General features: G+C 59.6%; 7 protein-coding genes across 45 annotated transcripts; 2 read left to right on the top strand and 5 right to left on the bottom strand.

Annotated features, from left to right (window-relative positions):
- Window positions 1–7,219: 7,219 nt before the first annotated feature.
- On the top strand, window positions 7,220–21,398 carry GRK6 (G protein-coupled receptor kinase 6). 4 transcript variants are annotated; one of them, XM_070076458.1, is made up of 16 exons: window positions 7,220–7,436; window positions 10,656–10,751; window positions 11,592–11,731; window positions 11,824–11,901; window positions 12,233–12,333; window positions 12,583–12,675; window positions 12,778–12,841; window positions 12,950–13,090; window positions 13,300–13,490; window positions 14,149–14,186; window positions 14,274–14,363; window positions 16,196–16,404; window positions 16,491–16,628; window positions 19,299–19,436; window positions 19,528–19,662; window positions 20,250–21,398. In XM_070076458.1, exons 1-16 carry the CDS (start codon window positions 7,385–7,387, stop codon window positions 20,319–20,321), a joined length of 1,776 nt encoding a protein of 591 aa, XP_069932559.1. In that variant the 5' UTR covers window positions 7,220–7,384; the 3' UTR covers window positions 20,322–21,398. The 4 variants fall into 4 exon arrangements, with proteins under 4 accessions (XP_069932559.1, XP_008253692.1, XP_069932560.1 ...); XM_008255470.3 differs by having other exon boundaries at window positions 11,619–11,731; XM_070076459.1 differs by lacking the exon at window positions 20,250–21,398 and adding an exon at window positions 19,841–20,236.
- Window positions 21,399–24,694: 3,296 nt separating this feature from the next.
- On the top strand, window positions 24,695–33,502 carry PRR7 (proline rich 7, synaptic). Of its 2 annotated transcripts, none has more exons than XM_051843652.2 (3): window positions 24,695–24,833; window positions 31,433–32,088; window positions 32,308–33,502. In XM_051843652.2, exons 2-3 carry the CDS (start codon window positions 31,671–31,673, stop codon window positions 32,703–32,705), a joined length of 816 nt encoding a protein of 271 aa, XP_051699612.1. In that variant the 5' UTR covers window positions 24,695–24,833; window positions 31,433–31,670; the 3' UTR covers window positions 32,706–33,502. The 2 variants fall into 2 exon arrangements, with proteins under 2 accessions (XP_051699612.1, XP_069932569.1); XM_070076468.1 differs by lacking the exon at window positions 24,695–24,833 and adding an exon at window positions 26,134–26,230.
- Window positions 33,119–46,784, bottom strand: DBN1 (drebrin 1). Of its 4 annotated transcripts, none has more exons than XM_051843252.2 (15): window positions 46,517–46,784; window positions 42,189–42,244; window positions 41,462–41,574; window positions 41,237–41,311; window positions 40,977–41,123; window positions 40,749–40,826; window positions 40,373–40,524; window positions 40,233–40,296; window positions 36,996–37,055; window positions 36,783–36,906; window positions 35,941–36,078; window positions 35,460–35,630; window positions 34,412–35,118; window positions 34,072–34,174; window positions 33,119–33,975 (listed from the first exon to the last, which is right to left on the bottom strand). In XM_051843252.2, exons 1-15 carry the CDS (start codon window positions 46,600–46,602, stop codon window positions 33,905–33,907), a joined length of 2,145 nt encoding a protein of 714 aa, XP_051699212.1. In that variant the 5' UTR covers window positions 46,603–46,784; the 3' UTR covers window positions 33,119–33,904.
- A 9,454-nt stretch (window positions 46,785–56,238) lies between these two features.
- PDLIM7 (PDZ and LIM domain 7) lies at window positions 56,239–70,584 on the bottom strand. 12 transcript variants are annotated; one of them, XM_070076460.1, is made up of 14 exons: window positions 70,431–70,584; window positions 69,425–69,531; window positions 66,067–66,218; window positions 65,942–65,972; window positions 65,358–65,476; window positions 64,946–64,966; window positions 64,585–64,721; window positions 64,434–64,470; window positions 63,533–63,594; window positions 63,145–63,382; window positions 62,099–62,279; window positions 56,915–57,035; window positions 56,709–56,824; window positions 56,239–56,572 (listed from the first exon to the last, which is right to left on the bottom strand). In XM_070076460.1, the coding sequence occupies exons 2-14, from the start codon at window positions 69,518–69,520 to the stop codon at window positions 56,486–56,488; spliced, it is 1,398 nt and encodes a 465-aa protein (XP_069932561.1). In that variant the 5' UTR covers window positions 69,521–69,531; window positions 70,431–70,584; the 3' UTR covers window positions 56,239–56,485. The 12 variants fall into 12 exon arrangements, with proteins under 12 accessions (XP_069932561.1, XP_051699616.1, XP_051699613.1 ...); XM_051843656.2 differs by lacking the exon at window positions 65,358–65,476 and having other exon boundaries at window positions 64,950–64,966; XM_051843653.2 differs by lacking the exon at window positions 64,946–64,966.
- A 4,549-nt stretch (window positions 70,585–75,133) lies between these two features.
- Window positions 75,134–82,307, bottom strand: DOK3 (docking protein 3). 2 transcript variants are annotated; one of them, XM_070076475.1, is made up of 6 exons: window positions 81,465–82,307; window positions 80,742–80,931; window positions 79,709–80,014; window positions 77,432–77,531; window positions 77,160–77,332; window positions 75,134–77,026 (listed from the first exon to the last, which is right to left on the bottom strand). In XM_070076475.1, exons 2-6 carry the CDS (start codon window positions 80,805–80,807, stop codon window positions 76,340–76,342), a joined length of 1,332 nt encoding a protein of 443 aa, XP_069932576.1. In that variant the 5' UTR covers window positions 80,808–80,931; window positions 81,465–82,307; the 3' UTR covers window positions 75,134–76,339. The 2 variants fall into 2 exon arrangements, with proteins under 2 accessions (XP_069932576.1, XP_008253697.2); XM_008255475.4 differs by having other exon boundaries at window positions 80,742–81,034.
- A 303-nt stretch (window positions 82,308–82,610) lies between these two features.
- On the bottom strand, window positions 82,611–87,304 carry DDX41 (DEAD-box helicase 41). Its single transcript, XM_051843680.2, has 17 exons — window positions 87,091–87,304; window positions 86,883–86,993; window positions 86,511–86,670; window positions 86,357–86,431; window positions 86,220–86,280; window positions 85,982–86,118; window positions 85,615–85,687; window positions 85,359–85,512; window positions 85,144–85,280; window positions 84,349–84,511; window positions 84,093–84,224; window positions 83,865–83,936; window positions 83,660–83,756; window positions 83,388–83,537; window positions 83,224–83,295; window positions 82,998–83,108; window positions 82,611–82,917 (listed from the first exon to the last, which is right to left on the bottom strand). The coding sequence occupies exons 1-17, from the start codon at window positions 87,115–87,117 to the stop codon at window positions 82,781–82,783; spliced, it is 1,869 nt and encodes a 622-aa protein (XP_051699640.1). The 5' UTR covers window positions 87,118–87,304; the 3' UTR covers window positions 82,611–82,780.
- A 1,362-nt stretch (window positions 87,305–88,666) lies between these two features.
- On the bottom strand, window positions 88,667–121,476 carry FAM193B (family with sequence similarity 193 member B). Of its 20 annotated transcripts, XM_070076474.1 has the most exons (14): window positions 121,130–121,269; window positions 120,436–120,586; window positions 120,108–120,292; window positions 115,532–115,592; window positions 107,925–108,167; window positions 105,943–106,174; window positions 104,542–104,917; window positions 100,008–100,209; window positions 99,517–99,764; window positions 98,846–99,085; window positions 91,732–92,746; window positions 91,504–91,579; window positions 90,609–90,706; window positions 88,667–89,058 (listed from the first exon to the last, which is right to left on the bottom strand). In XM_070076474.1, the coding sequence occupies exons 9-13, from the start codon at window positions 99,730–99,732 to the stop codon at window positions 90,610–90,612; spliced, it is 1,644 nt and encodes a 547-aa protein (XP_069932575.1). In that variant the 5' UTR covers window positions 99,733–99,764; window positions 100,008–100,209; window positions 104,542–104,917; window positions 105,943–106,174; window positions 107,925–108,167; window positions 115,532–115,592; window positions 120,108–120,292; window positions 120,436–120,586; window positions 121,130–121,269; the 3' UTR covers window positions 88,667–89,058; window position 90,609. The 20 variants fall into 20 exon arrangements, with proteins under 20 accessions (XP_069932575.1, XP_069932570.1, XP_069932572.1 ...); XM_070076469.1 differs by lacking the exons at window positions 99,517–99,764; window positions 115,532–115,592 and having other exon boundaries at window positions 108,062–108,167; XM_070076471.1 differs by lacking the exon at window positions 99,517–99,764 and having other exon boundaries at window positions 107,925–108,062; window positions 120,108–120,586.
- Between the last annotated feature and the right edge of the window lie 420 nt (window positions 121,477–121,896).

The raw sequence follows: 121,896 nt of genomic DNA on the forward strand, positions 1-121,896 counted from the left end.
GGGTCTCCCACATGGGTGCAGGGACCCAAGGACTTGGGCCATCTTCTACTGCTTTCCCAGGCCATAGCAGAGAACTGGATTGGAAGTGGAGCAGCTGGGACTCGAACCGGCACCCATATGGGATGCCGGCACTGCAGGCGGCAGTTTCACCTGCTATGCCACAGCGCTAGCCCCCGATTCCATCTTGAGACCACGTTGGGTGATTGCCAGACACCATCCAGGTGAGTTTAAGTCACTCTAGGCTGGTCACATGATGAGGGCATCCCCTAAGGACATGTTTCTTAGAGGGTATCCCTGCCGTTAACTGCTGCCTGCCTATGGTCTGTGGCCATGTGGCTTTGCTTTGACAGATGGAAAATGAGCATAAGTGACTTGTGTCACTTTGGGGTGCACACTTTAAGGGCCATTGTACAAACTGCCACATTTACTGCCATTGCCTGCCCCTGCAGAAGCACGGCCTGAGATGCAGCCCCCGTCATCCCGGGCCTGAGGGACTGCGGTGAGCGGAGCTGCTCCCCTCCCCGGCGCAGTGTGGCGTGCATGTGGGAAGCACACTTTTGTTGGTTGAGTCACTGACACCTTGGGTCATTTCTTCCTCTAGCACAACCCAGCCTCTCTGGACCCTTCCCACACAAATGGGAGCAAACCTTACACACTGGTCGGCACCTTGATTTTTTCCATTTAACAATCTGTCTTGGAGGCTGCTTATTTCAGCACATGGGCATCTCTGCATTTTAAAAATATATATGGGGGCTGGTGCTGTGGCATAGCAGGTAAAGCCACCACCTGCAGTGCCAGCAACCCATATGGGCTCTGGTTTGAATCCCAGCTGCTCCACTTCTGATCCAGCTCTCTGCTATGGCCTGGGAAAGCAGCGGAGATGGCCCAAGTCCTTGGGTCCCTGAACCCATGTGGGAGACCCAGAGGAAGCTCCTGGTTCCTGGCTTCGGATCTGCACAGTTCTGGCTGTTGTGGCCAATTGGGGAGTGAAACAGCAGATATATATATATATATATATGTATATGTATATATTATATATGTATATGTATTATTATATGTATATATATAATATTTATTAACTTGAAAGGCAGAGAGACAGAGAGGGAGGGACACAGAGAGAGAGATTTTCCATTTACTTGTTCAATTCTCCAAACGTTCACAAAAACCAAGGCTGGGCCAGGCCAAAGCCAGAAGTCTGGAATTCAGTCTGGATCTCCCATGCGGCTGGCAGGGACCCAAGCACTTAAGTCATCACCTACTGCCGTCCGGGGTGCACATTAGCAGAAAGCAGGAATCAGGGGTGGAACTGGAACTCAAATCCAGGCTCCAGTATGGAATGCAGCCACCCCAGGCAGCGTCTCAGCCACCACACTAAACGCCTACCTGCACACTAATTTTTTTTTAAGCAGCTACATAGTATTCCTGTGTAGGAAAGGCCCAAAGTTTGCTTAGCTCAGCTCCATTGAGGACATTTAGTGCAACCCATATTTTTGGACAGTGATGTGAAAAGGAACACTGAATGGGGCTGGCACTGTGGCACAGTGGGTTAAAGCCCATGCCAGAGATGCCCACATCCCACAACGCAGTACAAGGTCAAGTCCTGGCTGCTCCGCCTCCTATCCAGCTCTGTGCTAATGTATCAGGGAAACAGTAGATGATGGCTCAAGTATTTGAGCCCCTGCCACCCACATGGGAGACCCAGATGGAGTTGCTGGCTCCTGGCTTCTGCCTGGTGGTTGTGGCCATTTGGGAAGTGAAGCAAGGAATGGAAAATAAATCAATCTCTCTCTCTCTCTCTTTCTCTACCTTTCAAATAAATATTTTTAAAAAAGGCCTGAGTATTTCTTATTTTGCTTGAGTCAGTGATTTCTGTGGGTTAAGTTCCTAGAAGCACATGTCTCAGATGCTTGGTGGCAGCCTTCCCTTTTTTTCTTTTTCTTTTTTTTAAGATTTATTTATTTATTTGAAAGGCAGAGTTACAGAGAGGCAAAGGCAGAGAGAGAGAGAGAGGTCTTCCATTTCCTGGTTCACTCCCCAAATGGCCACAATGGCCAGAGATGTGGTCTCTCACACGGGTGCAGGAGGCCTAAAGACTTGGCCCATATGGGATGCCGGCACTGCAGGCGGCAGCTTTACCTGCTACGCCACAGCATCGGCCGCAGCCTTCCTTTTTGAAAAGGTCACTTTGGCTGTGGGTGGGGAATGGCTTGATCAGAACCTAACGGTCCTGAATGCTCTCTTCTCTTCACCCCTTGTTAACTGGCAAGTCCAGTGCATCCCAGCTGCGTGGGAACTCTCAGTCTGTCACTTCTCCGCACACCCTGGTCGCTACCACAGCACAGGGCACCGTCATCCCTAGCTCTAATGGCTCCTTCTAAAGTCTGTCCCATCTCTTAGTCGGGGTACTCACCCACAAACCAAGCCAATTCTAAGTCCAGCAGCAAGGAGCCAATTGGATGGCTCCTGGAGAGTAAGCTGAAGCCCCTCCCCTCCAGGTAGAGCCCCGGCTTCACGGGCTGACCCCTTTCCCCCCTCCACGATGAGTTCTCCTTGGCCCTGGGATGTCTTGTGTTGATCCCTTGCCTGCATTCCAAGACTGGTTGGAAACCTGCTCCAGCTGCCAGGGGCCTGGGAGAAGAACTTCTGCCTCTTGTCTTTGATTTCCTCCTGGAAGGCAGTGCCTGCCTCCCCGTCTCCTACGCAATTCCTCCCAAAGAGCAATGTTTAAATGCTGAGCACCAAAGGAATGCGTGTCTGCAAGTCAGCCCCTGTTCTCACCCCCTAGCCCAGCCTCCACTGCAGCCTAGAGCCCTTCGTGAAAGCAAAACTGACCTCACTGCCCCTCAGTCCAGAACCTTCTCCACTGGGGCTGGTGTTGTGGTATAGCAGGCGAGGCTACTGCTTGCAATGCTGGTAGCCTCTATCAGAGTGCCGGTTCAAGCCCCACATACTCTGCTTCTGATCCAGCTTCCTGCTAATGTGCCTGGGAAAGCAGTGGAAGATGGCCCAAGTGCAGGGGTCCCTGCCATCCATGGGGATCTACTCAGATGAAGTTCCTAGCTCCTGGCTTTGGCCTGGCTCAGCCCCACTGGTTGTGGTCAATTGGGGAGTAAATTGGTGGATGGAAGTTCTCTCTCACACACACACTGCCTTTTAAATAAAATTAAAATAAATAAATCTTTAAAAATATTTATTTGAAGATCATTGCACATACATTTTATTTTTTTTTTAAAGATTTATTTGAAAGGCAGAGAGAGAGAGAGAGAGAGAGAGAGAGAGAGAGACATCTTCTATTTGCTGGTTCACTCCCCAAATGGTCACAATGACTGGAGCTAGGATGATCCAAAGCCAGGAGCCAGGAGCTTCTTCTGGATCACCCAGGTGGGTGCAGGGGCCCAAGCACTTGAGTCATCTTCTGCTGCTTTCCCAGGCCACAGCAGAGAGCTGGATCGGAAGAGCAGCAGCTGGGTCTCAAACTGCCATCAATATGGGATGCTGGTACCACAGGCGGTAGCTTTACCCACTACACCACAGCGCTGGTCCTGCACATACATTTTAAAACAACCACGACTCCCTGGGAACTCAAAATAGAAGCCCGGGGGTGCGTTTGCTCCAGAGGCTGCTGGTGGGTGCCTGAATTTGAGTCCCAGTTCCTCTCTCTGGAGCTGGCTCCCTCCTGATGGCACCTTAGGGGAGAGCAGGAGATGCTTCAGGCAGTCAGTTGCTTGCCAGCCACGCGTGTGGGAGGCCTTGGCTGAGTTCCAGGCTCCTGGATTCAGTCCAGCCCAGCCTCAGCAGTTGCAAGTATCTGAGGAGTGAACCAGTAGAGAGAAGCTCTGTCTGGTTGTCTCTCTCACTATCTTAGCCTCTCAAAAACAAGCAAATAAAACTCCTTACCTGGCTTCCAAGGACTTCCCTGAGCTGGACCCCTGCTAAGGTCTCAGCTTTATTCCTCGCCCCCACACCCACCTTCATGCGCACCTTTATTTTTTAAAAGTATTTTCCTGGGGGATGGCACTGTAGCACAGTAGGCTAAGCCTCTTTCTCCCTGCAGTGCCAGCATCCCGTATGGGCACCAGTTTGAGTCTCAGCTGCACCACTTCTGATCCACTCTCTGCTATAGCCTGGGAAAGCAGTAAAAGATGGCCCATGGCTCCTGGCTTCGGATCAGCGCAGCACTGGCCGTTGTGGCCAACTGGGGAGTGAACCAGCAGATGGAAGGCCTTTCTGTCTGTCTCTCTCTTGCTCTGTATGTAACTCTGCCTCGCAAATAAATGAATAATTTTAAAAAAGAAGAATTTAGGCCGGCGCCGTGGCTCACTAGGCTAATCCTCCGCCTTGCGGCACCGGCACACCGGGTTCTAGTCCCGGTCAGGGCACCGGATTCTCTCCCAGTTGCCCCTCTTCCAGGCCAGCTCTCTGCTGTGGCCAGGGAGTGCAGTGGAGGATGGCCCAAGTGCTTGGGCCCTGCACCCCATGGGAGACCAGGATAAGTGCCTGGCTCCTGCCATCGGATCAGTGAGGTGCGTTGGCCGCAGTGCACCAGCCGTGGCGGCCATTGGAGGGTGAACCAACGGCAAGGGAAGACCTTTCTCTCTGTCTCTCTCTCTCACTGTCCACTCTGCCTGTCAAAAAAAAAAAAAAAGAATAAGAATTTAAAAAGTATTTCCCACTATAATTTCCACTGTGGGCTGTATTCTCACTTAAAAATATTTACTTATTTAAAAGGCAGAGTGACAAAGGAGAGAGAGACAGAGAGAGAGAGATCTTCCGTTTGCTGGTCACTCCCCAAATGTCCACAATGGCCAAAGCTAGGAGCCTAGACCTCCATCTGGGTCTCCCACATGGGTGGCAGGTACCTAATACTAGGATCATCACCTGCTGTCTCCCAGCACATTAGCAGGAAGCTGGATTCGAAGCAGAGTAGCCAAGACTCCAACCGACACTCCAACATGGGCTGTGGGTGTCCCAAATGGGAGCCTAACCCACTGTGCCACAGCAGGTGCGGTGGGTTTGAGTCTCGGCTCAGGTGCACCTTTAAACTGCGACCTGCCGTCCTGGCCTGCAGTGCTGACCTTTGGCCATGCGGCAGTCTTTTGTCCTGAAGGCTCTTGAATGCCCTCTACAGCAAGCTTGAAACCTGCAAATCCCCCCTCTACACTCAAGTCTCCCTCAGTGGGTCCTTTGTCTCCCTGGCTACTGAGGGTCCCTCTTTCCAGGTAGGTGTTTGTTGTTGTTGTTTGTTTTGTTTTGGGAAAGAGAGCATGGAAGAGAGCTATCTCCCATCTACTGGTTCACTCCCCAGATGCCTGCCACAGCCAGAGCCGAGACTGATCCAGGCAGGAGTCAAGAGCCGAGAACTAAATCCGGGTCTCCCATGCAGGTGTCAGAGTCCCAAGTCCCTCGGCCAGCATCTGTCACTTCCCAAGGTGCACATTAGCAGGAAGCTGAAATTGGGAGCAGAGCCAGGGCTTGAACCCCGGCACTCTCATATGGGCTGCAGGTATCCCAAGCAGCCAAATGCTGGCCCTTCAAGGTATAACTCCCAAATGTGTCTTAGGTCCAGGTGCTCTGCTCCATCTCCACTGCCACCTTGTTAATCCACTCTCCTGGAGATCTGCAGCCTCCAAACTGTGCTTTCTCTCTCCCCTCTCTAAGACTTGTTTATTTATTTGAGAGGCAGAGTTACAGAGAGATGGATCTTCCATCCTCTCCTTCACTCCCCAAATGGCTGCAAAGACCATGGCTGAGCCAGGCCAAAGCCAGGAGCCAGCAGCTTTCTCCAGGTCTCCCACGTGGGTGCAGAGGGCATCCGCACTTGGGCCATCTTCCGCGGCTTCCCCAGGCGCATTAGCAGGGAACTATTTCGGAAGTGGAGCAGCCGGTACTCCAACAGTTGCCTATGTGGGATTCTGGCATTGCAGGCTGGGGCTTTAACCCGCTACGCCGAAGTGCAGGCCCTAAACTGCTCTCTTGGCTTCCACTCTCTGCCTCCAAGAATCCACCCACCAGAGCGATTTTTTTTTTTTTTTTTTTTAAGTATAAATCATGCTTTCAGTCTTCACATTTCACTTAGGAAAGCGAGCGATCTGGCCAGCGCCCTGCTTCTCTCTCAGACCAGCTGGCTCCGAAACTGCAGCCTGCTTCCTGTCCCTGGAATGCACCAGACTTGCTGGAGGCATTCGCGCCCGCCGGGTCTGTTGAAACCAGGCCCCCTCAGTGTCACGGGGCACCTTCCGTCCGTGCACTCAGCCCCAGCCCCGCCCCGCTGCTAGCGTGGAAGCAGGAGTTCGGTCTCTGTTCTCCAGCACCCGGCTCTGAGCTGAGCGTCTTCGGACGCGGTAATGGCCAGGGTAGACTTGGGCGGTGCAGCACCGGCTGCCTTTGGGCCAGCCTCCGTTTCCTGCCGTGTGAAGTGGGGGTGCAGGAAGCGGGTTGCGGGGCTGGGAGGTGCTTTCGCCCTGGCTTTGGGCCTGCAGCCAGCTCACACTACGTCGGGCGCCTCGGCTCCCCACCTGTACAATGGGCGTGAGCTCACCCAAGTCTAGGGGTGGTAGCACTGCCTTATAAGGCCGCAGAGGCCCAGGGCGGGCGCGGCCCTGTGGGTGGAGGGAAATCACAACATCCGGCCGCGGGGGCCGGACGCGAGGCCCCGGGGACCGCTGGGGAGGCCGCCGGCTCCTGGTCTCTCCGGGCTTCCGACATGCGCCCTCCAGGATGGGCCGGCCGGGCACACGGCCCAAACAAGCTTGCGGCCTGCCCACTAGAGGCCACAGGGCACGGAGCGCGTACCAACAAAACCCTAGAAAAGCCGTCCGCGAGCCAGCCACCGGGCCACACCCCCAGCTGAAGGCCCAATAAGAATGCAGTTTTGAGACGACCGACGCTTCCTTCGCCCAATCACACATCCGATTTCCTGGGCGTGACCCAGGGGGACCCTCCTCCGAGGGCTCGGCCCTAATTGGCAGTTCTGTATCCTACGAAGGCCTACAAATTCGAACCTGGGGGCCTAACTCCGCCCCCAGACCAACCAGGAAGAGATGACGTATTTAGTCCCGCCCTCACGCTTCTTTGGGCGAATCCCTGGCTCGGGGGGCGGGGGAGGATGAAGAGGCAGACGAATGAGAAGGCGGCGCGGGGAGCGTCCGCCTGGCTATTGGTCGGGTAAAGTAAACAGAGGGCGGGGCGGGGCGGGCCGGCGCCCGGGTGGCCCCGGGGGGGGGCGGAGAGTGCGCGGCGGGCGGCGGCGGCCGGGGAGGCCCGGGAGGCCGCGGCGCGGTCACTGCGAGCCGAGCCCAGCCGCGCCGATCGCCCTCCGGCCCCGGCTCTAGCGCGCGATCCCGGCCGGCGTCGCGGCCCGGCGGGCCCGGCGGCGCCGCAGCCCATGGAGCTCGAGAACATCGTAGCGAACACCGTGCTCCTCAAGGCCCGGGAAGGTGAGGCAGCCGGGCGGGCGCGACCGGGCCCGGGTGCTGGGAGAGCGGGCGCGCGGCCTCCGGGCTCGGCAGGGCGCTCTGGCCGCCAGATTCCCTGGGGCCGCGAGCCCGGTGCAGACCCGAGCCCTTCCGGCCCGTCGCCCTCCTCCGCACCTGCCCTGGAGAGCCGGGCCCAGGAAGGGGCGGGGGTCAGGCCGCCGCCCTCGCGGCGGGGGAGGGGGTGAGGATGAGGGAAGCAGAGGGGACGGAAGAGGGAAGGGTGGGCCCTGCGCCCCAGAGGAGCGTCTCAGGCCTCCTCCAGGTGAGAGGCCAGAGGATACCCCACGTGCCCCAGGCCTGCAGCTCCTGGACCGACGCAAAGTTGGTGTTCTGTAGAGGCTGGAGAATGAATGAACGGAGCCCCTGCGTGGCACTGCCCACCCGACTTGGGGAAACTCCTGGTCACATAAGCTGACAGCACGCTGCCACTTGCTCGGAGCCTGGGGGAGCCGAGGACAGGGGTTAATGGGTCGGGATTTTTGCCCTCAGGAAGCCCACGGTCTAGAGGGGCAAAGTGGCCAGCGTTCCATAGAAGCTATGCAGGCCGGGCTGCCCACTAGTGCACGCGCCTAGCTGAGGGTGCTGGAGGGGTGGACTGAGTGTGTGTGTGTATGTGTGGCTCCTCATGGCTCCCACCCCACATGGCGTCAGGCACCTGCTGTGTGAGGGCCCTGGAGGACACAGACCTGGTTCTCACTGCCTTGTGGTTGGTCTGCCCTGCCCTGCTACTGTCCACTGCAGTAACATCATCACTAGACACCTACCCAGTGCCCCACCCTGTCCAGGGTGCTGGGAAAGCAGCAGGGAACAAGTCCCTTCTTTGGGGGCACCCTAAGAGGTGGGGACATCATGACAGGGGTTTTTCCACTCTTGGCTGGGCTTCTGGGCTCAAAGACTCACCTGCTTCACTTTTCTGCCCCATTTTGCAAATGGGAAACTGAGGCCCAGACCAAGGACTGGCGCAGGTCACACTGCAAGCTTGTGGTTCCCCCAGGCCTGGGACCCAGACGCCCAGGAAGGGTGGAGGAGCCCCCAGCCGGTGCAGCACCTGGTGCCCTGTGCCTGCCCAGTCCCGGTTCCCCTGGGGAGGCGCTGCCTGGAAGTAGGCACGCAGGCTGAGTGCCTCATGCCCTGCAGCCTGACTTATCTCCCGTCTCTTATCCAGCCCAGGGGCTGGGCCTTCCTCTCAGCCTCTGGGGGCATCTGCCCATTCTGTTCTGCCTCGTCATCCAGCCGGCCAGGGAGGAGGGGTGGGGGAGAGCCCGGCCAGGCCTCCCTGCCCAGGGCTGTAGCCAGTTCAGGCCTCAGGGCTGCCGTGGGCACGCTGCCTCTCCTGGCCAGACGCTCTGCACACCTATGGACAAGTTTGTGGGGCTGTGAGGAAGGCGCAGGGCACGATGAGCCTAACGGATGCTCTTTCCTGACCCTGACCCTGACCTTGGCCCCTAAGCCACCTGCGTGGCTTTAGCCAGGTGTCTGCTCTCTGAATCTCAAGCGCTCCTTTTTGTGGAGTGGCTGGGGCCAGGACATGAAGACGAAAGGAAATCCTGATTGTCAGGGAGCCCTGAACCCTCGGGACCCCTGGACCACCTGCGTCAGACTCGTTTGCTGAGCTGGCAGATGGCGTGGGGCTGGGGAAGTGAGCCGAGGTCTTGAGTTGTGTGGGAGCCCGTGGTGTATGGGTACAGTTGGCATCTCAAAGGATGCCAGGCACGGGCTGCGTAGCAGTGGAGCTTGGCTGGTGGTCACCGGGAGCCGGCTCTGAATCTTGCCTTGTCACCTCTGAGTCGGGGATCTTGGACAAACCCATTCCGCACTTGGCTCATGAGCATGGCCCCAGTCTGGCAGAGCCCACGAAGTGATACCTCATGGTGGTGGTAGGGGCATAAAGCCCCACTCCTTTCCCAGGCGCCCAGAGGCCCAGGACAGGGTTCAGAGGAGCCCCACACAGACTGGGTGGCAGTTCCAGGACAGGATATTTGCATGTGACTCTTTGCTGCTGCCTTGATGTGGCTGGGAGGAGGGGGAGGAGGAAGTAGCTGGTGGGGACGGCAGGCGGATGGAAGGTTGGGTGAGGGACCTGCGGGGGTGGGGGAGGAGTTCCCCTTCTGGGGAGGCCTTGCCCGGGTGGAGGTCCGTTGCTCACACACAGTGAAGCAACGGCCAGGAGGTGTGTGGGGGTGCAGGCTGCAAGGAGGCCCGCTCGGAGCTTTCTCAATGGGCCCCTGCAACACTTCCTCCTCCAGGGAGCCCTCCGAGGGACCCAGCCCTGCCCCCTCGCCCGTAGGCAGCTCTTCCCTTTGCACCTCCTGCCTTCGCCCAGGCCAGATGGAAGTAGGGCTGAGTAAATCCAAAGGGGAAACTGAGGCCAGGACACCTAGAGAAGTGAGGGTCATAGGGGGCAAGAGAGGAGCCTGAACCGAGGCCCCAGGGCCACAGCTGCCTGTGCCTGATCAACTTGCCTGTAGTGGGATTTTGTTTTTGGTTTCAGATTTTCAGTGAACTAGAAACCAGTATCTCGTGTAACAGTCTGGGTTTCCAGCCGCTTTTGAAAAGTCAGTTGCAACTGGGGGCACTGAGCTGGCACCCCCGCCGCCTGGCCACAGTCAAGTAGCTGTCCCTGGTCCAGTTCCCCACACCCCCCACCATGCCCTGGAGTCTCACATGCCGGCGGGACCTGTTGGGCTCTGCAGGCACTCAAGCTGCTACTGCGGCCTTAGCAGCTACAGGTGTGCTGGGACTGCCCTTGTGTGCCTGCCCTCCTGCTGCCACCTCACTTGGGCCTCTGACGGCTCTCTGGGAAGCCTCCTTGGTGGCCCAGGCTGCCCTCTGCTCTGGCATTTCTGGGACAAGTGCCCCCACCCTTCCCTCCCCCGTCTGCCTTACACAGTTCTCAGCACGCGATGCCCTGCTCTACCTTCTTCTGGGGAACTCCTACCGGATGGAAAGCCGCTGAGGCCAGAGCCTTTGCCAAAGCTGCTTGCAATGCCCCCAGCCCTAGCGGCCTCACTGGCCCTCCCTCCAGCCCAGGAGCCCCTAGCAAGAGGGCCTGGCAGACCATGTGTGTGTCCAGGCACACTGGGGCGTGTGGAGGGGAGGCCCGAGATGCTGCCCAACGCAGCAGGGCCTCGGCTGGTGGGCTCAGCGGCCTCGAGACCCGGTGCCTGCTCACTCCCGCAGGTGGTGGAGGGAATCGCAAAGGCAAAAGCAAGAAATGGCGGCAGATGCTCCAATTTCCCCACATCAGCCAGTGTGAAGAGCTGCGGCTCAGCCTTGGTGAGGCCTGGGCGGAGGCTGGGGCGTGGAGGCTCCGGGGACCAGCTGGGGGCAGGGGCGGGGCGGGCAGCCTCCCATGAGACCTTGCCCTGGGGCAAAGGGCAAGACCGGGGGTCCAGCAGGCAGGAAGACTGAGGCTACACCACCCAGCCCGGTTTCAGTTCCTGGGCTTGGGGTGTGGGTGGAGGGCAGAGAGCAGAGAGGGACTGCCTGGGGTGAGCCAAAGTGTGGGGGTGGGGGAAGGGAGGGGCAGATTGGGGGCAGTCTGAGAGAGAGCGGCAGCCCCAGGTGGCCTGCTCTGGAAGCCATTGGCTTTGCCTGGCCACCCATCTAGCCCTTAGCCTGGGTAGTGTGACCGGCTTACTTCTGGGAGGGGGACAGAAGCGCCCAGGGCCCCAGTTCCTGCTTCTCTTGGCCAACGCACCAGGTCTCAGCAGCACGCAAGGTTGCCCAGGCTGCCTCTGATGGCCCCGCACGTGGGCCAAGAGTGTGCCGCTCCCACCGCCTGGGAAGGAGGCCCAGCCGAGAGTGTGCCGGAAGCCACAGCTTCCTCCCGCACTTTCGCCAGGCAGGCAACAGGTGTGGGCCTGGCCCCGGACTCGCGGAACCTCACAGACCACACCCAGCCCCAGCACCGTGACATACACAAGTGTGAACCCGGAGACCACGGGCAAGGGGAGAGAAGGCCTGGGCTCGCAGGCTGTACACCACTGAGCTAGGCAGCCACCCTCTCTGGGCTTCTTGGCAATGACAGTGATGCCTGTGGGTGCACGGGGCTGGTGGGGAGGCCCGGGCCCCGTGGGCTGGAGCACCCACCCCACCGGTGGCCCCCGCTGCAAGCCCAGCAGCTCCGATCTGTGCCTGCAGAACGTGACTACCACAGCCTGTGCGAGCGGCAGCCCATCGGCCGCCTGCTGTTCCGCGAGTTCTGCGCCACGAGGCCCGAGCTGACCCGCTGCACTGCCTTCCTGGACGGGGTGGTGAGTGGCCCAACCCAGCCGCCCAGGGCCCGTGTCCCCCCACCCCTGTCACTCCGCCCAGACCCCACGCTTCTGTGCCTCCCGCTCTGCAGGCTGAGTACGAAGTGACCCCTGATGAGAAGCGGAAGGCGTGTGGGCGGCGGCTAATGCAGGATTTTCTGAGCCACACGGTGAGCGAGCAGTGATGGAGAGATGACGGCAGCGGGCAGGGAGAGGAGTGACCACAGCCTGGGCAGAGAGTGCCCTGGAGCCTCTCCAAGCAAGGCTGCAGGCAGGGAGCCCGGGCGGGCCGGCGTGGGGCCAGGCGGGCTGCCAGCAGTAGGGCTTCACTTCGCTTGGGGGTGGCAGGAAGGGAGCTCAGCTGCTGGACAGGCTGGGGCGCCGCTGGCTGGCCTGCAGCCGCCGCTGGCACTAGCCTGAGCTAGCTGGCATCGCCACCCTGGGAGTAAGCCTCCATGCCCGGGATCCCCCTGCAGCGACCTGTCTGTGGTCTGTCCCCAGGGTCCTGACCTCATCCCCGAGGTGCCCCGGCAACTGGTGACTAACTGTGCACAGCAACTGGAGCAGGGGCCCTGCAAAGACCTCTTCCAGGAACTCACCCGGTAAAGCCTCCCCCCGCCTCCACCGCCCACCTGCCTGGCATCGCGCCCCAAGGAGGGGCTGCCGGGCACGCAAAAGGCTGTGGACAACTCCTGCGAAGGAGCTCCCGGTCGCACACCTCACCCTTGCCTTTGCTGTGTCAGCCCAGCATGCGTGTCTGCCTACCTTGGGGGGAGTGATCAGGAGGGCTGGCCCATCTGCCAAGTCAGGGTGTCAGGTGCTGACCACGGGGCTGGGCTTTCCCTCGCCAGGCTGACCCACGAGTACCTGAGCGTAGCCCCCTTTGCCGACTACCTCGACAGCATCTACTTCAACCGTTTCCTGCAGTGGAAGTGGCTAGAAAGGTGAAACAGTGGCAGGGCTGGGGTAGACCAGGTGGCTGGGGCTCCTCACGGGCCTCGGACCCCTGCTCAGCTAACAATTCTTCCCCTGCCCCTTGCCTGCAGGCAGCCAGTGACCAAAAACACCTTCAGGCAGTACCGAGTGCTGGGCAAAGGCGGCTTTGGGGAGGTGAGTAGACGGACCAGGAGCCCTGGCCCCCATGTAGGTTGGGTCCTGGACCAGCCGGCAACAAGGGCATGGCTGGCCCTTATCTGCCCCTGTCTACCTTGGCCCCAGGTGTGTGCCTGCCAGGTGCGGGCCACAGGCAAGATGTACGCCTGCAAGAAGCTGGAGAAGAAACGCATCAAGAAGCGGAAAGGGGAAGCCATGGCGCTCAACGAGAAGCAGATCCTGGAGAAAGTGAACAGTAGGTTTGTAGTAAGTACGAAAGGAGACCTTCCCTTGCCCCGCCCCCTCCAGGCCCCGCCTCCCTACCCTGAGGAAAGCAGGTTTGGGGTGTTGAGCTGTTGCATTGAGGAGAGGCACCCAGGACTTGGAAGAGGCGGGAGCGGGGGTGGCTGGCATTAGCCCCACCACCGTGTGGCTCCTCAGATCCCACCTGAGGGCACGGGTCCCCTCCACCACAGGTGAGCTTGGCCTATGCCTATGAGACCAAGGATGCCCTGTGCCTGGTGCTGACGCTGATGAACGGCGGCGACCTCAAGTTCCACATCTACCACATGGGCCAGGCTGGCTTCCCTGAGGCGCGCGCCGTCTTCTACGCCGCGGAAATCTGCTGCGGCCTGGAGGACCTGCACCGGGAGCGCATCGTGTACAGGTGAGGGGGGCGCAGGTGCCACCCTTCCCAGCCAGGAGCTGCCACCTGCTGGTCAGGCCAGGTAGTGGGAGAATCCTGGGGGCGGGGCACCTGGCAGACTTGAGTAGGTCGGTCACATGTCGCCTTTGGGGTCTGTTTGACTCTGGGACGACACCCAGCTCTGTCAGCCCTCTCTGTGTGCTCCCAACCCCCAGTGCTGTTTTTCTAGGAAACAGAGTATATGGCTCCCACCTTTGAGATTGGTGGAGGAGCTGGGTGAGATAGTGTGGTAGACAGAGTTCCCACACGGAGCAGGTGCACTGGGCTGGGTCACGGGGGCATGGGATGCTTGGGGGCGGGGGTCTCAACAGCCCCACGAGGGGATGGACACACAGGAAAGGTAGAGTCAGCTCCTCGACCCCAGGGATGGACAAGGCTGCTGGGACACCAGAGAACCCCCCTGTGTGGCAGGCGCCTTTCCCCAGGGAGTCATGGCTCAGCAGATCTCTGCTCCCGTGAGTTAGGGCTGCCGTTGGGGAGGGCAGGGCTGTCTGCGGCCCCAGCAACCAACAAGTCCCGTCCCCCCAGTCCCAGGAGGCCAGTGAGTTCGGTGGGGCTGGTGCCACCTGGCTCCCTAGTGAACCAAACAGCTTCTGATCCTGCCCTTCTCTCCCCACAGAGACCTGAAGCCAGAGAACATTCTGCTGGATGACCACGGTGGGTGGGGGCCCCTGGGGGCGGGGAAGGGGAGGTTAGGGGAGGCCTGGCCCATGAATGAGCGCCTGCCCCGTCCTGCCCACACAGGCCACATCCGCATCTCTGACCTGGGCCTGGCTGTGCACGTGCCCGAGGGCCAGACCATCAAAGGCCGCGTAGGCACCGTGGGCTACATGGGTGAGTCGTCCCCTGCCTGCCTTCTGTGTGGGAGCCTCCCATGTCTCCTAGAACCCAGAGGGCTGGTGCTGGCATTCCCCCTTCATCAGTAGACCGAGACTTAGCTGCGTAGTTGTAAGTCCATATCATTCATTCACTAAATATGGGCTTAGCAGGGCTACCAGTGAATCGAGGAGAAGAACTGAGGCCATTTCCATAGCCTGAGCTCTGCCCTCTGCCCTGAGTTGCCCGCGCTCGAGGTGGGCGCATCCATCGGTGCAGGAGCCCAGGTGCGGCCCCATGTTCCCCTTGGGGTCCGTGTGAGAGTCGCAGCTCTGCAGGCTCTGACTATTGCCTGTCACCCAGCCCCTAGGCCAGACACGGCTCCCAGCCTCACTTTCTATGACTGTAAAACAATCAGGATTGCCTTGAGATAAAAGGAGGCAGCAAAGGGAAACGCCCATGCACCTGCCCTGGCAGGTAGCAGGTGTCCAGCAAAGAGGAGTCTCTTCCTTCCTTCTCTCCCCTAGGAAATCCAGGAAACTGGTAGCAAGATGGGTCCAGTTTGGCCTAGAATTGTCTTTAAATAAAAAAATTTTTATACTTTTTTTATTAGACAGGCAGAGTTAGACAGTGAGAGAGAGAGATAGAGAGAAAGGTCTTCCTTCCATTGGTTCACCACCCCCCCCCAAATGACTGCTATGGCTGGAACTACACCGATCCGAAGCCAGGAGCCAGGTGCTTCTTCCTGGTCTCCCATGCAGGTGCAGGTGCCCAAGCACTTGGGCCATCCTCCACTGCTTTCCCAGGCCACAGCAGAGAGCTGGACTGGAAGAAGAGCAACAGGGACTAGAACCCGGTGCCCATATGGGATGCCGGCACTGCAGGCAGAGGATTAACCTAGTAAGCTATGGTGCCGGCCCCCCTAAATCAAATTTTTTTTTAAGAACAGTTGCTAACTTAGTCAGCCAGACACCTTCACAGAAAAAGGATGGATTTCTGACTTTTTTTTAAAGGTTTATTTATTTACTGAGAGGCAGCACTACAGACAGAGAGAGGGAGAGATGGAGAGAGAGGTCTTCCATCAACTGGTTCACTCCCCAAATGGCTACAACGGCTGGAGCTCTGCCTATCCAAAGCTAGGAGCCCGGAGCTTCTTCCAGGTCTCCCACACAGGTGCAGGAGCCATCTTCTACTGCTTTCCCAGGCCATAGCAGAGAGCTAGATCAAGAGAGGAGCAGCCAGGACTCGAATCAGTGCCCATATGGGATGCCGGTGCTGTAGGCAGATGCTTAACCTACTGCACCACAGCGCCAGCCCCTCTGACTTTTCTTAAAAACTCAGAAGACCTAGGAATTCATTGTGGGGTTGCATTAGCGTTCCCTTGTTTTTTATATTTTTATTTGTTTATTTACTTGAAAGGCAGAGTAACAGAGAAACAGGATATGTGTGGGAGTGTCTTCCATTTATTAGTTCGCTCCCCAAATACCTATAACAGCCGGGGCTGGGCCAGGCTAAAACCAGAAACCTAGAACTCCAACTGGGTTTCCCACATGGGTGGCAGGGCCCAAATACTTGGATCACCATGCGCTGCTTCCCGAGTGAATTACCAGGAAGCTGGTGGGAAGCGGAGGAGCCGGGACTCAAACCGGGCACTCCGATATGGGACGTGGATTCCCGAGTGGTGCCCCAACAGTTCCCTTTGGTGGGACACGTGCTCTCCTACTTGCCTGGGTCTCCTTCAAGCCACAGTACCGGCGTGGCTAGTGGGTGTTGAGTCGAGCCCCCAGTTAGGGGCCTTCGGGGCTCGTCCCCTGCCTGGCACCAGCCCTAACTGCACGCTGCCTCCTCAGCTCCGGAGGTGGTGAAGAACGAACGGTACACGTTCAGCCCCGACTGGTGGGCGCTTGGCTGCCTCCTCTATGAGATGATCGCCGGCCAGTCGCCCTTCCAGCAGAGGAAGAAGAAGATCAAGCGGGAGGAGGTAGAACGGCTGGTGAGGGAAGTGCCCGAGGAGTACTCGGAGCGCTTCTCCCCGCAGGCCCGCTCGCTCTGCTCCCAGGTATGGCCACGGTGGGAGGCCTGACCAGCTGGGGCCCCTCGCCCCGCGCCAGGGCACCCTGACGGCCCCTGCCTGCTCTGCCACAGCTCCTCTGCAAAGACCCTGCCGAGCGCCTGGGCTGCCGCGGGGGTGCTGCCCGAGAGGTGAAGGAGCACCCCCTCTTCAAGAAGCTGAACTTCAAGCGGCTGGGAGCTGGCATGCTGGAGCCGCCCTTCAAGCCTGACGTGAGTGGCCGCTCTGCTGAAGCCACGGCCGAGCCAGGGTGGGGAGTACTTGAAGCTTGGGTCAGGCCATGTTCCTAACACTGGCGAGTGATAGGAAACCCAATCCAATGGCTCAGCCAAAAAAAGAGAGAAAATCCCCTGGCCTCACAAAATGAAAAGCCCCAAGAGAGGTCTGGGTTTTGACATAGTCAAATGGAGGAGGGGGGAGCCGCTGACGACAGTGGCGGAGGGATGCTGTGTCTCCCACTGCACCATTGAGTGTGTGATCTTGACTCAGGCAGTGCTCCCTGGGGTGTGACAATGGCAGCCCCCAACAGCTCGGGCCCACATCCTGCCAGTGTGGCCACCCTAGCAGACAGCACCTCTTGTGCAATAATTTCAAAAGGAAGCCTCCAGGCAGGAGCAGGGGGAGTCCTAAGGCTGATGCTCCTTGCCTCCAACTGCTCAGAGGACCCTCAGGGCCACACCCGGATCACGTGCCTACTTGGACCACGACTGAGCATCTTGGTGGGTCAGGTCCCCAGCAGGCAAGAATGCCTTTCAGTCATCTGATTCCAAGTGGCAGAAATCCAGTTCAGACTTACTTAAGCCCAACATGGAGTAGACTGGTCCATTTGGCCAGAGAGTCCCAGAACAGGGCCAACCCCAGGACTCCACACTGTGTTGCCAGGACTCTCTAGCCCTCAGCTCTACTTCAACCCATTGACTCAATCCCTCCCACTGAATCCAGGCTCTCTGTGTGTAAAGTCACAGGGAAGGCTCTGATTGGCCAAAATTAGGTCATGTGCTTGCCACCTCCCATGTCTGTAGGGACTGGGTCCTGTGATTGATAGCTCACCAGAACCACTAGAGAAGCCAGAAGGTGATGGGCAGATCACGTGTCTGTTTACTCATGGGACAAATATCTGAGTGCCCGTATGTGCACCTGGTCCTGCCCTGATGGGGAGACATGCAAAAATAAACCAATAACCACAGAAGAGTTTCAGGTGGCACTCAGTGTAATAAAATAAAGAGGCCAGGAAGACAGAATGGTGGCAGGGCAGGAGGGTGGAGTGTTTTTAGACGGGGCGAGGGGGTTCTCTGAGGAACTGATGCTTCAGCAGAAGCTGAAAATATGTAGAGAGAGCCATGCTGAGATCTGGGGCCTGAAGACCCCAGGCAGGGAGGTCGCGGGGCAGAAAGCAGCCTTGTGAGGTGGAACTCCAGGATGGCTGGAGCGGCAGGTGCAGGGAGGAAGAGGGTGCTATGTTCTGCATGACCAGGAGCCATGGGGGATCTTCAGCAGGTGTGGGAGGTGTGTGCAGTGGGCCATATAGGCTGTGAGTGGGGAAGAGCTGGGGTGGGGCGCTGCGGCCCCTGAGTGATTATCCCCCAGAGTAGACCTCCCTGGGACCCAGCGAGCCTGACTTCCATCAGCCCGCCCCAGCGGTGGGGGCCGCTACTCAAGTTTCTGCCCCACTCCCTTAACTCTGAAGTAATCAGGCTGTCTCTGAACCTTTCCTCAAAGTTAGACACAAGCAGCGCCCTGAGTTTAACCCTCTAGTAGCAGTAGACAAAAAACCCAAGCTTGACTGCCACATCCCATCCAGTTCAGCTGTTCGTACCCTACAATCCCACGGTCTTTAGCGTGTTCTCAGTTGTGCGACCATCATCACAATGTATTTTAGAAGATTTTCATCGCCCACCAAAAAAAACCCTTAGCCATCATTCCCCATTCCCCCCTCTCCTTGGCCCCTGGCAGTCACTAATCTACTCTCTGCCTCTATAAGCATTTGTTCTGGACATTTCGCATCCATGGAGGCACACAGTTCAGGTGCTGTGTGACTCACTTCTCTGAGCAGGTCTTTAAAATTCACCCGTGCAGTTGCGTGTGGCAGGTGGGTCCCCGTTCCTTTCTCAGGCCCGATACTAGCCCACTGTAGGGAGAGTACCAGAGTGCTTATGTGTACACTGGTCATTCCCACTTTTTTTCACAGTTGTGACTGATACTGTGAATATCTGTGGGCAGATATTGAGGCACGCTGGGGAGTAGCATCGTTCGGTCGTGTGATAACTGAGTGCTAACCTTTTGGGGAGACTGCCAGACTGCTTTCCAAAGTAATGTCCCTCTTAGACGACAACTATATTCTCATCGACATCCTTAATAGCAGGATTTTGAAAAGACCATGGAGATGAGAAGGCAGGTGGCCTTGTGGAGCTGCGGTAGGCTCCCGGCACGGGGCTGGGAGGAGAGAGGGGCCAGAGGACCGTTCCAGTTCTTTGATCAACTGTGAGTGGGAACAGAAAGCCACAGATATCCCGGAGCACGATGCACCTGCCCCAGGCCCTTGCAGGGGGCTGCTCAGCCCAAGGCACCAACCTGCTTCAGCCTGGGCTCCCGTCACCAGCTGCAGATCCCCGACAACAGTGGGAGCAGGGGGTGGCCCCGCATCGGGCCTGTACACAATCACTGATCATTGAGGACTGAGGGGAGACTGGGCTCCAGAGAAGGAACAGCTGTGCTTGGGGGGGTGCGTGGGGCACCCCGCTTCTCACTCCAAACCAGCATCAGGGCAGAACCAGGCCAAGGCTGGAGGAAGACTCAGGGCTGAGCTGCCCTCTTGGGCGTGCGCATGCAGGTGTGTGTATGTGGGTGTGTGTTTCCCATCTGACCACTGCCTCCACCCCCAGCCCCAGGCTATTTATTGCAAGGATGTTCTGGACATCGAACAGTTCTCCACAGTGAAGGGCGTGGAGCTGGAGCCCACAGACCAGGACTTCTACCAGAAGTTTGCCACAGGGAGTGTGCCCATCCCCTGGCAGAACGAGGTGGGGCCTGCCCACGGGTAGGGTGCCTCGGGGCGGGGTGGAGGGGGCAGCAGGCCTGGGGGCAGCCCTCACACTGCCTGTGCCTCAGCAGATGGTGGAGACGGAGTGCTTCCAGGAGCTCAATGTCTTTGGGCTGGACGGCTCGGTTCCCCCAGACCTGGACTGGAAGGGCCAGCCACCGGCGCCCCCCAAAAAGGGCCTGCTGCAGAGACTCTTCAGTCGCCAGGTAACCCACCCTGGGCCAGCCTAGCTGCAAAGGGTGGTGAGCGGGAGGCAGAGCCAGTGCCCGCATGCGCTGGGAGTGGGCATCCTCTAGCGCTGCCAGTGGTGCCCGGGGTCTCTGGCCTCGTGCCCGCCTGCCCCCCCACCCCAGGCTGGGCTCATGGCCTCTTTTCTCTTTCCAGAGGTGAGCAGTGTGGGCTCCCCGTGGGTTGGCCTTGCTGCCTGGCCTCGGGGAGCCCCGGGCAGCCCTTCCATGGCAGAGGCGAGATGTGGGAGAAAGAAGTCTGGTGCCCGCTTCCTCCCTCCCCTTCCCACCCCACTGCTGCAGTCCCCTGCACCCTGGCCCCTTCCAGCTGTGAGCTTGCATCTACCAGCCCCCTGGGGAAGGGCTGGATGGAGGCCCTCCCCTGGTGCAACTTGGGATTTGCCTAGCCCCGCTTCCTTCAGCCCATGCCAGCAGCTTGCTCAGCCCCTCTCAAGGAGCCTCCTCCCCAGGCGTGACCCCCCCTCCCCGGGAGTGGTGCCCCCCCACTTGGTGGCTAACAGCACACGCTCTGCCTCTCTCCCTCCGTGTCTCCCCTGTCCATCCAGGATTGCTGTGGGAACTGCAGCGACAGTGAAGAAGAGCCCCCCACCCGCCTCGAGCCCCCCACCCGCCTCTAGCCCCCAGCCAGAGGTCCCTACCGGCGGTTGGCGGTAGCAGCTACTCCGAGTGCTGTTTACAGTTTTGCACAGTGGTCTTCCCCATTGTCCACTCAAGTCATGGCCTGGGGAACACAGCCGGAGCTGTCCCCAGCGTCCGCCCCTCGGCCCCAGCCTGGCTGAGTCTGGCGAGGCCTGGGCCATTCCTGGGACAAAGGTGCGTCCCCGGGGCTCTCCCACAGAGCTCGGGGCTGTCTGTATTTATGTCTCTGTACGAATGTATATAGGAAGAGCGTTCTTAATTCCCTCCCTGGACCGTGGCCTGGTCTCGGCTCCCCGGAGCAGACTGCCCTGGCTGGGAGAGCCGAGAGCTGGCAGAGGAGCCGATGCCAAACTCGGGGCTCCTCAGGTCCAGCTGAGATGGGCCAAGGCTGAGCCAGGCCTGACCCCAAGCCCCCAGCACCGCGCTGGGCACCACCGACCTCCAAGTGAGACTCGTGCCTACCCCTGCTGGCCCGGGCTCAGGCTGCCACCTTCTGGGACCCAACACTGTCCATTCTCCATGCTTGTCACAGCTGGGTCTGGGGCTCCTGTTGTCCCTTTCGGCCTGGGCCAAAATGTGGCCAGTGACTGGGTGACTGTGGGACCCATCAGTCCACTGCCCAAGCTGTCGCATCGCAGACAGTCTACCACTGCCTTCCAGCTCCCTGGGCGCTGCTCTGTCCTGCAGACACCTCTGGCAGAAGCGCCCCAGCCTAGACTGCAGGAGGAGGCGGGGTGGCCTGGCTGACCCTGACATTCCGAACTCCCCTCATAACTGTAGACACACGTGCCCAGCAATAATCCGCCTCTGTGTGTGTGTGTGTGTGTGTGTGTGTGTCGATGTGTGTGTGCTGGGCTAGGGTGAGGCTGTGCCTGCGCCCAGGCCCCAGCCCAGGCCCTTCCCAGACTGTGATGGCCTACCTGGTCCCAGTGTTAGGGTAGATGGGATGACAGGGCCTTGGTTTTTCCATATTTAAAGCCAATTTTTATTACTCCTTTTGTCCAATGTTAAGCTGCCACGTGTCTCTGTGTGAATACAGTCCGAGCACAAACCTGGCCAGCTGCCCCTGCCTGCCTCATTGCTTCTGTGCTCCAGGGGTATTCCTGCTTCCCTGGCCCAGCTGGAAGGGGGAGGAGGTTGGAAGCAGGGTGCCCAGGAGCCATTAGGCTGACTTTAGAGGAGCTGCTCCAGGCAGCCAAGCCTTTGTCCCTGGGCTACCCTGATGGTTTCCCACGTTCCCAAATGGGACAGGACCAGAAGAAAGAAGCCTTGGGTACCTGCTGGGATGTAGGTCTCTCTTGAGTGCCAGAAAGGAAGACCCAGCTGATGTCTTCTCCTCCAAGGCCAAGGTGGGTTTGGCTGCCCAGTGTGAACTTGGAGTGGCCCTGGGGAGCTGCTGCTCCAGGTCTTTCTTCACCTGGATGCCTGGCCCTGGGCAGGTGCACATGTAGTAAACCCACCCCTTGAAACACTGAAGTGTGAATGAGCAAAGACCTCCAAGGTGGGAACGCTGCTGGGCACAAGGCTGCGCTGGGAGAGGATCCACATGGGCATCGTGGAAGGTTCTTTGAGGGTAGCGATTGAACCTGGCCTTGAAGGAGACAGTTGTCTGGTGGACAAAGACGGATTAGGGAGAACCCTAATTGGGGGAACCACCTATGCAAACACCTGGGGGTGAGAGTTTTTCAGCCCAAGTCTGTCCCAGACTTTGCAAACCCATCTGCTCCAGCGACTCCCTGGGTTCCCCTACTTCCCTCCCCCCGCCCAGGATGCTCAGCAACCACCATTTTATTCTTGACCTCTGGGCTGGGCATGTGAGCTTCAGTGTCAACAGTTCTGGGTCCAAACCCCAGCTCGGCACTTCAGCTGGCTTTGCACAGGCTTTCCCCTTGGAAAGATGCATAAGGCCCCTCATCTCAGGGGCAGCTGTGAGAATCCAGGACTCGGCTGTCTGGGGGTTGGGTACCAGGTGCCACTCTGACAGCCATCTTGAGGGTGAGGAGAAGGGGTCGTCTGATGCGGTACCTGCAGCCTCTTCATCAACTGGAGGGAAATGGTGCTGAGGCAGGGAGGGGGTGGGGGACAGGGGCTGCTCAGGCTCCTGCAGCTGGCAAGTGGCCACTGTGGTTTGGAGGGAAAGGCAGGGGAAGATGAAATGCTGGGTGTAGCTCATAAGCTGTGAGGCTGGGGTCTGAGACACCAACCACCACCAACTGCAGGCTGTTTGGGGGGTGAGGATGTGGTGGTTAGGTAGGTATTAGCACGCATGGCCAAAGCCCCGCCCTGGGCAGGTGTGTGAAGGTGAGTGGTACCAGGTGTACGTGCAGGACTCAGTGCTTGCCCTGTGAGGGATGCAGACCCTTCCACCAAGCTCCTCAGGCCAGGGAGGCATCCGGGGAGCTTCTTGGCAAGGGGTAGGCTCACCTTGGATCTTATCCTGGTGGATCCTTGGCAGAGTGCATTTCCCAACAAGCCCTCCTGGAGCTCATCTCCTCCCCACCCAGCTCTGTGGTGGGAGCAGGGGGACCCTTATGGAGATGAGGCGCCACTAGCTTGGAGCTCAGCCTGGTAGGGAGGCAGGTGCCGGCAGTGGGCTCCCAGGTGATGAGTGCCGTGGCAGAGGAGTCAAGCTGGCAGGGCCGGCGAGCAGTACCAAGCAGGCCACAAGACTGTCAGGTTGGTGCCATCTGGGACACAGGACAGATGGGTGGCCAAAGGCCTCCAGCGGTTGATGGCTGACTGTGGGCTGGAGGGTGTGGCCACAGCTGTTAGTGAGAAAGCTGAAAGCTGCACCCAGAACTCAGGGCCTCCCCTGGAAGGTGGTGGGGGACTCTGCAGGTTTCACTGGCTGTGTGGGGTGTCTGCCCTGGCATCTACAGATGCACCCCAAGTTTGTTTTGGAGAACTCTCACTCCCCATCCATGAGGTCTAGATGCACCTGAGCTTGCATATATATTTTTTTATTTTTGACAGGCAGAGTGGACAGTGAGAGAGAGACAGAGAGAAAGGTCTCTGAGCTTGCATATAGTTAGCCCCACACCCACCCAGGTGGTGTGACCCAAGTGGGAGTGTTCCAAGTGACAGTCCCATCCTCCAGCTCTTCCGAAGTGTTCAAAGGCTGTGTGGGGGCTTAGACAACTGAAGTTGTTCCGGGGTCTTAGCTGCAGACCTCCTTCTCACCAAGCCATGATCAGAAGCGAGATGCTACAGCCATTTCTGTCTGCACCGTGGCGCTCAACTTCAAACCCAAGGAGTCCGAATGGCCAGGCCGCCCATGCTGTGCTTGGGGAGTAGAGCATATGGGTCCATGGTGACAGTGGGGCAGGGAGAGGGCGGGCAATGATTGTCCAAGAAGTCAGAGCGCTTGTGCCCAGAGGGAAGGGAATGGATACGGGATGGCCATTCCATGTCGAGCACATAGCGCCCCCCCCTCCCCCCGGCATGGCCATGGGGATTAGTTCACTAAGGGCCGCTCGCCAGCAGTCCAGAGTCATTTGTGGGTATTTTTGGTTTGCTCAGAACTGTGGAGGTGACCCCTGCCACAGCCTGGGGAGAACTTGCCTAAGGACAAGGCAAACGGGAAAGCAAGCAGTGGAGAGAAGCAAACTCAGGCTTGTTGCCATTGCTGGAACACCTGGAATCAACTGTACTTGTGTGACCCAGAAACTCTTGGGGACTGCAACCCATAATGCGCCAACTGATGTGATGGTGGCGGGTGTTTTCAAAGTCCCACCAAAGCTGTAGAGAAGGCAGAGTGGAACCCAGTTACGACAGGCAGACTCAAGTCAGGGTCGACAGAGGGGTCTTCTCTGTTGTCCTGGGGTGAGCACGTCCGTGGGAGCCGGGCCTACTGGTTGAGCACCAAGTCCTCCTGCCTGTGCTACTTCCTATAGGTATGCGGGGATGTATGGCTGCGGGGGACACAGCGGGAGGGCCCTAGAGGTGAGGAAGAACGGAACCGGCGGCGTGCCGGCCTGCTGGAACCCCTGCTCGCTGCACGTGTGCTCTTCGGGCTGAGCCGTGTGCACGTCGGGAATCTGGCTTCAGCCGCAAGGCTGGACACCCCGCGTGTACGATCCCTGTGTGCGGCCGGACAGCCTGTTGCGTACGCGTTCGCCATGCCTGCTGCCCTCGGGGGGCGCGACCAGGACTCCCGGGTGCCTGGTCTCGGCGTGCTGGGTGGGGGGTCGCGTCGTCCCCTGGGCTCCCGGAGCGGCCGCCTCCGCGGCGTGTGGCTGGGGGTGGGGGGCCCTCTGCTGGCGGCCGCGCGCGCGCACGCCGGGCTCGGCACGCGCCGTGTACGCGCCCGTGCGCGCGCCCCGCGCCGCCAGCCCAGCGCTGGGAGCCGCTTTCGCTGCCGCCGCCTGCTCCCCGGGGCTACCGCCGCCGCCGCCGCCGCCGCCGCCGTCTCCCTCAGATCGAGGGCTCTGTCCGCTGAGCTGCTCGCTTCGAGCCAGGAGGAGACGAGCTCGAGAAGGATGCCCGGGCCCGTGAGTACCGCGGCGGCTGCGGGCCGGGCGGGCACGGAGCGCGGGCGGAAGATGGTCCGGTGGCTGAACCCCTCCCCGCGGGCGGCTCCGCGCCTGGGCCCGGGGTCGCCTCCCCGGACCCCCGCCTGGTCCCGGGAGCCCCTCCCCCAGCCCACACTGGAGGGAGGCAGGGAGGGAGAGCGCCAGTGAGCGAGGGAGCCCGAACGGGGCGCGAGCCGCCACCAGTTCGCTTGGAAACCGTTGCCACAGCAACGGGGTTGCGCTCCCCGGCAACGCGACTGTGGGATGGCGACGCCCCCTCCCCCGCCCCACGCGGGGCCACAGCGCCGGGGCGCGGGTGGGCGCCGGGCGGGGGACGGCGTCCCTCCGACCTGGTCAGGGTGTGCCTGCCTCCGAGCCCGGCCAGGGCGGGGGCGAGCGTCTCCGTGGGCACGAGCTGGCTCCCACGTGGCTGCAGTCGTCGCCGCAGGGCTCCTGGGGTGGCTGCAAACGTGGAGGAGGCCCAGACCTCGGGCCTGCCACGGGAGGAGGGGCCGAGTCTGGGCCCCATAACCCCCACCATCCCTACCAACTATCAGGGCTCTCTGCCGCCTGGCCATCTGCGGGCCACGGCCACGGGGCCTGGCCAAGTTGCATTCCCCAGAGGCGCTGTTCCCTACCAGGGGAGAGGGAAGACACTCACATCCCTCCACCTCAGGGCCAAGGCGTGTGCCAAAACCGCCGCCCGGGCTGGCAGTGGAGCTCGGCTCCCAGGGCCTGGCCACACTTCTCCCGAGGGAGGGGTGGACCTGGGGTGGGCAGGAGCCGAGGAAAGGACATTGCTGACCCAGGGAAGCTGAAGCCCAGGCCAGATAGGAGCCACCCAGCTCATTGTCTGGATTACAAGTGCCCCTTTCTTGTGGGAACACAATGCCTCGACTGTTCCGGGTGGTGTGCAGGTTGGCCGGCACGGAGGCCAGCGCCACATGGAGGTGGCCGGTCCTCCAGGGGAGCTCCTCTGGCGGGAGACAGGCAGCTGAGTCAGAGGAAGTGATCTCTGGCTTCCCTCCCAGGCTCCCCTCTGCAAGGCGGGCAGTGTGCTGGAGAGAAAGCGCCCTCCTGCCAGCCCTCTCAGGCTGACTCAGCAGATGCCAGGCCCGGCCACAGGCTTCGGATGCACCACCCCAGAGACCACAGCCACTGCTGGGGAGGTGTGCTGGGCACCAGAGGTGACTGGTGGTAGAGACATTTGAGGGCTGGGCATAAGGTGCCCTCAGTGGAAGGTGCCCGGCTTCCCCCACTGGAAGGAGGCCTTTAGAACTAGCTCCGGGCGCTCTTTTCACTCTGGCCCTGCTCTGTGGGAGACCTGGCTCGTGCACCCTGCGTCCACTTTCTCCTAGCTCTTACAGTCAGGCAAGGTAAGTCATTGCCATTTGAGCGGTGAAAGACTCCGGGGGGGGGGGCAATGACTCGCCCAAGGTCACACAACCAGGAAGTGGCAGGGCCAGGAGGCCAGGTTTGCAGTGTGACTCTTTCCACCTGCTGTGCACTTGTCCTGTAACCCAGGCAGGAAGGGACTGTGGAGGCCTCTCAGGAGCGTGGTTCCCCTCCCTTCCCACTCCACCATGCAGTGAGATCCCCTCAGGATTGGCCTTCAGCCCCCAGCATCCCTTTCTTTCTTCCAGCAAAACCAGCCAGACTCTCTCCCCCTCCTGCCATGCTTAGGGTTGCGCCGCTGCCGAGCTGGCTTCCCCCTCCCTCCGCTCCCTCCCTCCCTCCATTTTCTCTCTGGGTGAGACAAGCAGTGAGGGCTGGGAGCCCTGCAGCTCGTGCTTGGTTCTGGGCTCTGTGGCCTGATGGTGGTCCAGTTCTCAAGGTGAGCCCGGCATCCAAGACCCTTATGCAGCAATCTGAGTTTTTCACATTGACAGTGCACTGGACTAGTTTAAGATAGGTCATGAGCCAACAAAACACATCCGTGGACTGGGTTTAGCCTGGGGGTAATGAATCAGAGACCCCTGGGCCGTGGTATACCAAGACCAGCTTTTGCTGCCCAGCCCCCAGCCCACATACATGGCAGGATTCCTCCAAAGGGGCAGCCGGCGAGATGCTGGCATTCGGTTTGGTCAGGTGTAGCCATGTACCCTGGGCTGGAAGTGGTGCCATGTCCATCATCGGGGCTGTGCCAGATAAACCCCATCACCCCTGACCTACCCTGTTAGGGCAGAAGCAGGACCCAAAGCCAGAGCTCCCCTCAGCGCTACACAGCTGCCCCCTAAGAGGGTCTCATCATCACATCCCCCACACGGCATACGGCAGCTCCCTCAAAAGGACAGAAATTACATCCATGCTGGAAAGGGATGGAGGCCCCGGAGGACCACGGGTCTGGGGTCTGGGTGCAGGAGTCTGGTCTCTGATGGCCCTTGGAAGGCGCAGACACGAGTGCAGTGGACACTGGCCTGAGGAAGGCCTTTCTACCCACAGGCCCACTGGGGCCACCGTCTCTGCACTCCTGTTTGCCACTTCCCAAGTCCCCAGTTCCTGACTGGTGTACCGATGAGATAACAGGTGCCCGGTGGGTATTTGGCCCACCTGCAAATGGTTGTGACTTTGGGAGCTGGGACAAGCCTCCTCCTCTCTCTGATCTTCAAGGGGCAGGGGTATAAAAACGCTCCCGGCACCACCCTGAAATGCCCTTTCTGCCAGGACTGGGGGTTTTGCCAGGGCCTCCCAACCACTGCCCTGGCCTGGGCTGGACCAGCTCCTTGTTGAGCCTTGTGACATCCTTGTCTGTGGAAGGGCTGAGGGCCGGCGCCTCCTGAGTCAGCAGGAGACAATGTAGGGAGACCAGTGTTTGCCTGGTGTGTGTGAGGCCCACGGGACTGGTTGACAGGCACTACCCGGCCCTGCACACCACACCACACACTGCTTCTGCCCTCTGTGTCCTGCTGCGAGCCCCTGCCTCTTCACGGAAGCCTCACGCCCAGGCCTTGTCTCCTCTGTGGGGATTTTCTCTCCACTCTGGCGTCTGCCTCCATGTGGTCTTTTCCTTTGGACCATTGCACAGGCTCACGGTTTGCTTATAAGACACCATTTGCAAGCCAGGAGCCAGGGGAGCTAGGCCATGGCTTCTTTCTTAGTGACATTTTGGGGACTGGCCGGCCTTTACCAGGAGTGGACTGGATGCGGATCCAGCTCTTGAGGTGCCCCGTCCTAAGACTAAAACACCAATCAGGTAACTGGTGGTTTCTGAGCTGCCATGGGCCAGCTGATCAAGACAGAGGCAGCATCTCAGTGTTGGGCCCAGGCGAGTCTCATCCAGCACTAGGGGTAGAGGTGGCTCAGGTGACTTGTGCAGGGAAGTGACTGGTGAGGCCAAGAGGCCTTGGCGGACGCTTATCTTGGAGATCATGATCAAGGTCAGTGGTTCTCAAAGTGTGGGCCAGCAGCACCAGCAGCCACTGAAACTTGTCAGAAATACAGACTGTTGGCCCCTCCCCAGACTTGCTGGCTCCAAGGCAGGGTGGGGAGCGCAGTGTGGTGTTGTAACAAGCTCTCCCCGGGGCTGGTGAGGCATCTGTGGGAACCGTCTCCCGAGGTGGGGGGGGGGGGGCGCTGCAGGGTGCACACAGGAGAGCGCCTGGCAGACCTGGGCAGGGTGGCAAGCAGAGGAGCCCAGGTAAGAGGTGATGGCGGCCTGGCCAAGGCACTCAGTGGCAGGAGAACCAGAGAAAGTGGACAGACACACTGGGGAGAGGAGAAGGCGGATGTGGCAGGCGGGCCAGTGGTGAGCCCTCTGCTGGGATAAAGGCCCTGGCAGCGGCTCCTGGGAGTCTGAGGTTGAGGTGCCAGGGGCATTGTGGGAGGTGCCTGCAGCAATGCCATCAGGTCCTAGAATAAGAGATGGGTGTGTGCTGGTGTCACTTCATCTGTGTGAGCCAAGTGTTCTCATCTGTCACATGGAGGTGACTGCAGGTGCAGTGCCTTGGGGGACACACTCATCCCTGTGCCCGGCTCAGGGCTGCTTCATCAGAGCTGGTGTTGTTTGTTGGGCATCTCCAAGCCCTTGGAGCTTCACCACGGCTGCTGATGAGCACACTGAAGCAATGCAAGGTTCGTTCACCCTGGGGTCTTGATTGCATGTGAGCTCAGAAACCACAGAGCTACTGCTCACCAGTTAAGACGCAACCCCACAAACGTGTTCTAGTGGCCTGCAAGAGCCTGAGGAGAGGGAAATGGAGGAAACAGACAGAAACACTTGAGCAAATGGCAGACTGAGCTGGAGCAGCGGCGCAGGGCTGCTGCAAGCAGGCCGGAGGGTGTGGGCAAGGTGAGCGCTAGGGCAGAGGCTGAGAGCCAGAGCTGCCCTGAGGCCTGGAGCGGGAGGGGCGCGGCTTGCAGGCGGTCAGCCAGGCCAGGAGAGCGTTCTGGAAGGTCTGAGTGAGCCTTTCCCTGCTTGTATGTTGAGTTCCCGCTGTGGATGGATCACACAGAGGACAGGGAGCTGCCCACGGGACGCTCTAACAAGCGCTCCACGCAGCTCCTGAAGGGAGAGTGTTTGGCATGAAGCCCCTGCCCCCTTGAATGCCAGCTTTAGGGCTGAGGACCAGCTTGACTGGGAGGCCCTGGGCAAGAGACTGCCTCCCTGTGACCGCAGTCTATGTCTAGTGCAGCCACACGCTTGCCTTCTGGCTGAGGGGGTCGGTGGCACCTGGTGGATCCTGGTCTGCCCAGTGCATGGGGCCCGGTCCCTGTCCCCTAGTCATCGGTAACCCTGGAAATGCTACTCCCCTCTCCCTCATCCTGGAGCCCTTTCCCTCCCTTGAGTTATTCCACAGAGGGGGCTGGGGGAAGGAACGGAAATGCACCTTGCGGCTGGCCCCTGCCCCCATGGCTGTTAAGTCTGCGTGGACTGGGCACTCCTGAGCTCTGGGCTTTGCACTTACACCCCACCCGTCACGTGGGAAAAGTGTGTGGACACACGGTGCAGTTTCTGGCTTGGGCTAAATCCTGGCTCTGCCCTTTATTAGCTGTGTGCCCTGGGGCAGCATCCGTCTCTGCCTGCTCCATGGAACAGGTGGGACCACCAGTGACAAGGTGGTGGCAGTGAGGGTGTAAGATTCTGCACGGAGCAGCACCGGATCATGGCCTGCTGGTGCCTGACAGGTGCTTCTGACTCAGCAAATGCCTCCCCTCCAGCCCCGCGGCGCCTTCTCTAACCCGGGGCTGCTCCTGCCCAGGGTCAGCGGGCCCTCCCGTCATTCCCGCTCCTGAGGGCTCCGGGAAAGCAGACAGCAGATTTAATTAACTCCCAGTGACTGGCAGCATCGGGTTTTTATCTGGGCTGTGTCGCCATGGCAGCCTCATGGTGGGGTTGTAGAGGGGGCGGGCAGAGCTATTGTTCCTGCTATTGTCTGTTCTGGAACGCGGGCCCAGGAGAAAGGACTGGCACGGGCCCGGAGGGGCACATGGCTGATGGCAGCCCTGGAGTCAGACAGGAGCCACCTGCAGAGAAGGGTGGCGTGCGCCCTGGCTTCCTTCCAGCTTGGGTTTCAGACTATGACCCCCCAACACCGAGTGTGTGTGCCCGGCCATGCTGAGGTGAGGCTGGGGGGGAGGGGGTCTCCAGCAGCTGAGGACTGCCACCCACTCAGGCTAACGTTTGGCGGCCAGGCTTGGCTTCTGCCATCTGCATGGCTAGCTGCTCCTCCACTCCTCATCTGTGGGGTAAGAATCCCAGTGCCCCCAGAGGGCTGTGTGTTAAAGCCACCGGGTATATAAGGAACACATTCAAGGAGGGGGTTTCTGTTCCAAGGGGCCGGTGAGCAGTCGCCTCTGGCCGGTCCCTCCTGCATATGGCTTGGGATGCCCGGCTTCCTTCCGCATCTACTGCCGAGCGGAGCGATGGAGCTGGGGACGCCAGCGCGTAGGAAAGACAGGCTCGGAACCTCGATAGCTTTCCTGGGGGAAGGGAGGTGGCGGCCTGGAGACGAGTAGGAGAGCCAAGTGGGGCTGTGCGTGGGGAGGAGGCGGGGGCCGCCGAATTGGAGCTGGGATCCGGCGGGCGGAGGCACTTGGAGCAAAGGAAGAGGGACCGGCCCACGCCCGGCACCGGGCGTCAGGAGCAGGCAAAGGCAGGGCCGCGCACGCAGCAGCAGTCAGAGCAGGCGGAGCCGCCCGTGCCGGCGGCGTGTGCACTGGGACTCTCAGAGGTGGCACACTCCTTCCCCGCAGCGCAGGCCCCTCTTCAGCGCCTTGGCGTCCAGAGGCCTCGGAAACCCTTCCCGGAGCTGGGCCACCCCGGGCCGGGCTTCGCGAGCAGCCCATCTCGCTGGTGGCGGCCTCTGAGTCCAAGTCTGGCCTTCGCGCGCCCCCTGCTGGCCCACCTTGGGTCTCCCCTCCCCCTCCCCCACCTGGGCACCAGGGCTTCGCCGCCGAGCGGAGGCCCCGACTCAGATCTGGGGAAACCCTACCGGGGGAACCTCCGGGCGTGACGTCATCCGCCGCGGTGACGTCCCCGGCCCCCAAGGGAGTGCGGGGGTTCCCACAGAGGCGGTTTCCCCGGGACGGCGCAGGGCGCGCCGCGGCGCGCCTTCACCGCGCCCCGTGTCTCCCCACAGGTCCCGCGCGCCCGCGGGTGAGGCACGCCCGCGCGCCCGCCGGCGCCATGGGAAGGAGCGGGCGCCGCAGCTGCCCCCCGCCGGCGCGCGCACGACTTGAGCCCCGCCGTGGGCAGCCCCCGGCCGCGGGTTCCCGAGTGACACTGGCGGCACCTGGGCGCGGGGCGCGGGCTCGGGGCCACGCAGAGGAGCCCAGTGTCCAGTGAAGCCGCCGAGAACCGCCGCCCGCGCCGCCGCCATGGTGATGTCCCAGGGCACCTACACGTTCCTCACGTGCTTCGCCGGCTTCTGGCTGATCTGGGGTCTCATCGTCTTGCTCTGCTGCTTCTGCAGCTTCCTGCGCCGCCGCCTCAAACGGCGCCAGGAGGAGCGACTGCGGGAGCAGAACCTCCGAGCCCTGGAGCTGGAGCCCCTGGAGCTCGAGGGCAGCCTGGCCGGGAGTCCCCCGGGCCTGGCGCCGCCGCCGCCCCCGCACCGCGGCCGCCTGGAGGCGCCGGCGCACGCCCACCAGCACGTGCACGTGCACCCGCTGCTGCACCACGGCCCCGCGCAGCCGCACGCGCACCCGCACCCGCACCCGCACCACCACGCTCTTCCTCACCCGCCGCCACCGCACCTCGCGGTGCCGCCGCGGCCCTGGAGCTACCCGCGCCAAGGTAAGGGTCGCTCTCGGCTGGGAAGCGGCCGGGACCACCGGGGCTGGGCAGGGCAGGGGCCCGGTAGCGGGGCGGGCTCGCCGCTCGCTGCGAGATCCCGGGAAGCTGGGGAGAGCGCTGGAGCCGGCGGCCGGCTGAGGCCTCTGCGGGGTGGGGTGGGAGCCAGGGGGCCGATGGCCGGTGTGGCCTCACCCCCTCGGGCCGTATCCCGCCCCACAGCGGAATCGGACATGTCCAAGCCGCCGTGTTACGAAGAGGCGGTGCTGATGGCGGAGCCGCCGCCGCCCTACAGCGAGGTGCTCACGGACACGCGCGGCCTCTACCGCAAGATCGTCACGCCCTTCCTGAGCCGCCGCGACAGCGCGGAGAAGCAGGAGCAGCCGCCGCCCAGCTATAAGCCGCTCTTCCTGGACCGGGGCTACACGTCGGCGCTGCACCTGCCCAGCGCCCCGCGGCCCGCGCCGCCCTGCCCTGCCCTCTGCCTGCAGGCCGACCGTGGCCGCCGGGTTTTCCCCAGCTGGACCGACTCGGAGCTCAGCAGCCGCGAGCCCATGGAGCACGGAGCCTGGCGCCTGCCGGTCTCCATCCCCTTGTTCGGGAGGACTACAGCCGTATAGAGCGGCGCCCACCCCCGGCGGACTCCTGGCCTCACGGCGGGGCTTTTTAACCGCTTCCCTTGGACTGCGGGGACGGGTTGGGGGGGGGGGAGGGATTTCTTACCCCGTTTGTTACATTTTGAGGATAATAAAGCTGTGTGATCTGGTTTGGTACAAGCGGAGGGGGCACCCGCTGCTTAAGCCCAAGGTTCTGAAGACCGGGCACGCTGGGGCCCCAGCAGGATGGACCCCTGTCTTCGTTTCCGCTACAAGCTAGCCTGGGAGTGCAGAACCCTGGTCCCGCCCTTGCGGTCACGTTAAGGTGCCCCCTGGCTGCAGTGAGGCGCCCTGCGCTCCGCCGCCTTGGAGTGGGGAGGACTGCGGAGGGGGCGCTGTCAGGGCCGCCAGCCCACGCCAGAGCAGCAGACCCGAAGGGATCTGGATTTCTTTATTAACAGACATGAGCACGACCCGTTACAGAAGTTTGTGCTTTAAAAAAAAAAAAAATGTACTGAATGTGAAAAAGGAAAAAGGAGCCCAAGCAAAGAGGAGTTGGGGAGGGGCCTCCCAAGCCCCTGGGCCCCATCCGTAGCCCCAACCTGAATCACGCCTGGGGCCTCCAGCCTGGGACCTGCCCGGCAGGAGTGGGCGGGATGCCGAGGGGCCCCAGCTGGGCCTACTACTTCCTTTGGGCCAGGTAGGGAGGGCGGGGATGGGGTCCCAGGGAGCCAGAGCCCACGAGCCTTTTATTGCCATGTTTTAAAATTCGTGCAAAATATCCGAAGCCCTGGACAGAGAATACAAAGTGATATTTTTCCAAGAAACATAAAACTAGGAAAAGAGGTGGGGGCACATTTTCCCTCCACAGCTCCCCCCACCACGCCAGGCCCCACCCGGGCCAGCTGAGCAGGGAGGGCTAAGAGCTACAAACTGGACCGGGCGGGGAGGGGGTGGGATTTGCAACAGCGTCTCAACTACCAACCGGAGGAAAACCAGTCAACTGTACAAGTGTCCTATCAACTTTAAAAAAAAGAGAGAGAGAAAAGCTGTAAAAGTCAGGCCCTGTGAGTGGGGAAGCGGCCAAGTCCCCGGCGAGGGCCCAGAATCCCGAGTGGGCGCCAGGCGGGGCGGTGAACGCAGGCGCTGCGGGCCGTCTGACCAGAGGCCGGCGCGGGCGAGTGGCCTCCTGGGCGAGGGCAGCCTGAGGGCGGGCGCCGAGGCTAATCGCCGCCCTCGAAGCCCTCCTCCTCTTCCGGGACCGGGTCTGCATCCCAGCACGTGATGTCGATTTCTACGGCATTGGGAGAGGAAAGGACCCGCGATGGTGGGGAGGGGGTGGACGCAGCATCCGCGCCCTAATTCCTTCCCGACACCCCGCCCACACTACCTGGGGGCTTGTTGTAGAACACGGGAGGCGGAGCCTTCGCACACAGCTCTTCTGATTGGGCGAACTCCTCCTCCTGCGACTGGCTGAAGTACCCCTCGCTGGCCTGCAGGGGACAAGCACCAGGTCCCTGGGCCCCACCCAGCAGAACGAGGGCTGGCCTATCAGGTCCGAGCTCGGCGTTTCTCCGGCAACCAGTGATTCCCTCAGTGGTTGTCAAGGAAACAGAGATGCCCGCCTAGGGAACCACGGCAGAGCCGAGCTCAGGGCCGGGAATCGAACTGGACTCACAATGTGGGTCACAGAGCAAGCCACCCCTCCCACCAGGCAGCCCCTGCCCCACCTGAGTTCCCTCCTTCTGGGTGGTCTCCCCGTTGGTCAGTAGATGGGTTTCGGGTCCCAGCTCCTGCTCCTGCTCCAGCTCCTGCTCCTGCTCTGGCCCCTCTGGAGCCGAGGGCGGAGCTGGGGCTTGGGGCGCAGCCAGGGGCTCCCCTTCTGCTTCCTCCTCTGGGTCACAGAAGGTGGCTGGCGGCTCAGGCAGCTCATCGAAACTGAGGAGGTTGGCACAGCCTTCACCCGCAGGGGCCAGTGGCTCCTGAGCCACCTCATTCAGCTGGGGTACCTCTGCCAAAGGGGCCTCAGCGCCTGAGGGTGGGGTGGGGGCCCTGGGCTCGGCCTGGGGTGCTGAGGCCCCTTCCCCATTGCCAGGCCATAGGTCAACAAAGCTGGCAGTGGTGAGGGCCACGTTGTTGGCAACAGCGGTGTCAGCAGCGGCAGTGTCGGTTTCATCGGCATCAGCCACGTGGGCGTCAGCTACCGAAGCATCGGCCTCCGTGGTCTCTGCGGTGGCAGGTTCCCCGAGGGCCGGCGCATCGGCCGGCTCTGGAGACGTCATCAACACCAAGTCCTCCATGGGCCCGCCTTGCCCCTGGGGAGGCTCCTGGGCCTGAGGGGGCTCCTCTATGGGGCTGGCCCAGGCCTGAGGAGCTGCTGCTGCCGCTGCCCGGGCTTCCTTGCTGGTCTCTTCGCTGTGGCGGGGCTCCTGGGTCTCTGTCACAGCACAGAGGCAATTAGCTCCCTGGGGAATGATGGAGACCCTGCAGCCCCAACCCCCAGCCCCACCCCAAGCAGGGAGGGAGGTGGGGACTTCCAGGCAAGAATCCTTCCACTCAGACCCCATACAAGGCTCTGCCACACCGACAGCAGCCACGATCCCCAGGGAGGTGGCCCAGCCCCTACTCCAGAGGGGGGGATGCTGAGGTCTAGGGAAGGCAGGTCCCACTCCCACTCAGGACTCTTCCCCCTGCCACAGCCGTGGAGCCCTAGGGCATTGTTACCATGGCAACCCGGGGGTCCCCAACCCAGAGACCCACGGGAGGCCCCTTCCTCACCTTGCGCAGGTGGGGGTGGCGGTGGCAGTGGTGGCGGCTGCGAGGACGTGACCTCATCCAGGGCCTTCTCAATCCGCTCGGTGACGGGGGTGGAGGCCGTGCTGGAGTCTGAGGGGCTCCGGGCAGGGATGGGGGTGGGCGCCATCCGCCGGTGGCTGTCCAGGTGGCTGCCTGTGGAGCAAACCCCCAGTGCGTCAGCAGGAGGGCGGCAGCTGGTTGGCGCCAGGACTGTCCACCTTGGGGCCTGGCCAGCCCCTCCTCCGGAGTCTGGGTGGGAGGCTGGGAGCTCTCCAGGCCGCCCCCAGGGAGCAGAACACCACTCCAGACCCTGTAAGCCAGGCCCCTGGGAGCCAGGGCCCCGCAGGGCCAGGGGCATGAGTTAGGCAGTTCCTGCCCTGAGACCAGCGATCAGGCTGGGGCAGCGAAGGGGAAGCGGGGCCCTCCTTACCCCCGCCCGCCGAGGCCTGAGGCTGCTACCTACATGGGAGGGAGGAAGAGAGGTTTGGGGTGCGGTGACAGGTGATATAGGGAAAGGGAGTCCGTGGAGGGGAAGAGGAGGAAGAGGAGGAGGAGGAAGGCCCACTGTCCGATGCCTTTATGAAAGGGCAGTGCGGACGACCTGCCGAGAGAGACAGACAGAGAAAGAGACAGAGGACAAGAGAGGGTCAGTCTCCCCCACCCCCGCCTGGAGGCCTCACCCACCCCGGGGCTGGCCCTGGATGTCCAAGCTGCCTTCAGCCAGGGCACGCATTCAGCCAAGCTGCACCACAGCCACAACCCAGCCAATGCCTCCCACCAGCACCAGACACAGCAAGGAGCTGGGTTCAGCGGCAGCCTCCACTGCCCCGGGAGCACAGCACAGCACCAAGCACACAGCAAGTGCAGGCACGCTCAGGCCGGCAGACAGAGAGGAAGAGGGCTCGGGGACAGCGGAAGCTGTACGTGGAGAAGCCAAACGCGGAAGCCTGGGGACAGGCTCCAGGGCTGCCTGCACATGCACCCGAGGCCCTGCAGGCCCGACCGAGTCGACCCCAGCAAGGCTGCTCCCCAAGGCCAGTGTGTGCCTCAGCCCATGCCATAGCGGCCCAGCTGGCTGCCAGCACCACCCTCAGTTCCGCCGAGGCCCCGCACTGACACCACTGGCAGCCCCTCTGAAGGTCCTGCCACTTGGGAAGTGGTGGGTGGGACACGCTGGATGAGGGTCTTGCCTTCTCCAAGGTGGGGGTCCTTGGGCAAGGCTTCTCTTCCAAGAAAGAGTCTAAGAGGGGCTCAGGGCCACACCCCGAGGAATGGGGGTCCGGTGGGGGTAGGGCCGAGGACTACCTGGCCGGTGGTTGAAGGGTGAGGGCACATCACAGCTGCCCGCAGAGGCCGAGGCCACTCGTTCTTGCTGCTTGAAGAACTCCCGGGGGTTGTCGGGCCGCTGGGCGATAATGGCCGCTGCCTCCTGGCGGCGCAGGGAAGGATCAGGGCGGGGCTGGGCCCAGCAGAAGGAGCCCCTGCCCATCTCCCCTGCCCCGTCTCCGCAGCTCTCACCTCCACCTCTGATTCCGACTTCTTCATCTGAGTTTCTTCCTCATCATCCCGCTGGTCACCCTGGAGACCAAGGGGGCAGTGTCCTGGCCATCCACTCCCACAGGGGGACCAGGTGCCCTGAGGCGGCGCCCCCTCCCCTCCCCACCCGCCACACCACCTTTCTGCAGGCCATCATGTCACCCTCCCACCTCGTCAGGTCCCTGGCACTCAGCTCACTGACTGACTCACTCACTGGCTCACCCCATAACTAACCAGGCACCAGGGACTTCCGGGAGCACCCTTACTATGCGGCTGACTCTTTGGACCTACCCCCAGGCATACAGGTCTGCGTGCTCCCACTGTCCCCACCTAGAGCTGGGCATGACGGCCAAGGCCAAGGCTTTTGCATTTATCCGCCACCTCCCGCTTCTGCGCCCCAAAAATGCTCCAGCCTAGACCTAGAACTCCCTAGAGCTTCCAACCCATCAGGGCTTCCCAGGAGCCACAGCAGGCAGCGGCTAAACATGGCCCACAGCTGGATGTTGTCACAGCACAGTAATTAGCTGTCACCACTTGAAAACCAGGGAGTTGCGCACTGAATTTGGGATCCCGGCTTCTCTGGAAACGCCAGAAGCCCTGGCAGCGCTTGCCCACAAGCCCGCAGAAGCAGCCACTGGCCAGAGCTCTGCCTCAGCCACACTGCGCCAGGCGAGCGCTGTCCGGCTCAGGACAGCCTCCCTCCCTCCTATGTCCCCGGCCCACCTCAGTGCCAGGCTTGGAGACTGTAACCCAGGAGCCCAGGTAGAAGGGGCCCCGCCTGGCCCCACCTGGCCTAGCCCCCACCCCCTTCCTGACCTAGCCCCTGCCACCTCTCCACCACTACCCCTTGCCCCCAGCCCCAACCCACACACTCTGGGGTGCAGACACAAAGTTCTCAGCATAATGGGGTCACAGTTCCCAGCAAGTGCACCCCACTTCTCCACTTCCGCCTCGGCATGGGGGACCCACCCAGCTCTACCAAATGCCCACCCACTGACCCAGGTCCAACCCCTTAGTTTCCAGCCCTGGTCCATTGAGGTTCACTCCCTTTTCGGAGTCCCCATAGGGTGTTCGTGGCTCTGTGGCCTGATGTCCTGCCTCTAGGCTCACCTCCCCGGCTCCATGAACCACACAGGAGGAGGGCTCAGGTCTCTGTGTGAGACCAGCATAGGTGGACACAGGGTTGCTTGAGTGAACTCACAACACCAAAATGCCTCTGCCTCAGTGTCCCCAACTGCTCCAGGGCACTGGGGGAGGGGGGCTTGGGAGGAAAGCTGCAGGTAAGGTGGTGGGGGGATAAGACTCCACAAGAACTTGGAACCTCAACATTCCTACTGGGGTGCATCAGGAGAAAAGTCCATCACCACCACCACCATCCCCACTGCAAGAGGACTTCACTCCAATAGCCGTGTCTCCCAGAATGAACTCTAACCTCTCCTTTCCCAACCAATCTGCCCTGCTCCTCAGCCCCCTCGCTCCAGCTGGGCCCAGCTCCTTCCCTTCCAATAGACATCCCACCAGCCTTTGCCTGGATCCACCCCTGGATCATCCTGCTAGCCTCCCGGGTCTCATTCAGAACCAGAGGAGCTCTGGACTGCAGCATCTCTAACCATCAACTGTGTGAACCACACAGAAACAAGGCAGTGGAGAGATCAAGACCCTAACCACTGGGCTCAAGAGCTCTGTTGTGCTGAAGCATTTTCAGGTATGTGGGAGTTCCCTAGCAGCCCAGGCAAAAAGGGAACCCAGACCAGAAACAGCTTATCAACAGGGGACAGGTAGCAGAACACCTCCGAGAGACCCAAAGAAAGAATGTGACAGAACTCAATTGCAAAGTGTCTCATGTGGAACCCTCTGTAACGGACGTGCGGTTGCAAGGCCACCATACTGACCTGCTAGAACGGCCACTGTCACGTGAGCTACACCTTAAGGGATAGACAGGTCTAAGACATGGCGTGGGTTCCTTCAGATTGCCTGAAATGTTGACAACTGGCGAAGATGAGCCATCCGTCTTCCGTCTACTTCATAGGTGTGTGCTTGTGTGTGAACGCACGTACGTACATGTGTGTGTGTTTGGAATTTTCCATGAGAACAGGTTATTCCCAAAAGGCTTTGCTATGAATGGATAAACAACATGTCTCCATCCACCCACTGGCATGTTATCTGGCCTTGGAAAGGCAGGAAATTGTGACACACTACAACGTGAAGGAAAAGATCCACAGGCAAAAGGAACAGACACGGGTGATTCCCCTGGACACGGGAAAAACGCTGGGGAATGGCTAAGGAGCACAGAGCTTCAGAGCTGTGAGCTTTCCGGAGACGGATGGCAGCGACAGGTGCACAACTGTGAGGCCGTCCCAAATGCCACACTGCAGAGTGGCATTTCACTGAAGCAGTGCATTTCAGGCTATGTAAATGGCGCCACGATTAAAAAAGAGTGGATCAACTTCCCATCTGCTTCTCCACCACGTTCTTCACACCTGGCACGTAGCGGGCAGCAAGTGTTTGCCGCAGGAACCAGAGAGCCCGGAGCTCACCCCCCCCCACCCTCTCCACCCCCACAATGGGCTGATGTAACTCGGGTGACCTTGGCCAGCACTCACTGCAGGGGCCTGCAGCCCTGTCTTGCCTCCTCCCTCTGTCTTCTTGTGGGTGTGTCCTGGAGTTCACTGGAGTCCCCACTGCCCAACATCTGCTCACCCTCGTCCCATTCCGTGTCTCACCTCATCTTCCTGAACTGTACCAGGCTGGGTCCTGAATAACCCCAGTGGCTTCTGAAATACTCAATTCAATTCAAAGTGCAAAGATAGCATTGCTAGGATTTTCAGGGACCAATCCACAGGCTCTTGGGGCCATTGCTAATTTGTGGCGATTCCCACGGCAGCCCTGGGACATGGGGGCTACCCCAAAGGAGACGCTGCGCGCCTGGGGTGGATGCTCAAAGCACAGGCCCACCCCATTCCCACAGCTCTGCAGCCAGAGCCCTCCACCCACAGGAGCCCTGTGGAATCTACCCTGAGACCACATAGGGACTGAGGGTCTGGGTCCAGGTTTTTCTCTTCCAGTCAAGAAGTCTTTCTCCATCCAGAGGCCACAGCCCCACAGGACAGGGTGCCAGGCCCATGCAGGCCCCCACAACACCCAGTGCAGCCCTGAGCCAGGGGTCCAGGAATGTGGGGAGCACTGGCCAGGAGACGAGCATCCTGGAGAAGGACTTACAAAGATGGACTGCTCCTTCAGCCGCCTCTTGGCCTCTTCAGCTTCGAGCGTCTGCTGTTTCCGCCTGGAATGACAAGGAAGCAAGCGCCTGGGTCACGGTGGCCCCGGGGGTCCCGAGCCACCGGCTGGGCAGGGCTCACCTGTGCTCCTCGATCTGCTGCTCCCGCTCACGGTAGCGCCGCTCCCGCTCCTCCTGTTCCTGTCGCTCCTGCTCCATCCGCTCTTGCTCAAATCGGAGTCTCTCATCCAGGGCCTTCTTCCGCTCCTCTTCCTTCCGCAGCTCTTCTTCCTTCTGTGACCCCCACGCCCAGCAAGTGCAGGCCCTGAGCCTAGGTGCCCAGGGTGCCCCGTCCCTCCACCCCGCTCACTCGGGCTCAGGGAGGAGGCTGCTCCCACTCATAGGTGGGGAACGCGAGGATGGGACACACAGTGAAAGGTGAGCAACTCGGGGCTATGCCGTGGGGTCGGTGATGGGGGGTGCAGCTCGGCCCGAAGGCCAGGCTGGGGGTCCCACACCTTGGCCTGCTCCCAGAACTGCTCGCGGTTGATGCGTTTCATTTCCACCGCGGCGTCCGTCTTCTGGTAGGTGGTGCCCTGCGGTGTCAGGTGAGCAGGCATGAGCACCAGAGCAGGCTGTATGCTCCGGGAGCTTCCCGCACACCAAGGGGCAGGGCTTAGGGGGAAGGCCAGGCCACGCCAGCAGAGAGCCCAGGCGAGGCCAGCTGGCCCCAGGCATGCACTGACCACAGGCTCAGCGTTCTCATCCTCCCGCAGCCGCAGTCGGTGCAGCACGGGGCTGGAGAGCCGGGCCAGACCATTGGAGAGCCGCTGCCCGATGGCGCCCGCATCGATGTCCTCCACGCTGCTGGCATTCACAATGACATCCACGCCCTACCACAAGAGGGCAGTGTTCAGACAGCGGTGAGCCCCATTCCCGTCACCACTCAGGGCACAGCCGCAGCCCCCACCCAGGTTGGGGGTGGTTACCCTGGGCCCGCACTCACCTGGAAGAATTCAGCCACCTTAGCCACGTGGCTGGCACAGGCACACTTGCGGGCATCGGGCACATCTTCGCCGACCTGTGAAGTCCCCAGAGAAGCAGGGATCAGGAAAGGAGGAGAGAGGCAGCAGCCCGAGGCCCCAGGGCCCAGCGGGTTTGCTCGCCCCGCGTCAGCGGGCAGAGGGGGTGCAGGGCTTCGCACTCCCGTGCCCGGCCGGCGGCTGCATACCCAGTTGATGAGCACGTATTTTGGCAGAGCCGCCTGCGAGTCCTTGACGCTGCAGAAGCCGTACATCACCTTCTGGTTCTCGAAGTGGCCTGAGAGCTCCTGCAAGCCCCCTTCTGGGGGAGTCAAGAAGGCGTCAGGCCTCTGGGCCTCCTAAACCCTGACCCAGCCAAGGGCCTGGGACCCCAAGGAAGGACTTCGGTGGGCTGGGCAGTCACCCTCCAGGAATTTTGGGCCCTGAGCACGGGAGGTCCCCCAGAGCTTCGCGCTGTGTGCTGGGGGTGCCTACAAGACCTAACTTTGCCTCTGAATCCTCCAGGGCCCCAGGAAGCGTCTGTTCTTCACACTTCCTTCCACATTTCTCACTCTCCACACACTCATCTCCCCAGGTGCTAGTGCCCAGAGAGGTCAGATACAGCTCTCGTTAACAAAGCCTTCCGGGTTTGAGAATGTGGGGCTGACCTGGGCCATTCTTGCTGGCCCCCTTCCCTCTGAGCTGTGGGACTTTGGACAAGTGGTTTTCCGTCTCTGAGACTCCATCTCCAGGATCACACAGGAAGCAAGAGCCCCCTCCCGGCCCAGCACGGGGCTAGTAGGGACGACCAGGAGGAAGACAGCCCCCAGACCAGTACGGGCGGGAGGCTGGCCGCGCGAAGAGCCAGGCGGTGGGGAAGAAAACAACCAGAGGAGGGGGCGGGAAAGAAGGCGGAGGAATGGCTGGAATTCTTACCTCCGGAGGCCGCCAGCTTGAGGTCATCTGAGCCATCCTCATATGTGTACAGAGCCCTGGGGAGAGGGAGGGGAGGCTCCTGGAACTGTCAGGGCTCAGGCTGCCAAATTTGGGTGGGGATGGCTCTGGGGAGGGAGAGGGACACAGAGGGGATTGGGCGGAGCGGGGAGGCTCCTGCTGTCACCATGACTACAGGGCCGAGGAGTGTTTCTGGTTGCAGCCCGGCAGGGTGCATTCTGGGAACCTGGTGGAGGCCTGGGTCAGGTGCAGAGCAGAGAATCAGGGGCGAAGCCGCTTCCTGATGGAGCTCAGCGCGTCCAGCCCCGGCCCTGGCAGCCCACAACCCAGCGGAGCGGGTGTGCGATGGAAACTCCAAGGCAACGGTTCCTTGGTTACCGTTCCCTGGCTACCACAATCCTCATCCCCCATTGGCCAGGGCCAGGAACCTACCTGGCGCACGCCTTGGTACCCGAGGCCCCTCCCCTCTTGGAGAAGGAGGGGGAAGAGAGAGAGAGAGAACCTAGTGATCGCACAGCTCTGGGCATCCCCCGGTAACCATGGCAACTCAGCAATTGGCACTCGCCTGGCCCACCAGAGCTGCATTCTCCTCTCACACAAAGGACCCCAGGGACCCGCCCTCAGACTCCATCTCCGCCTCTCAGAAATGGGGATGAGGTCACTGCCCAGACACTGGCCTCAGGGTGGCCTCACCCTCCTGGTCTTCCAGACCCTAGGCCGCCTCCGCCCTAGTGGGGGCCTCCTGGGACTACCAGCTTCCGGCCAGAAAGCTGACCTAGCAGCCTTCCTCCCCCCACCCCGCCTCCTTTCTCCTCCTGCCTGGCTTCTTCTGCCCTGGCTCTTTCTCCCTGGGCGAACGGCAGAGCATCCATTTCACGGAAGGAAATGCAGAGACGCCTCCCATCAGGAGGCGGCCCAAGCCGGGGACCCACTGGGCGGAGAGGCCTGGGCCCTGTGCCTGAGGCTCAGAAGAGCTCAGACCCTTCTCCAAACTCCCACCTCCCCACTGCCAAAGCAGGAGGCTGGGAGATGCCAGGAAGACAGGCAGGAGCCCGGGGGGCTGGAGAAGAGAAAGGGAGAGGCAGTGACAAGGAAGAAGAGAAAGGAGGGAAGTGAAGGGGTTAAAAAGGAAGGAGGGAGGAACAGAAGGAGAGAAAACCAGGAGGGAAGAGGGAGGCACGGCCCCATCCCCATGGGTCAGCAGTGCCAGAGCTGGGTGACCCCCAGCCCCTCCTCTTCCTGCCTCCCTCCCCTCTCTGCCCCCAGCTAAAAGCACAGGTGGGCCCTGGGCTGGGAGCTCCTGGCCCAACTGTTGCCCCAGCCCAGGCCCCGAGGACAGCTGCTTCCGGGCACAGCTGTCCCACCACCTGTCCAGCTGCCCTAGCCCCTGCTGGGAACAAAGGGTTCTCACAGAAGTAGGGTCTGCCCCTTTTGTTTGCAGATGAGAAACTGAGGCAGAGCCCAGGGATTCTAGTTCCTAGACACTGCTCTAAACATCCACAGGTCCCAGGCCACTGGGCCGCTGGTCTCAGCCAGGGGCAGGCTCTCTGAGGCTCACCTCCCCACCACCCCTTCCTGCTAGGGCCGTAGCCCTCCCCCAACCCCCCAACCCCAGAGGAACCCACCGGAGGTGCACCCTTCGCCCCAGCCTGCCCTTCCCCTCACACCACACACGAGCTCCCTGATGGTTCTCAGCTCCAGTATGCTCTGGAAATGTCTTCCCAAAGCCTTTGTTCACAAGGCAACCTTCCCCTCCACGCCCAGGACCCGGGACCAGCCCCCAGCAGCTTCCCTGCGCTGCACCTCCCCTGGGCATCTGTCATACACCAGCAGAGACAAGAAGAAGCACCTGCGCCCACCCCGATCCGATGGAAACAGTCTTCTCAACCCCATTTCAGACCCCCTGGGCCAGGGTGAGAGGGGTGAAGCTGGTGAATCCACAGGGAATCAGCACACACCTCCCCAGCTCCAGCCCCTGGAGACAGGCAGCGCCCACAGGGTGAGCTTTGTGAAGGCAGGAACTCAGGTACCACACACGGCTCTGGGGGTCCCCGTGTCCAGCGTAGGGTGACATTAGTAGCATCTGTGATACTGTCACACGCTTAGAAACTATCTAGGCCAAAGAAACTGGATTAGGGTGAGGTGGGAGCTGGAATGTGGTAGCTCCAGGAAAATCCCGGGGTCAGCCGGGGCTGGGGGTGCAAAGACTGGGGTGGGTGGGTCCCTTCGGACCACCACACTCAGAGGCTTAAGCTGAAAAGACCTCCCCACACTGAGCCCAGTCTTCTCAAGACCAGAGAGGAGCAGGAACTTGTGAGCAGTCACACCGTGAGTCATTCCACAACGGGGCATCATGGGCCATTTCTGCTGTACAACCTCACTTCCCGGGGCTCCGCTCCCAGTGTCAGGGGCTGTCTATCTCAGAGGCCCTGCCACCCAGGAGCAAACCCCCTCCCGCCCCTCCTTCTCCCCCACTGAAGCTGCTCCCCCCATTCAGAGGCAAGGGAGGGGAGGAAAGTGCCAACTCCCCTTTGCCCAGACAGCAGTTTTACCCAAACGCCCCTCCCCTTGGACTGCAAGTGCAAGCTGTTTGCCCTGAGCCTGAGACCTCACGGTCTCCGGGCTCCACGCTGGTTGCTGGGGGCACTTGCCGCCCCTTCTACAGTATGTGATGCTCACGCCTTTCTCAGCAAATGCCACGTGGGCCCTTGGGATCCAGCATATGTGTGTATGTGCAAGGGTGCATGTGTGCATCTGCGTGTGTGTCCCACACACAACACAGATGGGGGCTGACGCATGCCTGTGATGAATAACTCGCCCTGGCCACGTGGAAGTTGCTGGGAGGTGGGGGCCCAGGCTGCTGCTGGCCAGGATATGGGGCAGCAGCGGCTGTGTGGCCCCAGCACCGGGGCACCCGAATTCGGGGAAGGGGTAAGAGAGAAGGGGGTGGTGAAAGTGAATCCCCCCAGACCCAAGGGCAATGGAGACCTTCAGCCTGGACTACGCCTCTCCAACATCCCAGGGCCAGCTCCTCCACCGGCCAAGCCGGCCACTTGCCCAGAACTCCTCCTATGATCTCAGCACCCCTGGGGCAGGGCTGGGACAATGGGTGGGCCGCCTGCCTGCTTAGCCTGTGCCGGCCCCCTCCCGTGACCAACCTGCAGGACACCACAGCTTGCCTCCCGCGTCCATCCCTCCAGGCCTGGCCGCCGGCCAGTGCTGCAGCAACACAGCATGGATGCCTGGTCATCCTGAGCCCTCTGCCAGCCCCCAGGGCCATCGTGTCCCCACCTTGCTGCTCCAGTGAGGTCCCTCAGACCTGCACTCACACCCGGCCTCAGCTTCTTTGGAAAGGGCTTGGGGAAGAAGGTCTAGGAACAGGATGGGCTCCTGCCCTGAGAGAAGAGTGAGTCCTCAGGGTGCCAGTGAATCCAGGATGGGGCAGCAGTTGAGAGCAGGTGGTGGTCATCCCCTCCCCCAGCTGGGCGGGGTGGGAGGGCTGGGGGGGGCAACACCGGGGAGGGGGAGAGGTGCAGCAGGCTCATTCATTACAGGGAAGCCTGCTGCAGGGTGAAGGGGCCGGAGGCCCTACGGATGTCCTCAACCCTTCCCTGCCCTGTAGCCGCGGAATCGCTATCCCCTTCAGGTAGGGGCAAGGGGCTCAGCCTAGCCACCTCCGCCAGGGCGAGGGGTAAAGCAGTGACTTCGCGGTCGCCATGTGGCCAGCAGGGAACATCCATCCGTCACACCCCAAGCCAGGTGGGGGGAGGGCGGCCGACCCAGAGAAGCCCCCCAGTGGGCGGGGCACCCGGTGCCCAGCCCGCGGCGCTCCTCCCCCGCCCCGCTTTCCTTTGTGCTGCGGCCGGGCCGGGCCGGGCCGGGGCCGGGAAGGCTGCGCTCGCTCCGCTGGCTCGGTCCCCGCCCCGTCCCCGCCCGGCCCTGGCCCGCTCGAAGGTGGCGAAGGTGCCCTTGGCCGGCCTCTGCACACCTGTCCCCGGGGCCCCGGGGGGGATGGGCTCCTACAGGGCCCTGCGGCCCTGGCCCCACATCTGGACCTCGAGTCCTCCCGGCCTGCGTCCGGCCACCGCTCTCCGGCGCGCCTGGGGCCGCCTCCGGGCGCCCGGGCCGGCCGCGCCCCGCCCGGCCCCTCCCCGGCGCGCACAAAGGCAGCCCCTCCCCGGCCCGCTGCACCATTTCGGGGTCGCCCCCTCCCTCCCGGCGGCGGGGCCGGAGCAGACAAAGGCGGCGGCGGCGGCGGCGGCAGCGGCGGCGCGGGGACAAAGGGGCCGGGGCGGGGGCGGGGGGCTCACCAGTCGGCCGCGCTCTCCTCCCGAATCACCTCCTCGTACGCCGCCAGCAGCTCCAGGCGGTGGCCGCTGAAGCTGACGCCGGCCATGCTGCGGGCCGGACGGAGGCCAAGCGCACGGACGCACGGACGGACTGACTGACTGAGGAGGAGGAGGAGGAAGAAGAGGAAGAGGAGGAGGGAGGGGAAGACGGAGCCGTCGCCGCCGCCGCCTCGGAGCCTCTGCAGCGCTGCGAGCGAGCGAGCCAGCGGCCGGGGGAGGGGAGCCGGCCGGCGGGGGGCGGGGGGCGCTGGCTCCGCCCGGCTCGCTCCCTCCGCGCGCTTGGTCCTAGCGCCGCCGCGGCCCGGCCCAGGGGGAGGCCCGCCCCCCCTTCCCGGCCTGCCCTGGGGCGTCCCCACGCCCCTCGCCCGCAGCCCCCCTCGCGGGGCGGCCTGAGTCTGGACGCCCGCCCCGCGCGCATGGCCCGTCGCCCCCTAGTCCCCGGCCCCTACCCAGCCCAGTCCCCACCTCACGAAGATTTCAAACCCAGGTCTAACCCCGTCCCACCCCAGTGCCCACTTAATTTAGCTCCATCCCAGCTCACCCCCGACCCCGTCCCAATCCCATTCACACCCCAAACCCCATTTTCCCCCAACCTGTCTGCCTGCAGCGCATCTCTGCCTCTGAACGGGCCGTTCCTGGCCCACCCCCATCACTATGCAGTGCCATGAGTCCCAGCCCCACATCTTCCCCCCTACCCCCGACCCCCACCCCATCCCCAAGCCCATGTTCCGTGCACTCCCTGTACACCTGTGCACCTACCCATCCCTGGCTGCATCCCTGCAGACTAGCCTGTCCTATTCCCATCCTGATCCCAGTGCCTAAGCAGATCCCTCCACCCCTGCTCCGTGCCCATGTCATTTCAGGCCACCCCAGCTGGTAATGCCACCATCCACTCACAGCTGTGCCTTCCCGGATGGGGCCTGGCTAGGAAATCCCTTGCTTCCCTCCCCAGCCTCACAGCTCCCAGAGGAATCCCAGGGGGAGTTCCCAGAAGCAGCATCTAACCCCAGACTCCCAGGACAGGGCTCCTCCAGGGAAACTTGAGGGCCTGTCTGCCGGCACCTTTATTCCCGAAGCAGGGGAAAGACAAGGGGCTGGGGAGGAGCTGCCAGAGCCAGGGCCTCCCGGGGCATGGCAACTCCCTGCTGGAGTGGGCCCCTGGGACCCTCCAAGCCCTTAGAATCCTGTCCCACCATCAGGAAGCCCCCCAGCCCCATCTCCCCAGGGGAGGCAGAACCCGGGCACCTCCATCTGGTGCAGTTGGGGGCCGGGGGTGGAGGAGGACATTGGCTCCTACAGGGCCTCTCAGTTCTGAGCTGGGTAACCGGCTGTGCCAGGAGAAAGCAGAGTGGGCACTTTGCTCCAGCAGTGGTTCCCAGCATCCTGGGGTGGAGAGGACCCTTTCACAACTGCAAACATTCCCAGACCCCTGCCTCAGGAGCACTCAGTGCCCACCAACGCCCCGGAGCCCCTGGACCTGGCAGTGTCTCTGTGGCCCCCACGGAGATCCAGCCCCTGAGCCCCTGGCCTGCTGGCCAGAAGGGGTGCATTGGGAATCAGTAAGGGACCGACTGAGTGACAAAGGGCAGGAAGGGAAGGGGTGAGGAGCCACAGGGAGAGAGCAGCAGCAGTGGCAGCCTCCTTCCCCCCGCCCCAGGTTGGGGGGGGAGGACACGCCCTGTTGCAGGGCCTGGGGGTGCCTGGGAGGGGAGGCAGATGGCCGGGCATCTGCTCTCTGGCCTCAGCCTCTGCCTGCTCCCTTTGACTTGTCCCAGCTCACAGCTCCACCCACCGTGTGGCCAACCCCGGCTCCCTCCCCAGCCTCCTGCTCTTCCAGTTTCACATCTCAAAACCCCCTAAGTGCCTGCCAGCTCTCCCTTCCTCAAACTCCTGCCTCCCCACGAGCCACCTACATCTCTCTTCAGCCACACCTACTCTCTCACCTCTTGCCTTCGCTATTTTGGGATAAACTTTCTATTTCAGAGTGGTTTCAGGTTTACAGCAAAAAATTGCAAAGGTAGCGCAGAGCGAGCTCCCAAGGACCTTGCTCCCAGCAGTCGGTATTTGCAGGATGCAAGAGGGTCTCCTGCTCTGGGGCTGTGGAGCCCACTGCTCCGGACCCCTCACTCTCTCTCCATACTTCCATACAATCTTTCCCCTGTGGCTCATAGACTGCAATCAAACACCTGTGCACGGTCTCCCCATCCCCTATTTTCCTTGGCACTGCAGTGGTCAGAGTGACCCCTGTACTGACAAATAGAGTGGCCCTCTCGTGGTCCTCAGGTTCCTTGAGCAGTGGGAATGGGAGCCATTTGTCACTTAGCCTTTGAGAACGCTTCCTGTAGGCCACTGGCTGCCCACCCCCCCCCTCCGCCCCGCCCCATACACACTCACACATCCAGGCTCTGGGTGCGAGGTGGCAGGTGGCTGCCTCCCTGGAGGGCCTCCCCCCAGCCCTGATGTCTGCCACTCCCCAGCCGTAATCACCCTTCAACGTGCTGACATGCCAATCTCTGCATGCAAGTCCCCCAGGACTGTGCTGCCCGCCCTACACGCTGCTACAAGCCCCAGCCCGGGGCTCCTGGGCCCCCAGCTTGGAAAAGTGGAGAAAGGTCCCTGGTTGGGTGACCTTGGCAGAAACACCTCCCTCCTCTGCATTTCCTTTTGAGAACCTGGGGCAAAGGGTAACTGCCACTGCAGGGAGGCTTGGGAGAAGAAGCCCCACCCCACCCTCCACCCCCACTTCCTGTTCTGTGCACCCCCTCACACTCTCAGAAAAGGTGTTAAGGTGAGGGTGGCAAGAGCTGGCTGGTGGAGCCTTCGCTGGCCTCCCCCTGCTCTGCAGGAGCCTCCCAGGCACACCTTCCCAAGTGCCACCTCCTCCTGCACAGCGCCCAGCACTTCCCTAGGGCAGGAGCCCTGGGCCCCAGGGCCGGCTCTGCGGTGGCCCTGGTGCAGCACTGCCAGCTTTGCTGACAATGAGAACTTAGCCTCACTCAGCATCAGCTCTGATATGGGGCAGTGAGGGAACCCACCTCACAGGGTCAGTTTAAGGATTTTTTAAAAAGTGTCCCAAGGGGCTGAGGGGCTGCCGCCTGCAGTCCTGGCACCCCGTGTAGGGCGCTGGTGCAAGTCCTGGCTGCTCCACTTCCAGTCCAGCTCCCTGCTATGGCCTGGGAAAGCAGCAGAAGATGGCCCAGGTCTTTGGTCCCCTGCACCCCCATGGGAGACCTGGAGGAAGCTCCAGGCTCCTGGCTTTGGATCAGCACAGCTCTGGTCATTGTGGCCATTTGGGGAGTGAACCAGTGGATGGAAGACCTCGCTCTCTCTCTCTCTCTCTGCCACTGCCTCTGTAATGCCGCCTTTCAAATAAATAAATAAATAAATAAAGTGTCCCAAAAGGGTGTGCACAGTGGGTGGCCCGGCTGGTTGTCATCACCATTTGGCAGAGGGGAACCAAGGCTCAGGGAGGGGCACCACCCTGCATGGAGGCACCAAGGCGGATGGGGAGCTGTGTCACTTTAGCACCCTTACTTCTACATCCAGAGGCCAGGTCCAGCCTGGAGCTTGGTGATAAGCAGTTCTCAGGGGTGCCAGGACAGGGGTCAGGAGCAGGTGTCCCAAGCGTGGAGGGACACCTGTGGTCTGCCTGCTCAGCATCCGGGCTCCCGCCCCCACACCCCCCCAGCTTCATGCTGTTGTTCTGCTACAGGATCCAAACCTGGTGGCTCCGACCCTGTGACGTGCGAGCTAAGTCAATCCATGGCATTGGCCCAGGGGACTTTTGCTGGAGCCTGGGGCAGCTGGAGGCTGCCTCTGGGGCTCCTCTTCTGAGACCAAGGCCAGTGCTGAGAACAGCAGAATGAGAGATGGGGAGTGTGCCACTGCCTGTGATGTCCTTGGGTTCCTGGTGCCAGCCGTGTCTGAAGCCATTCACCATTTCAGTTCCATCATCTGGGGTTTTGCTTAAACTGGTTTGAATGGCAGCAACAGTCTTTCGGAATCTGCCTGGTCCCCAGGTAGTGGTAACGAACGCACACACACACATCTTCCATCTGCTGGATCGCTCCCTGAATAGCTGCAATGGCTGGATTGAGCCAAGACCCAGGAACTCCATCCAGGGCTCCCATATGAATGACAGGGACGCAGGTATTTGTGCCATCTTCTGCCTTCCCAGGAGCACTAGCAGGGAGCTAGTGGCAGCCAGCAAGCACTGGAACTGGCATTCCCATTTGGGATGCAGGTGTCACAGGCGATGGCTTCAAGTAGTGGTCATTGTGACAAAGACATGGGTGGAACCTGAGTCCACCTGCTACTGTCCAAGTCCTGAGGGAGGACACTTGTGAAGCGACCTCTGTGTGCTGGCAGGCTCCATGCCCCACTGTGACTCCAGAACCCTGACCCTTGCCCCTGGCCCCCTCCCCATCAGGCCCCATCTGGGGAGGGGCCCTTCCTCCCTTCTCAGGGGTGGCTTTGGCTTGGAGCCAACCCCAGCCCAAGTCCCCGGTCTGTGTGCTTCTCCTGGGATGACCTGCAGCCAGGCCCGTCAGCCTAGGGCTTCAGCCCGGGCTAGGAGGGTGCGTGCCTTATGCGCGTACCGAGGCCATGTGGGGCCCAGTACTGAGGAGGCAGTGACAGAATCATCAGTTCTGGCGCAACAGTCCCTCGCCCTTCACCGCCTCTCTCCCTGCTGACTCCCAGTGAGCTCCAGCTGCTTGGAGCTGGGAACGTCCCTCCTTTGCCTGCTGCCTCTTTGGTTGCCCACTCAGCCCCCTGCCACAGGCTCTGCCCCCTCGGCTGGGGACACTGCACTCTCCGAGGGTGCTAATGGGCTCCCCTGCCTGGCACAAAGACATTCACTTCCCAGTCCCTGTGGCCTCCACCTGCACCCAGCTTTGGAACACTGTGATCTTTGCAGCTCTGCGGTAGCAACGGATGGTGGTGGGGCATGCAACGGGCTGGCTGGTTTGGTGAGGAATGCCTTGGCCATTTTCTTTTTTCCTTCACTTTGATTTACACACTTGAGAGGCAGAACCAGGGAGGGGAGGGACAGACAGACAGCAGCTGGAACAAGACCACAGCTGAAGGCAGGAGACAGAAATGCAATCCAGGTCTCCCACATGGGTGGCAAAAACCGAAGTACTTGAGCCATCGATGCTGCCTCCTAGGGTCTGCATTAGCAGAAAGCTGGGGTCAGAAGAGGAGCTGGGAATCAAACCCAGGTCCTCCAAAGTGGGATGCAGATGTCTTAACCCTTGGGCCGGAGTCCGCTCTTATGGCCTTTGATCCTTGGAGAAGCAGACCCAGGCCATTTCTGCTGGGTGGCTCCGTACAGATCACTTTTCTAAAAAATATTTATTTGGGGCTGGTACTGTGGTGTAGTGGGTAAAGCTGCAGCCTGGGCCGGCGCCGTGGCTCACTAGGCTAATCCTCCGCCTAGCGGCGCCGGCACACCGGGTTCTAGTCCCGGTCGGGGTGCCGGATTCTGTCCCCGTTGCCCTCTTCCAGGCCAGCCCTCCGCTGTGGCCAGGGAGTGCAGTGGAGGATGGCCCAGGTGCTTGGGCCCTGCACCCCATGGGAGACCAGGAAAAGCACCTGGCTCCTGGCTCCTGCCATCGGATCAGCGCGGTGCGCCGGCGGCCATTGGAGGATGAACCAACGGCAAAGGAAGACCTTTCTCTCTGTCTCTCTCTCTCACTGTCCACTCTGCCTGTCAAAAAAAAAAAAAAAAGCTGCAGCCTGTAGTGTCGGCATCCCATAAGGGTGCCAGTTCGAGTCCCAGCTGCTCCACTTCCAATCCAGCTCTCTCTCTGCTATGGCCTGGGAAAGCAGTAGAAGATGGCCCAAGTCCTTGAGCCCCTGCACCTGTGAGGGAGACCTGGAAGCAGCTCCTGGCTACTGGCTTTGGATCAGCACAGCTCTGGCTGTTGTGGCCAATTGGGGGAGTGAACCAGTGGATGAAAGACCTCTCTCTCTCTCTCTCTCTCTCTCTCTCTCTCTCTGCCTCTCCTCTCTGTGTAATTGTTTCAAGTAAATAAAATAAATCTTTAAATATATATATATTTATAAAGGCAGAGTTACGAGAGAGAGAGAGAGAAAAGGACTCTTCCATCCACTGGTTCACTCCCCAAACAGCTGCAACAACTAGGGCTGGGCCACACTGAAGCCAGGAGCCTGGAACTCCAGCCAGATCTCCCACATGTGTGGAAGAGGCCCAGGGACTTGGGCATCTTCTGCTGCTTTCCCAGGTGCATTAGCCGGGAGCTGGGTTGGAAGTGGAGGAGCTGGTGCCCACCTGGGATGTTGGAGTTGCAGGTGCTATGGCTTAACCCGCTGTGCTGCAGGTGCTGGCCCCTGCGCAGACCAGTCTTACCTCCTGAGCCTCAGCTCCATCATTTGGAACGTGCCTTTAGCAGCATCTGTCTCGGGGTGGGCTTGTGGTGCAGCAGGTTAAGCCATCAGTCGGGATGTCCACATCTCATATCAGAGTGCTGCTTTGAGTCCCATGCACTCCCGATCAAGCTCTCTGCTAACATGCCTGGGAAAACAGTGGAGGATGGCCCAAGTGCTTGGGTCCCTGCTACCTACATGGGAGACTCAGATGGAGCCCCCAGATCCTGGCTTTGGCCTGGCCCAGTCCTGGCTGTTGTGGCCACTGGGAGAGTGAACCAGTGGAGGGAGCATCTCTCTGTGTCCATCTGTCTCTGCCACTCTGTCTTTCTAATAAATAACACAAATCTTTTAAAAATGCTTTAAAAAAAACTCTTGAGTTACAGTGATGTGTAAATGACACACGGGCAGTTGTTTTGTTTCCAGTATAGTGGGGGTGGCCTCTGGAGAAATGCCCAGTATTCACTCTTCCTTCCTAAGATTCAACAGTCCCCTACTGCCCTCCCAACTCTGGGGACACTTCAACCCCTCCCATCTTCAGCCACAAGCCCTCAGCAGCGCTCAGCCTCCTCCCGGCCCACCCCAGCCAAACCTCTTACAAGAGCTGTCTGCACCCTCTCGGTCCACTTCCTCACCCCTCCCTCTCTTGTCTCTTTAACCCTGGCAGCCGCCCCAGCTCTCCGATAAACTGATCTGGCAACTGTCACCTTGTTATGCAACACCACGGGGATTCCTTGGCCTTATCTGCCTGGGTGACACTGCTGGCAGCTTCTCGAAGCACTCTCGCCCTGCCCGGCTTCCCTGCCCGGCGCTCCATGGAGGCTGCCATTCTCTGTTTCTGGCTGCTTGCCTGCTGGCGGTCTCTGCCCAGCGCTGGGAGGCTGGGCCTGGGTCTCTGGTCCCTTCTCTATGCTGAGGTCTCGGCCGTCTTCTCACTGGATTTGGTCTGTGTCTATTATTGTTTTAATAGGATTTTTAAAAATGGAGTGTAGGGGCCGATGCTGTAGTGGGTAAAGCTGCCACCTGCAGTGCCAGTATCCCATATGGGCACTGGGCACTGGTTCTAGTCCCGGCTGCTCCTCTTCCGATCCAGCTCTCTGCTATGGCCTGGGAAAGCAGTAGAAAATGGTTCAAGTTCTTGGGCCCCTGCACCCCAAATGGGAGACCTGGAAGAAGCTCCTGGCTCCTGATCGTTGCAGCGCTGGCATCATCTGGGGAGTGAACCATCAGATGGAAGATCTCTATGTCTCTGCCTCTCTGTAACTCTGCCTTTCAAATAAATCTGTTTTTTTTTTTTTTTTTTTTTTTTTTTTTTTTTTTTTAAAGGAGTGCAGCTGCCAATGTTGAAAACTGAGCTCTCACATAAAAATCTGAACCTCCGGATGCCACCGACGGGCTGGCAGACCCGCCACGCTGCCCTGCCTTCCCACGCGGCATGGTTCAGGCCACGCCGCCTCGGCCGCCCCTGTGCTCTTGTGAGCTTGTAGCCATGGAAACTGAGAGTGGACTGAGAGGGCTCCACGGTTCAAGAGGGGGGGAGTGCATTTGCTTGTGGAATGAAAGGTACCATGTGTTGACTATGCCGCGGATGGATGTCTAGATTGAAAGGAAGCCAGACCCACCTGCTCTACTCCCAGGCCCTGCCGGGCACCACTTACAACCCTCGTCGTATTGGTCATCCTGAGCCTGTCCCAGATGCAGTCGCAAATCAGTGAATCCAGACTTGATCCCTCCGCTGCTTCCTGGATGCGCCCCCTCCGTATCCCACAGGCACCTCATCCACGTATTGGGCATCTGGCCACATGCCAGGCAGCGTTCTCCCAGCAGGCAGGCGAGAGAGGAAAACCCCTAGCAGCATATTCTGCTTACTCCCCAGGGGGCCATGGAGACCCTGCTCTTCTCTTAAAGGGGAACAGTCCAAAGAATGGCTGAGGTGCCTGGTAGATGTGCCAAAGCCCCCCATGCCAGAGACCCCCACAAAGGATGGCTGACCACAAGTGTGCCAGTAGTCCTGGCTTCCTAGTACAGGCCTTGGGTAGAGAGATGACAGTCCTTCCAGGATGACAGAGGGCATCAGTGGGAAACAGGGGGGCCCAGGGACAGCAGGGTCACCACCAAAATGTCCAGTCCTCGAGGTGCAGTCTGAAGTAGCGTTTCCCAGTGAGGCACTGGCTGGGGAACAGCACCCGGTGCCTGCCAGTCCTAGCACAGTGCCCACAGCTTCAGGCCTGGCCGCTGTGCATAACTAGTCAGGTCTCCTCCCAGCCGGAGTTGCACCCTAAAGACAAGTAACTTGGGCTCTCAGCTCGTTGCTGAGATGCCCGCCTGGTCTGTCAGGTGTGCTCTTCACTCTTCCTCTTTATTAAACTTTGCTCGCATGCCTCCCACTAAAAAACAATTAAACAGTAACTTTAGGGTGGGGACTGCTGGTGCAGCAGGTTAAGTGGCCCTTTGAGGTGCCCACATCCTATACCAACTACGCTGCTTCCAATCTAGCGTCTTGCTAATGCATCCTGGGAGGCAGCAGGTGATGGCTCAAATGCTTGGGCCCCTGCCAGTCTTTCGAGAGACCCAGATGGAGCTCCTGGTTCCTGGCTTCAGCCTGGCCCAGCCTCAGCTGTTTGCAGGCATTTGAGGAGTGAACCAGCAGGTGGAAGATCTTTTGTTTTTCTCTCTCGTTCTGCCAAGAATGTCCAGGTTGAAAAACAGAAACTGCAGACACCACAAAGGAGTTGCCATGACAACTTTGTGAGATGCTGTGAGCGGTACCTGGTACGTCCCAGGCGCTGGCCTTCTGCCCAGCCCAGATCTGCCTCTGCCAGGCCGTGCCCTCGCCCCTGACCTCTGCAGCCACTGCTCCAACATTTCCCGTCTTTCCCCACTGTCCATCACGCTCACTGCCCTCAGGCCCTGCCTCTCCAACACCACTGATGTCTGACCCAGCTTCCCCGCCTGGACATGCAGCCTCCCGGGACCTGGGGGCTGTGCTCTTCGGCCCCACCCTCTCCCGTCCCAGTTCTCAAGCGTGATGAAGGTGGGCACTGGATGCACCTAGGGGCCTTCCTCTGCTGCTCGTTGTACCCCAGCCCCAGTCACTCTTCTCCAGACTTCACACCAGGCCAGCAGCTGCCATCACATCTATGGCTAGTGGGTCCCTCCCTGGACCTCTTCCCTGAGCTGTTCTCTTCCCAAGGGCCACCGAGATGGGCAAACTGGAAAACTATTGGAACCTCCAACCCTTTGTATGCATCAAGTCCCATCACTCCCACCCAGCGCCAGGCAAAGGGCAGAGCTGCAGCTGGACACAGGTTTATTGTGGCAGTGGAGGTGAACAGGGGCCGGTGTGGCCAGCAGCGGTGACTGTGGTGGAGGGAGTGTGTGTGTGGGGGGTGAGGGGATGGAACAGGGTCCAGGGCACCCCACGCTCAGGCTAGGAGTTGGGCTTTGGGGCAGCCACTGCCAGCCCTACCCCGAAACGCCAGGCGATGACTCCAGACGCCTTGGGCCGAGTGGGACGGAGGTGGCGGTGGGCTGGAGGGCTCACACGTGAGAGAAGGCGTGGCTCTTGCACAGGGGCTTGTCCTTCTTGGAGTAGAAGGTCTTTCCTTCCAGGTTGATCTGACATATCTGCAGGCAGCAGAGCCGCGGTCAGTGGAGAGGGAGCAGTGGCAGGGACCGCCCCAGCCTCTCACTGGGCCCACAGCGGGGAGGTGGAGGTGGGGAGGGGAGCGAGACTGGGGCTGAGGCAGGGGTGGGCTCTCACCGCACAAACAAAGCAGGTGTCGTGCCAGCTGAAGCCCAGGGCCTCCAGGAAGCGGTCCCCGGCGTCGATCTTGAAGTCACAGCCACGGCACTTGGTGCCAAACATCTTCTCATAATCTGAAGACAGAGGCGAGGCGGCCAAGGGCCTGGGTGTGTGCCTGCCCCGTGCCTTGTCCCCCTCTCCCCCTCGCAGGGCCAGCCCCACACCTCGCTCGCAGTAGGGCGCCCCTTCCTCCATGTAGAAGGCCCTGTTCCGAATGGGCGTCTTGCAGGCGGTGCAGGTGAAGCAGTGCACGTGCCAGGTCATCTTCAGGGCATGCATGATCTCCTGCAAGGGGGCCACGGTCACTCAGGGGGCTCTCAGCCCCTCCCCGGCACGCCTCTTCCTTCTCAAAGTATTGTGTGCACACCTCCAAGTCCAACCTAAGGTCTCCACGTGGACGTCCACTGCATCTGGCAGACATGAAATGTCCAAAACTCCCCCAGACTCATCCCTCCTACAGCTGCCCCAGCTCTGCTGATGGCAACTGGACCCTTCTACCTGCTCAAGCCGAACCCCCTTCTCCTTCTCCAACCCCAAGGCACACCCAGTTCCTGGCTGCTTCTCACAGCCCCATGCTGCAAGATGCAAAGGCCCACAGACCACCTCCAGCTAAGTAAGAGTGGCCCCTGTGCTCGGACCGTGGTCTCTCAGACAATTCTCATCCCACAGTGAGCCCCAGCAGCTCAAGACAGGCCAGGCCACTCCCACCCCACCCCACAGAAAATCCCCCAACTCTGCAGTGCTTCCAATCTGAATAAAAGCCAAGTCTGGAGCAGGGGCTGGAGGCTGCTCCCTCCCTCCTCCTGCTTGCCTGTTGATTCTGCCACGCTGGCCTCTGGCCAGATCACTGATGTACCAGGCACCCGTCCTGGGCTGTGCTCCAGGTAGCTCAAGGCTCACCCCTCACCTCCAAGTTTCTGCCCCAATGTCACCTTCTCCACAAGGTGCACTCCAGTTAATGCCCTCTCGCCGCTCACACTGCAGCCCCAGGAATTCTTATTCTGCTCTCTCCTTCCCCCCAGCACTCACGGTACCAACTTCCTGCCACATCCCTTACTTAGTGTCTCCTGCTGACTCTCTCCCCTCTCCCCTCCCCTCCTACTTCCTGGATCTGAAGGCTGAGGGAGGAAGCCCTGACTGTTTTGGTAACAGCTCTGTGCCCACAGTACCTACCGCTCAGTGGGAGCTCAGCAAGGGTTTAGGGGTCAACTAAAGCTGGAGGAAGCAGAGGCTTGTGGGGCTCCACATCTCCGGGACCCTCCCTGCCCTCGCCAGCCAGAGCTGGAGCAGGCAGGAGGCAGGGTGGGCAGTGTGAGATCTGTGGCTTTGGCCGGACCTTGCTTCTCAACCTGGAGATGTGGCCAACTGCCTTACCCTCGCTTCCCACCTGCTTGCTTCCTTTGTGAACTGGGAGCCCCATCCCAGCCTTGCAGGGCTGTTGTGGGAAGGGCCCTGTGTCTGAAGCCAGGGGCACAGCTCCAGTGGCTGCAGTGGAGCCCTGCAGAGCCAGGGCTGGGTGGGGCTTTGTCATGGGGCACACCTGCCCTGCCTCTAAGGAAGGTGCTGCTGGCTCACTCAGGAATGCCAGGAAGGGCTCCAGTGAAATCTATGTGTTAAAGACCAGTCAGGGAGTTTTCAATGTTGGCCACTGATGAGAAAAGACCCAGTGCAGCCAAGCACGACCTGAGCGAGGTGGCACCAAGCTCCTGCTCAGCTCGCGTGCGCCCTCTAGTGTATCGCATCTCACTCGCCCAGGAGGATGCCTCACCCCAGTTCACACAGCAACAATGATGACAGCAAGGGGTTTGGCGCTGCATCTGGCTGGCTCTTCAATTGCCTGGTCTTCCCTTTCTCAAGGGGGCAGACGGGGCCGGGGTGGGGGGGTCAAAGTGAGGGAACTTGGGCTGCAAGTTGCTGGGAGAGGCAGCTGCAGCTGGGGTGATGCTGGGGCGGGCAAGCAGCTTTCTCCTGGTTATCAAGCACCTGTAGGCCTGTTGTCCACGTCCACTTCCCCTCCTGCCGGGGATCCTAGTCTCTGCCTCTGCTACCCCTACTGCCCTGACTCAGGACCCAGCAGCCCCCACTTCCATCGCTAGCTGTCTTCCACCCTGCCCTGGAGGAAGCTGCACATGGCACCTCTGATATCAGTCCCTCGCCTGCTCCCTCGCCTCCCCCCACACCCTCCCCAGGGGTCGCCTTACCAGACAGACACAGACACACACACACAAGGATCCCTCCTGGGATCCTTGGCCAGGTGCATTCCACTTAAAGGCCACGCCCATCTACTTGTTCAAGTGTTTGCTGATCACCTTTTCTTTGCAGGCAGCCCTACCTTCAGCCTCGGGGGACTCAGACCTGAATGAAGGACTGGGGTGCAGTGAGCAGAGTGCAGAGCCCTGGCCTGGCTGGGAGTGCCAGTGCCAGGGATGAGTGTTTCTGATATCTGAGTGTCAGATCAGTCATGTGCAAAGGCCCTGCAGTAGACAGACCAGAGCTCACTGGTGAAACAGAGAGGCCCGTGTGGACGAATGGGGGGCTGCAGCGAGTGCCCACACCTGAGTTCACAGGGGTCCTTGGATGACTGACTGTGCCAGATCCCTTCTAAAACCCCCAGCTCTCCTCCACCTCCGCTGAAACAATCGGCCTCCCCTGTGTTGCTCCCACCACGCTCCACCTCAGTGCTCTGAGAGCAGGTGCAGCTCTGAGCGCTGGATGCAGGTGGGCACAGGTTCCCAGGACCTGATGGGCCATGAGAGCCCTGACAGCCCCTCCTGGAGCAGCTGGTGGTGATTCCTGCCCCCAGCAAGGTGAGGTGGGAGCCCTCTAGGGGCTGTCAGAAGCCCTGGCTTGGCCACCAAGGCGCACCCCAGGACCCAGGAGGCAGCCAGGCATTTGGGCCCCTCTGGTGTTGTATGCAAGGCTGGCAGAGGGCAGGAGTGGTCAGCCTGCAGCATGGCCTCGACCTGGGGAAGCAAACCCAGATGCCCAGCTCGAGAAAGGTCCTGGGAACCTGCCCTTCTCTCTGGAACAGTTCCGCGGAGTGAGGCCTAGGCTGGCAGGAAAATGACTGTGAACTTGGGCAAAAGGCCCTCATTTGTCACCAAACTTTCTGGGTTCCCATGGGATGGTGAAGCAGGATGCCCACACAGAGCAAGCACCCTCACCAAGGGACCTGCTATTATGACATTGGCTACAACAATGTCCATTCTCTTCCTGCCTGCTGGGGGAACTCTTATTTTTTTATTTATTATCTTTTTGGCTGGGCCCCTCTCTACCATGTTTCTCAGCCTCCTCTGCAGCTCAGTGGGGTTATATGACTTAACTCTGACCAGTGGGACGGAGACAGATGGACCATGGGCCTCTGTCCCTTTTTTCCCTCCCAACATCCCACTGGCTCCAATGTAGACACTTTGGCTGGGGCTCAGGAGCCACCTTGGACTCTGAATGGTAAGGAAACAGGCCAAGAATGGCCAAGCAAGGGGATCCAGGAGCCTGGGTCCACCTCACCTGTGCCAGGCCATCCCCTTCTGGACTTTTCAGTTGAGAAATAAGCCGCCATTGTTTCGAGTTTCCTATTCTTCGTGGTCAAGGTAACCTCACTAACAAGATTACCCCCATCACAGAACTCCCTGGCAGCTTTCCCTGTTGGTTCAGAAAGGAGGAGGAAGTGGAAGGCAGAGAGAGCCCATGGTGGGAGGGGTGGTCTGGCGTGGGCTGCCCCTGGCTCCCTCCCCACCGCACCGTTACCTGTGCTGTCCGGGGCAGCTGCCGCCCTCCCCAGGCCTCTGTTTCCATGCGTGTACAAGAACAACACACCTGCCCTCCACTTGCCACCCCTCCCTTCGTGTGCACTCTGTCTTGTCCATGTGACCCGAGCAAGGGGCCCAGCCAGGTCAGCTCTTGATGTCCAAGTCCAAGTTCAAGTCCAAGTCTGAAGCTGGGACAGGCTGAGCTCTGTCAGCCTCCACAGGAGGAAAAAGATCTTGGATCACCGGTGTTTGAGCCCTGCGTTGCTGGCTTTGCTACTCACCAGTCCTGTGCAGATAAAGCCCCTTAGTTATCTCCCAGTCGTGCACTAGAGGAGCAGGTGTTGTGGATCAGCCTCCAACACCTTTCACAGGGGCCCTCGTTACGGCACAGTGGGCTAAGCCACCACCTGCGATGCTGGTACACCATGTTGAGTGCCAGTTTGAGTCCTGGCTGCCCCTTCTTCCATTCCAGCTCCCTGCTAATGCACTTGGGAAGATGTTGGATGATGGCTCAAGTGCTTGGGCCCCTGCCACCCATGTGGGAGACCAGGATGGAGCTCCTGGCTCCTGCCTGGCACAGCCCTGGCTCTTGTTGCCCTTTGAGGAGTTACATCAGTGGATGAAAGATTCTCTCTCTAATAGATGATCTTAAAAAAAAAAGATAATGATAAAAGAAACTTTTCACAAACCCCTTCCCTGCTGCCTTCCTCCCTTCCTGAGGGTGGAGGCTCACCCCGATCCCTTGGCCCTCTGGCCCAGGGCAGTCCTAGGGTAACAGCTCCAGACTCCAGTTTTTCTTCCAAAGGCAGTACCTCATTAAAGGAACACCAGTTGCTCTCCCCACTTCCTGCCTGGGATGAGAATGTCGGTCTCGACCTTGAGCTGCTAGAATGATTGACTTGAACAAAGTTCTCTACATGCTAAGGATTTCAGACAAAAAGGTGGGGAAAACAGGTTCCTAGAGGCCTCCCTGGGATTCTCCTCCCTGAGCTAATAACCCTGTCCAAGTCTCGGCAGTGGAGCCTTCTGTCACCGCAGCCAAATGCAACCCAACTGCTCCCCGCAGCAGCTTCCGGCCTGTCCGGCTCTTCCTTCTTAGGTCATGTTCTCCTGGCTTGATTTTAGGGACCCACTCCTCCCTCATTCTCTATCTGGGGTTCACCCTCAGCTCCAGGGATGGGCATAACGCAGGCCTGGCCAATCAGAGTCCCAGGGCTTGGTTCAGGTGCTGTCTTTCAGTCTGTGGTGCTAATTAAGCTGGGGCGGTGTCACCCATGGGGACACTGTGGCACCATCTTTGCTGCCTTCCAGGAGAGGAAGTGAACGCAGATGAAAACAAGAGACAGAGTCCTCTGACACTGGTGTCCAGATTCAGCCAGGTCTGAAGCTGGCGCCCTGGGCTTTGCAGGGATTTGTCTGAGCCAGGAGGATTTTGGTCATTTGTTAAGAAGATTCTAGCTAATGTCAAGGGCGGCCACTTCTTAGGCCGTTAAGAAGCCAAAGGGCTCACAGAGGCTCAGGCTGCTCACCATTTTTTCCACACCAACAGGTGTGCTTTCCTTCCTAGCCCACCCCTGCCCGCCCACCAGCCCCACTCACGCCTGTAATCTTCTTCTTGCACTTGGCACAGCTGGGAGCATAGCGCACGTCGTAGCACGGCGGGCAGAAGATAGCACCCTTTTCCTCAAAGAAGCCGCCCTCTTCCAGGACCTTCCCACACTGGCTGCACACAAACTCCTCGGGGTGGTACGCATGGCCCAGCGCCACCAGGTAGCGGCCCCTGAGGGGGAGGGCAGGGCAGTGAGAGGCAGTGTGGGACGAGAACGCGCCCCACGGGCTTACTGGTCACCCACTGGAAGCACCAGGTAGCAAACCTCATTTTCCCCATTTCCCAACTAGGACAGCAAAGACAAGCACCGGAAGTGGCCTGCCCCAGGTCCCACGGCAAGGCGGGACGAAGCGTGAAGGGACCAGCTCTGTGGTTGCCCTGTGCTGACTGATGACAGAAGAGACCTGGGTGCGGCTGATGACCTGAGCCTAAGGAGACCACCCTGAGGAGCTGGTGCCCTGGGAGCGGAAAGCCCGGAGGGCCAAGCAATAACATGGGCAGACACCCCCGTGCCCACCCTGTCCGGCCTGCCTGCCCACCTTGGCCTGCTGGTCCCAACTAAACATGTGTTTGAAAGGCAAAGCGCTTTGCGGAGTCTCTGCCTACAAGCTGATGGGAGTCAAGAGCAGGCCAGGGCTGAGAAGAAGGAAGGTTCTAGAATCTGGTACACTGACTGGCCATGCGCTCTGAGGGCAGAGGTGAGCCGCCACTGAACGAGCAGGAAGGAGAGACAGGTGGCTGCCTCGCTGGCCCTTCTCTGCCAGGACAGCAGTGAGCTTTGGGACCACACTGGCACCTGCGGTCACGTCCCCAGATGCGGCTGGCTAGTGGCTGATGCCAGTGAGGTGTGTGTGTGGGATATGGACTGCGGGACTGAGAACCTGAGGAGCCAGGACAGGTCCCTCCCCCACTCCCCCTGGGAACTAGAATCTTATCTTGCTCCCGTGGCTGCTGAAGCCAGAAGAGTGGGCAGCTGGGCCAGGATCAGGCTTTGGGACAGGAAAGGTCAAGGCAGGAGAGGAACAGGGTCACCCACCGGATGACCTTGTGGCACTGGTGGCACACAGGAGTCTTGCCATTGCTGCCACCGCCCCCTCCGGTGCCCCCTCCAGCAGCAGCCTGCACGATGGAGGTGCGGTTCTGCAGAGGCGTGGGCGTGGCCGGTTGGCTGTGCCGGGTCAGCACCGTGCTTGTTTTGTCCGGGGCGTAGCGCTCAGCAAATGCAGGGTCCACGGCCCAGGGTGGGCGGCTGGTAGCGCTGGGGGTGGTAGGGCCTGCCAAGGCCAAGGAAAGTGGCTCCACAGAGGTGCCCGGGGACCCCTTAGGACAGGGGGTGAAGCCTGGGGCAGGTGAGAAGAGCCCACCACCCCCACAACCCCAGGGGCTACCCACCCTTCCCCAGGCCCAAGCCCATTCTCTCTCACCAGGCCAGGGTTCCTGGGGTGTAGTTGAGGCTGGGGCAGGGATTTCTGTCCTGGGCACCTGGCTGTAAGATCTGCCATTCAAAGCCCCGCCTAGCCAAAGCTCCTGTCACGGCCCCACCCCCACCCTGGGTCCTGCTGGCTCCACAGGAGATGCCTGGGTGCGTGAGAGCTACTGGGCTGGATCCAGGTCCCTCTGGGGCAGGGCTGGGAGGGGCAGCGTCTCCCAGCCAGGTTCCAGCCAGCTGGTCTGTGGTCCAGGGCGGGGAGGCAGAGCAGGGCTCCCACTTCCCTTCAGCCCCAAGAGCCAGCTCTGAACCGCCCCCCACCCCCCTGCCCCCGTGCCCACCAGCCCCACAAAGATGGAGGTCAGAGGCAGAGGAAGCAGGGCTGAGAGCGTTTATTTCCACACCCAGGGCAGTGCAGACCTGACAGACAGCAGGGCTGCAGGGCAAAGAGGGAAGGCAGTGCCAGACGGAGCCGGACCTGTGCTGGGCAGGCTGCCGGGGCCAGGCCAGCGGCAGGAGAGGGATGGGCGGGGTAGGCAAAGCTGGAGGCACCAAGGGGGCGCCCTGGGCAGGAGGGAGAGAGAGATGAGAGAGAGGCAGAGAGGGCAGCCGGCCAGAGAGGGCCAGGCTACGACTGCACGTTGAGCACGTGGGCAGAGCGCTGGTGGTGCCAGTCCCGGAGACGGGTGTAGCGTGGGCTCTGCAGCTCCAGGACATACTTTTCCCTGGGGGACAGAGAGAAAAGGAGAAGGAGTGGAAGGACAGGCGGCAGGCGGCAGCGAGGACAGAGGAAGGAGGGAGAAGGCAGCATCAAGTGGGTGTGTGGGGGGGCACCAGGAGCAGGTACAGCTTGGTGGCCGCAGCGGAAGGGGCGGGGCTGGTGCCTGTCCTTTTACCTCGACTTCTTCAGGTGTTCCTCATCCGGGTCTTGCACTGAGAGGGCAGAGGCAGGCAGTGACCGAGAGTAGCACAGGGTCACCCCCCCTCCGGCTTAGAGCCCTGGGCTGGGGCCACGAGAAAGCCGCCCTGCCCTAGACTGGCACTTACTGAACTCGGTGCCCGTGAGGTGGGCGAGGATGCGGAAGGAGCGCGACTGGCCTGTCCCCGGCCGAGGCCGCCAGTCTTCCGTGTCCTCCATCAGCCGCTGTTTGCTGGCGTCCGGGACCAGCGGCCGGAGCGGCTGTCTGTGGGGAGGGGGTGGCTCAGAACTTCATGTCGTGGGCGTGGTGGGGGCAGCCCCTCCCGGGGAGGGGGGGAGTTTCGGTGGGGGGAGAGTGGGGGAGGGGGAGGATGGGGGGAGTGGCTGTGGGGGGGGTGGGCGAAAGGGCAGGGGGCAGTCAGGGTGGGGAGGGGCTACCACCCAGAGTGCCGGAAGGAAGGAAGAGAGGGACAGGCAGAGGGGGCTCACTGACTTGTCAGGGGTCTGCACCTGTGAAGAAATAGACAGATGGACAGATAAAGGAACCAAGGGACAGACACAGGGGGAGAAGAAAGATGGGGAGGGGTCAGAACAGCCTGGGCAAGGCGGCATCGAGTGGGGCTCAGCTGGCCCAACACCACCCCAACCCCAGGCGGCCGGCGTGGGGGAGGGCACACTACCGCGTCCAGAGCCCCCCAGGAGGGCAGTGCCTGGGCAGGGGCAGCGGCCGCACCCTTGGGAGGGGCCCGGTGCCTGCAGCCCCGCCCCGGCCACCAGGGGTCGCTGCAGCACGGTTCCGGCCTGGCTGGAGCGCGCAGTGCAGGAGCGGCAGCGCGCAGCGGGCAGGTGTGCGGCCGCTGGCAGGCGTGGGTGGACGGGCGCGCAGGCGGGGCCGACGTACCCATTCTGCTGCGGGGCGCTGTCAGCGGGCGGGGGCGCCCCAAAGGGCCGGGCCGTCTTGTTGAGGGAGGCGCTGGGTGCAAAGGTGTACCGCGGGGGATCCGCGGCAGGGGCCAGGGCCTGGGCGGAGACAGAGCCGGGCAGGGCAGGGCAGGGCAAGGCGGGCGGGGATGGGGGACACGGGTGGGAGCGGGGCGCCCCTGGAGAAGACAGCACAGCTCCAGCCCCGTCCCCACATATCTGGCTGGTGGCCACCGAGAGGGGGGTCACTCGGGTTTCAAGGAGGTCCACTGGGAAGCGATGACGTCAGCCCCCATGGCTGGGGGAAGAACCCAGAGCAACGCGCGGGTGCAGCACAGGCAGGCGGACAGACAGGCACACATGCGTGGGGCCGGACCGTGCGGCAGCCCCGGGCCCAACTCCCCGTCCCCCAGCCCCTGCCCTCCCGGGTTCTGGTGTCTGCCCCCTGCTCCCACACAAGGACGGGGTGCCGAGGTTGCAACGGGGTGGACGGGTCAGCCCGGGCGACCCAGCCACCAGGGCCCTCCCCCCGCCACGCCCAGACGTCCCCAGGCCGCCGCCCACCTTCTGCGGTTTGCTCTGAGCCGGCTGGGCCCTGGAGGAGAAGGGAAAGCGGTGATGGCAGGCGGATGGGCGGCCCAGACGGCACCCGCTGCCGCCCGCTGGCCTGGCAGGCAACACCCGCACACCTGCTGAGGCCCAGGCTGAGGCGCTCCCCGCAAGCGCGGATCTTGTTCTGGGCTTCAATGTGCGTGAGGCCGCCTGCGTTCTCGCCGTCGATGCTCAGCACCCAGTCACCCACGGCCACGCCCGCCTGCGCTGCTTTGCCGCCGGGAGTGAGCTGTGGGGCGGGAGCAGGGGTCAGAGCCCGGAGACCCAGGCTGAGGCCGGCGGTCGTTGGCCGGACTGTCCTTGGTCGCAGGAAGCGAGAGCTGCGGGAGGCCCAGGGAGCTTCTCCAGCCTCCTGCTCACATGGCCTGCCCCTTGGGTCCAGAACCTGCTAGGACATCGGCAAACCACCTCAGGCCGAAACCAAGGCCTCTCGGCTACAGCCGCCCGCCCTCGTGCCACCGTGTCCCTGCCCCCTGACACCTCCCAACTCCCAGTCCTGGGGCCACCTGCGGGGACTGGGGCCCCGAGGGCCGGAGTGCCTGACCTGGGTTTCTTGGGCCATCAGTGGGCATTACCCCTAGGCCTCCACTGCCACTACAGCCCAGCCCTGTGGGCTCTGAGTTGGGAACTCCTGGTTCCTGTGGCAAACCAGGGGATGCCAGCAGGCTGGGAGGCCCGATCCCACCAGCACGAGCTGAAGCCTCCATGGAAATGGCCGGCCCCCCTGATGAAAGTCTCAGCTGTGGGGGAAGCACCTGGCCCCCACCTCAAGGGCAGGGGGGCACTAACAGTTTTAAGGAACTAGGGTGAGTATTTCCAATGCCACTGATAGACCTGACTCTGACAGACCCCACGGGGCCCTCCAAGCCCTGTAGCTCTACCCCACAACACAGCAAGGGTGGCTCTGGCTGCCCATGGGTCTGAGCCCACAGGGGGCCCTGAAAGCTCCTAGCTCCTGGGGTGGGGCTGTTCTAGAGAGAGGACAGAGACTGGGACGAGGAGGGGAGCTGGGCTTGCCGCTCAATTCCATGCTTGCGTGCGGTTAGAAGTGTGACAGCCCCGGGCAGTCCCTTCTTCACTGGCCAAGGACCAACCAGCAAGGATAGCAGCCTGCATTTAATGAGCACCTGGCATTGCCATAGATACTGAACTCTCCCACAAGCTTGGGGAGGAGTCTTCGATTATACAGTTTACACACGGGAAAACAGAGAGGTTAAGCAATTTGCCTCAAGTCACCCAGCTGATAAGAGGCAGAGACAGGAAGTGACCCTATCCCTAAGATTCTACCACTCTAGGCTATCTCTGCTGAATGGGGCGTACTGAGGGGTCAGTCCACCTGGAAGGACTCCCTCCTGGGCGGCTGGCTTTGGGACCCGGCTCCTGTATGTCCGTCCACCTTTGGTTCAGTCAGGTCTCTTACAGTGGGATGAGGAAGTGATGCCCTCGAGGGGAAGTGACTTACTCCCGGTCACCAGTGAGTCAGTAGAACCTGGCCCGGCCACTCCCTCCCCACACTGGGAGGTGCGGGTGAGCGTGTGGCGGGGGCCTTGGAGTAAGCCAGGATCAGCTGGCCCAGAGCAGGAATGAGGGTCAGGGACCACTTCCTTCCTGGGACTGGGAAGACAGGAAGTTTGAGGGGGTGGCGGGTGGTGAGTGGGAGTGGGGGGAGTGGAAGCAGAAGAGATGGGGAAGGCAGCTGGCAAAAAAAAAAAAAAAAAAAAGCAGGGAGCAGCTCAGGCCAGGGGCAGGGCAAGGCCAGAGAGACAAGGAGGAGAAAAGCCAGGGGGCTGGACACAGGAGAGGGGGGCGTGAGTCAGCCCAAGGGCTCCACTGGGCAGCCCAACCCCTCCCCCCACCAGTCTCAGACGTTACCTCATCTCCCAGGCCTGGGCCCACAGCCAGCCCTCGCCCCTCCCGCCTCCCTTCATTCTGGGGTCAGGAGAAGAGGAGGGGGCTGGCCCAACGCTGAAAAAGACCACTTCCATCCACCCACCACCAGGGCCTGGGTCCAACTCCAAGGCTGGGCTTAGCTGCTGGTCCCACCCCTGGGCTGGGGCGGCAGACAGGGGAGCCTGGGCCCACAGTGCCCCCCGCAGGCCACATCTGAAAGATCACTCTCATCAGCAAAGAGGTGAGGCGGAGACCAGTCCGACCAAGTCTCCCAGCCACATGGGGTGGCATTTTCCCAGGGAGGGGGATGCAGGGTAGGTTTCAGGGTGGAGTGTGTGTGTGTGTGTGTGTGTGTGTGTGTGTGTTAGGGACCTGCCTGCCCCAAAACTCTGCAGAAAGATACCGGGGGGCAGAACACTGCCTGCCCCGGCCACCAGGCCAAACCGCCACGAACAGACTCTGCCCTGGGCCTCTCTCAGACTGCCTGGTGCCTGGACAACACTCAGGCCCCTCAGGCTGGGCTTGCCCTGGGCTTCCTGCCAACAGCTGTCTGCCCACCAGGCGGCTGGGTGGGCCTCCCTGCACTGGCGGATGTAGGGGCAGGAAGTCCCCGCCCCCTCCTGACCCCCAGGCCAGAGAGAGAGAGAGAGAGAGGGACTGGCCCAAGTGCTGGCCTCACTGCTCTGGGCGGGTGGTTTCTTTTCTGGGTCCCAGGAGTCACAGCCTGGCCACCAGGGGAGGGGGCTCGGAGGTCCAGGCACAGGCCAGCCCTTTTCAGCTAGGTAGACTCCAGCCACTGTTGGCCATCCCAGCCTGGGGCTGCATTCTTGGGCTTATAAGGCAATCCCCCTGCCATGGGGAGGAGCCAGCCACCAGCTCCGCCCCACCAGGGCAGGCTCTCAGGAATTTGGGTCCCAGCCCTACAGCCTAGCCTCACCACACCTTCGCTCAGGGTCAAAGGCCACTACATCCTAAACCAGGACCAGTTGGATGGAGACACAGGTCCTCTCATTGACTTGGGGACCTGTAAAACCCGCAGGCTGTCCTTGCCCAGTTTCAAATCTCTGCTTTGCCGTGGACAAGCCCTCCACCATTCCAAGTTCCCTCCTTTGGACAAACAGGATGGCAGCTGCTATCCCCTAGGTGGCAGTGAGGCGGTGGTAAGATTCCACAGGGTGCTCTGCCTGGGGCCAGGCTCCCGAGCACTGTTCTCAAGTTTAGATCCTTGCTGAATTCATCAAGCTCCCTCCCACACCAATGGGCCTTCTCCCTTCTGCTCGGCCCCCAGAGGTGACCGCAGAGGCTCGGTGAAGTGGCATCAGGTACAGTGCACAGATATGGGAGTCTGGGGGCTCCACTCCCCTGTCTACCTAGGCAGGGGTCCTGGGAGTAGGCAGCCACCACTTTTCTGGACCTGGACAGACACCTCCTGGCCTGCTGACACCTGGGCCTCCTGCTTAGATTCCCCCTGGAGACCTGAGCAATCAAAGACAACCTTCCCACCCCACCGCCGCTATTCGGAGCCCCTCTCCCAACCAGGCTTACCCGGGAGATGGAGAGGGGCACATTGAAGTCCTTGCCCCCTTGCAGCCGGAAGCCCCACGGTGCTGGACCCTCTAGCAGTACTTTGAAGGAGTCCATGGTGTCGGCTCCTGAGAGGAGAAATGGGAAAGTGAGCGTCCCAGCTGCGGACGCTAGCCTTGAACAGGTGCCAAGCAGGCAAGACAGACACTGAGCGCACCCCAGGCCCGGGTGGGCACGTATCTGGCCAGGCTAGGCTGTGAGGCTGGCTGGCAGACCTCACTTCCAAAAAAAAAAAAAAAAACAGACAAGGGCAGCCCCCCGCCCAGGGCCTGGGAGGGTGAACCTTTCCCAGGCTTAAAGTTCTCGGTATCCACGGGTGGGACTAATTTGGCACGGCTTCCCCCCAAGCCAGCCTGGAGCCTCGGGCAGCGGGGTGAGTCAGGGGCCGGCTCTCGGCTCCCCCGCCCCCAGGTCCCGGCAGGCAGGCCGCGGCTGCAGCCTGCTCGGACTATATAAGGCGTGTAAGCTGATACTGCGCGGAGAGCAGTGGAGGGAGCCACGGGGGCTCCGCGCGAGGGGGAGGGGTACGGGCGCGAGGCGCCTGGAGCGCGTCCTGGCCATTCCAGGGCAGGTCGAGGCTTTTGGGAGCCGGGGCGGGACCCCTTGGGCGCTCTGAGCGGTTGGGGGCAGGAGTGGGACGAGTCTCCAGCGGAGAGCAGTGGGGACCCCAAAACGTGGCCAGGAAGGGGAGCTACGCTGGTGCCTCCCGCACAGGACTGTGCCCGCCCTGCCGTGACTCAGTTTCCCTCCAGCCCCCAGCCCAGGCACCATGCAGCGGCGCAGGCGCCAACCGGCCCCGCCACAAGCGGGCTTCGCCGCAGGAAGGCGGGGGCGGGGGCGGAGGCAGGGGCCGAACCCGCAGGAGCAGGCCCAGCGCCGGCCAAGACCCCCAGTGCGCTCCGTAGTCTTCAGAAGGCCCCCGGCCCCCGCCTGGTTCGGACCAAGAGCCCCGCGCGTCCGCCGGTACCTGCTCTGCCCCGCCGGGGCGCTGCTCCGCGGCGGGCTCCTAGGAGCCGCGCTGGAATCGGATCGGCAGACCGCGTTCTGGCCCCGCCCCCGCGGACACCGCCCGCTTTGAGCCTGTGGAAGGGGGCGGAGTGGGAGACCACGCCCTCCGCGTGTCCACACCCACAGGCGGTCGCTCTGCCGGGGGAGAGCCCCACCCAAGCTTTCCGCCTTGTCCAATCACGAAGCCCCGTCTGGCTCTGAGCACACGGCGCTGCCCGCCCCTTCTCCTTGAGCGGGGCAGGGCCTGGGCGGGGCCTGGCTGCGGGACGCCGCGTCGGGAGGACTTTGCTCCGCCCACGCCTCGCCCCGCCCCCTGCGCCTCCCGCCAGCAGGGGAGAGAGACCTTCGAAGCCAGGCCCCACTGGACGTTAGCCGTGTCCTCGGGAAAATGGGGCGCTAGTGCTCCCCAATTGGGGTTGCCAGAGGGTCGGTATGGGGGCGTCGGGGTGAGGAAGGATGAGAGGGACGAGGAGTGACCGTGCAGCTGCATTTGCCGTGGACAACCTGAGTGGACGAAGCTGGAGGGCGTCCTCGGCTCGGCCTCGCGCCGGTCTCCGGAGCTCGGAGCCCGGCCCCACGCGCAGCGCATGCACCGTGGTGAGCGCCCGGCGCCCACGCTCCTCCGCTTTACAGACATTCTCTCCTGAACCCACGCCCCTCCGCGGCCCCCAGTCCTAGAGGGGCACGCACTGGTCGCTGCGGCCCCGGTTGTTCCTGGTGACCTGTAGCAGTCTCCTAATGGGCCCCTGCTTTCACCCTGGTCCCCTCCGGGGCCTTCTCCAAGGACCAGCTCAACTGATACTGTTAAAGGGAACTCACACTCAGCTTTTAGCATTCCAGTAGGCTCAAAACTAAGCCTTAAGACTCATGTAACTTGGGGGCCACGCTGTGGCATAGCAGATAAAGCCGATATGGGCGCTGGTTCCAGACCTGGCTGCTCCACTTCCGATCCAGCTCTCTGCTATGGCCTGGGAAAGCAGTAGACAATAGCCCAAGTCCTTGGGCCCCTGCACCCACATGGGAGACCCAGAAGAAGCTCCTGGCTCCTGGCTCCTGGCTTCGGGTCGGCCCAGCTCTGGCCGTTGCAGTCATCTGGGGAGTGGACCAGCAGATGGAAGACCTCTCTCTCTCTCTTTCTCTCTGCCTCTCCTTCTCTCTGTGTGTAACTCTGACTTTCAAATAAATAAAGAAGACTCATATAACCGTAGTAAACAGGGCCCATTGCTCGCTCACTCTGCTCTAGCCAGGTGGCCTCCTCACTGTTCCTCCATGTGCCAAGGATGTTCTGGCCTCAGGGCCTTTACACGGATCATTCTGGCTGCTTTCAGTTTGCTCAAGTCTCCGCTGAGATGCTGCCTGCTCTAAGGGGTCTTCCCTGGTCACCATCTGTAACAGCAATTCACAGTACACACTGGTCCTTTTACCCTGCTTTTAAAGTTTTTATTCCATTTGCTGGTTCACCCCCAAAATGTCCAAAACAGCTAGTGCTGGGTCAGGTTGAAGCCGGAAGCCCGGAATTCCATCCAGGTCTCCCGCATAGGTGACAGGGACCCAAGGACTTTAACCATCAACTGCTGCCTCCCAGAATGTGCATTAACAGGGAGCTGAATCAGAAGAGTAGATGGAGCCAAACCAGGCACCCTGATGAGGGGCGTGGGGTGCCCCAAGAGGGGGGACTTAGCCTCTGTGCCCAACACCCGCCCCTCTTATCCCCTTGCACTTTCCACCCTCTGATGTTAAACATTTGTGTCTTTCAAAAAAAAAACAGATTATTTGAAAGGCAGAGTTACAGAGAGGCAGGGGCAGAGGTCTTCCATCCACTGGTTCACTCCCCAAATGGCCGCAACAGCCAGAGCTGGGCCAGTCCAAAACCAGGAGCCTCTTCGGAGTCTCCCATATGGGTGCAGAGGCCCAAGGACTTGGGCCATCTTCTACCTACTATCCCAGACCATAGCAGAGAGCTGGCTCAGAAGTGGAGCAGCTGGGATTCAAACCGGCACCCATATGGGATGCCGGCACTGCAGGCGGCAGCTTTACCCACTGTGCCATGTTTGTTTCTTAGTTGTTGCCTGTTCCCATCAGAATGTCAGTCCCCGGTGTCGCTCCCCCTCTTCGTGGAGGAACGACACTAAGCCCTGCCTAGGCTTCATATCCGAGTCACGGCACCATTATGTCGCTCCCCCTCTTCGTGGAGGAGCAACACAGGACCCTGCGCTGTTCTTTCGTCTGCTCGGCCCTCCCCGGGTTTGCTGCTGGTTCTTCCCGGGTTGGCTACTATCCCTTCCACCTCCGTGGAAGGGCAGTTCCCCCTGGCCACATTCCCCACTTCCGCAGGGGAGCGGCACACCGCCGGCCGGTTCTCTCGGGGGCTGCACGGGTTCCCTTAGATGTTCCCCATAGATGTTCCCCGTGCATGCCGTCTCTCTCCTCCTTTATAGTCCTCCTCCGCCAATCCCAACTCGGCTGCCCACACGCCGAGTACGCTGCTCTCCTCCAATCAGGAGCAAGTCCTACAATTTATTAGTTGAACTGGAGGCAGCTGTGCAGAAGCTGTTTACTTCTCTCCCAGCGCCATATTGTGGGAGAGCAGATGCATAGAATAAGTCTTAATTCGAGTAACCTAGTCTAGTCCGGATTGCTCCCCACACCCGGAGACCAGGACTCTGTGTCTTGTCCCGCATGTCGCTGTGTACCTGCATGCAGTGTGAATGAGCAGATGAAGAACAGATTGAGAAAGGGAAGCAGGTGGCTGGCGCCGCGGCTCACTAGGCTAATCCTCCACCTGCGGCGCCGGCACATCGGGTTCTAGTCCCGGTTGCCCCTCTTCCCGGCCAGCTCTCTGCTGTGGCCCAGGAGTGCAGTGGAGGATGGCCCAAGTGCTTGGGCCCTGCACCCGCATGGGAGACCAGGAGAAAGCACCTGGCTCCTGGCTTCGGATCAGCGTTGTGCGGCGGCTGCGGCGGCCATTAGAGGGTGAACCAACGGCAAAAGGAAGTCCTTTCTCTCGGTCTCTCGCTGTCCACTCTGCCTGTCAAAAAAAAAAAAAGGGGGGGGGGAAGCAGCAAACGGGCAAAGTCGTGGTAGCCTGGGGGTCCTCACAGGGCTGGGTGGAGCGGGAGCCTTGAGACACACACAGCTCAGGGGAGGGAACAGGGCCTGGGCTAGGACACAGCGCTCCCTGGTGGCTTGGACTCCTGCCGCTCCAGGCAAGGCCTCTAGGGTCCTGGAGGTTTCCAAGGATTTTCTTGTGCACAGCAGGCTGGTTGGACCACCGCAGAATTCATTAGGACACAAAGACACCTGGGCTCATAAAAAAGTAAAGGACGCCAGAGTCCAGGTTCCAGTTTGGGTCATGAGCCTGAGTCGCTGGGTCAGAGTGAGCACTGGGCTCAGACCTGCCGCCAGGCATGATGGAGGTCCCTGCTGCAGCCACCCTGACCAGGAGCTCTTAGCCTTAACTTACTGTGAGATTTTACCCGTCAGGAAGGATTTGCATGCATGAGGCAGAAAGCTGCCTCCCCGTGGACATTATTCCGCAGCACAGAGAGGGAGTATTGCAGGAAGCCCCCACCCCCACCTCACACATTACAGCTGGAGATGCCTTTTAGATGTCCGGGTGTCCAGTATACCGTTGCACTCTGGGGAGAGGCCCGTGCTGAAGCTAGGCCTTTGGGAGCCGTCAGCATTAAGATGATCTGTGAAGCCTGAAGACCGTGGCTTTCAATTTTGGGTGCACTCACCCGCATTTTGATTTTTGAGAAATCAAAATCTAAGCGCTGATGCGCAGGCTCCTCCTACCCAGCTGATGTACTGAGAGTCCCTGGGTGTGGGCGCAGGCATGAGCCTTCTACAACCATTTCCAGGGCAGGCATTTAGCCCAGCACTTAAGATGCTGTCGTCCTGGGGAACAAGGCAATCAGAGGACCGGAAAGGGGAGGCAGCTGGGGGGCGGCACGTGAGGCCAGGGAAGGCTCGTCCCACCTGTGTGCGGGTGGGGAAGGGGCCGGGAGAGGGAGGTGAGAGGAGCTGGGATCAGAGCGTGCAGGGGGACGGGCAGGGGGCGGACGTCCAGGTGTGGTGGGAGGCCATCACGGACAGGTAGAGAGGGCGAGGGTGGAGAGGAGAAAACGCAGAAGTCTCTGGGTGGAGAGAAGCTGCCAGCCGGAGCCAAGGGTCCCTGGGAAGCACGGAGGGCCAGCCCGTGTGGGAGGGGGCGTGGCCATCCCGCTCACACGCTCTCCCCCGCCCCCCGCCCCCCCCCCCGCACCCGGGGGCTGTGCGCCGAGGCCAGCACGCAGGCGCGGAGGAGACCGGGCTCTGCCCGCAAGGCAAGTCCACGTAAGGACAGCGCACGAGGGGTGGAGCCCAGGAGCCAAGCGGGACAAGGGTGGACCCATGCAAGGGGCCTCCCGGGAAAGCAGCGAGGGGCACTGCAGGTGATGGGGGCGGAGAGGACGCAGCGGGAGGAGTCGTGAAGATGGCCGTCCCAGCAGTGAAGGTGCCGTTTGGGGAGAGCTATTAGCGGGCTACACCGTTGGCACAGGTGGGCGTGCAGTAAGACTCCCTAAAGGAACAGACCTAATATGTAATTTACACTTGAGGAAGCTGAGCCCTGAGGGTCCCCCCAAAGTCTGTGAGTTGAATTGCAGCAAGGAACAAGTGTTTTGGGTGTCATAACTTTTTTTTTTTTTAAGATTTATTTATTTGAAAGTCAGAGTCACATAGAGAGAGAAGGAGAGGCAGAGAGAGAGAGAAAGAGAGGTCTTCCATCCGCTGGTTTACTCCCCAGTTGGCCACAACAGCCAGAGCTGTGCTGATCCGAGGCCAGGAGCCAGGAGCTCCCGTACGGGTGCAGGGGCCCAAGGACTTGGGCTATTGTCTACTGCTTTCCCAGGCCATAGCAGAGAGCTGGATTGGAAGTGCAGCAGCGGAGACTCGAACCGGCAGCCACATGGGATGCCGGCACTGCAGGCCCTGGCTTACTCTCCAAATGCCCACAGCAGCCATGTCTGGGCCAGGCCAAAGACAAGAACCAGGAACTCCATCTGAGTCTCCCAGGTGGGTGGCAGGGACCCAAGCCCTTGGGCCATCCTCTGCTCTTTCCCAGGCTGTTAGCAGAGAGGTGGGTGAGAGCAGGGCCACTGGGACTCTGCTGTGACAAGGGATGCCGTGGTCCCCAGCAGGGGCTTAACCCGCCCTGCGTGTCCTGATTTAAGCTTTTTCCAACTTCTCCCCAGTTTGGGCTTCCTGATCGCCCGTTTCATGCCCACAAATTCAGCCTCCCCATAGCTGCTTCCTGAGTCTATCCATGCTCCTCACCCAAGGATGAGACCTAGTAGGCTGCAGGGCTAGGCGCAGACCCTCCTGTCTGCCTCTCTCCCCTCTGCCCCAGAGCACCTCTGTGTCCAGTCCTCATTGGCTCTGGCCCATGCATGCCATCCTCAGCCTGGACAGCCTGCTCATTGCCAACCCTGCCCACCCCCTGCTGAGGGCCCCACCTGGCTGTCCTGTCATTCCTGCCACATGGGGCCCTGTCTGCACCCTGCCCGGCTGCTCGGGTACATCTGAGCCATTGGCAGCAGAGGTCAGGCCCAGCTCACCTTGTCCCCAGGGCGCTACCAGCGTTTGCCACAGTGAACAAGAGGGTCTGTGTGCCCGTGGCAACCCATGAAAGGCAACCAGGAAGCTGAAGTGAGGGTGGCTGGACTGCAGGCTACGAGGCGGAAGCCAGGGGAGCCGGCCCCAGCGAGCTTCATCAGAGACTGTGTTCACTGAATGAGGGGCAGGAAGGGCAGGGGTGAGTCGCTTCCCAGGTGCCCCTGCCTGGTCCCTGCAGGCAGGCCAGAGTGACTGTGGGGGTGTGTCCGCTCAGGGCCGGTCACAGGGGGCAGGGCCCTTCCTCCGCTCCCGACTCAGCAGCATCACTAACTTGGCCTTGAAGCCCGCCTGAGCCCCAGGGCGGCCGGGGCCCCCGGCCTCGTCCAGTTCCAGCTCCAGCAGCCGGCGGTACTGGGTCTCCAGACTCACGTCCGGGGCCGGGCTGGGCCAGCTCAGGTCTTCGCTGTTGTGGTAGATGGAGCTGGCTGAGGGGCTGCAGCCACCACTGCCCTCCAGGGACTTGGGGCCTGCATCGGGCAGCCCAGGGCTGGCGTCCAGCAAGCAAATGTTCTCGTAGAGGTGCTCCGTGGTATCCGAGGGCCCGCTGGCCCGCTTGCACACGGAGGCATACAGCCTGGAGGCCGGCTCATCGGGCTCAGGGCCCAGCAGCAGTGGGAGGCTCTGGGGCCCGGGGTCGGCCCTGTGTGCCCTCCTGGAGGTGGGCGGCCTGGGCCCTGGCAGGACCTCCTGGAGCTCTCCTGGGGCATCCAGGGAGGGCAAGGAGGTGGCCCGCGGCAGGGGGCAGGGCCGGGGCCCAGCCAACTCAGGTAGCCTCTCCCGCTGGCGGGCGATGGCAGCAGCCACAGCCTTACCCAGGTCAGGAGCGCGAGGGCTGGTGAAGGCGAAAAGTCCCTCCCCGGAGTCACAGCGGCGCCCGGCCTCGAAGGAGAACACATCCTGGGTGCAGGCGACAAGAGCAGGGGGTCAGCGGCCGGGCACTGGCCACCCCTTACCCTTGGCTGCAGGTTCCCACGGCAGGGGGTGGGGAGGGTGGCCACCCCCTGCCCCGTCTCCCGTGCCCACAACTCACCTTGTCAGAGCCAAACTTGCGCAGGAAGTGGTAGGGCCAGCTGTAGAGGGCCTGGGCACCGGAAGAGCCCTTTAGCTGGATGGCGTCTTGGCCCAGCACCAGGACGTAGGGGCCCTGTAGCTGGCAGCGCATGGCAGCCTCGCCTCTCTGCACCACCACTGGGAACTCATCCACTGCAGGCAGGCGGCCAGGGCACCCTGTCAGTCCTCCAGAGCACCAGCCCTGCACGTGCCAGGGCTCACGCCGCCCTGGCCTCCCCTGCCTTGGCTTACCTTCTTGCCAGGAGGAGTAGATGGAGTTTTCCTCCATGGGGATATTGCCTCTCTTAGGTGACGCAAGCTCCCCTGGTCCCGAGGAAGGCTCCGCTGTGCCCTGGGGGACCATGTAGGTCAGAGGTCAGCATCCACCCCCGCTCCTCCCCTGTGCTTCCAAGGTCAGTATCCTGACAAGCAAGGGCATCCAAGGACCTAGGTGCCATCCCAGTGCTGCCCCCCATATGCTGGGTGACCCCAGGCACCCTCTGAGCTGTTTCCATGGGGCTCCCCCTTGAGGGTGGTGAGCTGGGCTAAAGAGCTACATCCAGTGGGTGAGAGGTGCAGGCGCTTAGCTAGGGACTGGGCCAGCCCTTGGGGCCCTGATGTCTTGGTGCATCCAAGGGGCAGAAGTTTGGGGCCAGCGCTGTGGTGCAGCAAGTTAACGCCCTGGCCTGAAGCGCCGGCATCCTCTACGGGTGCCGGTTCAAGATCTGGCTGCTCCACTTCCGATCTAGCTCTCTGCTATGGCCTGGGAAAGCAGTAGAAGATGGCCCAAATCCTTGGGCCCCTGCACCCATGTGGGAGACCTGGAGGGAGCTCCTGGCTCCTGGCTTCGGATCGGTGCAGCTCCGGCCATTGCGGCCATCTGGGGAGTGAACCAGCTGATGGAAGACCTCTCTCTCTCTCTCTCTGTGTAACTCTGACTTTCAAATAAATAAATAAATCTTTAAAAAGGGGGGGGGTCATAAGTTTAGATGTGGAACGTGGGTGGGAGCTGGCCAGGGAGCAAGGCTCCCACACTGTCCACAGGCCGCCCTTAACCTTGAATGCCCTAGGCCTTGAGCGTGTCCTTCCAACTGTTTCTCACTCCCAGCACCTCCACCATGACCACTTTGGCCCAAAGAGCATGGCCAGGGTCAAGGGCAACAGCTTCCTCATAGGTCTCCTTGTTTCTGTTCATTTTCTTAAAAAATAAATAAATAAATAAAATATACAAAACCTTGGGCTGGCCTTGTGGGCGAGCTGCTGCCTGCAATGCTGGCATCCTAATCAGAGCACCAATTCTGGTCCTGGCTGCCCCACTTTGGATCCAGCTCCCTGCTAACGTGCCTGGGAAGGCAGCAGGAAAATGGGCCCAAGTGCTTGGGTTCCTGTCTTCCACGTAGGAGTTCTAGGCTCCTGGCTTTGGCCTGGCCCAGCTCTGACCGTTTTGGCCATTTAGGGAGTGAACCAGTAGATGAAAAGTTTCTCTGTCTCTCCCTCTCTATAACTGACTTTCAAAATAAATCAATCTTACAAAAAAAAAAAAAATAAAATAAAGAAAGAAACCAAACCACACGGGTTTACCATGATAACTAGCGTGTATAATCCAGTGGTTTTCAGTAGTCATGCAGTTGCATCGTCATCCTCCAGTTGCAGTACGTCTTCATCACCCAGTGGGAACCCTGGGCCCATCCACTCCCCCCTGCTGGCAGCCATGGCTCTGTGTTCTGCCCCTACGGTCTGTAAGCTATGCTCCACGTGGACGGGTGTGTGTCCAGGGCTGATCCGTGCTGTAGCACATGTCCTGACCACCTTCCTTCCCATGCTCACACAATATCCACCCCCTTGTGTGCACAGACCCTTGTGTTTGGCAGCTGACAGCCACTTGGGGGTTGTGGGCCTGCTGCTGTGAGCATTCATGCGGGAGCCTTGTGGGAACACCTCGGGTCTGCACCTGGGGCTGGGATGGCTGAGTCTTCTGGTCTCTCTACATTTAGCTTTCTGGGGAACCACCACGGGCCCTATATTCTTTTACAACGCTCATAGTCTGGCTTACACTCTCCCAGGCTTCTTTCACGTGGAATAAAATCCCAAGCTGCACCTGGCCACATGTGGGGTCTTCATTGGCTCCCACCAGTCTCTGCCTGGCCCCTCCCACTCTCCTCCCCAGTCCTCACCCTCTCACCACACCAGCCTGCTTTCTTGGCCCTTGAACACATTATTTTCTCCCCTGCCTCAGGGCCTTTGCTCATGCTGTTTTCTTACGCACAGACCTTCGCCTGGTGACTGGTCAGTAAGCACTCAGGTCCACCGTCCCCTCCTCCAGGGGGCCTGCCTGGCATTCCCCTGGCAACTCCAACGCCACCTTACACTTCTTTATCTTCCAGCTGAGGGTCGCTGTACAGCTTCCGGGCTGCTTCCCAACCTTGCTGTTCACGTGTTTGCTGAGTGACAGGCTATGTGGGATGAGGTGGCCCCAGCCAGCGCCCCCGCCCCCGCCCCCGGAGCACGCGTCCACCTGCCCACACTCACCGGGAAGGCCAGCTGGCAGATGGGGGCCATCCACGCCTGGCGGTGCTGCGCTGCCAGCAGGTGGCTTCGCTCGGTGGTGGTGAGCAGGAAGGCCCCAGTATCCCGGGGGCAGCTCTCGCCATCGGCGGGCAGCACGGACACACAGTCAGCCAGGCGGATGACCCGGCGCTCCCCTCGCCGGCTGGGTCCTGTGGCCCTGTCGCATGTCAGCCCCAGACCCCCGTCCCGGACCTCCCAGCTCTCCAGTCGAGCCACGCCTGACGAGCTGCCCGCGTACAGCAGGGCCCATACCTTTCGCCAGGACTTCTGTGGGAGAGGCGTGGAGAGAGGCTCAGCTCAGCAAACGTTCCTGGCTACCCAGGCTGCCTCTGCCTCCCCTGGGAGCACCAGGAAGGAGGCCTTGCAAGGACTAGGCTGAGTAGGGCTCTCCTCCTCCTCCCCTCCGCCCCCTGTTATGACCTCCATAAGTATCTGGGTGCACGCATGTCCCTCAAATGCCTATCCCCCTGCCATGGATTCTCAGGGCAGGCCACCTGACCCTGCCCTGGTGTCAGTTTCTCCCTACCTCAACCAAAGCAAGGACACCTGGGCCATGGGCTGGGGTTGAGGGGAGGCCCCAGCTTCAGGATGGAAACATGCAAATAGCCTCGAGCAAAGGAAGCAACCGTTTATCTGCTTGGGCAGCAGCCCGGGTGCAGGGCCTGCTGTAAGGAGGGGGGCCCCTTCTGCAGGTGGGACTCCACCTCGAGGGTCTCCCCCAGCTCAGCCCCCGGCCCTCCAGGGACCCTAGGGCCCCTACCAGGTGGCTCAGGTGGCCACGAGGCTTTGCCTCTGTGCAGGAGTTTGGTTCTAGACCCTTCCCCACGCATGGCTCCCCCATCCCTAAGAGAGGCAGCACTCTCAGGCCAAGACCCCGGTTCCATCCACTCCCCCACCCGGCCTCCCTCCCAGAGCTCTGGTGCGGGGCTGGGGCACAGGCTGAGGTCTCCGGCTCCACTGGTCCCGGGCGGCCGCCTGGCGGCCAGGGTCGCACCTTGCCAAACTTGACGTGCTGCAGGTACAGGAGGCCGTCTTTCACCGGGGTCTCTGGCGACTCCATGGCCACAGCCGGACCACGGGCTGCTCCCAAGACCCGAGGAGACTGGTGACAGGCGACAGGCTGGACAGGAACTCTTCACACTTCCCCTTCTGGCCACTTCCCCTCCCTCTGTCCAGAGAAGCAGCTGCAGACCGGGGGGGAGGGGAGTCCAGCCTTCGGTTAAGGGCTGAGGGGCCGCACGCGTTTCTCCCTGGGCGTCCTGGCTGACCCAAGGTGCCTCCATCTGCCTGGCAAAGGAGCCTCAGATCACCTTCAGGCAGTGACCCCTGTGCCGCACCTGGGTCAGCTCCATGTGAGCGTCTGACCACAGGCTGGTGCTGGTGCTGGTGCCCCTGAGTCATCAGCTCTGACCCTCCCCCAGCTAGGGCACAGCCCTACCCTCACCCCAAGGCTCTTGCTACAAATACTGGGTCCTGCTCTGCTTCTCTGAAGTACACAGTGCAGCCTAGCCCCTGGCTCCTCACAGCCCTGCCCACAGCCAGCCCCGGCAGCTCCCCATGGCTCTGCTCTGTGACCTGGGCCTGCCTGCCTCCAGCAGCCCCAACTCACCCTGACCTCCCTCCTTCGGCCTAGCTCTTGGCCAGCCAAGTGTCCCACCTCCACCTCCCTCAGCTGCACCCCCCCACCAGCCAGCTCCCCCAGGGCATCATCGCTCACCCTGCCGCTTCTTCCTGGAGGCCTTCCCTGATCACTCCCTGCTGTCTTGACAGCACACAAAGGATGTCATAGTATCCACCCGGCACTTCAGGCACCCAGACCTGAGCGGCTCCAGCCACATGGGCGTGCGTGGTAGTCCCCAGTGGCCCCCAGAAGCGGTCACGTGAACTTTTTAAGTGTGGCTTCCTGCCCAGGGTGCCTTTTTTTTTTTTTCCATCTTGCTTTCTTGGTGGCCAATATTGGGTCTGTGTGGCTGTCACCAAGGGGAAAGAATGTTGTAACCAGGCTGAGGAACGCCATCCTGGGGTCGTGTACTCAGCCAGGACACAGTTTCGAAGGTCCTGGCCACCTGGCTGTGTGCCCACAGGAGCCCGGGCAGTACTGAGCTCCGCCAGCCCGACTCCAGGCCCTTCACACCCTCGTGGCCGTTTCAGCCATGAGGAAGCCAAGGCTCGGGGAAATTAAGTAACTTGCCCGAGGCCACACACCAAGTGACAAACAGGGCTTGAGCAACAGCTGTCCTGCTGGGATCAGCATGCGGCCTTGCGAACAGAAAACCTGGCACTAGGGAACCGGGTGAAACCCAGCCCGGCTGGCGCCGCTTGTCTGCTCTCCTCTCGCCAAAGTCCTGGCTCTCCGGCCAGCGGCCTTGCGATGCTCACGCTTCTGTGAGTCTCCCCCGCTCAGCTGAGCGCAGCCCAAGCAGTCCTCTGCCTGGCTCGCCTGGGTGCCGAGGCCAACAGAGCACTGGGCACGGGGCAGCGCCGGGGCACTTTTTTGGTCTGAAAGCATTCCTGGGCCATCAGATGCCTCCTTGGCAAATGGAGCTGAGGGTTTCCAAATGGGTAGCTTCCCGGGGGGGGGGGGGGGGGGGGTGAAGCCCTGGGAGCAACTTACAGGAAGAGTGAGGCTGATGGGGGTCGGGGGTGATTGACAAACTGCCAGGGAGACCACGGAACCCAGCCATTGCCCTGCGGCCTACCAATGTGGCCTGGCCCTGAGACACCCTGAGCCCCCAGCGGGGAGTCTGCCTGAGGCCTTTCAAGGGGCTCACACCTCGCCTGAGGGCTTCTGGGAGTCGGAGGATGAGACCTGCGCAAGGCCCAAGGTCCTACACCAGGTGAAACACAGAAACAGGCTGGGGAAGAAATGACAACTTGCGCTTTAATGGCGGCTGGGGTGAAGAGGAACAAAAATAGTAACTCTGGGGGCACAGGGAGCGGCCCAGGCCCGCCGGGCTGATGCTGGCTTCTTGTTTGGGGGCTGGAGCCCGGGGCCCCGAGGCCTCTCGCAGAGAAGGTGGGCACGCAGTCGGCTCAGAAGTCCATGGAGCTGTGGGCCAGGTAGTCCTTGCGGCCGATGTTGCTGACCTGCTTGGTCTGCATGGCCTCGAGCTTGGGGCAGTCGGTGATCCGATGGCCGAGGCCCCCGCAGAAGGCACAGCCGCGCTCCCCTGAGGGTGCAGGGGAAGGTCAGTGGGGTCCCGGCCCTCGGGGCCCCCTGCCGGCTGTTTCTGGGTTCCCTGCCAGTCACCTCCGATGTCCAGCATGGACTCGTCTCCGCAGTGCAGCACCTGCAGGACGGGCGGCACCTTCTGCTTGGCCTCCAGCAGCAGGGCTTTGAGGTCCATCAGCACTGACTCATCTGCGGGCGCGAGGGGAAATCCTCAGGCCCCACTCTGGGCCCCGCGGCCAGAACCTGAGTGGCCACAGGGAGAGGGCCCGGGGCAGGGCTGAGGCGGCTCTGGAGACAGACTCACCACAGGCCTTGTTGATGAAGGTGGTGGCGATACCTGTGTTTCCTGAACGCCCAGTGCGGCCAATCCGGTGCACTGTGGAGAGAAATGGCGTCTCTGGCCCACTGCCCTGAGCCCAGGGCCTGGCCTCTCCCCTGCCAGGGCTGCCCCCAGCCCCCGGTCCCCACCGTAGTTTTCAATCTCCTCAGGCATGTCGTAATTGATGACGTGCTGGATGGCGGGGAAGTCCAAGCCCTTGGAGGCCACATCTGTGGCCACGAGGACGTCCTTCTTGCCCTCCCGGAAGGCCTCAATGGCCTTGGTGCGCTCCTCCTGGTCTGGGGGGTGGGTTGGAGCTGTCAGAGCCACGGGAGGAATCTGGGGCATAGCAGCGAGTTGGCTGGCCAGGCAGGGCAGGGGATTAGGTGAGGGTCTGTGCCCATGCATGTGCCACCCTGACCTTTGCCCCCGTGGATGGCCACAGCCTCGACCCCTTTGAGCAGCAGGTACTCGTGGATGGCGTCCACGTCGGCCTTCTTCTCTGCGAAGATGAGCACCTGTCCAGGAAGGCCACTCCCGTCAAGGGCTGACCCTGCCCAGTTGCTGTCCCTACTGCCCTTGCTCCCGCGTCCTGGGGCGGGCCCCAGCCTGCCCTGGGCACTCACAGGCGGGGGCGTCTTCTGCAGGCACTCGAGCAGGTACACCATCTTGGCCTCTTCCTTCACGTATTCCACCTCCTGCCACCACAGGGTCAGCTGATCCTGGGCTGGGCTCTTGACCGTGGCCCTGCCACACCCTGGCCCCCAAAGGCCAGGAGCTCCCAGTGGAAACCCTCAGTGCCACCAGGCATACTCCCAGCTGGGGCTGCGGGTGGGGGTGGGGGCCCTACCCACCTGGATGACGTCCAGGCTGGCGGCCCCTGCACGGCCCACGTTGATGGTGACTGGCTTCACCAGTGCGCTTTTGGCAAAGTTCTGGATCTTCTTGGGCATGGTGGCACTGAAGAGCAGCGTCTGTCGCTGGCCCTGAGGAGGGGGTGGGGGGGGTGTGGGCTCTGGGGAAGCAGAGGCGGAGTGGGGGCGGGGCAGGGCTCAGCGTGTGTGCGGACAGCAGGGGACAGGGGCGCCCTTGCCCAGCAGGGACAGGCACCTTGAAGTAGGAGAAGATGGTGCGGATGTCCCCCTCAAAGCCCATGTCAATCATGCGGTCGGCTTCGTCTAGGGCCAGGTAGCGGCAGATGTCCAGGCTCACCATCTTTTTCTGCAGTAGATCCATGAGGCGCCCGGGTGTGGCCACCATCATGTGCACGCCACTGGGGACCAGGGAGAGAACCGAGTGCAGGTGTCCGTCACCCACCAAGAGGCCACATTCGCCTCTGGCCTGTCCTACGCCCCCTTCCCGCATCTCCTGGCCTATCCCTTGTCGAGCTGCCGTGCTGCCCTATGGACACACGTCTGGTGAAGAAAGGGCTGCAGCCTCTAGCTACCGCCTGGCAAATACCTCCTCCTCCCCTCTCCTGGAAACCCCTCTGCCCTGCAGGCTGTCCCGAATCCCTCTCTGGCCGCCCTCAAGGGGCTCACGTTCCAGGTCACACTTCCTTCCATCTGTGCCTGCGTCTTCCTTGGGCACGTCCGGCCTGCCTGTGGCCTCCGCGCCTGGTCCGGAGCAGGTGGCGACGTCTCATTTGTGTGGGAAGGGATCCAGCCCTGCTAGCAGTGCCTCGGCTCCCCTGACTGGCCCCACGGAATGACCCCGACTTCTCTGGATGCGCTGCCCCCTTCAAAATTCAAAGATGACTTTTCCTGCAGGGTCTTCACTGGTTTCCTGCTCTCACGTGGCAGGATGGGCCCCTCCATCCACTGCACTCCCACAGTGATGGCTACATCGCTCTGTCCCAACCAACCACCCCATGAGACTGGGTGTCCTCAGGGCCTGGGTCCTCACTGCCGGATGGTCTCCATCTGCTCCTTGACGGACATGCCCCCGATGCAGAGGGCACAGCGTAGCAGAGGCGAGCTGTCCTCTTGCAGCAGGCGGCAGTAATACTCCAGAATGCCGTGGGTCTGCCGGGCCAGCTCCCGCTGTGGGCATGACGGCAAAGGTTGGCGCCGGGAGGTGGCTCTGGTCTCGGCCCCGCCCCCCAGCCCCGCCTAGCTCACAGAGGGGCAGATGATGAGTCCATAGGGCCCCTCGCGCTTGGAGAAGGGTAACCTCTTCTCTTGCTCCAGGCAGAACATGATGACGGGCAAGGTGAAGACCAGCGTCTTGCCTGAACCCGTGAAGGCGATGCCTATCATGTCACGGCCGGAGAGGCTGTGGGAGAGGACAGTGCCTGGGTAAGGGTCAGCAGGTGGCGCAGACATCCAGCTCCTCCCCGCCGCCTTGGCAGGCCTCAGGGCCACGGCGCGCACTCACATGGTGGGGATGCCCTGGATCTGGATAGGCGTGGGGTGATGGATGCCCTTCTTCTTCAGGCCCCTCAGGATGGCTGTGGAAGACAACCCAGGCTTCGTTCCTGTGGCACAAGTCTTCATCCGAGTCCCCACCCCTGGTCCAAGGCCTGTTAGCTAGGTGGAGCTGGGATTCCCTCCTAGGTCCACACCCAAAGTTACTCCCCCACTGCAGTGCAGCGAGGGCACAGGGCGATAAACTTGCACAGGAGGGGCCTCAAGAGACCCGTATCCCAAATCCCTCCACCCCCACCGGAAGGCAGCATCCTGTGCCGAGACAGCGGACTCCCAGGCTGCCCATCAGATGGGGGATCTTCCCCGCCACCAAGCACCTGCGGGAAACTTCATCTCCTTGAAGCTCTTGATGGGCGGCGGGATCCCGTCCCCCTCCACCAGGATGTGGTACTTCCTCCGCACACGGTCATGGCGCTCTTCAGACATGTTCAGCACGTAACGGGGTGGCGTCCAGCTGAGGGTGAGAGGCAGGGCTCAGGCGCAGTGGGCCTCAGGTGGGCGGTCCCGCACCTCTCGCCGCACCCATGCTACATCGGGGCTGGCACACAGACACACCTGGTCTTGATTGGGTCGTCGTACGTGATACCTTTGGCCATCTCCTTCACTGACATCAGTGCTGAGGGAACACACGAGGCTCAGGGCCAGCTCCCGGGATCCCACCCACCTCTTCGCTGCCCTGCCTGCCGCCATACCTCGGCCCTCAGCCACGCTCTCTAGAATTTTCTCTTCTTCCTTCAGCTGCTTCTCCTTGGCGGATTCCTTGCGAGCTAAGGAAAGGAACAAAGGATGTTGGCCAGACGCCAACCCAGGGGCTCGGGCTCGGCTTCCCGCCTCCCCCTGGCCCACCTTCAGCCTTCTCCTTGAGGTGCTGGTGCTGATCCAGGAGGCTGACGTTGGACTGTGGGCCCAGTGGGATGTCGTCCTCATCTCCCCGGGGCTCGCTGCCGCTGTCCTGCTGCTCCTCCTCCGCGGCTCCCTTGCGCCTTCGTTGCAGCAGCTTCTGGAGCTGAGTCCACCAAGACCCATGAGAGTCGAGCCCACGGCGGAGTGGGGTGTCGGGCCCAGGGTCCCACGGCCCCAGGCACAGAGCTGGCCTGCCCCATATCAGGTCCCTGTTCGCCCGAGAGCCATGCTCCCGTGTACTGACGCTCACTCCCCCTACACCCGCAGGCAGGGGCCACCCCCACCCACCAAGACCGGGTGCTCACGCCCCCTCACCAGTAGCTGCCGGCGCTGTCGCAGCGGCACATAGGGTACGTAGTCCTCGTCGCCGTCATCCTCCACCTCGGAATGGCTGCCTCCAGCATTCGCCTCGTCGGCGCGAGCCCGCTGCACACACGCACTAGTCAGGCCCCGGGCCGTCGCCAACCCCACCCCGACCTCCACTCCCGCGCCCCGCCCGCGCGCTCCGCAGCCCCAGTCCCACCTTCCGCTCTGGTTCCGACTCCTCCATCCTTTGCTGCCCGCATGCGCGCCACAGCCGGACCACGCCTCTGCCTCGAGTGAGATCCAATCAGATGTGAAGAAGCGGAGTCGGCGCCTAGCAACGACTTCGGCGTGACGGGTCTCGCCGAGGGACAAATTTCCTCTACTGAGGCTGCTGTGAGGCACGGCGTTGACTCCTGTGGCAGACTGAGCGGCTGTCGCGGGGGGTGGGGCTAAGGGCGAAAGTGCCATGCAAGGCATTGTGGGACACTGGCAGCTTGGAAGCCTGCGCGGGTGGAAGTGCAGACCGCGGCTCCGCAGCTCGGCGTCCGGCCGCGCCCGGCGCCCGACGTCATCGGCAGTCCCTGCCGACGTGAGGCCGCCTAGCGGCCGGGCGCTGGAGGACGAGGCGAGCGTCGGGATCCCAGTGGGATCCCGGCGGGGCGGGCGGGGCTTCCCGGGCGACCCCACCGGTTCACCCCCGGTACTGGCGAAGCTGTGTACGCGAGAGAACGACTACTGCCCGCGCTGCCGCGGAGCTCGGGGACCAGGAGGCCGTGGGCTGGGCACGCGCGAAGGCCAGAGCCTCGGGCCTCTGAGGAACGAGTGGGCCGCTCCGCGCCGACCTGGGCGCCTGTGTGGTGAGCGCCCGGCAGTGCGGTCTCGAGGCCGAGACGCAATACTGTAGGGAAGACGAGGCCCACGAAGGCAGGGAAAGCGGATTCCCGGAGCTCTCACAGTACGAGGGCCTCTCCGGTGGGATGGGAGGGGTCGCCAGGGTCTGGAGCCCTGGACTCCGCTTGTCCCGATGCCGGGGCCCGGCAGTCTGCCTCTGTGCTGCTGCGGGCTGCTCCCTCAAACCTGCACCTTCTGAATCGGAGTGGTGCCGATTCCACGTAGGGCAGGAGCCTGGCGCAAGCGCAAAGGCGAGGAACACGGCTCAGGAACACGGAGGTTTCACAGGAAAGTGGCCGCAGGGTCGGCGCTGTGTCCCTGTCCTAGAGGAGGCCCTCCCAGGGCCCTTAGACTGTGGGCACGGGCTCCAGGCAACATGGTCCCCACAGAAGCCCGAGCTGAGCTGGCCTCAGAGAAAACCACCCTGGTGGCAAGGAGTAGGAAACAAGTGTGTGAGGCATCCTTGGAGAGGATGAGCTAGTTCGCCTCAACGACAGAGGGCTCGTTACCGCCTTAGCTGTCAGATCCCTAGGCTGCATTCCTATTCCGATGGGGAAATCAAGCTTCGTCTCCCCCAATCACCCAGGCACAGCCACACGGTCCACAAAGGCCTCTCCGGCTTCCAGCTGCACAGAGGCGAGTCCAAAGCCTCCGACTCACCAAGCTTGCAGAGAGGGGGCTGAGACGGCAGGGAAGGGGCGGCCCCACCGCAGCCCTCCCAACCCAAGGCAAAGGCACTGACACCCATGCTCAGCCCTCGGCGGCCAGCCCGAGTTCACGTTCCCATCTTAGCATAAAATGGGTAAGAGGATGGAGTGAGGACTGGGAGAGGCCAGGGCTGCAGATGACCGCCCTCCTCACCCCACTCCCTACCCAGCCCAGCGAATCACTAACACACCAACTCCGTGTCCAAATGTTGCTTTATCTTTCAGCATGAAAGATCTTCACAGTATCAAAAGTAAAGAATTAAAAAAAAAAGATAAAAACAAACAAAAACAAAAACAAAATGGAAACAGAAAGCAGTGTCGGGCCAGCAGTACCATCAGCCCCCGCCCCAGGCCAGCCCAGTCCCTGGGCTCTGAGTGTGGAGGCTGCGTAGCACCAGGAAGTGGCTCCGCCGAGGTCCTGAGGGCCCCCAGCACAGCACAGCATCCGTTCAGCTTTTGGTTGGTCCAGGACGGCGGCAGCAGGAAGGGTCTTCGGCAGGTGGGTGGGGGATGTGGAGGGAGAAACCCCAGACCTCAGCTGGCAGTCGGGGTCTTGGGACACCCTGCAGCAGCTCAGCCCCGAGCGCCTGGGAAGGAACAAACGAGTAGGATCACAGGGTGGTCCCAGCCTCCCACGAACAGCTGGCTGCAAAGGCTGATTCATGGGACCACCCCAGCAGAGGATGTAGCTTAAGACCCTGTGAGTGAACAGAGCCCCTGGCCCGGGGTTCTGGTCACGTGTGGGGCAGTCCCTGGGGAGTCCCAGCCAGGACTGCGTGACGGCACAGCCTCCAGCACCTGTCCTCCCGCGGGCATAGCTGGGCTGGCTGGCCAGCGTCGGGTCCGGCAGCCCTGTGGGCACACGGCAGGGCTCCGTGTCTCGCCTGGAGGGGGGGTGAAAGGACAGTGTTTCCTGGAGGGGAGGGGGGACTTCTTTAGTCTTGGAACGGAGGACAGGAGGGAAAGGCCAAGAGGACCGAGTGGGAGAAGACGGCTGCCCGTGACTTCCCAGAGGACAGTGGAATTAGGCTGCAGGAGGTGCGACTCTCTCTCTCTCACAAGGACAACAGGTGAAGTGCGCAGGATCTACTCCTGCCTAGTGTGCACGTGAGGTGGGGGTGCATCTTGGCACCAGAAGATGTGCCTTGGGGTGTGGATGTTGGGTTGGCAAAAAATCAGGGAGCCCAGCCCGCTCGGAACAGAGGGCCGAGGGGAGTCTGCGGGAGATGGTCCTGACTTCCGGGCAGCACAGCGTGCTGCAGGAGCTAAGGCTGAGCTGGCCCTAGTGGAGAAGGGGTAGGGACATCCTTGAGGTCGTTGTGAGTGCTGTCCCTGAACTCAGTCCACCTGCCCCAGCCTCCCACTGCCTTGAGGGCAGCCGTGCAGTTGCCAGCCAGCCCCGGGCCCTGCACCAAGGCCTGCTGGCCAGGTGCCCTTGCCTAATGTACGGTGCCCTCTCCAGTCTTCCGTTTCCAGAATGTCATCTGACTCTGCATACCGCAGACAAAAGGACCCACACGGGTGGCTGGGAGGTCAGGGCCACCTGGGGGCTGGGTCTCTTCTTCACGAAAGCGGCTCAGCTACTGCTTTCCTCTTGAACGGGTCCTGTTGTGAAGCTCCGACTGGGCCCTCCACGCTTTAGTGGCCTACAGGACCTCGCTTGCTTGTCGGCCCTGCTGACCGCCTCTCACACTGCTTCAGCTAAGCAAATTGGTAGCCTGCAGCAGAGCCAGGCCATGTGAGCAGCACTCAGCCCTGAGCCCGATGGCGCAGGGGCGGTGTGGCCCCAGGGGGCCTACCGCGGTCTGGGAACTTTGGGCAGCAGCAGGTGAGAGAGGCTGAGCCCCAGTGCTGATGCTCCAGGAGCAGCTGTGCGGGAAGGGGCCCTTCAGAGCATGCGCAAGAAAGCTCAGGGAGGGCCTGGCCAGGGAGCGTGATGGAGGACAGGGCCTTCAGTGAGAGGCCACAGGACGGCCACAGGACGGCCAGCAGGCCGTAGCCAGAGTGCAGTCGCTGTGGTGCATGGGGCCAGGGCTGCTAAGCCCAAAGCCCACTTCCCGTGCCCCACGGGAGATCAGAGTACAGCAGGTGGGGCCACAGAGGCAGTGGCCCGCAAGGAGAGGTGTACAGGCTCTACCTCACTGTGCTGTGCTCGGAGTGGGTTTCTTGAGGCTAAAGTTGGTCCAGTTCACAGCAACTTTTTGACGCGTTTGCTTTGCAGAATCCAAACAGAACCTGTTGGGTTTGGAAGATACCATTCAGAGGGGCCCTCCCTTCCTCACCAGAACCCTCTGCTAGACCCCATATGTGTCCTCACTAAGCCACCAGGCCAGCTCCACACTCCCTCTGGCTTGCAGGGCAGGTGGGCCTGGGCGCTCTCCGGCCATGCCCTAGCAACCACTGTCCACAAACCATGGGGAACGGATAACTGCCGTGGGATGCAAGTCCCCTCCTCCACTCAGGGTTTACTCTAGCTGTATTGGAAGCAGGCTGTGCCTTCCTGACCCTCAAAACTTCAGACACACTGGTCCTGCTGTCACAAACACCTTTCCATTTTACCTGCTCAGTTCCTACTTTTTAGGTTCCAGCTTGGTCATCGCCCTCCTAGGCCGGCCTCCTGGCCTACCCTACCTTCAGCGTGGTTTAAGAGTCCTCCTTCCAACCCCCCACCCCACAGCTCCTAAGAGCTTCCGTCTCTGGGCTGTCAGTCTGGATCTCTCGCCCCATGTAGACTGTCCTGAGTTTAGCACAGGCACAGCGCGGTAAGTAAAAATGAATCAAGCTGGAGAAAGCCCTGGTTTGGGGGCCTGCCACATCTCCTGCCTATCCCTGGCATCCTCCCACATGCCCACCCTGCCAAGTGGCCCCCCAGGACCCCAGCGACAGGCCAGCTGGAGGAGGGACTGGAGGAGCGGCAGGGCCAGCGCTGAGGAAGCAGGCCTTCCTGAGCTCAGTGGCCCAGCACCAAGCTCCAGGGTGGGCGGGACCTAGGGCGGGGGTGGGGAGCAGGAGCAGGTGGGGGGCACATGTACCTCTTGAAGTACTCCACCTCGCGGTCCGTCTCGTCCATCTCCACCCCATCTGTGTCCTTGGGCAGGAACACGTCGTCTAGGAAGACACAGCCAGGGGGGCTCAGTGCCCATGGCCGGGCCTCTGGGGTCATGCTCTGGGGGCAGCGCTGCCCACACACCAGGACTACCCTCCACCCCACGGCCTGGCTGGGGTGGGGGGGTCAGCCACTCGGTTCCTGCTGCACTCACCCAAGGAGGAGGCCGACTTCTCCTGCTTGTGGCGGCTCCGGCGGCTGCGGCCCTTGCCCTGGGGCAAGCTCTGCGGCCTTGCTGGGCCTGGGGGCTGCACAGACTCCTGCTCTGGAGGCCGTGCCTTGGCCTCACCGGGCCAGTTCCGCCAGGAGCTGCCCTTCTCCTTCTCAGTTTTGGGGCTGCTGGCCCAGCCTGGTCCTGGCCTGCTCCCCCGGCTCCCCTCTCCAGCCTCAGCACAGCCGCCCACCTTGGGAGGTTCTGGGCCCTTGCTTGGCTGCCTGGGGCCAGGGGCCTGGCCCTTGGCACTGGGGGCCTCTAGGTTGGCTGGGGCTCGGGGGGCTATGCTCACCTCACACTTCTTGGCCTGACTGCCCTGTCTCTTGCCCTTCCGCGGCTTCCCACCTGTGACCACAGGCTCAGGCAGCTCCTGCTTGCAGGTGGGGAGCTCCTTTGGGCTCAGCTCCTCGGGGTTGCCTGGCTTGGGCGTCTTGACCCAGATGACCCGGGACAGGTTGGGCACGGTGCTGAGTCTCCTTACCAGCCCGTTCTCGGGGCTGATACCAGGAGGAGGGCCCCTCACCTCTGTCCAGGGTGGGTGTGGGCCTCTCATTTCTGCCCATGGTGGGGCTGGCTCGCCTGGAGCTTGTAACGTGTGGTTCTGGGGGGAGCCCAAAGTCAAGGGGGATAGGTCAAGGTTGATGTCAGGCCGTTGCTCCGAGGAGCCACTGAGGTTCAAGGGGGTTAGACTCTGGGGCTCAGGCTCAACAGCCCCCTCGTTAGGGAAACCGTTGTTGTCCTTGCCGAGCTCACACGCACTGAGGCTGGCACGGATGGAGTCCTTGACAGTGTTCTTGATATCCTGCAGCCGGCTGCTCAGGAAGCTGTTGACCTGATCCAGGTCCTGCTCGGGCCACTCCAATAGCCTCTCCCTGGCAGGCTTCGGTTCCCGGCTTCCAGAAACACGACTCGCCTGCTTCAGAGCTTCTGCTGCCAACTGGGCCTTCTCCTTTTCCTGCCAACACAAGAGGCAGTCTCAGCAGGTGCCTGTGACACCTGCCACAGCAGCCTGGAGCCGGCTCTGCTGCCAACTTGCTGGAGACAAGACGTCCTGATCCTGGTTTGTGTGCCACCCTGTAGGAGTGAGGATGAAGGGCAGCTCCACATGCTGGGTGGAGGCATGGGCACACCCACAGAGGCCAGGATTGTCACAGCTTGTTCACCAGGACCCCGGGTCAGGCCCAGCCCGAGTGGGTGAGGATGCAAGGGGTACTTCCTGCCGGGCCTGAGCCTGGGTGAACTTCGACAGTGCCCTTGCTCCCTTGTTGGGCCTCAGAGATCTCTCAACCATCCAGGAGGGAAGCCTAAAGTAGGAACACGTCTACCGGGGCATTCCCTCCAATTGTGCAGGGGGTCAGGGATCGAAGCCAGGGCATCCTGAGGGTCTCAGAAGGAGGATGGGGGCAGTGAGGCTGTCACCGCAGATGAGACTGCTCTGGCGGCTGCAAATGCAGGTGGCCCAAAGCTGGGTCTGGGTGTTGGCCAAGAGGGCACCTAGCCTGTACAAAGGTCACTCCCCTTGGTTGGCCTCAGGTGACCAAGGCCACGCCTACGGTGTGTCCAATGGCGTAGCACAGAGGCCACATGGAGCCCTCACAGCTAGATGTGAAGAAGCGGCCCCTCCACTCGAGTAAAGACCAGGAGGCTTGGAGGGGCAGGATCACAGTTCGTCTGTGGGCTCCAAGCCACCGCCACCCTTCTGCCCAAGTGCAGGGCACTCCAGGAGACGGACAGGTGTCACACCCTCGGGAAGGAGGTGGTGGATGATGACTCCCACCACAGGTTCCAGATGGTCTGGGAACGGAGGGACAGAAAAGGCGGCTTGCCTCCACCTCAGAGTCAGCGCCAAGCAAGTGAGCCCATGCCCCAGCAGTCTCTCATCTCTTCTGAACACTGGCTGTACAACAAACCAAGGTTAGCTGTCCCCGGGGGACCTTGGACAAATCACTTGTTCTCTGGGAACCTTTCTCCCTTTGTAACTCAGCAGAGAGAAGCAGCTCTCCCTGCGGGGGGCTCTGAGGATGGCTGAGAGCATGGGGCAAGCCCTTTCCCCTACATGAGTGCTGTGCCCCGGCAGAGGGGGCTCAGCCAGAAGCAGCTCAGCCATGGGCACAGACGAGGGACCCGGGCCATCTGCTCCACTCCTCCCCAGCACCAGCACAGTTGTAGGCTGGGGCTCTGTACAAAAGCTCATTTCAGGAAAGCAATCTTGCTGAAAAGAACCGGGATGGAGGGAGTGGCGGGCAGGGGGCAGGGCACATATGCTTTGGTGGCAAGAGACAGAAAGCACTGAAACACATATCTCCTGCCCGCTGTGAGCCTGGCACTTCCCACATGCTGGGCCCCGCAGTCCTTATACCTGTCCTGATACATAACGCTCCCCCACTTACAGATGATGAACCCTGGCTCAGCAGAGAGGAAGGAACTGGCTCAGGGTTCCGTGGTCAGCAGTGGCAGAGTCATGACAGGACCCCTAGGTCTGACCTTCAGAAGTTCCTAGGGCTTCCAGTCCCGAGTGACCACCAGTTACTGAACCATCACCTCTGAGAGACAGGGTTGGCTCTGGGGGCTCAGCCACACAGGATACACATCTCTGCCCCCCGGGACTAGTCTGCTGGGGGAGACAGACATGCCAACAGGCAGCAAAACTCATGACGGTGACAAGTGCTACAGGGAAGAAGGCACAGGACCTGCTGGGAACCTAGAGGAAGTGCTCCTATTCCAGCCAGTGAGCACTTCCTGGAGCCCGTGCAGCTGGGTAGGGCAGAGAAGGTCAGAAAGGAGAGGCTGGGCTAGCTAGGCAGGGGCAGGACCAGGAAGAGCTCTGCGGCCACAGGTTACGGAGGCCTGAGGTGTGACCCCAGGGCAATGTGTGGCCACTGAGGCCTTTGAAGTGGCAGCAGGGGAGAGAAAGGATAGGTGTGAGCTCCTTGGGGAGGCAGCAGGGTTGGGAGAACGAATTAGGAAATCGGCACCGCTAACCCCTGTGGCTGCTCTAGTAGCTCCCACTAACCCGAGCACTCTCGTGTGTCAGGTGCTCTGCCCCAACACCACTCCTCTCATCCTCACAACCACCATGACTCGGGTTCTACTGCCATTCTCATTTCATGGACGATGAAACCAAGGCTTAGAGGTGAAGGGATTTGCCCAAGGTCATACAGCAAGTGTGGCAGAGCTAGCCTTCAAACTGAGGTCCAAGTCCAAGGCCCGCTGCCCTACGCTGCATGCCCCAGCACGGCACCCGGGGCTCTGCTTCCGGTGCCCAGCACAGTGGTGCCGGTAGCTGGACAGACAACAGAGGAAGAACAGCATGCCTCTTCCTTATCAGGCGACAAGTCAGTGTGGAATGTGCGAGTCTGAGGTGCCTGTGGGGCATCCGCGAGCAGGTGCCCGGTTACAGCAGGAAACTGTGCCAACGTGAGCCACAGACTGGAGCATTTCTCTTCCCCAGGGAGACACCCTCCAGAGGGAGGTAGAGCCCCCCCCAGGAGGAGGCTGAACAGCAGCCAGAGGCAAGGGAGAAATCTGAAGAGGACAGCACGCCCACTTCCCTGGCCCTGCAGGGCTGAGGATGGAGGTGGAAAGGGTAACTGTGAGAAGCTGAAGGTGGTTTAGGGGACAAACAAGATGGAGTGTCATTTGGACTTGGCAGCTGTGTGTAGGGCTGGAGGTGCAGAGCACTTTGCTGTGAGAGGACAAGAGGGGAGGTAAAGAGGTGAATTAAAAGGTTGTTTTTATAGGAAATGTGGCTGTGACGTAGCATGTTAAGCTTCCACCTGCAAGGCTGGTATCCCATACGGGCACTGCTTTGAGACCCGGCTGCTCCACTTCCAATCCAGCTCCCTGCTAAGGTGCCTGGGAAGGCAGAGGAGGAGGGCCCAACCTGCCACCCACACAGGAGACCTGGAAGAAGCTCCTGGCTCCTGGCTTCGGCCTGGCTCAGTCCCAGAGGTTGTGGCCATTTGGGGAGCGAACCAGCAGATGGAAGATCTCTTTCCCTGCCTCTCCTCCTCTCTCTGTAATTCTGCCTTTCCAATAAATTAAAAAAAAAATCTTTTAAAGAAAAAAAATGTGGCTGTGAGAGAACAAAAGAGACTGGGAATGGGGCTGGGAGAGTTAGAAGCTTGAGGGAGTTTGCACTCAGAAAAGGAGTCAGGATGGCTAGCGCCACGGCTCACTTGGCTAATCCTCCGCCTGCGGCGCCAGCACCCTGGGTTCTAGTCCCGGTTAGGGCGCCGGATTCTGTCCTGGTTGCTCCTCTTCCAGTCCAGCTCTCTGCTGTGGCCCGGGAGTGCAGTGGAGGATGGCCCAAGTACTTGGGCCCTGCACCCATACGGGAGACCAGGAGGAAGCACCTGGCTCCTGGCTTTGGATTGGGGGGCCATTTGGGGGCTAAACCAACGGAAGGAAGACCTTTCTCTCTGTCTCTCTCTCACTCACCACTCACTGTCTAACTCTGCCTGTCAAAAAAAAAAAAAAAAAAAAAAAAAAAAAGAAAGAAAGAAAGAAAAAAAAAAGGAGGCAGGAACCACCAGGAGAGGCCGGAGCCCCGAGCAGACAGCGGAGGAGGCGGAAAGGCCTGTGGGTCTGGCGGGAAGCGGAGTGGGGGCTGGGTGTGCCAAGGATGACTTCTCTCACCACAGAGAACAAAGTCTACAGACAGGAGAAGAAGCTCTTAAGAGAATGTCTACCCAATGGCTTTTTTTCTTTGTTGACATATGAAGTGAGGCTATTTGCCAAAATCTAAGATGGGGGGTAGGGAAGGCCTGGAGGTTTGAGAGAGAGGCTGTGTTGACAGACACGGATGGGAGAGCAAGGAGACTTGGGAGCAACATGAGGCCAGCCAGGCAGTGTCCGGCACAGGCCAGTGGGAGACCACATGGCTGGCACCACAGATTCCCGAATGCGCTTTCCTCAAGGTGGAGAAGGGACCCAGGCTGCAGGTTTTCCGAGTGGGTGTGGCAGAAGGGCCAATGGGAAGACGGTGAGCCATGGGTTCCTTTGCTTGCAGTCTTGCCAGTACTCACTCATTTGGAACGAGTGCATGCTAGGTTAGCCTGGGAAGAAGACAATGGGGCAGGGCACAGTCTGCAGTGAACGAAGAAGACTGACCAGGAGGTTAAAAATGACAGAGCCAGGGGTGCAGTTTCAAAGGGCCAGGGACTAGTACACTAGGAGAGAGATACCAGGACTGGAACTGGGATGCTGGAGCAGGAAGACACTTGGCTTCATCCATCTCCCAAGGCAGGAGGAAAGAGCGGCCTTCACTGGCCAGCTACAAGGTAGTCATTCTTGGTGGACAGCCCGGAAGTGGCTAGGTCCTGGAGGTGCAAGGGCCTATGGGAGGAGACTGCTGTACAAGCAGGCAGTGACCACAATCACCCCTCCCCTGAGCATGTAACTGCCTGCATATATGCCTGTGTCTGCCTCTGACCCCACGACGACCAAGTCTGAACAGGCAGGGCTGCATGGTCTCTCCGCACCCCTGCTCCTACACTGTCTTAGCTGATGTTATGGGTGCAGGGAGCCTTGGATGAGTGAGGACAGCAAGACAAACGGCAGCCAAGACAGATACGCAAGAGGTGGTGGGAATACGGGAAGAAGGTTCCAGTACAGGGGAGGGAGTAAAGCTTCCTGAGAAGCTGACACCAGCGGTAACTTGGAACTGCTGTGGGAAGATGCCAGAAAAGGCCACAGAGACCACTGCAGCCCACCTACAACGCCCCTGGCTGGGCGCAGGAAAATGCTGACCACTACTTTAGGCTGCAGAAGGGTCCTGGTTGTCCTTTGGGCTGGAAAAAGATGGAGAGTCACTTCTGTCTTCCAGAGCACTAGGGCCTTCTGACTGCCCTGGAACTGGAACTAGCTGGTTGTCAAGCTCCGATTTGTTTGGACGCCAGGCCCCCACAGGCGGCAACGACTGTGGCACTACTGATGGCGGTGGGCAGGCAGAGAGGTCATGAAGCCGCAAGGGACAGGCCACCAAGCCCGGAGGCGCATCTGGCAGCAGCTTCTACCCTCAGCGCCAAGAAGAGATCATCCCCACAGTTTCAATTACATCTCTGCTTGCAACTCCTCCCGTGGCACCTCCGAGCCATGTGGGCTGGCTGACTCCGGAGTCTTTGTAAGCCTCCCTCTGGCTCAGGGAAAGGCACCATCATCTTACTGCTCCCAAGGAACCACTGGGGAGACATCCCCAACTCCATCTCCTGTCCTGCCATCAGCTCAAAAGGCCTGTCATTTTTGCTTCCTCTGGGGGAAAAAACAAAACAAAACAAAACAAAACAAAACTTCTGCTCTGACTCCACCCTCAGTTCTCTCTCCTCTGGCCCAGCACTTCCTGCCTGAGGCATCAAAAAGGTTTTCCCACTTGGGGGACCACCCCTCCAATCTACCTTGCATGTGGCCACTCCCTCATCTTAGAATCCAGATCTGACCAAGGGCAGACACTGCCAAGAACCATCCATGGCCTCCCCTCACCTGTAGGATGGAGTCAAAGCTTTCCAGCAGGGCCCAGAAGGGCCAGCCCTGCCCCTCTGCTGGCCTGGGTGTTGTCCTTATCTTCTACTGTGGACACACTGCCCGCACTGCTGGCAGAGCCCTCACTCCCCGTGTCCCAGACAGGAGGGGGCTTCCCCTCACCCTGGCACTTGGCACAGACAAATGTGCTGGTCCACTTCTGTGCCAGTCTCCCCACTGGACTGAGCCACTTCCAAGTGAGAACTCAACTGTGCCACACTGTGGCTCCCCGTCTCTAGAGTAGAGCCGTCTGCTGAATGAGGAAGTGACCGACCGACTGCAGCAAGTCCTCCTCGGCTTAGAGGAATCCAGTAAGCAGTTTCGAAGACCAGCGCGTGGTTTGTCCTTCTAATTGCTTGCCCCCAAGGCTCCCTGACCCTGAAGCCTCCCAAACTCATCCAGAAATTCCCAGAGCAGTGAGCTGTGCCAAGGCCGTCGGCGGCCAGCACCATGTGTACCCCAGAAGTCTTGGGGGCTGGGGCGAGGGATTCCTCGGAGGGGAGAGGCGGCAGAGCTGAGCTCCCCCCACACCCACCTTCTTTTTCAGCTTGTGCCGGGCCCGCTTGGCGGCCCTGGCGCTGTTGGGGACTTTGGGCTCCGTGCTGTTGATGAATTCCAGCAGCTCATCCACATCTCGGTGGTCCACGGCGGGCTCCCCAGGGATCCCGCCCAGGGCAACCCCCTTCATGGGCAGCTCCTCTTTCCGCCTGGTCAGCCTCGAGCGGAGCTTCTCCCGGATCTCGGTATAATTCCGACTCGTCGGGGCAGCGGGTGGCTGGGGGAGGGGGAGGTGCCGACATTACACCCCAGGCCTTCCGGCCTATAGCACTCCCACCCGCTGGCACCAAGTATGCGCAGAGGAGCGAGACAACTGTTCTGTCTACCACCAGCCATCAATGCCACACGGCTCCATCCTCAGCCGGGCTCCAGCCTAGGTGGCAACAGGTGCCGGGAGTGGGAGGGGAACAGGGCAGAGCTGGGTGAACCCGGACTGGGGAGCCAGGGAAGCAGGTTTGAGCCTGGGCTTGATCACTTGGAAGCTGTATGACCTTGGGCGAGCCACCGAGTCTCTGGGAGCCTCAATTTTGTCATCTCTAAAATGAGCGTAAAGAATAACCCCTCGCTCAAAGGTGACCAGCAACTGGGTTACTTCCTTTCTCCTCGCCTCAACTGCTCTGCCCTAGCCAGCAGCCCTTTCCTCTTCACCTTATGAGACTTCTGAACTGCTTCCTCCCCCTGTCCGGAGGCAGCAGGTGCTCTGATCTGAGCTTCCCTCCTGGCGCTGTCTGCGTTCATGGGCTGGCCCTCGGCAGGCTGCCACACTCGGGGAACTGAGAGACTTTCTGCTTCCACTCTGCCTTCATCACGCACAAGCGTTCCCTTCTCTGGGATTATACACGTATACATACTCATCAGAATCATAGCTTTCTTTCTGCCACTTCCTTTCCTTTCGCCTAAGGAAAAAAAGTCAATCTTAAGAGAAACCACGAGAACAAAGGCAGCAGAAATGTTTAAACCCCCAACCTCACCAGTGTGCTGTGGGGCACAAGCAAGCGGACGCAGGTGTGAGGACCCGTGGGGGTCCCAGTGTGGTGATGACCACCACAAGCAAGGGGGTTCTCTGGGGAGAGCAGGGTGCTCCTTTTGCTCACCTTGGCTGGCCCCCAGCCCTCTCTGGCCCGGGCAGACTCACTCACCGCATTGTGGCCGAAGAACTCACAGTAGCAGCAGTCACAGAACTTCCCATCTCGCTGGTGGGTGGAGGACGAGGTGCAGGAGCTTCGCTCGGAGCTGCTGTCCTCTTCCTCGCCCAGCCCCTCGTCCGCCTCACAGGGCTGGGGCAGCTGGCAGGCCAGGCCACTGTGTGCAAACTTGTGCCCCTTGCACCCTGGGTCCCTGCTGACAGGGAGAAAGACAGGGCCAAAGGTGAGAGGACGCCACAGGAGGCTGCAGTGTCTCCACTGCACTGCCCTCCGCCTGTCTCACCGTACACAGACCCACAACCGTCAGCCCACGTCAGCACCTCTCACAACAGCGGGGTGAGCACCCTGGCTGTCCCTCAGGCCCCATCATACACATCCAGACTACTCTCCCGGGAAGCTTCCCTGGTGCCTCCCTTGCTGGCCCCCACTGCCTACACCCCTTCCAGGGCACGACACACTCCCCTCTGTCCTGCTAATCTTTTGTGGCAATGGTCTATCTGCCTCTTAAACTCAACTGTGAAGTCCCCAAGGGCAGGGAGGTGCCATGTCCATCTTTGGTTCCCAGTGTGCAGCGTAGTCACCTTGCACAGAGGTGCTCAGTAAGCAGACACCTGAGCAGGAGGTGGGTTTATGGCTCCTCAGGGTGGTCAGTGAGGCCCCTGTCCTTCCACTTCCCAAGGTGCCTGTGACGGGGTCCACTGCTGCACACCAGTGGGTGAGGCTGCCATATCCACGAGACACCGAGTTGAGGAAAGGCTAATGTGTCTTCTGGCTCATGGCCTGTGAGTTGCTGCCTGCACCATTTCTAACCAACCCAGGTCCTGTGAAAGGTGTCAGGTTCCCCAGTCTGCAGGGGTGGAGGGCGAAGCTCAGAGGGCTCGACTGCCTTGCCGGGCCAGTGGTCAAATGTGGGCCTGGTCTGTGCAGAGCTCACATTCCCCCTGACAGTGTTCTGTCTCTGGATTTCAGGAACCCTGCGGGGGAGGGGGTGGTTTTCTAACAATATTTTCATAGGCTAAGAAAGGATGAGACACAGCCCTGAACTGGGCCATTAGCAGCTGAAGTGCCACCAGGGCCGGTCCCCATGCCAAGGCTGAGGTGGCAGGGAGCTGGGCAGGCCATCATAGCCCCCTCCTAGAAAGAACTTTATGTATGAGGAAAGGGCTAAAAAGGGAGGCCGGGCAGGAGCCACTACCACGGGTGCTTGCACCGTATTTGTTTTTAAAGATTTATTATTCATTTGAAAGGCAGAAATACAGAGAGACAGAGACAATCTTCCATGTACTGGTTCACTCTCCAAATGGTCACCAATGGACAGGGCTAGGGCAGACCAAAGCCAGGAGCCAGGAGCTTCTTCCAGGTCTCCCACATGGGTGCAGGGGCCCAAGGACTTGGGCCATCTTCTACTGCTCCCCCAGGCCATAGCAGAGAGCTGGATTGGAAGTGGAGCAGCTGGGTCTTGAACAAGTGCCCATATGGGATGCCGGCATTGCAGGTGGCAGCTTTACCCGCTACACCACAGCACAGCCCTGTGGTGTATTCTAAAGTCCCCATTCTTCATCTATGAGATTAATAAATTTGTTTTTTCTTTTTTAAATGAAAATTCCTGTGTTGCTGAGAATATAGAAAAATAAAACCCTAAACGGCTTTGATGAGAACTTTTTTCACCCTGAGAAATCCATTCCAAGTGGAAGAATCCAGAAGAGGGAACACGTTTTAAAGACAAAGACATCTTTAGAGACATTATTTACAATGCCAAAATGTTGGGATGACTGCCAGGCTCAGCAACTGGTGCACAGTGAAGTGAGTGAACTATGGTTAGCACTCACCAGCCTCTAAAGCTGACCACTAACAACAGCCCGCAGGAGCACACATGCTGCTGGAGTGGCATGGGGTGGAAACCAGAGGATGCCAAGCCACAGACACCAGCAACGCTGTGTGTTAAAGACGTGTGTGTGGCAGAGAACCATCACGAGGGGCCAGGTCAGGGAGGGCAGGATTTCAGAGTGGGAAAATATAAATACATAACAGACACACAGCTGAACTATAATGTAAAAATACACATCTATCTTCTCCAAAGAATTCACTTTCAAAAATCCAAGAATACTTCAAAAAGTTCATGGAATGGAATTATCTGGGGCCAGTTTGGGGCAGTGTTGCAATGGAGCGGGTTAAGCTGCCGCCTTTGATGCTGGCATCCTGTAAGAACACTGGTTCGAGTCCCCTGCAACCCACAGGGGAGACCAGGGAAGTTCAAAGTTCAGGGCATATTATAAAAAAGTATGCGGGGCCAGCATTATAGCACAGCCAACTGGGCCACTGCCTGTGACATTAACATCTCATGAGAGCCGGTTCATGTCCCAGCTGCTCCACTTCTGATCCAGCTCCCTGCTGGTATGCCTGAGAAAGAAGTGGAAGATGGCCCGGGTGCTTGGGCTTCTGCATCCATGTGGGAGACCTAGAGGAAGCTCCCAACTCCTGGCTTTGACCTGGCCCAGGCCTGGCTGTTGCAACCACTTGGAGAGTAAACCAGCAGATGGAAGAGCTCTTGCTCTGTAACTCTGCCATTTAAATAAATAAATAAAAACTTTTTTTTGGACAGGCAGAGTGGACAGTGTGAGAGAGAGACAGAGAGAAAGGTCTTCCTTTACTGTTGGTTCACCCTCTAATGGCCGCCGCGGCCAGTGCACTGTGGCCGGTGTACCGCGCTGATCCAAAGCCAGGATCCAGGTGCTTCTCCTGGTCTCCCATGCGGGTGCAGGTCCCAAGCACCCGGGCCATCCTCCACTGCACTCCCTGGCCACAGCAGAGAGCTGGCCTGGAAGAGGGGCAACCGGGACAGAATCCGGTGCCCTGAATGGGACTAGAACCTGGAGTGCCAGTGCAACAGGCAGAGGATTAGCTTAATTAGCCGCAGCACCGGCCAAATAAATAAATCTTTAAAAATAAAAAACGATGTCTGGATTTCAAACTTTTTTTGCACCAAAACTAACTTCTAATTCCATTTGCCATCAACTTTTTGAAACTTTCTCTTCTATTAAAAATATAACCTTTCTCAGTTTAAGCTACTTTCAGCAATCGCCCCAAGGGACCTAACTTCTCATTCAGACAGATTTAGGTGCAAAGATGCTATGCTCACGGGCCAGCGCCGTGGCTCAATAGGCTAATCCTCCACCTTTGGCGCTGGCACACCGGGTTCTAGTCCAGGCTGGGGCACCGGATTCTGTCCCGGTTGCCCCTCTTCCAGGCCAGCTCTCTGCTGTGGTCCGGGAGTGCAGTGGAGGATGGCCCAGGTCCTTGGGCCCTGTACCCGTATGGGAGGCCAGGAGAAGCACCTGGCTCCTGGCGCCGGCTGCACCAGTCATTAGAGGGTGAACCAACGGCAAAAGGAAGACCTTTCTCTCTCTCTCTGTCCACTCTGTCAAAAAAAAAAAAAAAAAAAAAAAAAGATGCTATGCTCACCTTATTTACCATGGGTTAACAACAAAAATGTCTAAATGTCAGGAAGGGGGTGGGCGGAGAATAGTAAATTGTGCAGAACTACATAGTAAGATACCGTGCAGTCACTGGAACGTCCTCTGAAGAACTGCCCCTGGGGAGGTGACCACAGTGCAATGTTAAAGGAGAGCTGCCACATCAAACAGCTGTGCCAAAATGCACCTAATTCCTCTTTATTTTTTGGAAAGATTTATTTATTTACTTGAAAGGCAGAGAACAGAGAGGAGAGAGATCTTCCATCTGCTGGTTCAGGCCCACATAGCTGCAACGGCCAGGGCTGGGCTAGGCCAAAGCCAGGGGCTTCTTCTAGGTCTTCCATGTGGGGCCCAAGCACTTGGGCCATATTCTGCTGCTTTCCCAGGCACATTAGCAGGAAGCTGGATTGGAAGTGGAGCAGTTGGGACTCCAACCGGTACCCATACGGGACGCTGGCACTGCAGGCGGAGGCTGAACCTTCTACGTCGGCCCCCTAATTATTCTTTGTATATAGAAACATCCTGAAGAAGACACACCTTAACGTTACAAGTTTATTTTTAGGTGGTGAGAACACTTTTTCCTTCTTCATATATTTTTGAATTGATCCAAAGATAAGGGTGGGCACTCAGCCTAGGGATTAAGAGGCCCAGGTCCCACACCACAGCACCTGGCCTCAGTACCTGGCTCTGTCTTTTTTTCTGGCTCTGAAGTTGTCTGACTCCAACTTCCTGCTAATACAGACTCTCAGAGGCAGCAGAGATGGCTCCAGTACCTGGGTTCCCGCCACCCTCTACGGCAACTTGGACTAGGCTGCCAGTTCCTGGCTGGGGGCCCTTGTGCATATTTGGGAAATGAACGGGCAGATGGGAGCTGTGTCCATGTGTGTCTCTCTCTCAAATAAATAAAAATTTAAAATAATAATAAGCACATTTCTTTTATAATTGAAAAAACAATGAGAAGCCTTATCCTTTAATTTCCACTCTAGGTCACCCTTGGCAAAGTTTTCCAACACTGGAAACGAGCAGGGAGTATGTCCCTCAGGCCACTGGCTTACCTGGGAGTGCTAGGGAGTGGCTGAGAGCCCGGAGGTGGGAGGAGGGGCCCGCCACAGTGCCCGCTGCAGGGGTGGCTGCACCCTGAGAACGGCGGTGGCATCTTCAGGAGCGGCATGCTGGTGGAAGGCAGGTGGGGGCTCTGACACGGCCCTGGGGGGTGGGGGGCGGCAGCGGCAGCCACAGGACACTCTGAAGCCTGGGTGGGGAAGGGCGCTGCCAGGGTGGTGGGCAGCAGGTGTGAGTGGGGTGGTGAGCCGAAGGAGCCGAGGTGAGACGGCATCAGAGATGCTGGCTGGGGATGGTGGCCGGTGGGGCTGTTAGGGGGAGCAGTGAGGTCTGGGTGCTGGTGGTGCTCCGAGACGGGAAAAGCCTCACCTGTGGGTGGAGTGGGGAAAAAAGGGTCAGAGTGGGAGTCCAGAGCAGGGAAGGAAACCCCAGCTTCACTGCCACATCCTGCTTACTCTGGGCAGCGCCTCTTACATAGGAGCCCGGGGGCTGGAGGACTCTAGAGGCAGCAGCATAGCTAGATGGGCTTGAGGAGCCCGGGACCAAGGGAGAAAGCGGCGGGAGTCCTGGCCCCATGCTGCTGCTGCTGTGGTGTGAACAGCAGGTGTGTGTTCTCACTCAGGGTCCCGCAAGGACTTGCTTATGCACAGGTTTTCCTTGGGTCCAGGGCAGAAGCCAGCGAAACAGCAGGCTGGGCTGTACCCTTGGGCCACGTGGATCCAAGCAGCCAGTGGATGCCCGACTCCCCAGGGGCCCCAGAAGGAGGACAACGCTTTGATAAGTCTTTCTGGCTCATGCACCAAAGTAACTGGAATTATGTGCTGCTAAATTCTCCTAATCTGAATATTGCTCCACTCAGAAGTAGGACCAGAAACCATATTTACATAAAAAATCAGTAACCCAAGGGTTTCTTCTCTGGGTCTCTGAGAGTTATCTCAGAGCAAAGGTGGCTTCTACAGCTACTAAATTAGCTAATACTCAGGGCAGCCCATGCTGCCACCCTCTTGTAGAAGAACGTAGTGTTTTTACACCTGCCCCTTAATGAGGCCTGGGGAACCAGGGTCCCCAGGTTGTCCACGGCGCTGCAGGGCTCTGGTGCTACGTGATCTACGTCCTATTTCCCTCAAGGCCTCCCAGGCTCCACTTCTACTCAGAAGGTGCCTGCCAGGCCCTCTGAGATCCAATGTGAACAGCTGTCACAGCCAATGAGAACTTTCCCCTACCAGCAGTCGTGTCAACTTCACTTCCATAGTCAGAGTCTGGGCTGCCCTCGCCTCTGTCACAGCAGCTCCACTTTTAAGTGATTTTAGTACTCCATCACTGGCTTCCTCTGCATGGAAATGTGGCTGTCTACAAGGATGGTTCCTGGGGCTCTCCTAGGCTTGGAGACTCACCCGGGATGGCAGGACTCCCAAGCGAGCTGCCTGGCACAGCCCCACTGGAGTGCGGGGAGTTCCAGAGGCCTGAGAGCTTGTGTGCCGACAGGAACGAGCTGGGATCCCAGTCTCCTGAGTTCCCATGGCAGGAGGACGAGGAGGAGGAGGAGGACGATGAAGAGGACGAGGAAGAGGAAGGGGAGTCACCCCCACAAGACTGCGATTTGCAGGATGTGTGTGACAAGGAGATCTGGAGAAGGGGGAAGAAAAAGGCACATGGTCAGACACTCAACAGTGGGGGTGACCCTCTGTTGCCTCAGCTTACCCCACAGGAGGCCCCTCCTCCAGGCCCCTTACGCCATGGCCAAAGCACAAGGAAGGACAAGTCAGGGCCAGGCTTTGGCTGGGAGGGGGCTGTGGTGCTCCCAGTTGCAGGAGGTGGATTTGGGGGACAGATTGTGGCAGGTGCAGAGGTGACCTGTGATCGAGGGCCTGGGAGAGTGGTGAGGGCATCCCACAGGAGGACAGGAGTCCTGGGAGAGTGGTGAGGGTGTCCCACAGGAGGACAGGAGTCCTGGGAGAGTGGTGAGGCTGCCCACAGGAGGACAGAAGTCCTGGGAGAGTGGTGAGGCTGCCCACAGGAGGACAGGAGTCCTGGGAGAGTGGTGAGGGCAGCCCACAGGAGGACAGGAGTCCTGGGAGAGTGGTGAGGGCGGCCCACAGGAGAAGAGGAGTCCTGGGAGAGTGGTGAGGCTGCCCACAGGAGGACAGGAGTCCTGGGAGAGTGGTGAGGCTGTCCACAGGAGGACAGGAGTCCTGGGAGAGTGGTGAGGGCGGCCCACAGGAGGACAGGAGTCCTGGGAGAGTGGTGAGGCTGCCCACAGGAGGACAGGAGTCCTGGGAGAGTGGTGAGGCTGTCCACAGGAGGACAGGAGTCCTGGGAGAGTGGTGAGGCTGTCCACAGGAGGACAGGAGTCCTGGGAGAGTGGTGAGGGCGGCCCACAGGAGGAGAGGAGTCCTGGGAGAGTGGTGAGGCTGCCCACAGGAGGACAGGAGTCCTGGGAGAGTGGTGAGGGCGGCCCACAGGAGGACAGGAGTCCTGGGAGAGTGGTGAGGGCGGCCCACAGGAGGACAGGAGTCCTGGGAGAGTGGTGAGGCTGCCCACAGGAGGACAGGAGTCCTGGGAGAGTGGTGAGGGCGGCCCACAGGAGAAGAGGAGTCCTGGGAGAGTGGTGAGGCTGCCCACAGGAGGACAGGAGTCCTGGGAGAGTGATGAGGGCGGCCCACAGGAGGACAGGAGTCCTGGGAGAGTGGTGAGGGCGGCCCACAGGAGGAGAGGAGTCCTGGGAGAGTGGTGAGGCTGCCCACAGGACAGGAGTCCTGGGAGAGTGGTGAGGCTGCCCACAGGAGGACAGGAGTCCTGGGAGAGTGGTGAGGGCGGCCCACAGGAGGACAGGAGTCCTGGGAGAGTGGTGAGGGCGGCCCACAGGAGGACAGGAGTCCTCGGAGAGTGGTGAGGCTGCCTACAGGAGGATAGGAGTCCTAAAGTGCCATCAGTCCCGAGTCAAGAGAAGGTCTGCAGCGCAATGAGAACGAGGAGACTCTGGCCACCGTGTCTCACAGGATGGCAGACTCAGATGGCCCCCGGTTATCTCAAGTGAGACCATTTCAGGCCCTCAAAGTGTTCTCTCTGCAGCACTAGATGGCTTTTGAGCTGCTACAGAGCTGAAGGCAGCAGGGTCCCACGAGAAGACGGGATTATACTCCACCAGTACCTAGGAGTGAGCCCTCATCCTGCACATAGACTCTGCCGAGGGCCTTTCCTCTTCCCCTAAACGTGGACCCGAGCCACCAGTGCCGTCAGGGCAGCCCAGCGGCCTCTCGGCGCCCGGGTGTGGGGTGCACCAGGAAAGCCACCACAGAGGACGGGGAAGGATAGCCTGCCTGCTCTGGGGAGGCGGCCTCCTGTATGTGGAGACTCCCTGTCAGCGGTTACCTACCGCCACTGCATGCTCTCGACCTGTCTGTCTTTCATCTTCCTCCATGCTCTTTCGGCAACTCTGGCAGACCCACAGAGGCATCTCGCCTAGCAGATTCTTGACGAGCTTTGGCATGAAGTCAGGGGGCAGCTTCTCACCCTGCAACACCAGTCCATTTTGTGAAGGGCCTTCTTCCCAGCCTTTCCGTTCCCGGTGACAGAGCAGGCAGCAAGTCTGCACAGACTGGCTGGCGGTGGGGGGGACCTGTCCAACAGACAGAAACAGGGTTTCCCAGGAGGGGGAAAGGCTCTCCTTCGAAATGCTGCTACCATTAGTGTTAGTGATGCCACTTATTCCGTGCCAGGCACTGGGTTAGGCACTTTATAGACATAATTTAATTTTAGTCCTTGTAACAGCTCTGCAAATGAGGTGTTCTTATTCCCATTTTTTTTAGATGAAGAAACAGATTTCAAGAAGTTAAATGAGTTGCCCAAGATTACAGAGCTAGCGAACGGCCGAACCCCAGCGAGTCTGACTCCAAAGCTCGTGCTCAAATGTTCTAAGGCCCCGAGTTCAGCTCTTAGAGGTGAGAAGAGAAGCCACCCCCTACCCCCAGCATGTCTAGGACAATTCTCAAGCTGCCTGTACAGCCTACAGATGAACCCACTCTGGCGGAAAGCTTCCAGTCAACGGAGAACTTGGGAGAACCTATGGGTTTTCTTAGCGCTGTACCATTCCTTCAGGACTGCGGCAATGTTTTGAAGGAGGGGTTGGAGAGCTAGTCAAACAGCATCCACTCGATTGAAAACGAATGGTGTGGGAGCTGAGGCAAGGCAGACTCTGGCGGCGAGCATGGTGCAAAGAACCTGGGCTTTAGGGTCAGACAGACACGCAGTGCTAATCCCTGCCTGACCACGTGTCAGTGGGGTGACCTTGAGCAAGTTATTTAACTTCTGTGAGCTCCAGTTCCTACCTACCTTGCAGAGTTGTCGTGAGGATCATTGCACAAGCAGGCACAGTGCTAGGCTGTGCAGGCCCATACGCAGGTCCAGCACACAGCCTTATGTAACCTTTTTTTTTTTCCCTTCTTAGGAGAGACTTGACCCAGAAGTCCAAGTGTACAGGTGTTCTTTCACACTGAGGGCTCCTGACCAGGAGGCTGACTGTATTTAATGGCCCCAGTTATTCCCATTCCCTGCTACATTATAGCCCCCTCCCACTCACACTGCGCTTGGCCACGTCACATTCTTTGGCCAATAGGATGCTAGCAAACTCACTGCCAGCAGCAGTGGAAGAGTGTGCGTGCCCTGCTTGCTCTCTTGCGTGGCTGGCTTGCTTACTCTGGCCCCTCTGCCCTAACATGAGAGCATGAGCAGGGTGGCTGCTGGGGAGATGCGAGAGGAGACTGAGTCTGAGCAGAGACACAGGTGAGAGCCCAGCTGAGAAGAGGCTACACCTTCCTGCATCAACAGCAACACCGGTTTGGCCTTGGCCTCACGGGAAACTGTAAATGGTGCTGTTTTAAGTCACTGAGTTCTGGGGTGATTTATCACACAATTGGCCCCTGATACACCCTTCTAAATTTACTCACTATGAGATAACATGTATTTGCACAGGCCTAAGGGAACAACAAGGGGATAATCTTCATTCTAGCAATAAAACAAATGCTATCATTTCTTCTGGCATGAAAGTACCTCACAATGAGGTGCCATCAGAGCATCCTATCTGTAATGTTACACTTAGACTGACCTCAGTCCTTGACCTTTGGTCCACCAAACGGTAGTACCAGGAGCCTAATGAAACACTGGGGGAAGCACAAGGAACTTGGGGAAGTGTCCCAGAGAAACTTTCTACGTGGAAATCAAAGCAGACACTGCTGAAATAGTTCCTGCCAAGGCCCACTTCGGTGAGCCAGGCAGTTGCTCTGTGAGAGCTGCAATGGGAACTGACGGCAATGGGTGGGAGGCTGATGGAAGAGGATACTGTTTGGGTAAGTTAAGTCAGAAGAGGCTGTTCTGAGAACTGGCCCAAGGAACCTTTCATAGGTACAAGGTTTCATAGTAACTCCAAGTACAGGAGGTAAGGCTTGTGTCCAAGCACCTCTCCCTATAACGATGATCATATCCTTAGACAAAAACAAGAAAATAGAATTTTCTTTTTTTTTTTGGATGTTAGGTTCTAAAGTCATTATGCAAGATGAAAACCTTGGATGAGTAAGATTATTCTTAAAGTCCCTTCCACGGCATGCAAAATACACTACACATAATTTTGTAGGCATGCCCAAGCATTCCAATGTCTAATATATGAGACAAAGTACAATAAACATTGCTTCTCTTTTCAAAAGCAGATGTACAGGGGCCAGCGCTGTGGCACAGCAAGTTAAGTCATGGCCTTCAGCGCTGGCATCCCATATGGGCGCCAGTTCAAGTCCCAGCTGCTCCACTTCCCATCCAGCTCCCTGCTAGTGGCTTGGGAAGGCAGTAGACATGGCCCAATTCCTTGGGCCCCTGCACCCATGTGGGAGACCTGGAGGAAGCTCCTGGCTCCTGGTTTTGGCCTAGCCCAGCCCAGCCCTGGCTGTTGCAGCCATTTGCGGAGTGAGTCAGAGGATAGAAGATCTCTGTCTCTCCTCTCTTTAACTCTGCTTTCAGATAAAGATTTTTTGGGGAAAAAAAGAAAATATGTAATTCTTATGAGTGAAATGTGTGACCAATGTGACTGCAGGTGGTGCCAAGCACTTGTGGGAGGGGTTGGGGCACAGTGGGGAGAACACTAGCTTCGGCATTAACCCTGGGCCTCCCGTCACTGACAGCTGCCTGAAGCTGGACAAGTTCTTCTTAAGCTGTCTGCCTGTCTGTAAGAATCCAATGTGCTAAGGCTCCAAGTCCACTGCCAGGTGCAACATGTGGCACCATGCGACAACATGATGGCGGCAACAGGGAAGAATAAATGTCACTGTGTAAGAGCATGAGGATTTTCCGCGGGCCACGAATTTAAGGTGGCTTGTTAGGTATCTTCACCTCTGCCCTCAACCCCATGAGGTGATCCTGAAGTTCCACACACTCTCAGCACCTTCCCACTTCTGCACAGACATCCCTCTTTCCTCTGTTTACCAACACATGTGGCCAGGCGGGCCTAGCTTAAAGGCCAGCCTAAACAGGACGGTGGTCCTGAGGGTTTTCCCAGCGTCTGGGCTGCCGTGCACTCTTGCCCGCTCTGACCTCCCAGCACACTGCCCTGGCAACAGCATTTGTGCCTTCCATTGCAGTCCCTTCTACTAGGCTGTGCTCCCAGGTGAGAAGCACCAGCTCTGACTCCTGTCTGGATCCCTCACAGTATGGCACAGGGTGAGGCTCCGAGCACAGGCTGAGCTGGGCATGTGGTAGCAAAATCAGACGTGTGACATGTCCCCACAGCAATTCAGCTGACAGGCAGCTTGGTGAGACACTGCTTGAAATGACCACTTCCTGCACAGAAAGGCCCATTTCTCCACCCCGGACCTCCACCTGCAAAGTTCCAATCTCAGGTGTGGAATCCATCCTTCACATATTATAATGATACCCTCAGTAAATGGAAACATAGTATGACTCTCTGCAGAGCCAAACTAGTATACCAAATAAATGAAATTAGCCATTAATGGAATTAACTTTACAGGACAGAGTGGCTTCTCAGTTTAAGAAAGAAACCAGGGCCCAGAAAGCAGACTAAGCTCTCACTGAAGCAGGGCTGCCACTCCCCTGGCATACAGCTGTTAGAGGCTAAGACATGGGCGATGTTGACAGTATAGCTCGAGGGGTCCAGGCAGCCGGCACAGTCTGCTCACTAGGCTCCTTGGTTGCTCTGCTCTTACTAAGTGTGCACTAGAGACCAGTGTACCCACGATCCTGAGTTTGGTCAACTTAAGTTCAAACTGGTCCAGCCAGTTTGGAGGGGCCACCTCCAAAGCTCCTGTCTTAACGCTAGACCCTGGTGCCTAACGCTGGGCATAATGCCTGGTGGAGCCAGGAACATGTCTCTGTGATATTTTCATTCCTGCAATGGCCAGAAAGGGTGGTGAGAATCCTAAGCCCTGTTCCTTCAGATTTTTGCTTTGATACAGAGAAAAGTTCTTGGTTCAGAGTTCCTTTTGACTGTGACCTCTTGCCATTTTTCAAATTTTAGCATTTTTGACTCCTTATGCCTGAAGAGTCTGTCAACCCAGAACTTGCTGTCCTCAAACTCTATTTTTAGCACCTGGCAAGGTATCCCCTCACAATGGTCAGCCATTTACTGTGTGAATGAAAGCCAATTATTTACCTCCATCACAAAGGCTGATGGAAATGACTGATGCTGGCATCCCATATGGGCGCCAGTTCCTGTTCTGGCTTCTCCACTTCTGATCCAGCTCCCTGCTAATAGTCTGGGAAAAGCAGCAGCAGATGGTCCACTCCTGCCACCTGAGTTGGAGACCTGGATGAAGCTCCTAGCTACTGGCTTTGGCCTAGCTCAGCAGGGGCCATTGCGGCCATCTGAGGAGTGAACCTCAGTGAATGGAAGATCTCTCTCTTCCCTGGCTTCTTTCTCTGTAACTCTGACCTTCAATAAATAAATAAATAAACCAAAACAAAAAACCAGCAGCCCAGGGCAACAACTAACTGTTCAAGCTCACCTCAATTTAAATTTCAGAGCTGCTGAGGGTACAGGAGCAGGCTCAGGCAAAAGACAGGAGAAAAGCAAGGAAAAGTTCTAGAGGTTCTGCTGGTTTGGGATCTGTCCCAAAATGCACCAAGATAATTCTGATTTACTCTGAGCAATGCCAGAACTTCCTCTGGAGAGTGTAGGGTTCCTTGCAGGAGATTACATCCCCAGAGTAGAAGGAGCCAGAACCCAAGAATGGGGCCAGTATCTGCAGTTATTATATCCAGGAGTTCTCAGCAGTTTGGCCTAGCAGTTAAGATGGTCATATCCCATATCAGATGCACACCTCCAGATCCGGACTCCAGCTTCTTGCTAATGCAGACATTTGCTAATGCAAAGATATATACTCAAAAAATAAACAAAATGAGCCCATCATCTCAAGGAAAACAACTACTTGTGGTCAATGATAAATTCAAGCTTTCTGATGGAAGCTGGAGTTTGGAAAGCTTGTGACCACCACCAAATGAGCCTGACAGCTTCCTAAGACTTTGCTGATGAAACTGATGGTGACATTAACACATTATCTCTTGGTATCAGAAAATAGGATGGGAAAACATTTGGATGATCAGTGAACCTATTTCCCAAATGACAGGAGCATATTACAAAGTCAGTGGTCAAGGATCCATTTACAGCACATGTGCGGGGGTGGGCAGGTGTCCTGAGCGCTGGTGTGGCAGCTACCACCTGCCTGGGACACTGCACCACATACTCGAGTTCCAGGTTTAACATGGGGCCCCACTTCCAGCTACCACCTGCCTGGAACACTGCACCACATACTCGAGTTCCGGGTTTAACACGGGGCCCCACTTCTGATTCCCGCTTCCTGCTAATGCGCACCCTGCCACTACACAGGAAACCTGGACTGAGTTACAGGCTCCTGGCTTCAGCCTGGTCCAGCCTTGGCTGTTGTGGGCACCTGGGGAGTCAATCAGTGGATTGTCTCTTTCTGTTTCTCTGCCTTTCAAATAAAATGAAAATGAAGTGCTAAACAAACCAATGGATTTTAATATAAACGAGTAAAAAACCTTCACTGATAGGTCTCAGATTTCAAAGAAGAAAATCATCTTGAAAGGCTACTAAAATACTTTTCCCTTTCCCAACTATATGTCTATGTGAGGTTGGATTTTTTTTTCATATTCTTCAACCATAATAGTGTATTCCAGCAGACTGAATACAGGGGCATATGAGAATCTAGCCTTATTCTATTGAGATAGATAAAAAGAAATTTGCAAAAATGAAAACTAGACTATTCTAAATTTTTATTTTAGAAAAGTTATTTTTTATAAGAAATTATTTATGATAGTTTTATTCTTAAATGTACTAGTGATTATTTTTAAACTTTCTCAGCTTTAATATTTACTTTGGTAAATATCAAGATATACACAATATAAATACAAGATCTTCAATAATTCTGAGGAATGCAAAGGGGTCCCAAGATTAAACACTGCAGGAGTTGCTGATCTGGACAGTCTCTTGTGGCACTTGTCAGCATGGCTGTGCATTAGGCAGTACTGGTAACAACAATCACAGCTCGCAGCACACTCTGGACAGCTCGTTGGTGGCATTACTTGATGTTCCACCTTGGCCTTGGGCCCACCATTTGGAAAGTCAGAGAATTACCCTGGTCACCAGACAAGACAGCTGCCAAGGACTGCTCAGAAGCTAGACTGAATTTCAGCACTCATTCTGGTCTCATTCCTCCTATGGATTCCTTTCAGTCCCAAGGGTCTGTGTACATTTGTCCAGGATTTCCCCAAGACACATGCTGTACCCACCCAGCTGCCCTGGGGCTAGAGCTCTCTGTTCTCTCAAGGCACCCAACTCCAAGGGTTCCTGGTCACCAAGGCAGGCAGAAGACAACAACAGTAGCTAAAATTCCCTTTGAAAAGCAGAGAAAATGATTCCTCCCTAGCCTAGAAAAAACTCACCAGGCCAGCTACCGTCATTCATTCTTACAAGTATCGATTTGTTCCTTTACTCAACAAATATTCCTCAGAGCCCCCATTTGTGCCAACCATTGTACTAAGTGCTGGGAAACATTTACTCCTTGGCAAATTCTTAACTCATCCACTAAGATCCTGGGTCAATGAAGCTTTTGCTAGAGCAGGCTAAGGAGAACTCATTGTTTTAGTACAGCACCTACCATAGCATGCCATAAATATATTCTGTGCAGAGTCGCTGGTAGAATGTGAGTGCTTTGGGGCCAGAGAGTGGATCTTGGTCATCTAAGTATGCCCAGGAACCTGGGCTTGTCCTGGGCCTGGCACATAGCAGGCATTCACTGGATGAATGAATGCACACACACAGGATTACAGTCCATCTGGCACACGTCTCAGCTGCTTGACACAAAGGACAGCCACACCAACCCCTTCCCCAGCATGCTGTGCTACAGGCAGGCTGTATCACTGAGTCCCTGATGAGAGGGCCATCTGAACTAAGACACTGCAGACCATCCTGAGGCCGGCAGCCAGAGCTGCAGGTAACTCTCAGGAGCTGACAACTCCCCTCAGTGCCCTGGAGCAAATTCCCACTGGGGTGTGGGCTCAAGCCCTCGCGGGAGGTGGAACAGCTGCTTCACACCACAAAGCCAGTCTGGAGGAACCTCTCTGGGTGTACAGTCGAGTCGAGGACAGGGCAGTGAGCCTCCACCCCCACAAGGCTGACATCCTGGTGCAAGAAGCCACTAGAAGGCCCACGCTGCTGAGTCCCCCGCATCCTCAGGCCAACTGCCACTCCGCTACTCTAACCCAAGCACAGCTTTCACACGGCAGGGATGCAGAGCATGAACTTTGGAGACAACACAGCTGTGAGTTCAAATCCCAATTCTTCCCTTCAGCAGACTCTTAACAGTACCCAGTTATCTAAGCCTTAATCCCCTCACTCCTGAAATGGGAATAAAACCATGCTTCACAGAGTTGTGAGGACAGAAGGAAATAAATTACGTAAAGTACCTGGCCTGGGCCTGGCACACAGTAGGTGCTCAATACCCGTTAGTTTCTTTCCTCTTCTGCCCTGGAAGAAATGACAGGGAAACTTACTAAGTGAGACTTGCCCAAACCAAATTTATTTCTTGAAGCACAGGATAGAAGACTAGACAAGTGACCCTCAAGGCCTCCTTGAACCCCCAGGTCCACATTATATAACATGACTGTAACTCCCTAGTAAGTCCCTGGGGCCCTTCTTTCCACCTTTGTTTCCATAGGCCACTTTTCAGAAATTACTCATTTCAGAATGGAGAAGGAAATCACCAAGGGAGCTAAGAGCCTTGAGTAGGGACTCGGAGGCGGTGGCCTATGGGTCTGCGGCATTTCCTCCACAGGCTACAGGACGCACAGCTGTCCAGCTGGGGGCAGCCTGCAGTGAGAACGATGAGGGTGAGAGCATGGCGATGGAACCGGAGGACACAAACCCAGGGCACTCCCCCCGGAGCATGTCTTTCCTCAGCCTCTCCACAGCCTGCCCTGGAGGACAGTGAGACATCCCTTTGCCCAGCCACACCACCATGCATGCTGCTCTCTGCCTCCTCCTCCTCCGTCCCAGGTAGAATGAACTGGACTTTGTTCTGGAATGTTCTAACACTTTTTAAACATATTGCTGGAAGAGATGATTCTAGTGGTTGAAATCCATCCTTTCCACAGAAATGACTTTTCAAGGGCAAAGCCTATGTCCCATGAGTCACTGTGTTCCTGTCTTGTAGCAGAGGCTACGGCACACAGTGGGCAGGGGGAGAACTGGGCACACAACGGAATCTTAGCAGCTGGAGCATTCTGTTCACAGGACACCTGGAGGACTGCAGGAAGGTTGCATGTTTCTTCTTAAACTAAGGGTGTTCCTATGCCTGCTTGTGGAAAAGCCCTCCCTGGGGAGTCCCATTCTTTGAGGAACACTCTGGGCCTCCTCAACTCTTCAGTTTCCAGATCCAGCCACACTCAGAATCACCTGGGGCAACTGGACAACAATAGATTCCTGAGATCCAGGCCTGGAGGCACATTCTTCAGGTCTGACAGTGCCCAGCAAAGCAGAGGCTATGACAGCCAGGCTGGGTTGAGGGACAAATGGCATCAAGCAGTCACTACTGCCTTTCCCACAGAGAATTACCTCCTTACCTGCTATCAGAAAGAACTTTGTGTTCACTTTCCTTCTTAAAACCTTTCATGGCTTCGTCTCTGCCTACAGGATGCAGCCCAAACCTGCTAACCTCTTCAGCCTGATCTCCCAGCACTCTAAAAATGAGCTGGGCAGCTGTCCTCTCTGGGTCTTTGTATCTATCATCCCTTGGTTAAGACACCTTCTCCTGCCTTGTCCCCTGGAGAACTTGTGCTCAGCCTTGCAGGCTCTGAGAAGCCTTCCCTGACCTATCCTTGAGGTCACCATGTCGTGGGCATGCTCAGTGCCAAGCATCCACAGCCACCACTGATCACAGCTCCCACTTGTGCGAAGCACATGACACATGGTACTTGTACTGCTGGACCCTACCACTGACCCTGTGAGCCTGGATTCACTGTCATCCCTGTGCCTAAGGAAACAAATGGAGAGGCTGAAACACTTCCAAAGGTCATTTATTAGGACCCAGGACTCAGAGGATGCAGAAGTTATACCTTCTTCCAGCATCAACGCAGTTATCATATACATATTCTCCAGACTAAAAGCTCTTGGTGGGCAAGGGTTGTGTCTGATTCCTCCCTGCATTCCCAGCTAGCCCAGGACCTGGGACAGATGAGGGGTCACTTAGTTTGCACAATACACAAACGCCAGGCGAGAGGAAGCCAGGGTATCACAGCATGTGTGCAATGGCTGGCCTAAATGGTGGCCACCAGCCTGGCAAAGCAGTAGGGGCAGGTAAGAGCAAAGTGGGAGAAGTCTAACTTCTCTTATTATAGTTTAAGAACCATGTACAGCACATACCTTAAAAATGACTTAAAATCCCTGCTCTCAAAAATGCTAGGTGTAGTAAATGAGAGCGTTAGGATCCTAATCATCCACCTGATATCAGACATTGAGATTATAGCTCAGGGGCGTTTTAAGGAAATAAAAAACTGAAAACCCTGAGTGGATGGGTCATCTTAAAACCTTTGGCATTTCTGCAGTTTCTACTGGCTGACAAAAAAGCAGCAGAGTTGGCAGGATCCCCTGTTCTGTATCACTCCCTCCAAGGGCAATGGAAGTGGCGCAGGCTGGGTGGGCAGGGATTATAAGGGGAAGGCCCCCGAGGACAGGGCCTACCTCATCCACCTGTGCCCCAAATAAAGGCCCTGGCACAGAGGTCATTTTGATGCTTGCTGAGTGAATTACACTTAATGAGATGGTTTTAATAAAGACACTGACTGATCACCTGCTCCAATTCCTTGAGGGAGCAGCTTTACTCTGAGCAATGGAAGAACTGGGTCTCAAGAGTCCCTTTAAACGAGCCTGGGCAAAGTCCCAGGGGATGCTGCAGAGTGCTTAGAGGAGGGGAACACGAGGTGGAGAAGGGTAAGCTGAGCCCACACGATGTCTCCACACCTGCCCCAGTACTGGTGTATAGTCTAGCAAGTCTCCTAGGGGCTCACTGTGCACCTGGACTCTTGAATGGTCCAAGAGAGACCAAAGACAGCGGGCAGGGCTGGCAGGCGAGGGCACTCAGCTGCGGATGTCCCACTGGCACAGCCCCGACACCTCTTGGGGAAGTGCCTCTGCTTCCTAGGTCTCAGTGGGCTGCTTCACACTCTTGTACAGTTGTTGATGAGGTTGAGAGGGGGAAATGGGCCCACAGCCACCAAGGTGGGAGAGCGCGCTGGGAGTTCAACCCTGCCTGCACCTTCCCTCCCTCGACTGCTGCTTAAGTTGCTTTCTGGTTTTGTTCTTCCCGCACTAATAAGGCAGCACCTGTTTTGGTCTTGTTACATCATTAAAGAAAATTTGGGTTCTCAGTGAACAGCTTCATGTGGCTTAGTGGCCTGAGACAACAGAAGGACAGCCTTTGGGAACCCTAATTAACCTTGCACACCTCTGGGTCATTGAAAGAGAACCAGCGAGGCCTGTGGGATCATGGGACCCAACGAAGGCAGATGCTGCCCAGACTGCAGTGACTGCCTGGTGGGTTTGGACCCAGCATCGCCAGATGTTTATAGAGTTTTAAGAAGAGGCACAAAACCAGACCTGTGAGAAACCTTGTAGTTTTCAAAATATTGACTCAAGTTAAAATAAAAATTAAACAGAACAATGTGTATACTGAGACCTCATCGCAAGTCTGTGGACTGGAAGTGGTCTCATTTGCTGCCTTTGGATTTGGTTCGGCACCTGGCATTGTATTTTGTCTCCTTTACCTGCTCTGTGGACATAAGACAGGGTTATGAGGGTTGTGGGAGCCAGAGATCCCCATCAAAGGCATGCCTGCATCCACAGTGGGGCACAGTCAGAACAGAGTTTGCCCGTTTATTTCACCTCTGTAGCTGTGTTTCTTTTTTTTTTCTTTTTTAAATACCTTGTAAAAATCCCCCAAAGTACTCTGAAGTGGGTTCCCCCCCATCCTTTTTTTTTTGTCTGAAACCTGCAGTGGGAGTCATTTGGGCAGTGGCTTTTTGGCCTGAAACCTATAGTGGGAGTCATTTGTTTAGCTGCTCTGGGTTTCTGTTTCTTCATCTGAAAAATAGGGTAATAATAGGTAGATCCTTTGTTAATTTAGTTTGTTAATCACCAGGCTAAGGGCTACAATGGTGACTGAGATGTTTCCTGCGCTCTCATGGTTTATATACAAAAGCAGACGAATCATTCGATCAATAGTCAACTCCACATTTGTGCTAAACACTGGGGAGAAATAGCCGGGTGGCAGGAAGCTAGAGGTAAGGTGTGTGAAGTGCCTGGCATGAATAAATGAATCAACTAGCAGGTCAAGCAGTGGGGTAGGTACACGGAGTGAATGGAGCTTAACAGCACTTGGGAAAAGGCATGACCTTAATAAAAATGGAACGGTCAAGTCTTCAGCCAAGCTTTTTGGCTCCTCTATGTGGCAGGGACCCTAAAATGTTATATGGGCCAAACTGGAAGGAGACAATGTCAGCTCCCCGGGGCCCCTTATTCTCCCCTTGTTGATTAGAAGGGGAAGCAGCCCCAGGGTTGGAAGCAGGACCCAGGAGGTGTGGGGTCCAACCTGGGTATCTCCCTGGGGGAGGGGGTGTAGGAAGTCAGTTTTCTGACTCTTAATTAGTGGTGGTTTTCATTAGTTAAAAACCTCTATGTGATCTGAGACCCAAAGGAGACCAGCAGAGAAACTGGGTTACAATCAGCCCAGGTCCTGGACTGAGTCATGCGTTCTCATTCTCCTAGTTATTTCTACCCCGTATCAGCAAGGCTCTGGGCTAGGCGTGAAGGATCAGAGATGGAAGACATTGAGTCCCCGTGGAGTTCACAGTCCAGTGCCGGGACAGAAACATCAAGAGCTACCAGCGGGAAGCAGAGAGCTGTGGACACGGACGGGGTGCCTGCCTTAACCGGGGAGGTCAGGGAAGGCTTTCTGGGAAAGGGACCCCAAGCGGCATCCCCACTCACATGCACAATTCCAGAGATTCTACTAGAAGGCTGTCAAGAGCCATGCCTTCTGGCTGCACCAGCCTCCCAGAGTCCCCTGCTGCCCGATGCAGTGTCTGCAGAGCCAAACGCATCTTCCGCCACGCCTCATCCTCATCCGGCGCTGCATCCGACCCTCCAAGACTCCTGCAGGAGCCTGCCTCCTTCTGCAGGCTCAGCCAAAAGACCAACTCAGAACTCTTTTGTCAGAGCAAGCTGAGGGCGAGCCACCCGCCCCGGGGGCCACAACCCTCCCACGGCAATTGTGGCCCGTGCCAACCCCGCCTCTATGTGAACACTGGCAGGGTACCTCCTATTATCTCCTGTGATCAAAAGAATGTGACCTTCTTCCAGGTGGCAAGCTGGAAGCTTTGGAGAATCCTCCTACTGCTCCCTTTCAGCAGGATTCGCCAAACCAGGGATCTGAGGGTCGGAGTGGGCCGCCTTGTGGGACATGGGTACTGGGGAGAGAGGGCAGGTTTCACCTCAGGGCAGGAACCCCACCAAATGCTATCTGCTCCAAACGCTCTGGATGCCAGGGGCACAGCTGCTCAGGGGCCAGTGGCTGCAGGCAGTGCGGGGGAAGGAGTGGAGCTGCTCCCAATGGGAGAGGCCAGGGACTGCAGCCTTGCAAGCTCCAGCGCCCGGAGACGGCCTGTGGGCAGGTGGGGGTGCAGGTGGGCCGAGGGAGGTGGCGGGCGCATAGTTGAGCTGTGGCCTCGGGATCACAGCCCAGTCCCGGGGTGGGTGGACAGCCAGAACGTTTAGCCTCTGGCAGTGGGGAACGGCTTCAACCTGGTCGTAGGAGGACGGGCAGAGCCTCGCCTCTGGGGAGAAGGGTCCATTCTCCACTCCTGCCCAGGGAGAGACAGCCTCAGCCCCCGACTAGCTCCAATCCCAATCCCAATCCCAATCCCAGCCCCGGCCCCGGTCCCGGTCCCGCCCCGCCCCGCTCCGGGAAGATGAAAGCCCGGAGCCGCCGGAATCGCCTCGCTCGCTCCTACCTGCGGGCCGGGCGCCAGCTGGGGCTCGTCCTCCTCCCTGAGGCCGTCGCGGTCGGGCTCGGCTGGCGCCTCCGGGGGCCCTGCACCCGCTCCCGCTTCTAGGCTCGGCGGCGGTGGCGGCGGCGGCGGCGGCGGGGGCTCGGGCGCTTGGGGCTTCTGCAGCCCCGTGGCCCGCGCCCGCTCGCGCCGGCCCGCGCCGCCGCTGGGCCTGCTACGCCTCCGAGTCATGCTGCCGCGTTGCCGCTCCCTCGCTTCGTTCACGCCGCTGCCGCTGCCGCCGCCGCCGCCGCCGCTCCCCACACAGGACAACAGCCAATATGGCGGCGCCCGGCTCCCCTCCACCCGCTGCCAGCAGGTCAGAGGGCACGCGGAGTCCGCGCCGCCGCATTAGCCCCCGAGGCTGCCAGCGCCATTTTGAATAAGGTCATCACCCGGAGTTCCGTGGGAGAAAAGCGGGGCGTGGGGAGACGCCCTCCCCATGGCGGGACTGGAGCTAGCGACCTGCGAGGGGAACGTGGGCGAGGCTGTGGTGGTCCATGTGCCCTTAGGCGCTTAATAATTGCCCGTTAAATGGATGAGTGAATTCATTTCTGCGGTACTTTCACACTCCTCACTTGACTCCTCTCTTAACACAGAGAAGCGGGTAACGAGTTATCCCATTTGGTCGCCAACCTTGTATAGAGAAGGTTGCGGGACATTTTCCAGCCGGCGCTCCTGGCCCATGTGGGCAGCGTGCGGGGACAGCGGGTTCCAGACGCGGCTGGCTC

The sequence above is a fragment of the Oryctolagus cuniculus genome, chromosome 6, assembly GCF_964237555.1.
Source record: "Oryctolagus cuniculus chromosome 6, mOryCun1.1, whole genome shotgun sequence".
Taxonomy (NCBI): domain Eukaryota; kingdom Metazoa; phylum Chordata; class Mammalia; order Lagomorpha; family Leporidae; genus Oryctolagus; species Oryctolagus cuniculus.

Excerpts from the sequence above, each read along its gene's own strand:
- PDLIM7 (XM_070076460.1), bottom strand. The coding sequence starts at position 69,520 with ATGGACTCCTTCAAAGTACTGCTAGAGGGTCCAGCACCGTGGGGCTTC. Across the intron at positions 66,219-69,424 it reads TGCCCCTCTCCATCTCCCGG|CTCACTCCCGGCGGCAAAGC; the intron begins GTAAGCCTGGTT and ends CCCGCCCCACAG. Across the intron at positions 65,973-66,066 it reads CTCAGCCTGGGCCTCAGCAG|GGCCCAGCCGGCTCAGAGCA; the intron begins GTGTGCGGGTGT and ends CTTCTCCTCCAG.
- GRK6 (XM_070076458.1), top strand. The coding sequence starts at position 7,385 with ATGGAGCTCGAGAACATCGTAGCGAACACCGTGCTCCTCAAGGCCCGG. Across the intron at positions 10,752-11,591 it reads AGAGCTGCGGCTCAGCCTTG|CCCAGCAGCTCCGATCTGTG; the intron begins GTGAGGCCTGGG and ends CCCCGCTGCAAG. Across the intron at positions 19,437-19,527 it reads CCATCCCCTGGCAGAACGAG|ATGGTGGAGACGGAGTGCTT; the intron begins GTGGGGCCTGCC and ends GTGCCTCAGCAG.
- DOK3 (XM_070076475.1), bottom strand. The coding sequence starts at position 80,807 with ATGGAGTCGCCAGAGACCCCGGTGAAAGACGGCCTCCTGTACCTGCAG. Across the intron at positions 77,333-77,431 it reads CTACTCCTCCTGGCAAGAAG|TGGATGAGTTCCCAGTGGTG; the intron begins GTAAGCCAAGGC and ends GCCTGCCTGCAG. Across the intron at positions 77,027-77,159 it reads GCAAGTTTGGCTCTGACAAG|GATGTGTTCTCCTTCGAGGC; the intron begins GTGAGTTGTGGG and ends GCCTGCACCCAG.
- DBN1 (XM_051843250.2), bottom strand. The coding sequence starts at position 44,280 with ATGTCACCCTACGCTGGACACGGGGACCCCCAGAGCCGTGTGTGGTAC. Across the intron at positions 37,056-40,232 it reads TGAAGGAGCAGTCCATCTTT|GGTGACCAGCGGGATGATGA; the intron begins GTAAGTCCTTCT and ends CTTGGTCTCCAG. Across the intron at positions 36,079-36,782 it reads ACCCTTCAACCACCGGCCAG|GTCGTCCGCACTGCCCTTTC; the intron begins GTAGTCCTCGGC and ends CTCTCTCGGCAG.
- DDX41 (XM_051843680.2), bottom strand. The coding sequence starts at position 87,117 with ATGGAGGAGTCGGAACCAGAGCGGAAG. Across the intron at positions 86,119-86,219 it reads GACGACCCAATCAAGACCAG|CTGGACGCCACCCCGTTACG; the intron begins GTGTGTCTGTGT and ends TCTCACCCTCAG. Across the intron at positions 85,281-85,358 it reads GACTCATCATCTGCCCCTCT|CGGGAGCTGGCCCGGCAGAC; the intron begins GTGAGCTAGGCG and ends TCATGCCCACAG.
- FAM193B (XM_051843658.2), bottom strand. The coding sequence starts at position 121,357 with ATGACTCGGAGGCGTAGCAGGCCCAGCGGCGGCGCGGGCCGGCGCGAG. Across the intron at positions 108,168-120,107 it reads GAATCTCTGGAATTGTGCAT|GTCCCCCCCACCGCCAGCCA; the intron begins GTGAGTGGGGAT and ends TCTGTTGGACAG. Across the intron at positions 91,580-91,731 it reads GAAGTCGGCCTCCTCCTTGG|ACGACGTGTTCCTGCCCAAG; the intron begins GTGAGTGCAGCA and ends GTGTCTTCCTAG.
- PRR7 (XM_051843652.2), top strand. The coding sequence starts at position 31,671 with ATGGTGATGTCCCAGGGCACCTACACGTTCCTCACGTGCTTCGCCGGC. Across the intron at positions 32,089-32,307 it reads CTGGAGCTACCCGCGCCAAG|CGGAATCGGACATGTCCAAG; the intron begins GTAAGGGTCGCT and ends CCCGCCCCACAG.